The sequence below is a fragment of the Lathamus discolor genome, chromosome 4 (genome assembly GCF_037157495.1).
Source record: "Lathamus discolor isolate bLatDis1 chromosome 4, bLatDis1.hap1, whole genome shotgun sequence".
Taxonomy (NCBI): Eukaryota; Metazoa; Chordata; class Aves; order Psittaciformes; family Psittacidae; genus Lathamus; species Lathamus discolor.
The window spans coordinates 66871742-67006544 of NC_088887.1; the positions used below are offsets into that span (position 1 = coordinate 66871742).

Below are 134803 nucleotides of genomic sequence, written 5' to 3' on the forward strand. Positions count from 1 at the left end.
TGCCTTTCCAAAGCAGCATGGAGACAAACCCTAATTAAAAAAGAAGGATAATCTTTGGGGTTGCATGCACTCTAGTACAACTGGAGCCTCTCACCGTTCAGAGGGTGCTTTTCTGTTGCAATTAAAGGATATAATGACTGCTCCTTAACGGAGGAGTTTCTCTCCTGCGGCAGAGATGTGGACCACGGAGGTTTGGATAAAGGCTGAAGTTAGCAGGGTTTGCCAGGCTGCTCTGACAGCCCTGCTGCAGCATCCTTCTACAACTTTTCACTCACAGAGACCTCCTTTTTTACAACTCCCTTTCCTTCCCTCTCTCTGCCACTAGCTGTTAGTTGTCGTTTTATTTCATAGCTTCCCTAAGGCTGAGTGAGATGTAAACCTGGCAGATCTCATTCCTACGCAACGGGGAAGCGAGACAACCCTAGCTACTAGCGCAGCTACCCTAGATACTAACGCCATTCCTTTGCTCTCCTGCTAAAAGAATCAGCTCATCATCTGCAAAATAAACACTAGGTCTGCTGGGGCAGCACAAGGCAATGTGCCTGCTCCGTGTCGCCACATCCCACCTACACTTACTCATCCAGCTCCTGCAAAACAGAGTGCCGGTGGCCCCATGGGAAGAGACTGGGGGCAGGCAGAAGCTTTTCCTTGCTGGCGTTTACAGGTTCCCTCCGAACTTTGTGTGTGAATGGGGACTTCCAAGAGCCAAGTACAGACTGCAGGCAGGTCCAGCTCCAGCAAAGGTCTAGCCTTGAGCTGCAAACTGCAAGGCAAAATTGCAGCAGAGGGGTGGCTGTGGCTCCTTGGAGGAGGGGATTCTCTCACAGGAAAAGGAGTGGGGATGCTTGAGCACCGTGGCCCAGGGGAGTCAGTGTCCGGGCTTTCACAGTAGGAAATCAAGGTCTTGGATCACAACACAGTGATGACCAAAGAGGTTTTGATGCTGATACTGATATTTAATCTGACGTAAGGTGAATGTAAACGGATCTCTGATCTAGTGGGTAACAGGACACAGAAGCCGAGACAAGTGTTTTGATACGAGTGTCTCAGAGTATCTTTCTTGCCTTGACTTCAGTCTTTGCCTCTGCCCTTTCGTAAATACCTACATTTAAAATTGCTACCACCCTGTTATTTGGATATTTTTAACATTTTAACTAGACAACTTACAGACACCAGCTTATTTTCCTTTCTGGTTTATTTATCAATTGTCTTATGCTTTCCTCATGTATGATTGGCAAATCTGCACTTACCCAGTTACAGTGGGCATGACATTCCATAGTGACAGAGGGAATCATACAGAGTAATTTAATGTGTCCAGTGCCATAAAAGCCTGGCAATGTTTGCAGCATGGGATCCTTAGGAAAAATCGAGACCCTGTATTACAACAAAATGAATCCCCAGATGTACTGGTTCTTGTGAAAACAGAGTTACTGACTTGAAATATCGTGTAAAACATATTTCAAATTCCATTTGGTGAAAGCTGTAGGGGTTCATCTGACACAGGATGGCACAGACGTGGTGATAAGACACCATGCATGTAGATAGTCAGAGATGTGAGATATGAAATCAGTAGGAATTGTGCTCATGCATGTGAATGACAGGTTAGTCCCAATTCCCAATCTCCTACAGCAGCACCTGTTCCTTGGGATGATTTATGTGCATCTTCACTCTTGCTTCTTACAGTAGGCTTCCAGCATACACAAGAGACCTGGCAGGTCCTGCTTTGGGCTAAACGCCTTCAGAAGTTACAGACACAGCTCTCTATTAGCATAAAGACAACTTGCAGCAAATCAATAACCCGTGGTTTCACAGGCACACTGCTGCAACCAGGAAAACCCCCTGCGGATGGGCTGGCCTCCACGGCCCTCAGCAGCGCCCTGCCCCACGAGGGGCACGAGGAGACAGGGCCTTGCTCATTCCATCCCTCGCTCATGCCACCCCGACACAGGGCTCACAGCTGCTATTTTTGCGACACGATTAAAGTGCCCTTCTCCCGCTCCACAGCTTTGCCAGCCACTTGTGCTTCCCCTCTGGGATCCTGAAGCATGAAAGAAACATAATGGCCAGCAGCAGCCTGCTACGGAGGTCCTTTTCACAGAACAGACCCAAACTTGCCTCTGTGGGTCAGTAAACCTGTTGTGTGGGACCCTCCCCTGCTACTTGTATACCCTTTAGCATACGTGACCATGGGCATACGCGGTCAGTGACTGCGTCTTTCACACCCACATCCCAGGCCAGGAAGTGTGTGCGCTGGGGCAGATGATATCCCATGCATGTCTCTTGGACCAGGTTCAGCTCTGCAGGAAAAGCTTCATTTCTCCCCACAGCCTGCTACATCAGTGTAGTTGTAGGGAGGTGTGGTACTGCTGCTGTGCTCAGCTGCGCACCTCCAGGCATCACAGCAGTACCAAGTACAGTTGTACCAGCTTGGGAGTTCATGTCTTGCACAGAGGACAAGGTGGCAGAGGCACCAGCTCCTGACCCATAGGCCCGTGCACAGTTTCATGCTGTCTAATTTCATCATTTTTATCAAAACCTTCATCTTCCTTTCCAATAAATACGGTATCTTCACTGTGAATCTCCTTCCTGACTTACAAGATACATAGAATGAAAACTGCAATTATGAAAACACCACTCCAAAAAAGACAAGAAGTTCCATGTTGCTTCAGTCACATGGATGGCTAAGGCTAGAAAATCACATTGCTACAGAAATTTATCCAGGAAACTCAGAACTCAGGAGTGTTTCGGCATCAAACTTCTTCCTACCACTGTGAGCAGCTCAAACAGCTCTGGTCATAGCTAAAGTAGTAATAAAAAAACAACGGCCAAAAATACGTGTCAGGTTTTGAATGTGTCTAAAATTGATCGGAAACAAGATGCAGGGAGCTGGGAACTTACCTGAGGCACAGCAAAACCAAAACATTAATCTCCAGCTAAATTGTATAACCCAGGGACTCCCTCCTCCCGCACCCCAGTTAAGGAAAAGGTTTAGAAAAGCCAGATTTAGAAATCCATTTGCATTTGACAGAAATCACCATGGAATACCTTTATCCAAGGAAAAAAATAGCGTTACCCTGCAAGACTCCAGAGCTGTAAAAATGTGTCAGGATCAGTTAAGATGGGTTAATAGGGTTACTCTGCTTATTTACTCTTCCTTTACAATGCTGATCCCCACGGATGAAGAAACAAGCTCATCTCCAATGCTTCAGTGGATTCTTATGTCTGAAATAAGAGTCAGCGAGTGTTTGCCCGTGGGCTGCTGGAGAGCTGCATGAATTCAGCTGTCCTTGCTGGATTGCACAAGGTTCCTGTCGGCCTCCGTGTCAGCCTGCCTAGGTCCCTCTGGATGGTAGCCCCAGCATCAAACCTACTGACCGGCAACCTCGACAAGAGAGCCCTTCACTGCTTCCTTCAGGTCACTGGCAATGATGTTAAACAGGACGGGTCACCGGACAGACCTGCAGGACTCCACCCATTACCAGCTCCCAGGACGAAGGTGTATGACCCAGTAACCCAACTGGGTTGAGCCCAACCACCCAAAGAGCTGCCTACCCACCTAGTTGCCCACCCGTCTGGACAGCAAATTCCCAAGTTAGATGAATGAATATTATAGAATAGAACATTGAAAACCTTGCTAAAGTTTACATGACCAGCATCCCCCTTGTTAAAGCTGAAGTAAATGAGATCCTGTGCTGGTGGTCATCTTCTTGAACTGTCCACTACAAGCAATTGACAGGTAAGGAGATATACAAGCTGCCAAAGTTTCATTCAGTATATTGCAGAGAATGAAACACAACCACTCCTCAAGTATATTACACCCCTCTGAAGGCTCCCCCTCTCCCCCAAAAAAGAGAGTGCGAAAAAGAGTGTGTGTGAGATCACTGTCTGTCTACCAGGAGGACGTGCCCTAGGTGGTTTCCATAAAAGTATAGAGACCCCAGAGACAAAAACTATTTTTGACGTGTGCAAGATGCTAATAAAACAGCCTCCAGCAGCTGCTTGATATGGAGCAGAGATGCCTTATGAGTATTTTTACTGAAGTGAATCTCTGCTGTCCAGAAAGACCGGGTCCAGAATACAAAGGAGCAACATTTGATTCTGTGGCTCTTAATTCTTACTTCAAGCAAGAAATTGATCTAAAAAGCCCTATGTTAGAAAGGATGAGGCCCTTCCTGAGCTTTGGAGCAAAACTTTTCAGCAAGTCCTCCAGAAGTTCCTTTGTTTTCACCTTCTATACACCTGTAACATTATATAACAGCTCTCTCCACTTCATGACTAAACTATGTCCTGAAACACAAAAGCATTTGACACCTGCTCTGTTGGACACAGTAAGTGGACCCTTGGCTTCTGACTTGCACAAAGAAGGTTCTTTGCTTTCCTAACAACCTCCTTGGACATGGGTGCTATCTCCTGGCCGTTGGTGCCTTCTGTAAAATAACATCTATAGATGACAGAATCACAGAGTGGTTTGAGTTGGAAGGGACCTTAATGATCACCCAGTTCCAACCCCCTGCCATGGGCAGGGACACCTTCCACTAGGCCAGGTTGCTCAAAGCCCCATCCAGCCTGGCCTTGAACACTGCCAGGGATGGGGCAGCCACAGCTTCTCTGGGCAACCTGTGCCAGTGCCTCACCACCCTCACAAGGAAGAACTTCTGCCTAATATCTAATCTAAATCTCCCCTCTTTCAGTGTAAAGCCATTTCCCCTTGCCCTATCACTACAGGCTCATGTAAAAGCCATTCCCCCTTGTCCTGTCACAACATGACCTTGTAAAAAGTTCCTCTCCAGAGTTCTTGTAGGGGCCCTTTAGGTACAGGAAGGCTGCTCTGAGGTCTCCGTGGAGCCTTCTCTTCTCCAGGCGGGATTACCAGGCTGGTAAGGCTACCAACCTTGGTAACCCATTTCTAACAGTTCTTCAATATTCTCTTATACAGCATGACACACTTCTGGCTTTGCAAAATGTTACTACTGCTCTTGCACATAACAGCTGCTGGTCATTTCATCAAAACTAGCAGAAGTGTCACATCCTTTGTGTTTATCTTTTGGGGAAATGTAAGGCTCTATTTCCCTTGAATTTCTATTGAGATAGAACTCCTCTAAATCTTTTATGGCCAGGAAAGATTACTTTTCATATCGAAGTCCAGCTGTTTACCTTAGTATTGTAGCCTTACTTCCACTCTTCACAAGTCTCTCTGTCCCTTTTGTAAAGCTTTCTTTGTGTTGATTCTAAGGGCTCAGCATAATGGAACTCTCATGACATCTTCTATATTCCCAGAAAAAAAAAGTACATACGAATCTGGATGACAAAGACTGAGAGTAGTATCAGTAATTTTAAAGTAAAAAATACTACTTTTGTCTTCTTGAAGCTGTCTCCAATCCAAGCAGAATACGCTCAGCTGATAGAAAAAATGACACAAAACATAACATAAACCAAATCCTGATAAAGCACGGAAATGCAAAAGCAGGGCATCCAAACAATTATATTTCTCTTCTGTGGTGACACTGTGCCAAAATGATACGATCACAATCAAGGCTTTTAAGTAACTGTGACCATAGATTAGACTTGATTAAGGTTTAAGACATGTTAGGTTCATTTCCTTCTACTTTCAGTGTCCTCCAGGGACACCTACAAACTAAAGCATTCAAACTCAGGGGACTTTTCTGAAAGAATTGGCCTTAATCTTTTAGTTGTTGAATAAAATCACTGTGTGGAACATGCATCTAACAATTCATCTTTTACTGATACAGCTCCCAGTAAATTGTCCCTTCCCAAAGTTATAAGCCTGAAGAAGCTGTTATGAGAACAGAGCATTTTATTTCAGATGAAACCATGCAAATCTCAAGGAGAGAGGAGACTGGCAGAAAGAAAAGTCCCCTGATATATATCTTTTAATTAACATAGCAAAACAGTCCTTTCTGTATGCAGGTAAATCATTTATGCACAATTCACTTGGGTTTCTCATCCTTATCACTAAAACCCTCTTTCTTCCCCCCAGGTTTGATTTATTTTGTAGAAAAAATATTGAACTAGAAAAGTTGTATTATACGATGAGGGAGCTTAGGATGTAGAGCAGTGAGGGGACAACAGTCATTTAAATTGCATTAATTCTTCCACAAAGCAAGAGCATAAAGTTGACCATTTGTCCTACCCAGGTTTTACAATATTCACTTTAAAGATTAAAGTTTAAGTATATATACACTGCATATACTCTATAGGCACAGTACGCAGTTGAATATGAACTCAAATTACTGTACTGCAGGGAATTCTGCCATTTCAGACAGAATTTTTTGCTCCCTGCTTCACTAGTTACCTAAAATATGGATGGAGGTTAGATTTTCTCCCCAGCAACTAAAAGGAATTTTGACTTCTACAAAGCATCCACCCGTCTGACCGGGATTACTTCCACACTCTTCATTACTGCAGCATAGAAGATGTTTTGAGTTGGAAGGGACATTAAAGACCATTTAGTTCCACATGCCCTGTCACTAGTAGGGACATCTTCCACTAGACCAGGTTGCTCAAAGCCCCGTCCAACCTGGCCTTGAACACTGCCAGGGATGGGGCAGCAACAGCTTCTCTGGGCACCCTGTGCCAGTGCCTCAGCACCCTCATAGTGAAGATTTTTTCCCAATAACTAATCTAAATCTACCCTCTTCCAGCTTAAGACCATTCTTCCTTGTCCCATCACTCTTTGCTCTTGTAAAAAGCCCCTCTCCAGAGTTCTTGTAGGCCTCCTTTGTGTACTGGAAGCTGCTCTAAGGTCTCCCCTGAGCCTTCTCCAAGGCTGAACTAGCATCTGAGAATCCATGACTTTATTTTGGATGGATAGTATGCAAAGTCTTTATAAATAGTTAGCTGAATTTCCAAGGTATTTCGGAGAGGACAGCAAAGCCAGCAGTCCTTCTCAAGGATGTTTAGCCACAATGTTTACTTACACTTCTCCAGTAAGCACCTTTTTTTGACTACCAACAACAGTAAACGCTTACTGGGAACAATAATCTTGGCATCCTGAACTCAGGAGAAAACCTTAATACTGTGCCTCAGCACTTCCTATACATGTGCTCTGGTGCTTTTCCTTACTGTGTCATTCCTCCTTCTTGCTACATTCGGGACTTCAGTAATACCTGGGAAAGGAAGAAGCTGCATGAAGCATTATTAGCTAAATTATTTTTTGACATTACATTGAATGTTTGTACTACTTTTGATACTCAGAAGCGAAAAATTAGCTTTTCTGAGCTATGGCTAGCACAGGTAGGGTTTTTTATGTAGGCAGAGCAAATAGGCTGTGAGGATGGTAATAAGCCTCACTAAAGCAACAGAATGTGCTCCAAGGATATTCACATTTGTTCTGAAGCATTTCTATTACAGAGAACCTTTTCTGTGTTTTATTCTGTGAAACAGTTTACAGGATTTTGTCTTCCCCTTTCACTGATATTACAATTAAAAAGATTAACTAAAAATACCCTACCAAAAAACGAGAGTGGTGGAGCAGTCTGATTCAATTGTATTTATTCTGCATACTCCTTGAAATTAGGACACAGTTAATCAGCAACTGTGCTTAATTAGTAAAAAACCTATTTAAACCTAATGATACAGATGGCCAGGGTTGCTGCTGCTTAATGGAGACTGTAGTTCTGCTTAATTGGGATGTTTTCAGGTAATACAGCGGTTGAAACCGATGTTTTGCTCTGATGTTTTGGGCTCACAGTGGCTCTCCCTCTCTCTCCCACTGGGAATATTTCACAATTGGAGCTGACATAGCACCCAAATGGCTCCCTCGCTGTCACCTTTCACCTCCTCACTTCAGCACCAGCTCTTCACTGCCAGCTGCCCTGCTGCAGAACAGATCTGCTGCTGGAGGATGGGGACCGCTCAGGTGTAAGGTCTGCTGCCGGTTGCCTTGAGTGTTGAAACAGTGCTTTCCAGTAGTCAGGACTCTGTCATCAGCTGAATTGTTCAGCAACACAGCATGGACCTACCTGTGATACCTACCACAGACCAGCAGTGACTACAGCCACCTGAATGGTTTCAGTGAGAAGTTTGAGTTTGCAATTCCTGCTGCTGTGATTTCCTTAACACCTCCTGATTTTGTATTAGTGCTACCATACCTTGATCACTAGCCTGTGGGAAATGAGTCAGAAGCCCTAGCTCAGCCCCTAGAAGAGCCTCCCTCTCCCTCAAGCCCTGTTGGCAGCCTCAGTGGGAAAGGGTCACTGAAGCATTCAGGTGTTTTCTCAAACCTGCAGATGATCTCTCCAAATCACAGCACTGTCACCCTGAAAGGCAGTGCAAGGAATCGTATCACAGAATCATAGATTGATTTGGGTTAGACATGACCTTAAAGCTCATCTACTTCCACCCACCCTGCCACGGGCAGGGACACCTTCCACTACCAGGTTGCTCAAAGCCCTGTCCAAAGGAAGCTTACGAACTAGCTGATCTGTCATGCAGAAATAACAAAAGCTGGCTCAAAGGATGACGGATTCTCAAGGCCATTAAATTCACTGCAAATAACTAAGAAAGAAGGATTCATAAAGACAGCGTTGTAGACAAGATAGCAAAGCCAGAACAAAGTTTGCCCAGTACACAGCACTTGGCAGCATGTCAGTATGAGACAGCTTCACTTCCATCAGCAAAGAGCTTAGTGCCACAGCAGAGTCCCTCTAATTAATTGTGCCCATCAACTGAAACTAGACCTGCCAAACAGTACCACACCAGCCCAGCCAACCCTCAGGGTCAAGCAGCAGAACAACGTTGCAGCCTGTAACAGGGCGAGTTGAGAAGATAACACAAGACCTGAAAATGCAGGAAGGGATGTAGCTCCAAGCTGCTTTGCAGTTCATTAGCTGTCTTTTGCAAAGGACTGAAATGGGGAGACCACAGCCAGCATTCAGTAACTGGAAATACATTCATTTCAGGGATTATAATATTGCCCTACTGATCCATCTTTAGCTAAACTTTCTTACCATACTCCTTTGCACCTTTCATGTTTTCTTCTGGCTTTTCACATGCAAAATGCCCAGTGCAGACATTTAATGAAACAAGGCTTCGTTTGAAACTGTGCCTGCACTAGTTCCTATATAAAAGTTTCACTACTACAACCCTGCTAAGTATTGATGTTCTCAGTGCAGGCACAGGAGGACAACAGTGTGGCTGAGGCAGAAATGAAACACCAGGACTAGCCACAGCAGCAGCAAGAGGAAAGAGCAGAAACGGCCAGTAAGTGGGTAGGGAGAATGGAATACCAGAAAGCTTTAGAGAAGGGTAAGAGAGTAGAGAGATTACACACCAACCCTAACCCACCTCAGGAGCAGACAGAATTTGGAGTGGTCACTTGCTCAGGGCAAGGATGATGTAAGAGTGACTGGAAACACCAATGTGCGTGCACATATGCTTAGTGTTACCTATTCAGAAGTGAAACAGGACTTGTCACTGTGAGTATGTCTGGCTGGCAGGGAGTACCTGTGCAAGGTGATGAAGTGCATCTTGGGGCTCTTTAGTACACTGAGCCCCTTCAACTGCCTCATGTACAACTGGATCCAAAACCTTGTCTCCCCAAAAAGACCTGCTGGAACACATCAGGAAAAGGCAGAATCACTTCAGTGGTACAGAAGCAAAACAACACAATTATAAATTCCAAGAGTGAGAGAATGCTGTGCTCCAAAAACACCGCAACCCCAGCCTCCCACACTCTTTACAAGATTCTTGTCTAACCCACCGGATTTCACGACCTTCGCATCCATGACCTTCTTACTGCTGGTCCCATCCCCTTTTCACTTGCAGTGAAGGCCCACAGGGCAACGACGAGACAAAATCAGCTCAGCCACATCAGCCCCGCCAGCCATGCAGGTGAAGGCAACAGTCTGACCCAGCTTTGCTAAGCCACAGAGGGTCTGGGTACCTAACCCAAAGCATAGCACGTCAGCCATAGCTAGTGCGTTTTTGTGTGAGGTCACCATGAAGAAGAGAAACGCCTACCCTGAAACAGCTGCAATACTACTTTGAAAATGCTGTAATACAGAAGATCTTCCTGCTGGTAACAAACATGGAACGATTTACACACATAATGTAAAAAGCACGAAAACAACTGAGCACAACCACCATTTTAGAGAAATGCCTGGGTCTGGGAGTGATTGCAAGCACAAAAAGAGTGGATTTGGATGGAAAATTAAATGCTATTTTGGCTCTCCTACAACCTTGCTGGCCACATGGTCTACGAAGATTCCTTATTGCAACTGCAATTTGGTTACCACTACAACAGTTTCAGGCTTCCAAGCAGCAGCCTGCTGGAGCTGCTGAGGTTAAAGACATATTTCTTTTTTTTTTTTAAGATATATGAATGATCATTAAACAGGATTGCTAAAGAAGCAAACTGTCAAAGTTGTTTCATTTATTTCTTAATATCACAGCTGTACAATCTTCATACATACAGCAGGAAATGCACATTGGTTACACAATGGCATTTGGCTGCATTTCCAAGTATAGTACAGTAAGTGCAACTCCACTTTAAAATGTACATTTATACAACTTAAACAAATTAAGGATTGCTACACTACTATCTGTGACAGTATAAAGCTTCATTTATGTGAAGTCTCATTACTAAACCACTTCCTGGTTAAATATAAAACATATTCAATCATTTTAAAATGGCCCTTGTGGTATTTGGCCAGCATATAAAATATTTGTTGTGTAAAATTTAACCATTAACTTGTATTTTTTTAAAAAATAATCCTCTATGCCTATTTAAACTCTTGCTATTGAACTGTTTTACTGACACTTTGTAGCAGGAACCAAATTTTACCCTCCTTTTTGCTCTCACACTGCTTATCACTGAAAGAAGTTATATTTTTAATGTATTGCAGCTTTATTCAGACACAACCAGATTGCTAAACTGTTTAACAATTTTGGCCAAAAGGTAAATAATATTTTTTATCAAAGAAAACAAAATTACATTCCAGAGATATTTGTCATCAAAAGTTTAATGGGCAGAGTGCTACCAGCACTGAAAGAAAAGAGAAACAAAAAGAGTATTAATTTATCTTTTAAGACCCATCCACATATTCAGTTTAAACTCTTTTAACTTTACTTTTGGAATACATTGGTCCACAGACCACATTCTTGTTACAGTTCACCAAATGAAAACCAAAATTGCTTATTGCCGTCCCTGTAACAGGAATGGTTCAGTTTTAAACCTCCTTTAAAAATATACATTTTACAATCCTTTCACCTCAACAAAGGTGACAATGACAATAAATACACTGTTTTGGTGGTTCTGGTTTTATTCACTTTGAAAAGTCTACAAACTACCTGTTGTATGCCCTTTCTTTTTTAGACTTCTCCAATGCCTTGTCCATAGTTTTCTCGTTTTCTCCTCTACATTTGGGGCAGTACCATTTGCCCTTTGGTTTGTGATTGAGTCCCACACAAGAAAAGTGAAACCACTCGATGGGGCACTCATCATTATCGCATCCTATCATTTCTCCATAGGAGACTTGGTTGCACAAGCAATATGTTGGCTCATTAGGGTCAATAGGAAGGTCAGGGGGAGAAGCTTCTCTCTCTGCTTTTGCCTTAGATCGTTTCTTCTTCTTGGACGTCTTTGCTTTCTTCTCCTTAGGAGTTCCTGAAGTGATGTCATCATGATCATGATTATTTGAGGCATTTTCTCGATTCTCGTTGTTCCTTTGCCTCCTCGACCTCTTGTTGTTGGGCTTTTCAGCCTGCGCGATTGTCTCATTCTTCGACTTATCTTGGCTGGCTTTTCCGCTGTTTCCAGTAGTGTCATTAGTCTCTTGACAAGTCTCAAACAGTTCCACGTGGCTGTCCACTTGCCTTGTTCTGTTCTCAACGAGCTCCACCATCTGACTGACGATTTGGATCTTTTCATCCCCCAGTTCCTGACTCCGAATCAAGGCTCTCTGGATGCAGTGCAACATTCTCCTCTTCTGCACGGCATCCGTCTCTCGTTTAAATTTTTCATAGTAATCATCCAGGTCCTTCAGAATCTCTGCAAGGAAGAAATAAAAACTGTAAGTATTTTCAACAGAAATAATGGCAAGACAAAGCCTTCCCGTATTTTTCCTTCCATGCAGCAACACCTTTTCGAAACGCACAAAGATTCCCTGAAGCTGATATCTGACAAGTGGCTGATGACTCCAGTGGGTTACGTTTGTCTGGTCAGTCCTGCAGGAATAGGACGCAAATGCTGATTTAGAGAAAAAAAAAAAATAGTGACTAAATACCATTTTATACACACTGACAATTCTTTCCTTCCAACTTAACAGTAATAAAAAATAACTAATTAAAATATGCACATATACCCCCCACAGAAAGTTCCAACATTAACTGTAACATTAGAGGGGAAATTAATTGATTGGGGTTTTTTTCCCTGGATGTTTTCTGTATAATAACATTAACATTTTTAGTGAATGACTGAGAGTGGGAGTAAAAGAAAGCAAGCACAAACCAGTGTAGAATCAGATGCTGTGTTACTTAACAATCACTATCACACTTGACAGCTGATACAAAAAAAATCCTCTAAATACATGGGGCTGAAGGCTAAGCTATGGCAAGTTTCACATAAACTGCTGAGTTGCTGAAAAAGTGAGGCCACTTAAATCCCCAGGACTACAGAATTAGGATCGGAATATCCAAGATATCTATGTGATTTCCTCCTTACACTTTCTGTAGAATACCTGTTGCTTACTTTTACAATACAGATATTCAATCTTCATTACATATTTACTGCAGAGAAGGAAATGTTAGAAGATACCATTGAACATGATATGCAACAATTGGAGCAGCTAGAGCTTCCAGCTTAAAATACTAAACATTGAAATACTAAACATTATTATACTAAACATTAAAAACATTAAAATACTAAAACATTGAAAATATGGTAGATCTTGAATTGCACCTCAAGGATTGTTCCAATGTTGTTTACATGAAAGAATAGTATTCAAAAGTGTTTCAAGTTTCAAGAATGTTTCTAGAAACCTATTTTTAAGCAGATGTTTTTGAGTTTCACTACAACACTTAAATCAACTCAAACATACAGGACACTCAGCATAGAACCATAGAATCATAGAATAGTTAGGGTTGGAAAGGACCTCAAGATCATCTAGTTCCAACCCCCCCGCCATGGGCAGGGACACCTCACACTAAACCATCCCACCCAAGGCTTCGTCCAACCTGGCCTTGAACACTGCCAGGGATGGAGCACTCACATCTCCATATTAAGTCCTTAAAATCATGTAGGATGTTTTTGCTGCATCTCCTTTCTTTGCTTTGTTTCCGTTTCTCACAGGTTAGAACATTCTGCCCTAGAGAAGCAAAATACATCAATGTATAAAATCTAACCTCAATTCACTTTGCAGAAGCCAAGATCTCTTACACATGCAAATGGCATTACCACAACTTTTTTAAACATTTTTTTCTAAGAGAATGTGATACATATGCAACTAATGGTCTTCCTGTGATTTAGGTTTTGTCTTGCCCAACCAGATTTTTTGAACACATGTGTTCCTAATTTCTAGTGAAGACATGAAAAGTTTATGCCAAGTTTTACTTCAGCTTTTAGAGCTGCAGCCTATGCTTATCACATCAGTAAACACAACCTGTCGGCTAGTACTGCAAAATTACCTATCTGACCAACTTCAGTATTCCAATACGTTATTAAATACCTTAATCAAAATTTTTTTTCTAATTACAAGAAAACCCTCCAGAAAACAAAACAAAACAAAAAAAAGCCACCAAAAAAAAGAACCCCAAGTGTACAGATTAAGCATTGAGAAAGACTAAAAATCTAGAGTTAATTATTTTCAAGGGCTGAAATGCAAGTTTTGTGTTCTAAACTTTGGCACATAACTGATGTCACCGGTTTAACCCATCTGAATACGGGAGGCAGGTATCTTTCATAAAGAATACTCTCTCAATACCACTAAACAACTAATGACTTCAGTTAAGGGTTATGAAAACTTCAGCTCTAGTATTACATATACACCACAGCACCTCCTATTACGCAGGAGAAACAGTTAACTGCAACGATTTTGACTTCTGCAGAGCCTTGCGAGCACATTCCTCGGCGCTGACACGTTCAGTATGTAAGATGCGGTGCGGGATGTGCCTGCTCACAAACGCGGGCAAACCGAAAGGGATGCCTAGCACCACTGTCAGAAACACGTTACTCAAGCTATAAAGAAAAGGATCGACAGCTGTTTACTACAGCTTGAAGGGGGAGGACTGCATCACCGCCCCTCTCACAGGCAGGCTCGCCTTAAGACGCCAGCCCAGGGGAAACCGCCTTTATAGGAGACCCAAAAAGCCTCTTTCTCCCGGCGTGCTGAAAAACAAGGAGCAGCGAGGGGAGTTTAGCGTGATCTGCGTGTTACGCAATTGTTCCCTAGCTGTGCACGCACACCCCCAACACCGCAAACGCCATTAAACCGATAAAACCAGACGGTGCCGCACGTCGCGAAAGCTTTATTCCCGGACAGCTCCCTCACCGGGGCTGGGACCCCACCACAACGGCCGCAAGCGTACTGAGCGGCCAGAATGGGGCAGCCGAGGGGCCAGCGGAGGCCCGACGCACCCCCGCGGGCAGGAGAGACGGAAGCCATGAAGTGACGCCAGCCCTCTGCCGCCGCCTCCCGGCCGGCTGCAAACTCCCCTCAGCAGTCTCCCCCGCCGGGCATACGGCTTACGGGACACGGGAGGCAGCGGCCACCCCCGAGCTGGGCCGGGCCCGGCCCCCTCCCCGCCCCCCTGCAACCCGCGTGCTCGGACGCCCGGAGAAGAGAGGGCGCCAGGCGCCACCATTACGGCGCGGCAGGCCTTAACGGTCCTAATGCAGGGCAGCCGGCGGGCGCCCCGCCGGGACACTGCCGCAGCCCACCGGGCCAGGGTAGCCGCCGCCTTCTCCTAGCAACCAGCACGGCGGCCCCGCCCCGGAAATGACGGTGCAGCTATTGTTCTCCGGCAGGAAACCGGCCGCGCGTTCCCCCGGCTGGCAGCATAGCACAGAGCCAGGGGAAGCGGGGGAGGAGACGGCGGGCGGCGGCCAATCAGAGCCGCCGCCGGGGAGAGCCCGCCCCTCCTAGCTCGGTGTTCCCAATCGGAGGCAGAAAGACCGAGAAGAACCCCAAACAGCCAATCAGAACCGGCAGAGCGAGCTTGCGCCCGCCCCCTCTAGCGCCGCAACGCCACTCAGAAGCAAGGGGAGGCGGGAGGAGCGGCGCCCCCGCTCCGCGGCACACGTCAGTCACGTTCCCAACGCCCAAGGTTGGCCTGCCCGCTGCAGCCGCCCCAGCCAATCAGAACGCGCGGGGCGGGGCGGGCCGAGCTATTCAAATCAACCCCACAGAAAAGTTGCCTCTCCGAACGTCACGCGGAGGCGGGGCGCAAAGGCGGAACAGCCCGTCCGAGGACCAATGGGCGTGAGGGGAGGGGCCGAGGCCGGCGGGTGGGAGGCTCCTCGCCAATCAGCTCCGCCGGGGGCGGGGCGCGCCGCGCTATGCTAAAGAGGGGCGTTGATAAAAGCCGCAGCGACGCCGCTTCCCCTGTAAAGCGCGGAGGTGCCCGCTGCCGGTGGCGGCGTGCTCCTTTGCAGCGCTAGAACTGCGCTGCTCGCCCTGCCCTCTCCTCATCCCTGCCCCGCCAGCTCTAGCCCCCCGGGAAGTTACCGACGGCCCCCTCCCCCGGTAGCTGCCGGGCTACCCATCGAGCGGCCAGTGGAAAGGACAGGACTCGCAGCCCCCCGCCCGCCCTTAAGGCCACATGCAGGGTGGCGCGCAGGCCGGGGGAGAAGGGGTCCTCCCCGCCTGGCACCCCGGCTGTCACCGCTGCCGGCGGCATCGAGTACAGCCCTTCCCCTCCCCTTCCAGAGCGGACACCGGCAAGCGACAGAGCTGCCCCGAGCCCCGCACAAACCGGCTTCCCCTTGCCTCCCTCCGCCCGTGGGGCACAGGGACGGCGTGCCCCGAGTGCCGGCAGCGCGGGAGGGGAGGGAGGAAGGAAGGGAAGGGGCAGTTCAGCCTCCACCACATCCGTACAGCCGCTGTGTCCCCCCCGCACAGCACACGGCAGTCCCGTGTTCCCCCCGCCCCACGGAGCGGGGCTGTTTCGCGGGGTGAAACGAAAGACACCGAGGAGGGAGCGAAGAAAGCGCACCCTGCCCCCCACTCTCGCCTAACCCCCCTCTCCTCTCTCCTTCCCTCCCTCTTTCCTTCCCTCCCTCCCTCACTAGCTGCCTCTCTCCCCTACTACAGCCATAATGAATACTGTACATTCCTAAATGTTGTGCTGTAATCTCTCCCTCTCTGTCCACCCAGCACTTTCTTCCGTACCCCGAAACCCTTCCACCTCAGCCCCGCGGCCGGGGACGGCCCCCCTTTGTGCACCGCACACCCCACTTCCCTGCCCCCGCCTTCTTGGCCGGCAATTTACACAGAAAAGCAGAGTCCTTGCTTAATAAGAGAAGCTGGAGACCTTTTGTTCCGCCCCATGACAAGAGCTAACGCTGCAGATCAGCCCCTCTCCCTCCTCGGATCTCTCCTCCCGGCTTTCTCCCTCCTTTCACCTCCCAAAAATAAAACTACCATCCCTGTGGGGTGTAGAGGGGCAAGCGGAGCCGAGGCTCAGCTCTGAAGAAAAGAAAGGGAAAGACACCCTCCCCCCCCCCTCCCCGAGCCCCACACCACACACACGGACACACAGAGAAAGCACTTACCTTGATATTTGGCGTCAATTTCCCTCATCAAGGAGACATTTCTCTGCAGATCGAAGGGCATAGACTCGATGGAGTCCAGATAATCCTCCACATAGTTCACTAGGTGAAGCTGGTCTCCGTTTGCAGGACTCAACATTTTCATCCGGCAAAGGGGAGGAAAAAAAAAAACCTTCTTCCCCACACCTCTCTGTCCGTGTCCGTGTGAGAGCAAGTGCTGCTCCCTCCACAGCCGGTAACCCCGCTGAACGGCTCACTCCCTGCCCACCTCTCTCTGTAGCTCCCCCAAAAAACCGAGGGAAGCTACATCTGACTCCTCTTGTGCGAAACAGAGGGAGAGAGAGAGACACACACACACACACCCTCCGCTAGTCCCCTACAGCCAGCAGCAGCTGATTGAATGGCTGTCGTTGTGGGTAATTCACGAAGGAGGTGGTAGGAACAATCAGAGGGATTTCTGTGTGTGTGTGTGAAGGGGGGGGGGGGGGGGGGGGGGGGGGAAGGAGGAGGAGAAAGGAGAGGGGCTTAAACCAGCTCCTCCGAAACAATCTGGAAACAAAATGTGCTCTGCAAAGTGTCTGTCAGGAGCGGCGGCAGCCCCTCTGCATGCGCCAGCGCCGCTCTGCTCCGCTTCTCCTCCGCTCCCCCCTTTCCCCGCTCTCCTCCTCACCGCCGCCGCCGCTGCTCCCCGGCGGTATTAACGCAGCACTCCTCGCTCCTATACGCCGCACTTGATCCAACGTGGAAAACCCAAATACCAGTTTCAAACACTTGGGAAACATTCAGCCCCGCCACGCACGGCGCATGCGCACCCCTCCCAGCGCTGTATACACACACACACACACACACACACTCACACACTGAGGCACACTCACCGCGCACACGGACACACATACAGATACACCCCATCCCCCTCCCGGAACCGCGGCGGGGCCAGCACTCCTCTGCATATTCATCGTCCCTCCTCCCCTTACTCACGTTTGGGGAGGGAAGGCGGCGGGGATGCGGTCGTAGCGAGGGGAGCAGGGAGGGAGGAAGCCCCAGCGGCCAGCAGCCCGGCCGGGGAGGGGAGGAGGGAAGGAGGCAGGGAGGGAGGCGGAGGCTCCGGTGAAGTTTCGCGGACGCTCTGAGTGAAGAGAGCGGCCGGCGGGTAAGCTGAGGGGGAGCGCGGGGCCAGGCTGGCGGGGCAAGTTGGATGCTTTTGCGGTTGGGCACAGACTTTGGAGGAACCTCTCGCCTTTCCACACACAGGAGCCATTCCCAGGGCTCCCCCGGGAGGGAAGGGCGGCGGGGTAGCACCGGTAACTGTGCGACGCCACGGCGCTCTCTGCGCCGCCGGACGCTGGGCTGAAACGCAGCCTCCCTCCTCAGCAGGCAACCGCATCAATCATTCCCCGCGGCGGGCGACACCCGCTCCAGCCAATTGCCTCTTCCGTCGTGTCCCGCCCCGCAGCTCGCTCTGCCAATCCCCGCCGGAAGGGAGGGAGGGCGGGCGGGCGCCGCGGTGACAACGCTGCCCGGGATACCGGCCGCGGCACGAGGGGCGGTAACGTGTGCGGAGCGGGGAGAGGAGTCCCCGCGCGTGCGCGCTCCAGGCAGCGTGAGGAGAAAATGGCGCCGTCTCTTAGCGCGCCGCTTTCGCCTACGTTTCCCAGTGGGCTCTTCGCCGTGGCGGGCGTGTCGGTGGCGGAGCCCCTTCCCGCGGGCTGCGGCGGCGGTGAGGGAAGGGGTAGCGACGCTTGTGGGAGTGATTGCGCCTGAGCTCCCTGAGCGTGGATGATAGCTGGCTCAGCCCGCCCCGTTCCCCCTGCCCGGCGATGGGGCTCTGGTCTCGCCCGCACGGCGCTTTCTGCCCTCGGAGCGGGGGGGGGGAGAGTGCGGAGCGGTGGCCCCGGGGGCTGGAGTGCGGTTGCCAGCGTCGGCGATTTCATCCCGTGTGGTGTTAGGGAGGGAAGTGCGTTCGCGTTTACCTCAAGGCTCCTCCCGGGAAACTCTGAGAGCCCGCAGAACACACACCCGGTTCCGCCAGGATAGGTGGTGTAGGGTAGCGAGGAGCGGGAAGAGGCGGGTATGGAAAACCTAACCCGGGCAAAGCGAAGCAAAGCAGCTTCTGCCTTCTTGCCTCGTAATTAATTATTTTTTATTATTTATTTTAAACGTCAGTGGCAATCCCCTAATTTAGGGGAGACTGACTCATCACTTCTAAACGCTCAGACTTGCTGGTACAGTCGTTTATAGACGTTCTGCTGCTGCTGCTTGTAGGGAGCAGAGGGAGCGACAGCCTAACTAGACCTCAGCATCTTAACCCCGGTTAAGTATTTCTGCTGCTGTCATCAACTTGGTGTCTGAACGCTTGGAGCGGGGTTTTGGGGAGCACAGGCTGATTTATTTGCTGATTCCTTCTGTGGGATTTAGGCACTGAAATACATCTGAGGAGTGGAGACTATACCGTAGACTAAGCCTGTTTTGAACTGGCTGTGCCCCACTGCTTTGGGCAGATTTCAGAGGGCAGTTGCTTGTTTTCTGAAGGTACCTGTAAGTTCTCTTTTTCTTCCCCTCATTTTCTGTACCTGTGAATTGCTGCACTCGTACACCTCGAAAACCTGAGATCTTATGTTGGTAAATTATGATGAGTACTACATCATCTAGGCAGTGCTCCAAGCCAGTGTTTCTGGATCTGTGTGCTCTGGTGTATGGTGACATTGAGAGGGAGTTGTGTAATAGCAAGGCTACCCCAGGAACACCTCTTCTAAATTGTTGGCACCACCTTGGTAGTTAGAGCCTGTTTCACCCTTGCCTTGAAGAAGCTGAGCCACTGTCAGCAATTAAAGGTAGTTAACAGTCCCCTGGCTAGTGTAAGAACCCAAACCAATAATTATGACTCAGTAGAGGCAAAACATGTGAAAAGAATTCAAATAAGCCTTAAAAAGTAATTTTTACAAAAAAGTTAACCACCCTTCCAGACACATGGTAGTAATTACACATACAAATAAGAAATTGGTTTGTAAAAGTACCTGCTAATTTACTAAAAAGAACTTCTGTCCCTCATCCTTATAGACAAAAGAAGAAAATAGGAAGGCACAACTCTGAAGTATGGCTGTTCAAAAAGTATTTATAGGCTTGGATGCACTGAGGATAGAGACCTTGATATCATCTGCCTCTTAAAAGTGCTGTCTACTGGATCTTCCTCTATTAGCCTTTCATACGTTGCCTGCAGAGTGACAGAAATAAAACATCATTGGGCTTTGCACAAGTGCGAGGGAAAGGATAGGACTGAGCTCACCTGAAAATGCATTTAATATACACTTTTAAGGCCCCTTTCACAGTTCAGTGTTTTGTGCAGTGCTGTAATCAAATACGCCTGTACCCAGGAATACCTGTTCTCGGCACACCCCTCTAGGCTCAGCAGCATGTCAGCCATACTTTCAGGAAGCTCTTTCTGTGTGTGGGAATCGGGTGTATGTGTACATCTCCAGGTTAGAAAGTTTTGGAAAATGTGGAGCTGATTAGCCCATCTCTGCTTCTCCTCTGCTTTTTATTTTGGCCTCTTGCCTCTGAACTGCAATAGGTGAAAGACAGTAGATTTTGAATGGTGTCTCAGTTCTCTTTTCATATTAGGGGCCTATTTCTTACTGTGGTGGAGCATTCACAAGTAGAAATGTAAGGAATGATTGTTATGCATTGAAGAAGGAAGACATTTGTGGGCTTCATTTTCTTCCGATTTTCTGTACTTCATGGGCAGATAGAGTATCTGACTTCCCTCTTCCTGATTACAAATCCCTTTGCTGCAATTACAAGAATCCCGAATCTCTGGGGTTTTCAAAAGCTTCTTGAAGCTGTTACCTTACCAAAGATCTAAACGCACAGTAATGGGAATCAAGGGAACATATAACCAGATCAACAACTCGCACAGCTACTGTGTAACATACATACTATGTGTGTGTGTGTATATACATAATGTTATGTACTTAATATATAAATGTTCTAGTAAATATGGTTGTTCTAGCTCATCAGCATAAATATCAGGATTCTTAATATGAGGAACACAAAATCCCAAACCTCCAAACCTGTTCCACAAATGCAGACACTGCTGATACAAGGAATTCTGGCTGCCTCCTTTCTCTTTCTCTGCCTTAGTTGAATATTACTACATGAAATACTACATAATCTACTACAACTGTGTCTCTGTTTATTAGGAAAGACTGTGTGTTCTGATCGCTAGTGATTATACTTCATAGGTACACATGAATCAGATCAGTTATTCCTTCTAATGAATTGTTGTTTCCACACCATTTGATAACTTAATCCCTCTCTTCTAGTTTGCTTTGTTGTTTTTTGGTGGGGTTTTTTTGTTTGTTTATTCTTTATGAAGCTGAATTAATACTACCTGCGTGACGATAATGGAATTTTATAAATCTATTCATTTTGCTTATGATTGAAGGTTTTGAAACAAAACTGCAAAAGGTTAACATGCAGGATGAGCAGAGCTGAGATTTTTTAAGTGTGAAGACAAGCAGCCAAGCCATAGCTCGTGCTTTCATGCAATACGCATTGCCTGTGCAGTGGGCATTTACCAGTATTTGGGCCAGAAATAACTGTTCGTATCAGCAAATGATGTGGGATGAATGTGTTATAAAATCTGTAAAACAGTTTAGCTGAGTTGGTAATTTTCCTGCTTCCCGGTAAAGGCTTAAGAACTTCCCAAACACTTACCTGACATAGGCCTGACATTCCAAACTTTGCCTTTTTTTTCTTTAAGTTAAGTCCTACTTACGAAAACAGGTATTTCACTGGGTGCAGCTCCTCATCTCTTCCTTTGCCTGCCCTGAGACTTGTTTCACTTGCTGCCTTTTTTCAAACATGTTTCCTGGCTGCTGCCATCTCCTTCTTGTACCCGCTGCACCTAGTGAGCTTAAAGAGCCCTGGCATTAAAGGTGAGCAGGAAAATTCTGTCTGGAACTAGTAATCATCCATTGCAGTACAAGGCCAATGCAGAAGTACCTCTGAGCTGTCCCACTATGGAGTCAACCCAGATCAAGGGGAGTTTATTCCATGGGCTCCACATTCGTGTAGCAAGTTCAAGAGCGATACATCTCAACATCTGGAAACCACTGACAAAGATACCCAATCTGACCCTTGACTGAATTCCTACCAGCCCTCAGGTTTCTTTAGTTTATGTAAACTGTGGCCTGGGACCCAATTTCTTCTGATGAAAAACAGGCAGCATCTGTCAGAGCAGTTGACAGGTAGGTTGTCTGAACAACAGCAGATGGTGTGAATACCTTCGGGTTCAGCCTACCAAGCTTTTGGTAAGAGGAGGAATGTTTATTTTGTTCTTTATGTCCACCAATGAAATTTCTTTTGCAGTTTTATTTCATTTCCCCAGAATCACCCTTTTAGAATAGGTATCTCAAGATGATTTCTCTTTTATAAAACATACTCTTTACGTCATGAATATTCTGGGGAAAGGCCATTCAACACTTATGAGTATTTCTGAGTCAAGTATTTGTAATAACCTTGAGACAATTTTTATTCTCGTATAAAAAGAGATTCTTAAACAAACTGATAAACACCTAGGTTCTGTAAAAATAAAATGACTATAAAAGGTGAGTTGATGTGTGTTATTACAAACTACTACAGAGTTACAAGAGAAATTCAGTCCACTGCAGTGGATTTAGCACATCTTTGCTTTTGGTTTGTAGTTTGTCTTTACAACCTTCTCCCTTTGTCTCAAGCTTCCTTGCCAGGTTCCTGAACTGGAATATGACAAGAAAGGTCAGATACTGGAAACATGCTCTTGATAACACACAAACACAGCTGTTCTCCTCTGTCAACAGTTCTAAGACTGTGTGGTTTAATGTTTTAGAAGAATGCTGCACCTTTAGCAGTAGGGGGGGACAACTGTAAAGCCTTACAAAGCATGTGTCTCCTAGTAATAAAAGGAAAAATGAAATTTTAGATTATTTTGGGATATACCCACTCATCTTAATTCTGGGGACAAGGCTTGTAGGTAGTCTTGGGACTGGAAACTGGGAAGTACAGGAGGAGCCAGGTGAGCTGGAACCTCCAAAGATACCCTCTCTGCCTACCAGAGAGGTGTTGCAGAGCAGCCAGGGAAGAGCGCACAGAGCTGTGCTTTCACTAGATTTTCCCTGTAGATGAAGGCTGGAGGGGAAATGTAGTCTTCTTGCACATGCAGATACAGGGATGGAAAACACAAACCTGTTCTAAAGGCATTCAGGAGTCACCCCTTTACCTTAGAGTTTTGATGTAAAAAAGTTTTAGCCTTAGTGGCTCCTAAGAAAAACATGGGAATGTGACCTGACAATATTAAATACATGGGTGTCCCCTTGAAACAGCAGTTTACCTGAAGCTCAGTCATATTCCCAGATGGATGTCTAATGGATGTACCACCCTGCAGCCAGCATCTCCTGCTGACACACAAGTCACAGGAGTGCAGCAGGCTCAGGCCTGGCATTGGTTGGATGTACCTTGGTTTCAACTGCTGGCAACTGCTATAGGCATCTTCTGCTCTAGGTAGAAGCAAAGATGAATCTCGTGATGGAGGCAGAAAATCCTTTGTTGCTGCTATTCTGCTTCTCTGGTGGAGTAATACCGTCTCATTCCACATGTTCCAGGCCAGGAATAAGGGTATTGAGGAGGGGGAGGTAGCTGTAGGTGGCAGAAGCAGAGCTGTACTTAACAGCCATAGACTTGTTTCCAAGAATGTTCTTCAAATATGTAATTTATGGTTCCAATCCATCAGGACTTGTATTGCTTTTAATCTGGAATTATATTCTTTTGGTACTTCAATGCCTGTGGAATACTTTCCACTGTTCAACTGAACTTGTTCTATTGCATTAAAACAAATCTCAAGCGTGAACAATGTTAACTATTTATTTTGGACATTTAGTAATTGTAGCTTTTCCTACCCTCAGAAAATAATGTTTTATAGCAGGAGATAGAGGTTTCTGTACTAAGTGCTAAGAGCCAGTCTGGATAACATAGACACTAAGCCTTCTGAGACCACGAGGGAAATAAAAAGCTCCTGCATTCTTCTGATCTGTTGGCAGTTTCATCCATGCCAGCTAAACCTGGAATTAAGGCTAAAAAACATCCATGGATACTTAGTTTTGATTTGGGCTCTGTCAAAGTGCTTGGCACCATGCAGAACAAAGAAGACAACGAAGGTAATGACAACTCCTAACAGGATGCATGTTGAATGGCAAAGACATCAAACTCAGCTCACTATGGAAACTGAAATAATTGGTTTGTGAAGCTTCCTGAGAAACACATGAAGCAAACATTTACAAAGGTTATTGAATAACTTCAGTTTCATCCTAGCTAGTCTCAAATTAGCAAGCCTGTAAGATAAGTTCAGTCAGAAAGTTAAGATCATTAAATGAAAAATACCATAGAAAGTGCGTATTAAGAAGAAAAGGAAATATTTTATCACTGGTAGGGCTTTATATCTGATACTAAAATGAACTAAGATGCAGACAGACACCTATTATTATGTACAAGCAATGCTTTTAGATGTTCATATTACACATAAGAAAAAGCTATCAAACCTGTCCCTGACAGATAGAAGAGGAAGCAATATAAGGACTTTTCTGAGGCATGTCACCACAGGCAGACCTGTTCCCTGCAGCATCCACTCACAACAAGCTGCCACCACCCAGCATTACCTTCCTCCCAAGTGATCAGCAAGATGTGTTTGCAGGCAAGTAAACACGGTGGTCTGGAAGGCTGGGAAAGGCTCTGCTCTGAGCAGCCTCCTTCAAGGCTCATATGGAGGCAAGCCAGTAAGTGCTGGAACTGACAGTCACTGTCTCCTCTCATGCAAGATCAAGGGTGGCTGCTGCTGGAGCTACCAGGCGCCAACTTCAACATGTGCGAGGAGGATGCTTCCTAAAAATGGTGGTAGACCTGTGGTACTTGGTGCCAAAGGCAGGAGTTGATGCAAAGTCACAGAGGTCAGGGAAACTAATGGTAGAGCAATCTACCAATGAAGGGTAAAAAGACTTTGGGGGGACACCAACCCCAAAGCATTCAGCTGAGGATGTCATCTGGTTGTAAGCTGGGAGAATATCCAGGAAAATATTATATATGCCTGTGGAGTTCTCCCTTGTTTCCTTGGTACCCACTCACGGTTACTTTTGGAAACAAGACTAGTTAAAAAGGACTTCTGACACCCTTATGTCTGTTCCATTACACTGTTGTTCACTCTAGTCAAGTAGCTCATGATTTCCAAAGCGGATCAAGGTAGTGCAGCCAGTCAAGTTCCATTTCCTCACTATGCTCTGAAAGAAAGAAAGAAAAAAGTTCCACAATAAGATGACAGAAGCCTCATCAGAAAGCACACGCTCTTTGCTTATCCTGGCACTGGAAAGGAAGTGTACCTTGACCATCAGCTAGTTGAAGCCCAAAGAACCTCAGTGAGTACCTAGCAGCAGTTCATGTCATTTTTGCAATGATGTGACCAGGCTAGGTAGGACTTTACACGGGTACATGGGAGTAAGGAAGGTGCAAAAGTGTTTATCAAGTCCAGCTTGGGAATGTCTCACCACGTTTTTCTAGCAGGAGCTGATGGGCTGCCTGCTGTTCTCTGACCTGAAAGGCAGTGTGAAATAGATTCACTCCCCGTCTGACCGAACTGACTTGACACAGCAGGTATCGCTTTGCTAAACTATCACCTCTGCCCTACAAACACCCCCACTAAAGCCTCGTTAAGAAGAACGCGGGTTCCGGCGTGGTTACGCTGAGGCAAGGGGCTGGGCTGGCGCTGCTCCGGCCGAACTGAAGCACGGCACGGCCAGCGGCCAGCTCCCAGCCCCGCGCCCCCGGCGCCCCGGCCCGCCGCACTCACCCCGGGGCCGCTCCAGTAACACCCTCCGCCCGCGCCGGGCCAGCAGCGGCCGCAGATGTGACCCCGCGACCCGGTGAGGTCCTGCGCAGCCACCCGCCGAGCCCGGGCCGCGCCTCTACCCCCAGGCCCCGCCTCTTCCTGCCGCGCCGGCTGTAGCCAGCCCGCTCGCCTGTTGTTTCCCGGCACAGGCGGTGCAGGGTGTCGCGGCGGCAGGCGCGGAGGGTTGTGCCCGCTCCCCTCCAGCCCCCTCCCCGCTGAGAGGCGGAGCCGCCAGTTCCCCGCCCGCGGCTGGGGGGCTGTGGCCATGCTGCGTGCGGCACCAGCGGTTGTGGCCCGGTGGTGCGGCCTCGGCCCCGGCCCCGGCGGGGGAAAGGTGGCAGCGCGACGGTGTTGCAGCGCAGCGCGGCGGCGGGAGTGGGTGCCGCCGGTGGGGAGGGCCAGCGGGATCGTGGCTTACAACAGCCGCAGCCGGACCAAGGAGCCGCTCGTACTGGCCAAGGACCGAGTGGCCACCTGGTAGCGCCTGGCGGCGGGCGGGCGGGCTGGCGGGGGTTGCCTGGGTGGCCGGGCAGAGATGACAGTGCGGTTTGCCTCCTCTCTCCGCAGGTACAGCTGCGGCCCGACAGTCTACGACCATGCACACCTCGGGCACGCGTGGTGAGTCGCCTCTTGAGTCACGGCGGAAAGTGGGGTCCCGTCATGTGCGGGCGCCCTGCGGGTGAGAGCCCAGTAGCTGGAGTGCGGGTACCGCCAGGCCTGCCTCGGTACTGAGCAGCCCATGCCCGGGTGACAGGCTCAGGCCCCGCTGGGAGCTGCCGGCCCTTTGCCTCTTGGTCTGCATAAAGGGCAAAATACTGTTTGTTTTCTTAGTGTTTGGGTTTTGTCCCTCTCGACCTCAGGAAGTATGGAAGACGCTGTTGGTGCAGGTCATCTCAGGCAGAGATACAGTAGTGGGGTGGAAGGTATTAAGAACATGCATTTTTTGCTAGGCAGGGCGAGTTGTTGCACATTTTATCAGCTCTTGTGCAGAGGAGCTGGGGTCCTGGAGCCTCTTCTCTGTGAAACTACAGTTTTGCCTCAGATTTAGTTCAGACAAGGTGTTGGCACCAAGGAAAAGTGGTTCAAGGTTGACAATTCTTTCAAGTGCTTTCAAGTGTTTACTGAAACACATCTGCTCTGCCATAGAAGCACAGAATACCAAGCTGGAAGGGACCTCAGGGATCATCTGGTCCAAGCTTTCTAGGCAAAGCATGACCTAGACTAGATGTCCCAGCACCCCATCCAGCTGAATCGTACAAGTGTCCATCCTTGAGGAGTCTACCACTTCCCTGGAAAGTGTTCTTAAAGCTCAGAAAGGCCTTTTTGCATAGTAACAGTTCAGTGGCTTACTGTGTTTAAAAAAAACCCCAAACCAAACAGCACAGCATTTTTTTTCTGTAGGTCGTTAGGATAATTACAATAGTAAACTAGCTTCATTATAAGTAACTTCAAAAAAGTACTTTAAATATGCCAGGGCAGGTTGTTGCCAGTTGTTTTACACGGATGCACCTGATGAGAAGACATGCAGCAGGCTGCCTGCTGCTTCCTATGAAGTCAAGGAGAGTTGCAGCAGCTCAGCTGCTCCTAAGCTCCTGTCCCCTAACTCTTAGAAGAACAAGATGCATTTGGCTTCTCAGAGGAGCAGGACTTTCTCATGTAACTGTCATCTGTGTGAAGATCAGGCCCTGTGTATTTAAGTAATTCCATTTTAATGCAGGGGATTCCACAGCTTCTGGTCCCGTCTTGGCTTCATTCAGAAACTTGTGTTGAATTTTGCTGAATGTTGAGCCATTGCAGTACTGCACAACTGCTGCTTCTTTCTGTAAAAGGGGAGTTTCAAAATACTAAACATATGAAAATACAGTTGGCAACCTCACCTTAAATGCTGCTGTACTGTTGTGTGTGTATGTGGTGATGTCTTTTTCCTCCTTGCTTTTGTCCAGTCTTAGAAAACTAATCTGATATTTTACCAGTGATATATGAATCAGAAAATGATACCTTGAATTATTCTGTTTGTACTTAGTACCTTCAGGGGAACTTTTTAAAAAATAAAAAAAAAAGTCACAGCAATTTGTGCATTTAAATCTACAGTTACTGTAATACAGTGTAATACAGCCTATGTTACAATTTACCTTGAAATGTTTACCATTAATAAGTAATCACTTGAGAGCAACTGTATAAAAAGATGCTAATAAATTGCTTCATCACTTAATTGAGGTTCTGTAGTATGGTAGGGCCCATCCTGATGTTGCGTAACAAGATAGGGAATTGTAGAAATCTTCCTGTCCAAAGTTGTATAGTGGATCTACAGCACAATGTAGATCCGGAGAACTTCACCCTTTGGTCTTGCAGCTCTCTGGCTTTAAATGTCTGGTTTTGTCAGTGATTCTCCTTGTTCTCCTACCTTCTAGCTCTTTTGATTAAAGGTTTGCTCTGCCTGTTCTTCTTATCCATCTCCTCTTACCCTCTTTCTAAGGCACAAATTTCAAGTTTTCCTCATGTGAGGTTTGCCTTACATCTGTGTCATCTGGGTTTGGTCACTTCACTTACTGGTTTAAGACAGAATATTTATGGCTGAATCTTGCCTCTGGAGGGGTGTATCATGTAGATAAATAGCAGTGGTATACTCTTTCTGCTACCTCGTCCTCACCTTCGTGTATTGTTTCCTGTAGTGCTGCTGTGCATGAAGGTACCTGCACTGAAGACCTTCCTCTCTCTTCTCTCATGAGTTAAGCCCTCCAGTGTGTGAGGAGTTGGCTCTTTCTTACCAGTGTTTGTGGTCTTGCACACATCAGTGGTGGCATCCTGCTGCTTGGCTCATTTGATAAAGATGGTGGAGCACTCTTGATTTTTATGTGGGGTTTTAGCAATGATTATTTATTTTTTCCCCAGTAGTTATGTCCAGCTGTAGATCTCTGGTGAGCACAGCTGAAGCACATCCTCCTGATGCAGGTCTACAGGCCAGGAGATGCACTGGGAAAGAGCACAAAGTCAAATAGTGTTAATGGTTGTTGCTGCTGTGCTGCTCTTGTAAAATATCATTTTGTTGTACTCTTGCAACATGTTATCGCTAGAATCCCTTTTTCCCCCTCCTTCTTGCATTTGACTTGCTGCAAGCACAGCATAATGGAAATGAGCTTGAGATCTTTGAGAAGAATTTTAAAATAATGGCGTTGTTACTATCCCCCTTCCTCCTTCCCCTCCACAAGGATTTCTTATTTCTCTAAATAATCCAACTTTCTCTCGTATGCTGTGCTTCTAGCCTTCAAAACAGGTGCCTCAGTGCAACATCCAAAACTCATTCTGTATCAAGAAAAGAATCAGGCAGATAATGCCATCTTTTCCCTCAGTTCTGAGACTGGGCTTGATCTTGCTGGTGTGTGAGCTGTAGCCTGGTTGGCATCCAGGCTCCTGGCTGAATGCTTGGAAATAAGAGTAAAAACAAGTGTGAGAAAAGATTTCATTCAGTCCCTTGTGCCTACTCTGCCGTCCCTCTGATTCCGACTGTCAGGATTTTTTCCTTTTCAGTCCTGAAGTGGTAAGAACCCTACTTTCTGAGGTGTCAGGAGTTCTGCTCTGACTTTTACAGTGCTGCTGCTTCTATCAGTTCGTTTGGAAGATAAGAGGAGAGGGAACCATGCAAAATTTGTGTCAGCTCTGGCAGCTACGACTGCAGGGCTGTTTAATAACAAGCTTTTGATGCTGGCATCGTTCCTCTGAACAGGGTCCAAAGACTGATCTAATACTCTTGTGGAATCATGTTGCCACATTAGATGAACCTTACTCCCAGAGAGCTGGTGTTCATTAAAACTCTCCCTGGCAGCATGGCTTTCAAAAAGCTGTTTTCAACGTGGGCATAGTGCAGACAACAACAGAAAGTGTTTTTCTTCATCAAACATCAAGATACTGCACATCCATAAATGTGAACCTTAGTGCCACCTGGTCCCTGCAGCTAGGGGTAAGGATGCAAATCCATTTCCAGTATTTACTTGCACTTCTTTGCTCTCACAGCCATGGGAGTCACAGTTCGTGTGGTGCTGTGAGTGAAATAGGAACCTGTAGGTCTGTGAGTCTTCTTTGGGCTCTTGTTTTCTCCAAAGCCAGTGAAGGCTGAGGATTCTCATCACTTTACAGGGCAGACATAGAGCCTCTAATCACTATGTGATATCTCACCTAATAATTGGGTTTTATTCGGTCAAAGTATGTTTTGAGAATTATAAGTGGAGAGTCTGAGTAGAACAAGGGGCTTCCACAGCCCTGTGCTGTTGTAGGGACATCAATCTATCAGCACTGAATCTTCTGGTTTGTGCAAAGAATTTGCATAATTTTGAGGATTTATTCTCAGGTGTAAACAAAGCAAAATACCCCCAAGCACAACTCTTCTTTGCTATCAGGAAAGATCTGTGGTGGTGTGTGAATGAAATAGTTTATTGGTGGCTGGCAGCTGTAGTTGTTACTCAACCCTAAGCAAAGTTCATTTGCACCATGTTTTATTTCTCCCTGTTCTGCCCTGTGGCTTTTGAAAACCTGTTAGAATATAGAAAGCCTGAGGGATGCATTTCAGGAACATCTGATCTATGTGTCTTATTTCATACTGCTGCTTTGAGCGAGTCTCGTGGCTTGCGTGTACCTTCTGGTGCACTTCAGCACTTGAATGAAGAGGTGCAACAAAATAAAACCCTCAGAAAATCTGATGTAATGTGTCACTAATGCCAGAAGAGGGTAGGCCAGTTCAAGGGAAATTTGCTTTACTTTTGTGTGGGTGGTAACCGCTTTTGGAAAAGTATTTGATGCACTGAAGACCTTTACATTCATCCAGGTATTGGGGTATTTCAATTGTCCCTGTGGCTGTTAGTGCTGTTGATTATTTTTGTTTACGTTTGTTCTTAATACTGCATGTTTAAAAGCTCATGTTTTTGGTTTGGTGTTTTCTTTCTTCTAGCTCCTATGTTAGGTTTGATATAATTCGAAGGATAATGACTAAGTTTTTTGGAATTGAAGTTATCATGGTGATGGGGATCACAGACATAGATGACAAGATAATAAAAAGAGCCAATGAGGTAGGTGGTTGCTGCAGTTTTGACCTAAACTTTTGATATTTTCTACAGCTACTTACGTAGGAAAATTAACTGGAGTTTGAGTTTTGCTTGTTTTAATTAGTAGATGATTAATGTTGAGATGTCTGGTCCCCTTGCGTGGCTCTAATGGGGCTGGGAGTCTGGAGGGTGTTGGGGTAAATGGGTGCAGAGCTGTGTGGGGGAAAGAGGTGGGAGAACTATATTACAGCACCCGTGGCCAGGGTCCTCCTGCTCTTGCCCTCTGCCTAGGAGGCCAGTGGGGAACAAAAGCTGGGGTGAATCCTCAGAAGAGTGAAAGGTACCTTTTCCCAAAAGCAAGGGAACCTTAGCAGCCAGGAGCCTTCTGGCTGAGTTCTGGAGAAGTGGTGTGTTATTATCATTAAAGGCAGCATTGCCACGCACAGGGCTGAGGGTGGTTCCTGAAAGGTGTGGAGCACCATCTAGCTGCAATGTCAACACCTTGGAAAGCTTTATCAGGCTTGTCAGAATTTGTCACCTACATGGAAGGTGCCATTGATTATAGGGGTAAGTCTTGATAAGACCTGGGTTATAAGGGATTCTCGGTTGGATTTTAATCAGACCTTTTCCACCAGCTGATCTTGGTGAATGATTATTCCATTATTTTTTTTTCCTTTTTAAATGCTTTCTGGATCCTGAAACACTGAAGAATGTATTCTGTTTTCTGTTCCGCGTTTTGAGTTTGCTTGTTTTAAGAATGTGTAACTTATGTCTGTGGATCATAAATGAGTGTGTTAGATCAGATTGCAGTTGCAAGCTTTTCTTGGAGCCAGAGAATTTGACAGCTGTCACTTTTATTTAATGCTTAAGTAAACAGTTACTACTGCTGTTAAATACAGCGTGCTGCATTGAAATGAATACTGGCTCACTGCTTCTGTAGAAATACATGTGTATTCCCTTCGTCCATTTACTTGCAGTTTTCTAAGACAGTTTAATAAAAAGAGACAAGGCCCATCCTTTCAAAAACCTCAAAAAAACCCCAACCCAACTAAACCAAAAAGCCCCACACCAAAATCCCCCAGGTGTTTTAAATCTGTATGTGTGCATTTTAAGATTTTTTTTCTGTTGTCAGAATGTTACGGGGATTTTGTGTTTTAGGAGGAAGAAATAACATGATGTTTTAAAAGAATTTGTGTTCATTTACTGCATTCTTTGGTTGCATGAAGTAGTCTTTTTCATGCCTTTTTTGTGAAGTTTTTTGAAATGCCTATTCTGCTCTGCACACTGTTTGGATGGCCAAGGCCTCTACCTCAGTATCCTGACTTTGTTGTTGGGACCTCTGTACCTGAATCATTATAGTGCTAGGATCAACATGCCTAAACTTGTTCTCCATCCTCTGATGTGATTCATGTAGAGAAAACCTGCAAGTTCAACATCTAATCTATGATGAGCATGCTGCACCCTCTTGGTAATCCTTTGAGAGAGACAGCTGAGTCTCTGTCTTGAACGTCCATCTGTAGGGGAGGAGTTTCCTCATCTTCCTTCTACAGGCATCTTTGTCTCTTGTTTTCTATTGATCAAAGAAGCAGCTGAGCATCTAGGGAGATGAGTCTTGTTGCTGGGGTTTGAAAGAGCACTCCTGGTGTGTAGGCAGAAGCATACCTTTGTTTCTCAGTGCTGAGCATCTTCCTGGTTTCATTGCTGATGAACATCTGGTTTGTCCGTGCCTTGCCTTGTGCAGGAGCTTGTCCCAGTAGTGGTACCTACCTGTGCTCCAAAACTCAGACCCCTTAAAGCTGCTTCAGTAATTAGAAGTGATGAAACTGGATTAATTTTGTTAATGATTCAGTTATCTGCATGCTGGAGAGACTGACAGTGTGTTGTTTTCTGCGTAGTAGGTTCTCCTCGGAGAAAATGTAAAAGCTCACATTCAAAACACTTTGATACCATGCTTTTGTTCACTAGGGTAGTTTTTGCTGTTGTAGATCTTTTAAGCCCTGGCCTCTTCTGAATCTCTGAGAACAAGTATCTTGTCTCGTGCAAGTTGTCTCTTTCCTTTCGGGTTGCACGTTCTTGTTGCATGTGCAAGGATTCCTGTTCCTGTCCATTGCCTTGTGATTGAGAAATACAGAGAAGGTGTTAGAGAAGTGCCACACTTGGCAAAGTGTAGGACTGACTTTCGGTTCATTTCCCCTGATTGTACCGAGATCTATGAGTAACCATGACCAGCTGAAATAGCTTATTTTTCTTAATCACTGAAAATTAATATCTTGTCTCATCCTGCAAGTGTCTGATCTGTCTTTCTGACATGTAGGTGGTATCAGTGTCCCCTGCCAATAAGTTTAGTGAATTTCCTGTCCTGTGTACAATAGTATGCCTTGTCACTGGAAATGGAAACCCTCTCAAGAAGAAACTAATGGGAGAGGGAAGAAGTTTATTATTTTAATCATTGGTTGCTTTCTCCTAAAAGATACATATTAATATTTTGGAATTCAGAAGTGTAAATGAAGTACTACTTTTGCTACATATAACTTGCATCTCCTCCCCATGGATGTTAAGAGTAACAAGCCTTTCTGACTCTTTATCTTGAGGGTTCTGTAAGTCTTCCAATTTGATAATTCTGTCTGATAAAAGATTGCAATATTTTATATTATTACTTTCATTTATGGTTTACTGATCAGCCTCCCTCTTTCAGATGAATATGTCACCAGTAGCTCTTGCTCGTATTTATGAAGAAGACTTCAAAGAAGATATGGCTGCCTTAAAGGTACAGATACTCAAGCCTCTAAATTTTAGAGCATTTTAAAGCGGTTCTTTTGGTAAGGAATCTGATTTTGACAGTTTGATTTGAAAAAAGAAATTTGCTTGTTTGTTGTGTGGAAACTTGGAATTTGGGAGTACCAATTTACTTTTTCATTCTTCTGGAAAGACATTGCATGCCTTTTGAGTAAGGAAATGGGGAGAAGCAACCCCTACCTTTGGAATGAAACAATTAAATTTCTTTAGCAACACAATTGGGGTTTTTATCCATGCAGTTAGTCTTGGTTCACAGATAATACGTATTTACTATAATGCAGAAATAGCCTGATATAAGTATAGGAAACATGTAATATTCTTTCATTGACTTAGGGTGACTTTGCTCCTTGTCCAAACTGTTTGTCAGAAGCAAGGAGCAAGGTACTGAGAAAAATTTTCCACCATTTTCTTTTTTTCCTTCTGGGTGTTAATCTTAAATGCTGCTTGTGCCATTTCAGTTATACTTGCTTTTTAAAAAAAAAAAAGAAAAAAAATATAAAATTGAGGAGAGTGTTCTTGAAAGTTTGTTTCCTAGAGCCGGGGAGCTTGTTGCAGTATGTTTCATACAGGCTAATGAGGTGTTTTTCTTGAAGGTCCTTCCTCCTACAGTATATATGAGAGTGACTGAAAATATTCCTCAGATAATTTCCTTTATAGAAACAGTAATTGCTAATGGCCAAGCCTACGCAACCTCACAAGGTAAGACTTACAGCAAGGCAACTCTTGTTCAGCACGTGTCCAGGAAATCAGTGCTCCTAGTAATCCTGGTTTGGGATCGGATGAGATGCCCTGTGCCAGGCTTTCCTGCTGTTGATTAGCAGACTGGGTGTGAGCAACCTGTTTGTGATGACATGAGTGGGCAGAACAACTGTTACTCAATTTCTAAGTTAAGTGTAGATTATCAATTAATATAACTGTTCACTGTAATGAAGTGCTGTCTAAATTTCTGTGGGGAAGTCCTGGCCTAGTTCCTACAAGAGAGCTGGGGGAACCTCTTAGCTCTAAACAGGAGGAGATTATCTCCTATGTGCTGTAAAAAATGTGCCTGCAAAGCACAGTATCTGGATTTTATTATTTTATTTATTTTTTACTGGTAGAATTGGTGGTTGTAGAAAGATTTGAGTGCATTGTAACTGGAGTAGCAGTGGGCTGCACTGCAGTCAGGGAGGCGATTGCTGATTTGGTATGGGCAGGAGAGAACCTGGGGAGATGTGCAGAATACTAAGTTATCCTATATGCAGAATGAGCCCATACAGTGAGGTTACTGAAAAGCTGGTAATGTGGAAACATCTGCTACTATTTTTGTATTTCTAAATCGGAATAAAATGGAAGTTGAAGGGCATTTTGTTTTGCTTTCAGGGAAGTGTTCTCTCCTCCTCATGATTGTGCCACATCTTTGCTATATCACTAAACATTTCTTTTCTGTTAGGCAATGTTTATTTTGATGTTAAGTCTTGGGGAAAAAGATACGGAGTATTGACTACTCTTTCTTCTGACACCCAAGATGAAGCAGGTAAGTTCTTGGCACCAACTTGTGTGTATTAATGTATCATTTGAACTTGTAATGTATCTATGTGTAAACTTTCATTCTGGAACAGTTTTCTAATGTGTTGTGTATATCCAACTTTTTGGTTAATTAGGACTACATTGCTTTCATAACTATTTATTGGCAGTGCAAGAGGAAACTTGGTCTCATCTTATGCTTGGCTCCCTCTGTACCTTTGTTCTGGTACCTTAGAACAATTAGGATTCTTAATCAATTATTTAATACTTGGGAGTGGTACATATAAATTTCATAGTGGTGTGATGGTCTCAGCTGTTGCACAAACCAGCAGTGAGATTCTCAAGGGTAAATGCGGGGGAACTTCATCTGGCGTGTTACTGTTTGGGCAGTTGTACTCCTTTGATTCATGAAAACTGGATGAATGTGCTTCATTCATTACTTACCATACTTACATTACCAGACTACTTTTAAGCAGCCTGTTTATGTGAGGGTGAGCAATCTGTTGCCTGTACCCTAGGTTTTGTGGTTTGTTTTTTTCTGCAGTTGTCTGGCTGCTGGGCAGGATTGCTGAGCCTCTTGGTAGTTTCCCAAATTTAGGTCTGATCAGGTCTCTGCCCTGAAAATTTGATGCAGGTCTCATGCATCCTTTTGCATGCTGAAGTTCAATATTTCTTCATTGAAAAAATCCATTTGCAGTTACTGAAAATGCCTGGCAGGCTGATGCTCAGGTGAATTGCAGCCAGAAACTTCTCATAGTCCCACTCTGGAGTTGTTTCAGCATTACAACTCACAGAGGGAATGCATTTTGTCGACAGTTATTCAGAGGCAGTTACTGACTGCAAAGGCAGCCAACAGCTTCTGGGACTGTACTGGGAAAAGCACTGCCAGCAGGTTGAGGGAGGTGATCCTTCTCTGCTCAGCACTGGTGAGACATGCCTGGAATCTGGGTCTGATACTGGGCTCCCCACTATGAGACAGACATGGACATGCTAGAGAGAGCCCAGCAAATGGCCATGAATGAAGTGGAGTTACTGGAGCATTTTCATATGAGAAAAGGCTGAGAAGGTTGGGACTGCTCAGCTTGGAGAAGAGAAGGCTCAAGGGCATCTTACCTGTGTGTACAAATGTGACGGGGAGAATAAAGAAGATGGAGCCAGTCTTCTCTCAAATGGTGCTTGGTGGCAGGGCAAGAGCCAGTGGGTGCAACCTGAAACACAGGAAACTGCATTTAAAGCTTAGAAAAACCTTTGTTACTCTGAGGATGGTTAACAGAAGAACATGTATCCCAGTGAGGCTGCTGAATCTCCATCTTTGGAGATACTAAAAACCCAACTGGACACAGTTCTGGGCAGCCTGCTGTAGCTGAGCCTCCTCTGAGTCAGGGGTTGGACTAGACAATCTCCAGATGTGCCTTCCAGCTTCAGTTGTGACTGATTACCTGTTTTGCCCTGTTTCCTCTCAAGTGACTTACAACTAAATTTACTGTTATTTCTAAATATTTTAACTGTTGTTTTGCTTATAACCAAGAAAAGTGGTTTTTTTTTGTGGCAGTATACTCAAGGCAAAAGGGGAAAGGAGTCAACAGATACTGGTCAGCCAGAGCTTGGCAAACTGGTGGAAGAGCCAAGATGAAGATTCAGTGGATAAAACTAGGGTTATATTTCTGTCCCTTTATTTCTTATCAATTTTGAATGATGAAGCAGGTATAATGGATTCTTGTAATGTGCTTTCCTTAATATTGCATGACATTCTGAATAAAAACTGACTCTGTGTAATATCAGTAAAGTAGAAGCGGAATGGCTCAAGAAAAATTACCATCTAATAGATCTCCAAAAATAGCTGTGAATCATCATTAAACTGTGTTGATACTGGAATGCTCCAGGGATTAGCTCAGACCCAGTGATACACCGTGAGTTTGCTAGAAGTCTGAAATAAATAAAATAATAAATGTAGTGTCAACTGCTGATTAATCAGATGAGAGGTATTAAATAAGGGAACTTAAAACAGTGCAAATTGCTTGCCAAGCTGGATCCATTCAAGGCAAACTGATGTACTGTTCTGTACCAGTCAAATGTGAGATCATGTATTTGTCAGGAAAAAAAAATGCAGAGTTCAGAACCCTGTTCTGGTTTAGGTTGCTTTGTTACCTTTCCTGCTGCAGTACAGTCTGTTTGTCCTGGGAAACTGGCTGATAAATAACTAAATGAATGAGGTAAAACTGGAGAAGGCCAAAGGGACTAAAAGAGAGGATGATGGAAGAATCTTGAACCCATCTTTTTAGCCTGCAGAAATCTAATTCAGCATACTATATTTGTTTTCAAGTGATTGAGAAAATGGAAGCCCAGTGTAAGGGAGGAAAGTTGCAGGAAAAGAAGTTGAGCAGAAGAGGTTAAAATCTGAGTAATTCACTAAATACATTTCCACTTGCTTGCTTTTTTTTTTTCTTTTTCTTGGAGACATATCTCATTAACATTTCACTTATTCTTGGCAGTTAATACTGATAAACGACATGGTAGAGATTTTGCCCTGTGGAAGGCTGCTAAACCTCAAGAGCTATCTTGGACTTCTCCCTGGGGAAAAGGAAGACCTGGGTGGCACATAGAGTGTTCCACAATATCGAGGTCAGATTCTTGGCTTTTAAATCTAGTGCTGGTTTTTTTGGTTTTGATTGCAGTACAGTGGTAGCAGCTGTATTGAAAGTCATTTTTCTGATCAGTAGAACACCAGTTTTGATACGAATATTTTGTGCAATTGTGCCCCAAACTGCTCCACTTTAGTGGTATAGCTGTCTTGCTGGGTTTTGGCACCTTTTCTTGAGAGAGACTCTGTGCTTAAAATATGGTATGCAGGATCACACAGTTGATTAGCAAGTCTTTAACTTGAATGGAGTAAGCAAAGTTTTAGTGAAGGTTATGGTACCTCTTTCATTTGCCTCTGTTCCACTTGTTGCAGTCTCTACTGGACCTAGTTCAGCGCATGGTGCTATGTCAGAAGGACAGGGTATGGGAATCCATCCTGACTCCAGTGAGTGCATAAGGTCTTGTTGGCCTTAACTGCAGTTGTGCGTTATTCGGCTTTCTTTAGAAGTCAGCCACAGTATTAAATATTCTCATTTCTCTGTGGATGTAAATTCTGTGGGCATTATGTGAACTGAGTGTAGTAGCATTTTGCTTGTAGTTGATTTAAATTAATTTGCTCTTAATTTTGAGCATTATTTTCTCCACAGGATGGTTGTACTTTGTCCTACATTGTGTTAACTTGTGACCTATTTGTGTTTTTAAAAAAGAGACTTTACATTTTATCTCTTGGAAGCTTGTTAGTGGTGCTTAGTTCTGCATTAGTCTCGGATCTTTTTTGGGAAGCTAATTACAAATTACTTTTAGATCTGGCCCTGTGTAACTAAAGTTTTCAACTCAAGCTGAAAGCAGATGGAACAGATGCTGTAGGTTTCTCTTTCATATTCTTTGCTGATCACCTGGGGTTTTTAGTCATTACTACTAGATTGTGAAAAGCATTTATAAGGGTGACTTTCTGTCTGTAAATAGTTTCAGCACTGTGAAACAGTTCTTTAAAGTAACTGAAGTGCACAAAAGCATAGAATCATGTAAAGTAGTTAGGGTTGGAAGGGACCCATTTTAAGCAGTACCTGCTTACCTGGCTGTTTTCCCAAAAGTCTCAGAACACTTTAAGCCAGGTGAACTAATTTTGAAAAGCCTTTGAAGTGTGCCTGGGAAGTTGAATGAGGAAGGTGTGGGTCTCTAGTGCAGCCCTGCAGGAGGGAACCACTTGCTGTGACTTGGGTCTGATTTCCTCTCCCTCCAGAACTTCTCTTGAGGTGAGGTGGGCTTGCCCCTCCTGCCCCTGAGCATTCTGCAGATCCATCTCTCCCCAGCTCTTGATGGTTTTGATGGAGCAAACTACAAGTGAGCAGTGCTCCTCTGTAGATGATGCAAGGGAAGGTGTGAGCTGGAGCCCCTCCTGGGAGGATCTGTGCTTAAGGTGGGTTTGGAGCAGACAGGAGGAAGCAGAGGAGCATAAGCTTGAGAAGTGGTAACAGCTAGTCTTTCTTACCATCTCTCCATGTTTTCTTCCTGTGCCCCAACAGCTTCTGCAAAGCCATAGTGAGCCAGGGTGTTTTGTCCCCAAAAGGGACAAAAGTATCAATATCGAGCCAGCTATGAGGAGCAACTTGTTAATGTGGCACATGGGAAAACTGTGTGTTTCTCTGTGTACACCCACATGCATGCGTATGTGGGGCTTGCCTTTAGCAAAATAATTGCTCCTACTAATGAGAATTAATTGTGGACAGATAGGGGTCTTGCTGCAGCTTTATTATAAGATTTGTGTAAAGTCTTGCCTTAAAAGTGCAGTCATTAAACTGTACACTTGAATTTATGTTGTTTCATTGTATTCTTTTCTGCATTTCTTTTTGCAAAAGCTTTTGTAGTGTCCTACTTACTGATCAGGAAAATATTGTTACAGTGCAGTGTTTGGAAAGCAGCTGGACATCCATACTGGTGGAATAGATCTTGCATTTCCTCATCATGAAAATGAAATCGCACAGTGTGAGGTGTATCATCAGTGTGAGCAATGGGGGAATTACTTTTTGCATTCTGGTAAGTAAAATATGAATCAACCTGAAAGGCCTGTACAAATACAATGGCTTGTTCTTTTTAGGTTTGGCTTTTGTATGGTATGAAAACCGATGGTCTACTACAGTGACCAAGTTCCTGTCCGCGACATGTTCTATGGAGTATGAGTGATTTGTTGGTTTAGCACGTAGATGTCACAGACCCCATCTCTTACCCCAGAATTAACCTCACTGGCTATGCCTTAGTAAACTGTATGAAAGTGTCTTTTACCTGCTTGGTCTTCAGCATATGGTACTGCCTGGCATTATGTAGAACAATATGCATGGTAGTGCTTCAGTGAAGCATGTGCTGTGCAGTGTTTTGAAACTACATCCTTGTCTGATGCTACTAGCCCTGTTCCCATTGACAAAAACCTTGAAATTTGTTCTTCCTGTTGTGGTCACTGTGGCTCTGGATGGTCTACTGAAATTGATAGTCACATTCAAGTCCACGGTGTCTCTTTTTGCTGAGCAGCACTTTGTGCAAGATGTGTTGGTGAACTCTTTGAGCTGCTTCTCTAAGAGCTGCTGAGTTAAGCCTGTGGTACACCCTGGGAGCTACTTCAGCTTTCCTTTTATATATATATTTGTAGTGTAGAGGATGAATATTGAATTCTAGTTTCAGTTCACAGTGTTGAGCCTGTTGCAAACCAATAGCAATTGTCTAGAGTATGGTGCATCCTCCAGGGTATGCTTTGCTCCTGAAATGCTGGGGAACTCTCTGTGCTTCCACTCAGATGCACTGATTACTGCCAGGTGGAGCCGTCTGTTGAAAAAACAGTGAATCTGGCTGTTCAAGCTTAGCATTGGAACTACAGGAGATACAGTCTTTGAAGCTAGCTAACTGAAGAGGAGTCAATTCTTCTTAAACAAGCAGGAAAAAAAAAAATAGGGGAAAAAAATCCCAAACTTGGTTCCAAGGGCAATTTGTACACTGAGATTCTCCAGGAGCTGACAGATTACATTCATTAAGTAAAAAAAAAATTCTGGAGGATGATAGTGTGAATTATTTAGGGCAAGTGAATCAGCTTCAGAAACAATTTATTCTGGAAACAGACTTCAGAATTTTAGCAGGCTCAGGATTGGAGGAGCAATCCCCATTAGAGGAAGAAAATCCCTGCACTGGGGATAAATCTTCTTAAAGGACTTTATTTTTAGATTACTTGTACTCTGGGAAGAGTGCCAAGCCAAAGTTATGAAAATCCTTGTATTTTGCGATTCTTTAATGAAATCATTCTAGGTGCTGAAACTCTCAAAGAGGAATATTATTTCAAATTCAGATGTCACCTGTATGTTACTAGGAAAACACAAACTATTTTAAGTTTGGCTGCTCAAAGTTAAGTCAGTCAATATTTAGGAACCTCTGCAAAATAAGAAAATAATTTTCCTTCTCCCAGGAGAAGTTGTGGTTGTTTAGCTTGGAGAAGTCTCAGGGGGACCTTATCACTCTGCTGAAAGGAGGATGGAGTGAGGAGGTGGCTTCTCCCATGTAAGAAGTGGTAGGACAAAAAGTAACAGCCTCAAGTTGCACCAGGGGAAGATTAGATTGGATATTAGGAAAAATTTCTTCACCAAAACAGCAATCAGATATTGGATCAGGCCGCCTAGGGAAGCGGTGGAATTACCAGCCCTGGAAGTGTTCAAAAACTGTGCAGAGGAGGCCCTCAGTGACATGGTTTAGTGGCGGATTTGGCAGTGCTGAGGTAGTGGTTGGACTTGATGATATGAAAAATGTTTTCTAACGTTTCCTAATGTTTTCAATGATTCTATGATTCTATTACAGAGTAAGAAAGGTTTCTTCTTAAAAATCTGTTTCTAGGTACGATTAAGTGCTGGATTCTGCAGGCCATTAAGTGCCTAAAAATTGTGTTAGCTATGGGTGCTTGGTAACTTACAGGATCACCCTTTTATTAGGAGAAGCCAATGAAATCTTTCAGTCCTGAAACCAAGCTCTCCATACGTTCCTAAATGTGATGGAGACAGTTACTGCTTTTTTCCTGTACAACAGCCCTGCAAACCAACAGTCCATGTGACTATTGGAAACTCTAGCAGTGCTCAGAGAGTGCATTTTAAAATGAGCTAATTCAAATTAGGCATCATAGCTACATCCCTCCCTTCCCTTTTTTCTTAGTCTCCCAAAATCTGGAGAAATAGGGCATGTGCAGAAAATTAATTTTACACGTAAGGGTATTTTGAACCAGCATAATAAAATTATGGATTAAAAAAAGAGTACCAGCCACCAGCAGTAATAAGTGCAGAAAATTGTTTGAGTTTCAGGAATGTTGTAATGTGAGATTATTGGAAGATCTTTAAAGGTCTTACAATATTCTGGAAAGTCAAGAGTAGCAGGTAAGGTACTTTTCCGTGAGGCGTTCTGAGAAGTGTTTGCTTGCTTGAAGGGAGACGTTTTTTTCCTTGATGTCTCTGCCCATGCTGATAATGTTTTGTCAGGGGGTATTTTGCAGGGATTTTTGTTGAGTGTTTTTTGTAATAGCAAAGCTATTAAAATGTTATGTGTTCCACTGAAATGGTTGGTGCACGCGAACCACAGCGTATGCTGCCTCCAGCGTTTCCAGTGTCTCAATGCAGTGTTTCTCATTCAGTCCCCATTCAGAAGCATGCTCATTTACCCTCATTGATTTTGTTTGCTTTTGTTCTAGGGCATTTGCATGTTAAAGGAAGTCAAGAAAAAATGTCCAAGTCATTAAAAAACTACATAACAGTGAAGGTAATCTGTTTCTGTAAATTGAAGCAATGTATGTTTGTAATATGTAAATATTAATCACAGCCTTCTTTTGAGAAAACTTTGGAGAGTGTGCTTGTGCTGTAGAGAAAGACCTGAAGCAGGGTGTTTCTCTAGTGCTGGTGTGTGTACCTCTTATTGTGGATCCAGATGTAAGAAACCTGCTCAGACTCGGGGCTTGCTTATAACGTGATCTTGCTGAGAGTGTTTGTAGGAGCAGCATTTGTGCCCAGTACCAGATTTCTGCATTATAGGTTTGTGGTTGGACTTGATGATATCAAGGGCCTTTTCCAACCTAAGTGATTCTGTTCTATAGTGATGGGTTCTTGTCTGTCTGCTCTTAATAGTGCATATGCTTTTGCGACTTAGAAAAGAGCAGACATACTTCCTCATTCTGCTTTAGGTGAAATGGGACACAGTGTCAGCATTGGGTGTCCCGCAACTGCACTGTGCCAGTGGTCTCTTGTATTCTCCTTTATGGTGACCTTGCTGTTGCACATAGAGCTTTGTCTTTGGCACCCATAAGCCATGTGAATATGTCCTGGTTTACTGCATCCCAAAGTTTTTGGTGTAGCCTGGGACAGGGTTTCTGTGCTAGGCATGTGTGATACAGCTGTGCTTGGTGCTAGGGTGGCTCCAGTGATGGCTGACACTTATTCCCAGAAGTGGGTAATTTCCTTCCTTTAGACAAAGCTTGAGAAGCTCTTTCAGCACATATGTTCCCCTTTGCCCTCTTGGAAGACTTAATTAAAATCCCTTTAAAAAGGAGTTCAATGTGAGCCGCTTTATTCTTAATTCTCCTGATGCTGTCTGGGTACAATTAAGCCCTGTCTCCCCAAGAAAATTACCCATCGCTCATGGTTTTCACAGTTGTTTCATGAACAGGGTGGAGAAATGATCACAGATGCAATGCATGCAATTAGAAGTAACATATAAAAATGTTCCCTCCACATCTGCAGTGGGACTTCTTTGTGCTGAGAAAACAAAAACTTGAGGTCTGTCTCCCTTCGCTTGTGGGTCTCTGCTTTTAATTTCTGCCCTTAGGCATGGCTAACTAGTATTAATCCTTCCCTGTAAGTGACTTTTGGTCTGGTAAAACAAATTTCTTCCTGTACAGCCTTCCCTCGTCTTGACAGTTAAGCCCTATGTGGAAGTTTTTACACTCCAAAAGAGGGGAAGCCTGCCAGGGACCTTCCTGTGGTGCTGGCTGCCTGTATTCCAGGCTGTCGTCCAGGCACAGTCACCTTGTACCCTCCACATCCAGCTGCCCTGTTTTCACTGCCCCTTGTCCCCTTCTCTGATTTCTCCCCCAACCTTTTTTTTTTTAATAGCTATTCGTTCTGACCTCTGAAGTCAAGCATGTTTCGATCATGCATGGCCGAGCAACCTGCTTTGAAAGAGGTGTGATGCTTTCTGTGTACTGTTTTAATAAAATGCTAAATTGTTTTTTTGGTTTGGATGGTCATTTGCCAGGTTTGAAGTTATTTCTGTACTTTACTCATATAGTTCTCCCTCTCTATGTTAGTGGAAAGCTTCTGGGCACCATGGGTACGCTCAGTTACATAGATTTTATTTAAAAGAACAAAACCAAACAACAACAAAACCAAAAACCCACCCACTGAAACAAGCAGTATCACTGTTTATTTCTTGATTTAGCTTGCCCTGATTGCCTCAGTTATTTCTGGTTTTACTTGAGAGGCAGCATGTTGCTGGCAGCTGGGTAACTTCAGTGTTCAAGCTGGTTTAGTCTGGTAGCAGAAGCTCAACTTCAAAATACGCATCTTTAAGGACATAAATTACACTTTCCAGATTTTCTTACTTGTGTTGATTTCTTGTCATGATTTGCTGTTTCAGTGGCACTTCAGTGTTACAAACTTACCATCAGCCCTTTGGAAGTTAGAAAAAGAAGCAGGAATGTAGTGTTGACAGTCAATCTGCCACAGTGTCCAGTCTTGCTGAGAGCAGAGTTGGAAGTGTTGACTGTTTTACCAGTGTACCTTTCAAGCGTTTAAATATTTCTTTATATTATTAGTATAAATTACACAAATAGTAATAATTTACTCTTTCCTGTAGTAAGCTGTTTTTAAAGCTGGATAAACATTAGGGTATAATTAATGAGGTTTCATAATTAATACAGGTGAATTCTAGCAATATTAAAAGATGTTATTTTTTGTTAACTCCCGGGTTTTGCGTATTCTAGTCCTGCAGAAGAGGTACACTTACCTTACGTTTCAAGAAATCTTTCTTTTTCCTTTAAGCTTTCAAAACTCAGGACCTGTACTTTCCTGCAAGCTTGTATCCTAGTCTTAGTTTGGTAATTTTAGTTTGGTTTTGCAAAGGTTTTCGTACAGTGTATGATTGTAATTACAAAGTACTTTTCACTGTCTTGTATGTGACATTGTGTGTATATTTATGTCTTGTATAGGTGCACATCTGTCTTATATGGAGTTAAATCTTACTTAGTTTAGACTTTAAACCAGTGTTTAAACCAGTATCTTAAACTATGAAGATTGATTGTCATGTTTGCCTGAAATGTGCTGTGAAACTGGTGTAAGGGAGTGGAACAACCCCTGAAGTAATTGTTAGATGTACTGCTAAACCTTTCTTTTTATGGGTGGAATTTAGGATTTCCTGGAGAAATTTTCATCGGATCAATTCAGGATGTATTGTTTGCGCAGCAGATACAGCTCAGGTGAGATAAAAAAACCTGTTATTTGCTGAGATATGGCTTTCCACGCACACATGCTTCCCAAGCTGGCAGTGCAGAGGCGTGGCGGAGTGAGTGCTCCTTGCGGTGCCTTGCAGTGTCCCTCTGTTGGGTGAAAAGGTTGTCAATGCTCTGAGGGGCTGTTCTTTGGTTCTTGTGTAGAAAAGCATCTTTACTGAGCACAGTACACAGTCATTCATCTAAATACCTTCCTGAGCTGCAGTTAAGTGTGATTCTCAGCTAATTGCACTTTCAGTTAATGAATTACTTCCATCTCTGATTTGCCTCTGTTGTAGTCACTTGTATTTCAGATACAATCAGCTGTTTTTTGAGATCTATCTAGGTAGAGCTTTGCCTTATATTCCTGTAGGGTATGACAAGGGCTTGCGAATAGCTATCTCCCTGCTGTGTTATCATTCTTTGTTCTGTGGAATTACTGGGTGTTCAAGCAGTTCTGTGGTGCAGTGCAGCTCCCTTACACCTCAATAACCTAATGCTCATCTTGGCTTGGTGAACACTGCTTGTGGGGAGAGGTGTGGGAGATTTTGTCAGCTTCCCTGTCTACACTGTTGTATTTGTAGCAGGCAGATGCTACTTTGAACTGGAAGAGCTTTCCATATACAATATGAAAATATTGATTCCGTAGCATTTTTACCAGTTTATGGCAGTCTGCCAAAAGCATATGGTAGTTCCCTAACTGTCTGTGGCCCGTTGGCTATCCTGGCATGGTAAGGGAATGGTGGAGCACAGGGCAACACCTGCTGTGTTACTTTAGTGGGCCTCTGACTGCCTCAGATGAATCACCTTTAGCACTGTAACTGGGAAAGATGGCATGGTTAAAGCCCTGTGGCTTTGCTAGTGTCTGTCAGCATGCAAGCCTTGATAGAGGTGCAGTCCTTGGACTGAGAAGTACTTTGCTTGTTAATAATTCTAGATGCTTGCAGAAGCCTCCTGGTAGAGCCTCCCTTTCCTAAGGCAGCTGAAGGCACCAGGAATGCCATGTATCTCTGAAATATTTTGAAGCTTGGGATAGTAAAGATACTGCTGGTTATTACCTGCCCATCCCCACCATGGTAGGAGCACGTTCAGGTGGGAAGTTTGCTGCAGATTAAGTCTCTGTTTGGAGCAGGAGAGGGGCAGGCAGTGGGGAGTACTGCCACTGCAGGGTGAGGCAGCAGGATGGTGACATGCGATGGGTCTCTGTCAAGAGATGAAATACACTGTGCACACGTAAATGGCTCCCTGGCTGCAGCTGGGAACACTTGGGAGTGTATTTAAAACAGAAGAAAAAAGGCTAACACAGCACCATCATATATATAAGTATTTGTCCTATAAACCAAAGCCAAATGGCTGGCAGTTTCTAAGCTTGCCTTGGCAAGTAATGGCACTACCTTTGCTTTATGCATTAAGTGGAGGGGTTGTGAGCCCGCTGCAGGCAGCAGGGTTATGTCCCAAAACACTCTGTTGGTCACCAGAACCGCTGCAGTGATTTTGTGAACCTGAGTGGACTGTAACATTTTGGTCTCTCTGGTCTTTAATTACTTGGTGGTGCTAAAAAACATGTGTTTTGTGATTTGATAATGTAGCAATGATTCAAAAGAGGGAGGGAGCAGGGAGTACAGTAGAGGTTTATAGAGCTGGGTTTGCCAGTGCCGTGCTGTGGGTTTGCAGTGCCTGCAGGCGGTGGCTTAGGAAAGTGCCATGAATCGGGGAAGAAGAATGGCTTTAATCAAAACAGGCTTCATCAGGATAAACTTTCATCAGGTATTCCTCATGGAGTTTCTGTAGCCAGGGTAATCAGTTGAGTAATCTTGTTGGATATAAATGATTGCTTTCAATATCTCACTGTTTTCCAGAAGTCTGTATGTAAGTCTTTTTTTCCAAGCTGAGTAAAGCTTAATTTTTAAAACTGGTGTTAATGAGGCCATAATGCAGATTTTTAATTACACTCAAGTGGAAAATCTGATAAACATAGGCCCAGACTTTGCCTTAGTTATACTGGGGTAAATAATATGGAAAGTCTGTTTAAACATTTAGGCTTCTTTGGGATTTAGGCTAGTGGAACTGAGATCAGGTCTTGCATCTGGCTGTTTCTGTCCTCTTAGATCTGCCCCCTTGCTCAGACTATCTGCTGTAAAGAGTCTATGTCTGGGCAGTATTGTGTAATTGCACAAAGTAGTTGGCTGTAATGTGTGTAGGACCAGAGGTGAGATTGCTGTGGGAGCTCAGTGGAGATTAGGAGTACGCTACAAACTGTAGTTTGGCTGTACCTTAGTGCAGAGGTCAGGCATAAAATGGTGAAGCAATATTTCGCTGGCTGCAAATGGTGCTTTCATTCAAGTAATCAGCTCTGGTGTGATACTTATAGAATCACTGAATAGTTTGGCTTGGAAGGGAGCTTAAAGACCACTTGGTTCCAGCCCCCCTGCCATGGGCAGGGACACCTTCCACTAGACCAGGTTGCTCAAAGCCCCGTCCAAACTGGCCTTGAACACTGCCAGGGATGGAGCATTCACAACTTCCTTGGGCAACCCATAGCTTCTCTGGGCAAACCGTGCCAGTGCTTCATCACCCTCATAGTAAAGAGCTTCTTCCTAATAGCTAATCTGAATCTCCCCTCTTTCAGTTTAAAGCCACTCCCCTTGTCCTGTCACTTCAGGCTCATGTAAAAAGTTCCTCTCCGGATTTCTTGTAGGCCCCTTTAGGTACTAGAAGGCTGCTCTAAGGTCTACCCAGAGCCTTCTGTTCTTCAGACTGAAAAAGCCCAGCTAACTCAGCCTATCTTCATAGCAGAGGTGCTCCAACCCTCTGATCATCTTGATGGCCCTCCTCTGGATGTTCTGCAACAGCTCCATGACCTTTGTATGTTGAGGACACCAGAACTGTACACAGTACTCCAAGGGGGGGGTCTCATGAGAGCAAAGGGGCAGGATCACCTCCTTCGACCTGCTGGCCTTTTGATGCAACCCAGTATGTGGTTGGCTTTCTGGGCTGTGAATGCACATTGGAGGTCTCCAAATACAGGTGATGGTTACCTAAATTAGAATAGGAACAAAATTAGAGGTGGGTATGCCTCGCCAACTGAAATCTGGGGGGATGCCTAGAAATATATTCAATCCAAATGCTTTGGAGCAATAACTTCACAGATTCAATAATAATAATAATGCCAAGTAGCGAATGCTTCAGTCAGTTTCCAGACAGTTTTTGAATAAGTCTGATACCTTTCCAGTAGGTTATTACTTTGTCATATGTAGTAATTGTTTTTTCTATTGATTTAATTCACCAAGTGTGCATGAAGAATAGAGGTTTTAATTAAATGTGCAATTAATTGTAAGAAAAGTTTACTGTGACAAATAATAACAAACTTTTCCTGGGATGACTTTGTCTCAGAATATTGTTCCTATGTATGACAGACACCATTCTCTCTGTCATAACATCCTAATAGATGTTTTTTATTTTCTCTGTAGCAGTAGAATTCAGTGACGAGAGCATGGATGATGCAAAGAACCTTCTTCAGGCAATCTCCTCATTTATTAAAGATGCAAATGCTTATATAAAAGGACAGCTGATATGTGACCCTGTTAGAGAAGACATACTGTGGGAAAGGTAAGTGCACCCGTATTTTAAAGACTGTGATTATGTGAACAGTGTTTTGCTGACAGGCTCAGAGGGATGAACAGTGTGGTGTTCTGAGTTCAGTTTAAGAAGCAGGCCAAGAAGGACTGAGAGGCAACCTTCCCTGCCAGCCCTCACCAAGACAGGGCATTCTTCCTCTTTTCCTAGCCAGCTGCTTTTCCTTGTAGTCTGCTACATTTAGTTCATTGTGTTTTTAAAATCCGTGCTATTTATCTAGTGTGCCTGTTCTAACACAGGCATCTTTGTCCCTCTCAAATGATGCAAAAGGCAAAGCTATGACTGAAGTTGTGAGGGTTATAACTAGAATTGTGTGTTAGTGGCTGAAGAAGAGGATGGCTGGAAAGTGGTATGCCTTAGGCACATGAGTGTGTAATCAAGCTGGCTGGCACTGTGGTGTTCAGCAGAGGAGAGAAGGGGTTACTGAGAAACTGGCCAGGGGCAGAGATGTCACAGGGAACAAAGAAATTGTCGGTTGTGGCCCTGAGGAGGAGAATCTCCTTCGGAGTCCCTTAGCAAAGCAGATCATCTTCCAGGAGAGAGATGTGCTGTGCATTGGGTGTAAAGCTGAGATAAGTGCAGTGCTCTGGAGTTGTGGTAAGAAGGGAGGGAGCTGAGCACCCTGAAGCAATGTATGTGCAGACAGTTTTGGGACTGGGATGTAGGATCAGAGGGTAAGTGCTGTAGAAGTGTGAGATGGCTTCCCTGTGGTACCGACACCTTGCAGTTGGGGAGCTTACAGCTGCACCAGCTAAGGCTTGCAAGGGGCACTGGAACATGTTACAGGGAAGCGGAGCTGAATTAACTAGCTGTGGTATTGGGCAAAAGCACGTCCTTCAGCAGGAGACTGCAGGTAACCTGTTGGTGAGAGATAAGGCTGAGAGACATGAGGCACGTGGGGAAGTTGAAATGGATTGTCAGTGGGGGATATATGGGAGGGCACAACTTGTGCATCAGTAGATGTAAACCCAACCAAAATGAAACAGAGCTCTTAATTAGGAAAGTGATAGATACTCAGCATAGAGGGAGAAGCTTGCAGGGAAGAGTGTTGTGAGGAAGGAATTAGGGCAGCAGCCATCTGATACCTGAGGGGAGGCATTCCAGGCAAAAATCACTCTCCTGGGGTTCAGGATAGCCCCAGAGGTTCTGGGATAGCTTGACTTTCCCCAGGTAACCCTGAGGGAGGTGGAGAAACAGCACTCTTGGGTCAGTGCTATCGAGGTCCATTTCACCTGGCTGTGTACAAGAGTGCGCTGCCAGCAGCTGTTCACAGCTCACCATTTATTCCTGCTGCTGTTCTCACGGCCCAGCTCCGAGTGGTGGCAGTGGCTGGCACTGGTTCTGTGGTGATGAGTGCTGGCTGCCCGCTGGCTTTTGATGCCGTTACACAAACAGTCATAGAATCATAGAATCATAGAATAGTTAGGGTTGGAAAGGACCTCAAGATAATCTAGTTCCAACCCCCCTGCCATGGGCAGGGACACCTCACACTAAGTCATCTCACCCAAGGCTCCATCCAACCTGGCCTTGAACACTGCCAGGGATGGAGCACTCACAACCTCCCTGGGCAACCCATTCCAGTGCCTCACCACCCTCACAGCAAAGAACTTCCTCCTTATACCCAATCTAAACTTCCCCTGTTTAAGTTTAAACCCGTTACCCCTTGTCCTGTCACTACAGTCCCTGACGAAAAGTCCCTCCCCAGCATCCCTATAGGCCCCCTTCAGATACTGGAAGGCTGCTATGAGGTCTCCACGCAGCCTTCTCTTCTCCAGGCTGAACAGCCCCAACTTCCTCAGCCTGTCTTCATACGGGAGGTGCTCCAGTCCCCTGATCATCCTCATGGCCCTCCTCTGGACTTGTTCCAGCAGTTCCATGTCCTTTTTGTGTTGAGGACACCAGAACTGCACACAATACTCCAGGTGAGGTCTCACAAGAGCAGAGTAGAGGGGCAGGATCACCTCCTTCGACCTGCTGGTCATGCTCCTTTTGATGCAGCCCAGGATACGGTTGGCTTTCTGGGCTGCGAGCGCACACTGAAGCCGGCTCATGTTCATTTTCTCATTGACCAACACCCCCAAGTCCTTCTCCGCAGGGCTGCTCTGAATCTCTTCTTTGCCCAGTCTGTAGCTGTGCCTGGGATTGCTCCAACCCAGGTGTAGTCCCACCAGACCTCTCCATCTGGGCCAAGCCAAGCAGAGTCCGGGATCTGGGATTAGGCTCGCCTGGGAAATGAGGAAGCAGTGCCTGCTTTTGAGCTGGATCCTGCCAACAGGACTCCTGGCAGACCCCGTGTCAGCACTCTTCCCACGCACTGGATGTGTGTGATGTGGCTTTGGAAGAGAAGCATGCTGTTAGAATGAAAAATGGGCTGCTGGAAAAAGAAAAGAACTTAGCAAAATCTTTAACATGCTTAATATCAATCTCATTTTTCATCTGACTTTAATGGGCTAAGGCATTGTTGGCTCCTGTGATTAGCCATGTATTTATTGAATGGATGCAGAACTTCAGCTTTTGAGATGCATCAAGTTTTTCCCTTTGCAGCTGAAAGATGTATTCCCCCTTATCAGTGTAGCATCACCCATCATAGGACAGCTAGGAAGAAAATGAAAGCATCCTTTTGATGACTCCCTGATGAAGCCAGCGTACTGCTGGCATCTTGTTTGTCTTATCTTAAATGCTACTTTTTCTTCTTGAAGGCTAGCCAACACAAAAGTAACCGTGAAGGCTGCGTTTGCAGATGACTTTGACACCTCCAGGGCTGTTGCAGCAATTATGGACCTCATTCACCATGGCAACAGACAGCTTAAGGCTGTTACTAAGGTAACCCATTAGGATACAGAGATCAGAAAATGACAGCTGTCCACTGTCCTACTGTTTAATGCAAACAGATTAGTTTATTGTTCACATAAGAAACCAGCAGAAACAAAGCTCCATAAATTGTTGACCTTAGTGGTGCCCGTTTGTCCTGACCGTATAGCAGGAATTGTGTGCAGCTATTGTTTTGCGCTTCCTTGTGTGCAGAGGATGTTTCTTTCCTGCTGCCCTATATTATTTATAACAAAGGCTTTTGAAAGGCCTGAAGCCGCTGTGGCACGCTGGTAATTTTAGTGCTAGTTTTATGTTCTTACCCTGCTTCTTTGCATAATATCAATGCACAGAAATCAACCTAAACTGGGAAACGGGGGGTGATGGTTGCTGGGGGGGCTGGTGCTTTGGCAGACAGTCCCAGCTGCATGGGGCAGTCACAGTGGCGAGTTCAGCTTTGGGGACCGAGTGGCTTAGGCAGATTGTAACTGTGGCCTCAGCATGCCTGCAGGAGCCTGTTTTCAGATGGCTTTTGGCAAATTGAGACCCTGTTAAGACCTCTCCATGCTGACACAAAGGAAGCGTCTGGTAAGGACAAGACCTGAGCAGTAAACACTGTCTGAAGCACTTCTGGGTCTCCTTTCACCAACAGCTCCCTTTCTTGCCCAAGGCGAGCAGCTCAGCCTTGTTACTGCGGTGCTTTATGCTGATGTCCTCACGTTAACCATGTTTGTGCTGTAAAAGGAGCATTGAGTACATTGTAATACCTGATCCTAAGAGAGAATTAGGCTGTTGGTTTAGAAATCCTGCCTCCTCCCGGTCCTGTTTTGGCTCTGGCGTTACATTCTGTCCTTGGCCTTATCTTTACAAAACAACTCTCTGAGGGAATCTGTGACCCAAACCAGTTTGCAGCAGGGCTCTGTAACAGGGTTAGCACTACTAAATGCACGTAGCCTCATTTGCCAGGCATTGCTTGTTTCCCCTGAATTCCTTCTGTCAGCCATTTCTGGGAGAATGGGGTGGGGTGCTTGCAGGGCAGCTGACTCGGATTTCTGGTTGCTGTGGTGGAGTTCTCCAGGGTGCAGCCCAGCTGCCTTAGCATTACCTCTTAATGACTGTGCGTGTAGTGTTTTCCCTTTGAGAACGGTGTAGTAATTTCACGTACACGTAACTACTCATTCCTCTCCCGAACCTTCTCACCATTCTTACCTTAGTTGGCACATTCATGTCTCTTCCCCTCAGTGCTCCGCTTCAGCTCCTTCTAGTTCAGGTCTTTTGCAGACTTTAGCTTATGGCTTATCTTATATTGTGGAACAGGTTGCCCAGAGAAGCTGTGGCTGCCCCATCCCTGGCAGTGTTCAAGGCCAGGTTGGACAGGGCCTCAAGCAACCTGCTCTAGTGGAAGGTGTCCCCACCTGTGACACGGGGGTTGGAACTCGATAAGCTTTAAGGTCACTTCCAACACAAACCATTCTGTGATTCTATGATTTTAGGCCCTTATGGAGATGTTGGGTGAAATCTAGTCCCAGCTGCTAATTGGTTGTGTGTGTCATCACTCTCTTTATCAGGCAAGGGTTAGTCCCTGAAATTGCTTCTTGGTCTGCGATTTAATCTTGATTTTAATTTCTTTGTGTGTGTGAAATAAATATGGAGGAAAGAAAGAAATGCATGTAGTGTTAAAAGCATGATTCTGTTGCTTGCTGGTGCTCCCAGGGCATGATAAGATAAGCCATAAGCTATCTCAAAGCAGCCTTCATGTTATTTAAATCAATAAGACACTCAAAAAAGGATTTGGGGTCTTTTTAACCATTTGTTTTATAGCTGCCCTTGAAGCTGGGGTTTAGTTCTTTTATTTTGTTTTCACACACACAGCCCTTTCATGCCCAGAAGTGCTGTTTTTAGGTCTAATTGACTGTGCATGTAATGCATGGCAGCTTCACGCATCTCTTCTCCTCACTGCACATGCTGGTGATAAACTCTTCCCCTCCCCCGTTCACTTAAATCTTTTTCCCTTTGTGTTGTGAGATGCTTTTATATCTCTGTAAAAGTCCCTGTCTGGGTAGGTGATACTGGTGGAGGTAAATCTATATGATTAGTAGCAGTTTTCCCTTGTGGACTAGGCTGGAGAGAGATGCCGAGTTCTGTAACATATGTTGACTGGACAATCTCTTTTGAGTGTTTTTCAAACAGGATGCTGGATCTCCTAGAAGTTCTGTTGTGTATGGAAGCATTATTTCCTATATAGAAGGCTTTTTTAATGCCCTTGGGATGTCCTTTGGAGAAAGACAGGTATGAAACATCTCTTCTGTGTGTACTAGTATATGATAGCAGTGCCAGCGTTACATTTTATAGAATGCTTTCTGAAAGCATCAGATGTAACAAAGTTATTTATGGTTTTAGTAAACCTTTCTGTGCTGCTTGCAGTTTCTGTGTGGTGTCTGAGGAGAGCATGTGAGCAGATGGAACAAAGTGTGATCTTTTTTCTTCTCAGAGGTACTCCCGTCTGACTTGTGCAGCAGTTGTGCTGTGGAAATGAAAGTCAGGAATGAGATGAGAAGAAGTTAGCTTTGGAGGCCTTTGAGTTGGTCCTGTTACGTGCCTGGCTTTCCACTGGCTCTTCCTCTTCTTTGTGATGGCTGCACCCAGTCTGACTTTATAGCCATAAGAATATTTATGTATTTGTGGTTGTGACCTCCCTGCACAGCAGGAGCTGGGCTCCAACTCCTGCAGAAAGCCATGGTGCAGGGAGGGGAGGGCAGCAGAGAGGGCCCATAATTGGAAATACCTTACAAATCCTCTAGTGTTTGAAAAGGTAGGAATGCGGAGGAAAAATAAAGGGGGAGAGAAAAGCTCAAAGCAAAGTACTGCACAGGGAAGAGAGTTATAAGTATGGAGGTGATGACCTGAAGTATGGAAAGAGAGCACTTAAAATGACACAAGGTGTTAGAGACAAGCAGACTGTTCTGTGCTCCTCTTCTGCTTGGGTCTGGAGCTGAATACCAAGAAGTTGCAAAATTTCCTTAGAGAAACGTCTGCAAAGATTTCTTCAGGGGAGGGGGAGAAGAGGATAAGAAAACACAAATAATGTTATTCCCCCTTTGAAAGTAGGCAATAAATGTATTTATTTACTTTGCCTCTTTGTGGGTTTTCCCACAAAATTTCTTTCATAAAAACGGATGTGATATGGCTGTGTGTAACTCCTCATAACCCATGGTTTGTCATGCTAATTCTCAGTGGCGTACTAAACACTTACAGACATAAGTTGGGTGGCAAATTAGCCATCCAGTTGGATTCCTCTGGGATGTCTATATGAAGGTGCCTGCTGCACCTCTATTTTTGCTGAAGTAAGTGTCTGAATGCTTTTCTTTTTGCATGCTGTGCTGGTTTCTCTGGGGCAGCAAGGTCACCAGAAGGCATTGGTGAGAGATAGGAAGGAAGGATCTTGTCAGACTCTTTTGTCCCTTGGTGCTTCTAGCAAATGAATCAATCAAAATCTTCATCAGAAGGGTCTGTGGGATGCCACAAGCTAGTAAATAAAACTGTGAAGGGATTGTTCTCTGACCCTGAGACTACCTACAACAGCTCAGCATCCAGCCTCTCTTGCCTTTTAGTTGTGTGGCCCCAGGCATGCAGCTCACTGACCACTGTGGGCCTGGGTCTGTGGGGTGCCTGGGAGAGGGATAGTTTGCCTGTGTAAAAGCTTAACATAGAGAGTTGTATTTGGGCCCTCTTCATTTAGGTGTTTGCATATAGCCTGGGGGGTCTGTGTTGCTCCCAGGATGGGATTCATCTCTGCTGATGAGCCTTACATCTAATGTAGCTGTCTGTGCTTCTGCAGTAGTCGGTGGAGAGGCAGTCCTAAGGAATGATTCATCTTAACCTGGTGGCTGTATAAAATAAGGCTGCCTGTCTCTTTGCATTGGCAAGAGAAGAAGCCTGGACAACCACAGGCAGGTAAGATGAATCTGTCTGAAAAGATGAGGGGTGGAAACTTTCATGCCTGTTTTAGAGCTGGGGAGCAAAGGTGAGGGGTTTGGCTCTGCTGAGGAGTGCTGTATTGTGGATGCAGCTGGGGGCAAACAGGTGGGGTAGGCAAGGACCCAATTTCCATATAAAAATTCTTAGGAGTTCTTTGGAGTGGTCGGCTCTGCAGGAGGAGAAATTGCATATCAGCCCTGAGAGGCTACACTGTGTTTTATGTGCAAATCCGATCAGTTCATGTCCTAAAGCTCCCATCTTGCCTTGCCTTAAGAGTAGGTGCCTAGTTGGAACTTTGGCAGTGGTGTTTGTAGAGGTGCATTTTTTGCTCCCCTCTTCATTTGTCTTTTGTCTCTCTTCTGTATTTAAGCATTTATCCTGCTCTTTTTCCTGCCCCAGGTTATGATTGAGCATTTCTGGCACTTAAATTAATTACCTTCTTCAATCTCAAACTTCTTCTTTAGTACATTTGCATGTTCTGAAAGTTTGGGGAATTTGCTGCCTCTTACGATTGTGGAGAGTACTGAGCATCTCTTCAATAGCCTCCCCCTCACCACCTCCTCCTCCTCTTTGTTTGCTTCAGTCAGTGACCTCTGAAACTACTCCCTTTCATTTCCATCCTGCTGTTCAGTGACTAAATACAGTCCCCTCTAGCTTTAATTACTCAGCTGCTCTTACGCTCCCAGTTGAGCGTTGCTGCCAGCAGCTTTGCCCCCCGGCCTTGATGTGCTTTACATTTCACTGCTCCATTGTCTGCTCCCCCTCTTGTGCCTTGGTGATAAAATGCTGCAGTGGCGTTTTCTTGTTTGGTGGAGGTTTGTCCTGTTCCTCCTGCTTAGGAGTTTGCCTGTAATGAGGAGCAGGGATGGTGTCTGCTGAGAGCAGGAGCTGGGCTGTGTCAGTGCCAAAGAGCCGTCCTCTCCGGCTAGCTCCTGAGCTCTCAGCCTGCCAGCCATTGGAGCGGAACCCTCAAGGAGAAGCAGGGCCATTCCCTTCCCATGGTGTTGACCAGCAGGACTCTGCCAAGCCAGAGGAGGCTGAGCAAGCTTGGAGCTGGCTGAGGGAAGGAGGAGGCCAGGCAGCAGCCAGAAAACATTCACTGTGTGCCGTGGCTACTGCTTGGTCAGGTCTTTTTGGCTAGCTGGAACTTTGGATAAGGTGGATAAGTTCTGTGGATGTGGGGAGGTTTCCTATGGATGCAAGGAGAAAGGATAGTCTAGAGACTTAAAGCCAAAGTACTTACTTTTCCTGGTTTGTGTTTCCTGAAGGTCTGGAGCTCAAAGGCAGAGGAGGGGGCTGCTGTGCTCTCCAGCTCTGGAGCTACATCTCAGCTGAGGGGTCAGCGGAGCTGGTGGCTGGGCTTCCCTCGCTGTGTCATTTGGCTGTTATCAGCCTGTTTTCCATTAATTTGTCTAATTCCTTTTTAATTTATGCATGCTTTGGGCATCTCAGAGGTTTCCTGTGGCAATGAATTCCACAGTTGGGTTATGAAGCATGTTATATTCACATGAGAGCTCCAAAAAAGACACTTTCCTGGGTAGGAATATGTTGAACTGCTTCCACTCTAACTTTTTTGTCTAGCATTAATGAGATTGTGACATTTTTAAACATACCAATGCATGGAAGATGCACAACCAGAAGAGCTGGTGAGGCCTCAGTGTATGCTACTAAGTTGGGGTTGACTTTTAAATCACAGAATCATATGGGTTTGGGTTGGAAGGGACCTTAAAGACCATCTAGTTCCAACCCCCTAAACAGGCAGAGACACCTTCCACTAGACCATGCTGCTCAGTGCCCCATCCAGCCTGGCCTTGAACATGGCCGGGGATGGGGCAGCCACAACTCCTCTGGGCAACCTGTGCCAGTGCCTTGCCACTTTCATGGGAAAGAACTTCCAAATACCTAATCTAAGTCCATCCTCTGTCAGTTTAAAGCCATTAAATCATTCTCAGATGTTTCTAAATCAACCTGTTTGGTTTCTAGGAGGCTCTGAGAGGGGACAACTCTGCTGTGCTCTCCAGTGTCATTGACGAGCTCGTACAGTTCCGCTCAAAGGTCCGTCATTATGCACTTGCTCTGCCAGAGGCAGCAGGGACTGCGCCAGTGGAGGGTGATGCAGGAGCCAAAGGATCAAAACGGGAAGAGAAGGAAAAGAGGCAGCAGCTAATGCAGGAGAGAAGACCTCTCTTGGAAGCCTGCGACAGTCTGCGTGAAAACCTTACTGCCTTTGGAATCCACATAAAGGTACAAGTGACCCTCTGCCTGAGGCCATTACTCACTTTTTAAGGCAGCATTTGGTTTTGCCCCTCTGGCAGCTTTTGGTGGTGTACCCTGCTCGCTGTGCAACTGAAGCAGCAGGTGGTAGAAGTCAAGCCCTTGCACTGCTTGTCTTCTGCTTGTCTTCTGCTCCCCTTCAGCCTCATGCGTCAGTGCAACCTGTACCTACTTCTGCAGTTACTATTACTTCTACAGTTACTAAAGTGTGCTATTTAGCCACTGAGAATCCCGTAATGCTCAGAAATCCCTGTTTCCCAAGTTCAATCCAGAAGGAAAAGTATGAGTAATGTGTGTAATCTTGAAATGATTGCAGAGGACCTGGAAAGTAAACTTGGATGACTTAAGAAAATAGTGCCGGCCTTCTACCCTCCATGCTTTCAAGTCTTACTGAGAAAGCATCTGTTTTCAGCATCTCCATTCCCACCTATTCCTGTGCCATAAGTACTTTGCCAGATTCCTCCGCCACTCCTCTCTCCAGCCTGCTTCCTACTTTTGGCCTATAAAGAATACCACTGTTCTTTTCCGTTACCCCAGTGGTGGTTCCTAGTCAAGAGAAATCCCTTCACTGGGTTATTGTCTCCTCCTGGTTTCAGGGTGCTCTATTGCTGCTTTAACAGGTGCTGCTTCTGTTATTCCTCTTGCTTCACTGCCCTCCTCCCCTCTGCTCCAGGCCTCGTTGGGTCAGTGTTGCTCATTACGTACAGAGTAATCTCTCACTTTCTCTCCAGCATCTTCCTCCCTCCCTCCAAGCTGCTTCTTTTTCTCTCACATGGTTTTACCAATGGGAGGATGTAAAGCACAGTGACATTAGGGAGTGACAGCATTTATCCTCTTTAACTGCTGAATGCGAGAGCTGTCATTTGTTAGCATACCTATTAAATCCAAACATGGAATGTGGTCAGCTGCCTCATGATCTCAGATGAAAGCGAGTGTGCTGAAACAAACTGGGGTGAGGGGCCAAGTGCAGCAGTGGTGAGCTACAGCTGTGAAAGCAAAGGAAGACTGTGGGAAGCTGGAACATCTGTTTCCTTGTTTGTACACAGCTAAATCCTCGCTCCACTTACCTGTCAAGAAAGTTTGCAAATCCAAACAACTGCACCGAGACAGTGTCTTGGAGGTGACCCCCTTTTGATCTGTTTGGCAAAACAGCTGCAGCCCCACCTCCACCCTTCTGCAGCTCTGTTTTTAAAGGGATTTACAGATGTTTAATAACCTCCTGGAAATTGCCCTTAGTCAGGATTCAGCCTATTCCAGTTACTTCAGTTGTCTTTTTTAATAACCTGGAGCTCGGCATAATCTGTCTCCTGCTTGTCCCAGAATAGTTTGCTCGTGAAGACAAAGCACACATATGAGCACACACACCACACGCCCAAACTCTGCTCCTGCTTTGTTTTGATCCTGCTCTGTTTGATCCTGGAGAAGGTGTGCTGTGGATGTTGCCCAGATCTTGCCTCTGCAAATCCCAGAGGAGTCCCGCAAACTGAGCGATGCGACATGACAAGAGTCCTGCCCGAGGCAGGGCCCTCACCACCCTCGTGCTTGGCACAAGTCTGCCTGGCTGGGTGGGTTGGCTGCTGCTGAAAATGTTGTGGTAGCGCAATGCCGAGCAGCTGGGTCCTGCTTGCTTTGTAGGTGCCTGCGGAAGTAATCTGCACTTCTCTTGTCTACCCAGCCTGATCTCCATGAAACTTTTATGAGCCTCATGAGAAGCACACGGTAACACACCTGTCCTGTGCGGCTGAGGCCAGTCCATGTGCCACGGAGCACATGAAGCAGACAGGCCTCATCTCTGCCCAGTGCAGAATATGAACCCCTGGCTCGGGGCTGGGCAGGGAGAGGTTGGCTGGTGCAGGGTGTGCATGGCAGCTTAGAGAATGCTAGTAACTTAATTCCTTTAAAAATCAGGTTTGTAGCAAGGGCAGTTTCTCCTTCAGCAGGTAAGCTTGTGATTTCTGTACGCTGGTTTCTCCTCTCATGCTGCTCAAGGCAGAGGACTTTCTGTCTGTCTGAAGCTAGAGAACTTGCAACAAACAGATTAAAACATCCACCGGTCTTCTCACATTGCAGTAGCATCCTTGAAATGTAAGCTGATTGTGCTACCAAGTGAGGTGTACTATTGAGCGTTTTTGCATCAAAACCAGTTTTCACTTTAATCTGAAGAAAATTCTACCTTGTATTCCAGCCTCTCTGATGAGTCGGAGCTCATGTAACATTGTACATTAACTTTTATTGTCAATAATTGCAGTTGAACTTCTAGATCTTGAGTCAGGACTACTCAGTTTGGCTGTAATACTGTCTGTAAAAAATACACCAGTATTGCATTAGATACTTACAGCAACAGGCTATTGTCCTGAAATTCAGAAGTTACTCAGCACCTTCTCATGTATTGTCCTAACAGCTGTTTCCCACATATATGAGCCATTTGAACATGACAATGTGAGTGCCTGAGTTTAACAGAGGTTACTCAGGATACAGACTACACACTGCTACAGCATCCCACACAAAAGAGGCAACATTTCTATTGTGGGGTTTTTCCTTAACTGGGGAGAACTGCCTGGCTTTGTTTGACAACTTTAGGTGTTACTAGTAACAGCTGCATTCCTGTGAGATGGTATTTCCACCTCCATTACCTAAGGGGCTGAATAGCTGTGCTGCATGGGGCTTCGTTAAAAGCCTTTGCCTCCAACTACCTGCATATGTGATACCCATGTGATCCAGACTTCTGGGACTGACCTGCTCACTTCTTCTTACAGGACAGAGCTGCTGTTTCAACGTGGGAAATGGCGGAAGGAGGAGGGCAAGCAGAGCAGCAGGCTCAAGAAAAAAGCTGATTCTTTGTTCTTGGATGTGTGGGGTTTTTTATTTCAGCCGTTTTGGCAAAGTTGTAAATACTAGTATTTCCAAATAAAACCTTCGGACCAGAATGGACAGAATGGAAAGATATAATCTGAGCAAAGCTGTTGCCACTAGTAGCAAGTAAATAAATAGAGGACTTGCAACTGGTATGTGGAAGCATTCAAACCACAGGGCAGCCCAGGAGCCTGCTGCGTTGCCTGACACTGGCCTCAGCATATTCAAATGCAGGCGCCGCCCCAGCCCTGCTTGCTGTGTGATCTACCCTCACACCCTGCCCTGCTCAGCTGGCACTGGGAATTAAAACATAGTGAAGACAGAGGTGAGAACTTAAGTGTTTTCACCCTCAAAACAGGCTTTAGTTCAATGTTTTAAACATGTGCTTTCCTCTCAGATGGAAGGAGGTGACGCTTTTAGCCTTCAGGTATTTCCTTACTGCTGTGTTGCTGTTTTGGTCCTGTGAAATTGTTAACTGCAGTATGATCGTATCCACTTATCTGTAAGGCCTGGAAGCTTTTTAGTTTGTTCCTACAGAGAACACATCAAGACTTTCCTAGCATTGGGAATGCAGCATGCTCAGGGTCTCTCCATCACAACTGGGAAGATAAATTTAGTGTGTTTGGGTTATTATCACCTGTTCAGTTACCTTTTTGCCCCCTTTTGCCATGTTTGTGTTAAAAAGAGAGAGGTCTGTCTTACACATGAGGTGACCTGAGTGCATATGGGGCTTGTACTTACCTGCTGGCATACTTTCTTGAAATCAATTTATGGAAACAGAACAAGAACATTGCTTCTGCTACAAGGAATTTCATTTGGAAATACAGTTCACACAAGTGATCTGTTCAAAAGGATAAAGGCCTTCTTTTATATTATTTAGAGCAAAAGGTGTAGCTGGTTTTCTGCTCCCTTTCTGGCTACAGCTACTCCTAGAGAGAACAGGGGTGTCTTCATCAGCACTTCGGCAGATGCTTATGTGATTCTGTCGGTACTTCACATGTGCTAGTGGCTGTATCGCTCTAGCAGACTCGAATGGATGGTGAACAGCTCTGCTGCTGTGGGAACACACCAAACAAAGTACACACAGTCACTTTGCTATTATTTTTATTTCCTATCAGAAGAAACTGCTACATTGCCAGAATGTTTAAAAATCGTAACAACTCGTATACAGTAGTGAAGAACAGAGTTACAACTTCTGTGTAGATTTAAAACCAACACGGCAGGTTGAAACCTGTACTGAGGTCTGGTAATTGACTGACTTTGCCTTATATTGCCATTTAGATGATAATACCACTGATGTTCTAAATTAAAAAACAAAAATATGCTCACTTTAAAAGAAATCCAGTAGCTGTTTTAAAATCAGTTTTAGCTATGATTTTATTTAAAGGAGTCAGGCTTCTCAAATAGTTTTAGGGGGAAAAAACAATAGTAGCTTTATTTCCCCAGAGATGTAGACAGTTTACAAAACTGCTTAAATTAAACACCAAAACCCATCATCTTTTATGAGTAGATGTTGCTCTAATCTTAAAAAGTCTGTGAACTCTCATAGACCCGAAGTGAGCAAATATTTAAAAACCTATTTTAAAAATAGGTAACTGCTTTAAAAACAAAAATGCATTGGGGTGAGGTAGTAGTCACAGTGCATCCAGAAATATCAACTATAAGGGTTGAGGGGAGATACTTGGAGCAGCTTTTCTGGTTCCAGGTGCTTTCTGTGGGCAGCTATTGTAAGGAACAAGCAAGCTATCTGACTAGTAGCATGGCACCATATGCCAGCCTAGAGCTAGAGCACTGGGAAAGAGTGGCTGCAGTGAATACAGAACATCTACTGCAGTAGCTAAGATGCATATGCTTGTTCCTGCACTTTAAGAAGTATGTACACCTGGGGCTAGACTACAGGTTTAAGGGCAGTACACACTTAAACATACATCACATGACCTTATTCCTCTCTCCATATTGGTTCTATCCCTGCAAGCTTTGACTGTATTTCCAAATGTTTAAGAAATGATACTGTGCAAAGTTGCATGCAGCTTCCCCTTTATACCCAACACTCCTCTGCCCTGCCAGTGAGGTATGGCCTTAACTATTAAAGATCCTGTCTGTCTTGCTAAGGATTGAGCAAAAAGACCCTAAACCCAGGCACTGCACTCGGAGCTTAACCACCAACCACCCTTTTCCTATGCCAGCCTTTGCCTTGCAGGGTACGGCTGCCTGCATACCCCTAGAAGGCACAGGTACAGGCTGCTGGCTGCCCTTTGTGTCTGCAGTTGGTGGATACCCACCTATGAACCCATATGCTGGTCCTCTCAGAGCTCTAACTCAGCAGGCCATCTGAGTTCTAAAAACACTTCACTTCTCTGTGACTGCTGAGAGGCTGACCAGTTCCGGTAGGGATCACTGAGTTTCTTATCTTGCCTAGCACCTCTCCAAATGGTAACTCCACAAAAGTTCATCATACCAAATTCTAGATGAGTCAAGGCCAACTAAAGGAATAGAAAACATTTTTTTCAGGTAACATAACTACTGTTTAACACTAAGATACCTACAGTACAGCCTTGTTCTGAGATGGGGCAACCTTTTAAAGAACAAACACCAGCCCACCCTGAGATGTTGTAGGAAGGGGGTGTCCTGTTGAAAATAAGCGTTGCCTCTGGGACTGGGAATGGGAAAAGGCAACTAATTACATTCGAAATCTACAGCAACTCTCATGCATTCCCTTTCCAAAGAGGCTTATGTTTTGCTGCTTAATATACTAGCATGGCAAAAATGAAGTGCAATAACTAATTCTAGACAGAGGGTCTAAGAAGGAAAACATGACAAGCTTGGTGCAATCCAAGAACTTCAGCTGAGCTGGTGGAAGAATTTTATCTAAGTATCAAGTGCATTTATTTTTTGCTGTTCACACTTTAGTTATTGCTCAATAACTATCAAAAAGAACAGAGGAATACTTTCAGTTTAGTTTTATTATATTATAACAGATCTGCAACTACAGCTTATTCCAGCCAAAACATTTTTGTATCCCAAACTCTTAAAAAATATCTACATTGATCATATTTTTCTATTCTGAAAAATAAAAAAAAATCTACCTAGCATTCCAATGCTGCTACAGCATTTGAAAGGGTGCATTACTTATGGGAATTCTACGGTAAATGTAATTACTCTTGCAGTCATTGCTCGTCCTCTCCTTCTTCTCTGCCGCTTTGGCTTCAGGTCTCAAAAAGTTTGTTAAAAGCTGTTCCAACTTCTGAAACCATGTCAGAGGCAGTCATTGAACGTCCAAACTTTTGAAAGGCCTGGTGGTTAGCCTGCCTTGTAAGAGAGCATGCTCCAAACGCAGCCACTAGGAAGGGATTTTGACTAAAAGGGAAAAACAAGCAAACATCAGAAACAAAACCTGAACACTCCTGTGTAATTCATAAGGTGGTGGACCTAATCTTTGCACCCATAAATGTTTGTCAGCAGTGCTGGGAAGGCCTCCTCAGGAAACACCTGTGTTTCTCAGACTCTTGCATTGCACAACATCTTTGCCTGATTTTAACATATACTTCCCTTTCCATGGCATAGGATGTGACTGAGGGAGAAACTGCCATGGCCAAACGATGCAAAATGAAAACATGCTTGAAAGAGGGTGAGAAAATGTTCATGTCTAGTTTTACCCATGTGAAACGTCATCCTTTCCTTCATCGAAGAGTTAAGTCTCACCTGGCAATGTTTTAACTCCTTTTCCTCCCCAGTCGCTGGGTAACTCAGTCTAGTTTAGATTGCAGGGGGTGGAGGAAAGACGTGGGGACATGAACAAGAGATGTGTTTTAACAGGGCCTTAGTCACTGCCCTAGGGCCTTCATTAGATCAGCTTCAAAGTGGTACAGTGACAGTTGTAGACTACAACAGAGATTAAGGCACTCTCTTAATGCCTCCTACATGCTTACAAACTCTGTAAGAGAGTGTACCCAGCCCCAGTCTTGCAGTGCTGAATGCTGCCCTGAAAAGGCAGCACAGCCCTGCCACCTTCAGAGCACCTTCTCACAGGCTGGGCCACAGGAGCTGCATCTGCTGCCTTCAGCACCAGCACAGAGGCAATCAACTGCAGAATCATCCAGCAGCTGGCCCTGGGCTCCAGCAGCTGCCTGGTGAAAAACCTTCCAAAGCTCAGCCATGGCTGGGACACAGCTGCCTCCAAGTCACTACCTCCTGCGACACATATGAGTGTTGTGAAGGATCACCACATAAACACAGGCAAAACAGAACATGAATTTACAATTTGGTGTTACCTGGGTAGCTTTGAGCATCTTTTCCTTGAAACCAGCAACTTCCTGCACTCATCAAGGTGCAGGAGTATTTAAGCCATCTTGAGAGTCCACCCTGGATGCCCAAACACTGCTCTGAAACAAGAGCTGTGCACAGGCTTCTAGGCTCAATACAGTTAAAACATCTGTTTCTAAGCTGCTGCATGATCAGTCTGAAAGATATCACCTTAACATCCCCTTAACAGGGCAATCCTACCTACTATCTCACTAGCACTCCTGAAAGCCAGTGCAATGTTAACGTTTCAAAATCATGCTCTGCCCAGACTCAATTTGAAACAACAGAGGCAGGCACAAGCATGGAAGGACTGCCTGTGCTGTGTGCAGTACAGGCAGCAAGATGATGCCCTGATTCACTGAGCCCCAAAAGCTCCTCCTTTTCCTGAAACACATGAGAGAAACAGGACTGGTACAGCAGGTTTTTGAGAAGGGTCACCTTAACACCACCACAGGAGACACAATGTGCTGCTGATGCCAATTACACTCTGACTGTTCCTTCATCTATAAAATAAAGGAGTTTCTAAGTGAGCTGCCTGGAAAAGCCACAGGAGCCCAAGTCAGAAAGCCTGGAGAACACGTGCTGCGTTTGCTAATCTCTCCAACAATTTAATACCGATCTGTTGTGCACCACGCAAAAATGAAGTCATCCTTTTAATGAAGTGAAACAGAATTCCTCCTCCAGTGGCAGCTGCAATTGCAGATACACAGATAATGTTGGTTTCATTTTTCACCCTGTTAGATTTCAGAATTTTAAAGTCTGGTCCCTCATTCCTCCTGGGGGACCTGATGTAGGGCTCTCACAGCAACACAAGGAACCAACTAGTTACCTCCCATGCACATCTAACTGTGTGCATCTGCATGTAGCATCCAAAAGACTACGAAAGTTCTCTGCTCCTCAAGCTTCAGTAACTCATTATTTATTGGGAAGAGGGACTGTCACTGCCTAACTGCTTGTGTCAGGGTTCCTTTCAACTTTATTTAAAGCAGCTACTCTCACAGAAAGACCTCATGACTATATGGACCAACCAGTCAGACAGCAATTGGAATAATTTAACCAAGAAGAGACAACAGCCGCCTGCATGGCTGCTTTATGTATGATCAAACTGGACTGCTATCTGGTCTTTAAATGGGTACTCTCTTTGAAATTGTGTTTTATTTACAAGCTTTGACTTACCTACCCCTCTGAATTACTTAAGTATAATGCAAGAGTACCTAAGGACCAAGTTACAAACACAAAGCTAAATGACGCATTTTCTGAATTACAGATGTTACTGCCAGTGACTACCACGTATTTACTCTCCATACCTGCCCCCTGCATTCAATTTTGAAAACACAGACCCCTTACACATATGTCCTTGGGACTCGATCCAAGTTCGCATGCTACTTCTGCCTCAAATTGGGAAATGTCAGATTATTGAAGAGTCTGTCTTATTAAAACTGTAACTATTATGCAGACTGCCCTACAACTCCCTTACATTTTGTAAAAGTACATGGATACCTTAGTCCCAACAACTCCAATTTCATTTGGGAATGTCTGCAGCAGGACTACCACAGCTGCCATAGGACAGCAGACTCACAAGAATTAGGAAGTTACCAATATTCATACCCATTTGTTTTTTCTGCTCCAGCAAGAAAGGCCCAGTGCGCCAAGACTCCAAGAGAACCAGAAAGGAGGTCCCCCTGTCCGCCACATCTCCGGCTGCTTCCTTCATGACTGCATACAAGTACTACAAATAGACAAACAAAAAACAAAGTAATGTGCATTTTTCTTCTATTTACACGTGTGTCACTGTAGCTGCAAGGGTTAACCTGAGGCACACAGTGATTAACAAGTGAGAGATTCCTCACAGGCAGCAGCATATGCTGAAATACACAATTCTTAACAAAAATATTGCATAAACATTTTAAAAATAGTTTTCTAGTTACTTTTCAGTCCCTTACAAATAGCACTGCACAATGTTTACGCTTCCTCCACTTCACTCAGCCTGCACAGAAGATTCACTCACTAATGAGTAGTTCACACGAACTGATGCTGCCACGATAAGCAAATCTCCCAAACTGGATCAGGTCCCTCCACAAAGCCATTGCACAAACACAACTCTACAAAGTCTCTGACCTTCAGAGTTTTCAAATGTAAACCAAGGTGTTTCTACAAAGAGAAAACGCAAAATGACACTGGAATCTCAAGCCTTCTGCCATGCCCACCAGAAAGGCATTTTACTGAGAACAGACTTTTCCTTAAGCTTTGTAAAACCCGTGTGAAGAGAGAGATCATTTTCTGCCAATACCAGTGTCCTCCACATCCGTGTATGTTTCTGTCAGCAGTGTCATTGCGGATAGGCTCTGACAGAGTATCAGGTGTTACACTTCTATTTTAAATATACAAAGGACCTTGGTCAAACTGATCTCTTTGTGAGGCTTTAACTACGAAGAACATGCAAATGGTTCCACTAAATTTAAGTCCTTTGTTCTCTACTCCCCAGAAATCCAAGCAGGAAGCCTGAGGGACACATAAGGTACAAAAGAAGAAAACAGCCTCGATTCTGATACCATTCTCCAAGCTCTTATGGGTATGCACCTACCCTCAGCTGTCTTTATTGCTAGGTTCTGAAAACAAAACCAGGAGACATTTATTTTCCTCTCCTAGAAGGTTGAAAGTGCTGGCAGAATCATCGGTGGCCATGTAGTGATCCTTAGCATCTCCAGCCAGCTACTGCAGAGCTACCTGGGGTCAGGGCTATGCACATCATTATTGTGTGCTCCCAAGCATGCCAAGTATACAAGTGGAGTATAAAGCAAGACACTGCTTGGACAACAGCTCTTACCTCCATGTTCTCCAGCCACCTGGGCTGGGTTTCTCCGAGGTGTATGAACAGAGCAGCTCAGGTAATTTAAAGGGAGTACTCTCTGTCTTTTTAAAAGGAATTTTTCTCTTGCAAAAAACCAAATGACTTGCAGGTAAATCTTAAACAGCAAGCAGTAAAAACCTACTTAATGCAAGTAAACCCTTGCCAGTTCATTAGTACAGCTCATTTCTGCTTTTTGTTACTCAGTGCAGCACGGAACTGTACTTCACTTTCATTTCCTACTAATTCCTCCAGCAGTAATTGCTAGGCTTGTGAGGCCAGGCAGTTGTGCAGTTTTGCTGCCACTGAGAGGGCAAAGATTCATTAGTCACCAGGAACACAGCAGACACCGCTACAGCACTGCCAGCAGTTAATTTTCGCAATCACTCTTCTTCCCTCTCCCCTCCCCCGCAAATTAAGATTCTGGATGTGTTTCTCAGTGAGCAGTAGTTAATGTCAGATTTCACAAGTGTAATGCTCTTCTGAGCCAGGTATCTGAGGAAGCCATGCCCTTTTAGGTAGTGTTTTGGGTTTGTTTAAATACGGTCTTTTGGAGAAATTACCTCTAATTCTGCTTACTTTGAAGACGGTATCTCACGGGATTTTCACTTTGAGGGCTTGAACTCCTGGCAGGAGGCAGGGTGGAAATCCTCTGTTCAAAAGCTTTGGGGCCTTCTGACTGACAGCTGAGCACAAGCCCCTGCTTATTAGCTGCATGTCACCATCTGCCACCTTTCTGTAGCCCCACAACCCTTTAGTCAGTTCTGAGCTGTACAGGAAAGCAAGATCTCCTCAAAGCAGGCCAATTATAACACCCCGCTACCAAAAAAAAAAAAAAAAAAAAAAAAAAAAAGAAAATGAAAAAGAAAAAAAAAGAAAGAAAGAAGTGGTCTTTTGTTTGGGGGGTTTTTTCAAAGTAAGTCTCAAATATGTGCAGAAATACCTCACAGGCGACAAGAGCAGGCCTTTGTACTCTGCAGAGATGCTGGAAAACAAATCCATGCAATACCTTCAAAGAAGCAGAGCTACAGGAAATTCACCTGAACAAGGGGGGAAAGGTGTAACGCATGGGCAGCGCCTGTGCTCAGCTCCTCAAAGAACATCTCAAAACAAAAGGATGATGAACATTACAACAGGCTACAGGAAAAAGAATGAAAAACTCCTCTGAACTACAATCACTGTTAAGAGCTTTTCAAAGGAAAGAAGGAATCCCACACGCCCATCAAGACCAACTGGCACACTGCCAGATCTGCAAAGCACAAAGTTTCCCTGATGCTTTTCCCAGTCTTCTCCTACAACAACAAAAACAAACCTCCTGTCTTCCCAGTCCCCCAAATCCAGCATCCCCATTAAATGTCTGTGACCCACTGACTGCAATGACAGCTCAAGCAGATCTTTAAGGACCATGGGGGTCACGTCCTTGTATGCTGCACTGAGCAGTGTCAATGTTACAAGACCCTGATTAGATGGACATGACTGAATAGTCAGGGATGATGCTGAGAAGGCGGGCAGTTCTATTCCCTGCAGACACGCAGAATGATGTATTTACATGTATTTTTCAGTCCATTGCCCAGTGAAGCTTTACCACATTTGACTAGGGATGAACACATACATCAGGAAACCTAGAAAGTGTAGTTCCTGGAATAGCTGAGGAGACCAAGACAATGGAATGCTGGACAACAGGAAAACTGCAAAGACCAAACCCACCACAACCTATGTTGAAAGGCAGCAACCAGGACCACTTAAGGTCAATTAGTCTGACACCAGTCCAAACCAAAATAATGGAGAGGTTCATATTCAGTTCAACTGACAGACCTTATGCGAGAGAAACATGCAACCAATGGAGGTCAAAACTGGCTCTCAGGGCAGGGTGTCTTGTTTTGGTTTTTAATAGGTCTGGGCAACCAAATCTAATGTCATTTCACAGGGTGATGAATAACCCCCCTCCCAACCAAACATACTGTATGTCTTTTAATGAAAACTGATTTATGGTAAGTAACTTTCTGAAAAGTAAAAACCAAGCAGCTCCCTACCACTTTCCCATGGAGCATACACCTACTGTAATAGGAAAAGGCTAGACAAAAATGTCATCATTGAAGAAATCACTGAATTATAGCAAGGATATCTGCTAGAGTCAGAACAAGCACAGCCCTATTCAACAGTTTCAACATAGTCTCAGCAACTAAACAGCACGAAAATATTGCCAAAGCCCTACGCAGCAAATACAACACGTCCCTCACATACAGTCACTGGCACTTCTTGCTTGCCTAAGTCCATGGAAACAATCTGCACTGAAGTGTGAGTGCCACAGAAACAAAATACTGAAGGCTGTCATACTGACAGAGTATCAGAAAGTGAAAGTTCAAGAGTTTCAGGCTCCACACAACTCAGAATTCTGCCCCAGACTTCTAGGCAACTACGACCAAGTAATTTTGTAGCTCTATGTTTAACACATTTCAGGCCATAAAATAAGTTACCATCACTCCCTTTTCAGCACTCCCTAAAGATAAGATTAATGTCAGCATTTGGGGAAGCATTCAGATCATGGTGTCACACTTAACTATACCATTGCCAGCAAGTTTTAAGCTGAAAGAACTCCCAGCCCAAACTGTGCTGGCAGATCAAAGCACAGAAGAATGACCCATTTATGGGTATTGTATGCTTTATTAGAAGCCTGTTATGTAACTGAAAATAGCTGTCCTTGCTTTGAAGGGAAAAAAAAAAAAATATCAGCATTTAGTATTGCTGAGATCAAGCACTACCAGTTAGCTGGCAAGCAGTAATTCTGATACGGCTTTACAGGAGGCCCTACTTACAACGCTAGCACCCAGACACTACAGTTAGAAAACCAAAGACCTATATAGTATAAAAAGTAACATATGTCTGTGTTTTCTTGTTTCACAATGTGAAAACAAACCAACCCAGGGACTCATTTTTTTTGTGTTTGTATTTAGAACACAGAATGTGAAACATGGGCTAGCTAGTCAAGGCTAAACACGTAATACTGATGATGATAAAGAAGACTGAAGAGCCTATGTGAAATGCCACATTTCTGAGACGGAAGACCAAAAGACAGCCTGGAGATTAAACTTTAATTCTTGAATCTTGGGCATTCTGAACAAGTTCCTTGCACTTGTTTTCCTCTCACAGAGCAGGAGTATTACACTTATCCTAATGTCCTCAGGAATCTGTGTTTGTAAGATACGACCATTCTGACTTCTGCTATCATCCAACTGGACTGGATCACCTACATCAGCTACCCCACACAACAACAAATAAGCCTTTCAATTAAGCAGGAGTAAGATTTCCATTTTCTATGAAAAATAAGCTATCAAAGACCATTTTTCTCCACCAAATGCAAGACTCGGGTTTAGACCATTGTCAGATCTTGAGTAGAATCTTTTACCAATACATATATATGTGATCTGGCATATACTCAGACTAGTAAGCAATTTATCTTTTTCCTTTTGCAAGTTAGCTCACAAAAGCATTTAGCTGGAGATTGTGGACTCCCAGAAACATACAGACAGGGAAACCAAGATTAAGGACTCTGGCTGAAGAAAACACTCAACTGATGTGGAAAATGTAAGTTGGCTTTTAAATAAAGGGTGCTTATACTTTAATATTCCCCAATCACACTTTCAAAACTTAGATAGGTCCTTGAATGCAAGACAACAGGCAGTCTAAGTGAAAATGATCCAAATTTTACATTACATTCTTAGATAGGTGCAGTAGCCAGAGATGTGATGTGATGACAGGTGAGCAGTGACAGGGAGACCCCAGGCCGGGCTGTGCAAGCAATGGAAAGCACAGCAGCACAATGGGCATGAACCAAGACCTCCCTGTTTCACTCACTCTGCAGAAGCAGGAGTGGAGATGAAGGTGCTGCCTCTCAGCTAAAAAACTAGGCAAAATCTGCCAGGCAGCCAGATACTGTAACAGCTTTTACCCAAGTGAGCCAGGGACTGACAAGCACTGAACAGCTTCCTTTCCAGCTGTATGGGGACTGAATGGCAGAAATCAGAAGTATTGCTTGGGGATTTGTGGCAAGAGTTGGCTTTTTCACCCCTTATTCAGTACTTAATAAGTCCTCTCACACCCTGCTTTGCTTCTCTTGACCACAGCTGCAGCTGGGCAACTGGAGAGAAACTATGTCTGGCTATTGGCTCCAGGTAAAAGTAGTCCCAGGCAGCAGTGCTCTGGTTACCCATAAAGTCTGTCTTTTGGAAGGGAGGAGATAGTAAACACAGGTGCTGGGAAAATACAGAAAAATTCATTTTATCATTTAAAACCAAAGATTCATAATCTTCAAGGACCTAACCAAATTTTAAACATGTTAGGAACTAAGACTGGTATAACCACACTTTATTATTGACCAGTTCTCCAAAGAATAATAAAAATAAAGCCTTAGAGAGCTGTGCCATAATGAATAAAAGCTGACTTACCTTTTACCCACAGGCTGAGTACTCATTCCTACCCTGGTCAGTGATGGCACTGATATCACCTACCAAGAGCATGGTGAAGCTCATCTTTGTAGAGCAGGAAATCAACAACTGTAGGCCAAGCTATAATGTGAAATTGCAAAAGGAAAGAGAAAAACAGTATATAAAACTTAACTTGGTGATTACGTTTACAGGGCAGCTGGCAGCTCAACTGAAATGGAGACAAATTTTAAGAAAACCTCCTTTACAGTGGAGGACTGTTGCTGATTTCACAGAGGCCAGGTATGTGATGCAGTGCTGATTTTAAGGTCGTAAGGAGCCACCTGCACCATCTATTCTGATCTGTAAAACAAAACCTCAAAGGTGTTCAGCCACTTCAAAGCTTGGCATCTATCAGAGTCCTAGGCATGTTATTGTCATAGCTAATTTCTCTGCCTTACTTTTAATGTGAATTTATTAAGCTTCAGCTTCCAATCATTTATTGTGCTTGTCTGCTTAAGACTACAGTTATCTGCCAACAGTAGTCCTTCACCAACACCTGTACTTCCAGCTATCAAATCACCTGATAACCTTTTCTGTCTTCAACTAACAGAAGAAAACTGTTTACTGAATTCACTACAGATTCATGAATAAAAATAACACTACAGTCACTCTAAGCTATAAAGTATTCACCAAGCCAGTCTTGCCTGTACCCTCAAAAAGCCTTCCTTTCACCACAGCCAAGAACAGAACACTAAAGCTACATAGTTAAGTTTGCAGCTTCTGATTTTCCTGGAGTGCATTAAGACTTACTCTTTTTAATTCCCACCCTTCCTCCCCCTGCTCCCCCCCATTTGTTTGGTTTTTTTTTCCAGAAACTAGGCATGCAGTATATTCCCGAAAGAGAAAGTTTAAAATTCATGTATGGAAACTCCAGTATCAACATGCTAAGTACATGAGCTCAGGCAGGAAATGTCTGAAAACAGGTACAGGTTAAGCACTATGAACAGATGATGACAATAAAAACAAAGGCAAGAGGAGTACACAGATTTTTTCATAGTATTTGATTGTGCTCAGAGGACATTAGCCTGATCCAAAGATCTGGACTTCCCTCAAACTGGAATCATGATGCATGCTGTCATAGCTGAAAAAAACTTACATAAGATCAGAAGAACAAACAGATGAAAATGTTCAGAGCAAAAAACCTGGGACAGAATTCAGGGTCAGTGACACAACATGTTCTGTGTTGTGGCACAGAGCAGGTAGTAGAATCTCCTTTCTCAACGTGATTTTGCATTTAAGCAGCTTTTAAAAGAATGATGGACAGTAACTCCCAGACCCAAAGAACATACTTATTAGAAGGAAGATGAAGTCTATAGTTTTCTGCAAAATTCTCAGGAACCTTCTTGCAAACAACAGCCCTAAAAACAGTGTAACAGACATTATAACCTGTATTAAACCTGCCAACTGCTTCTTTACAGCTCAGCAGCACTGCCTGTAATGTCTGTTATCCAGGAGAGAGAAGGCATCAGTGACAGAAGCAAAGTAACAAGAAAGCAGCCTATAGCTGGACATCAAACAACTGCTATAAAGGCACAGAACTGTTTCTATTTCAAATAAAAAAGCCACTTAACTAAGAGAAAAAAAGAGATCAGAACACAACAAAGAACAAGGTCAGAAAAAATTAAACCCAACAGAAAGCCCCCCAAAAGCACACAAGACATACATGGAACTTGTGCCACACCTGAACACCAAAAACTGAAACTGGAAAGAGGTTCAGTTGTTCCCTTTTGTTTTGAACCCTGCATGACAAGAGACAATGAAGACAGTGTCCCTTCTCTCCATCAATGGTGGGGTACACATATCTGAAGAGTAACAGCTCAGGAGGAGATCTGAGACACCAGCAGGTAATGTGCCCAATCTAAAGCACTCACCTAGTTTTCCCAACATTCATTAAAAAAGCAACAATCTTGCATAAAAAGAACATTGTTGACATAAAAACAGAGAAAGAAAATACACCACTGTGCTCTAAAGCTCTTTAGCTGGCATAAACTAGAGCCAGGTTATTTTATCTTCTGACAGAGTTCATCCTTCCTTAAGCCTGACTTGACTGTCGAAGGTTACAAACCAACTCTGCTATGGGTGCAAATGTGACAGCAGATTTCATGCAGGGCAACTTGGGTACTGTATGATCAACCCAAGTCCTTCACCATATAGGCGTAACTATATGATTTAGTATCAGTGTAGATAGATCTATCTATCCCAGCTTGCTTCACAGTCTGTTATATTATCTGTACTAATGGGGGTAACGTAGAAGGTGGCTCTGAACAAACCAGTTGTCGTATTACATCTGTTTTTCTGTTACAAAAGACTCACATGTCTCCCAGTAATGAAAAATTGACTGTATATATGAAACAGTTTGGAAGTGGCATAAACATTTATCAGAAATTAGCATTTCAAGTAATTAGAAGCAGAGCTGCTGCTTGTTATGTACGTGAAATAAAGCCACATAGTCAAAATGCAATGAAGGCACACTCATTAATTCATTTTATACTGATCACAGTAAATGATCAGTATAAAAAGCATCACACAGGCAGCTTATTTATTATTTTAACCATATGAGTGACTGGTTTAAAAAGCTGTAATGGCAATCTAGAGTTAATTTGATTTTTTTTTTAATTGTCAGGGCTAATGCACAAGTCATATTGTACATGCTGATCTACAGCCCCATGAACCTCAAGACATCTTTGTTTTTCATGCACACTGATACATGGTGAAACAACAATATTATTCTGCACCAATTTAGCAATGACATAGACCATTTCACCTAAGGATTTTAAAACAGTTCAAAGATTGAAAAATCAGTATCTCAATACCTGTGTAATATAAAAGATAAGTTACACCCATTTAAGTAAGAAATAAAATCAGCAACCTTTTTTTTTTCAGCAAGTAAGTCGCACTCTTAAAATATCAATTCACACAAATCATCTAAATGTGACCCGCAAAGCCACCCCTCCCATTCAATCTTCACAGAGTACTGTCCAACCACTGGACTGAAAGCAAGCAAAACAAAACAATCATATTGCTGAAATCAAACGGCTTCACTTACCTTTCTCTCCATCTGAAATAAGATCTCTTTCTCCCTTTTGAACAACTGTCAAATTCCCCATAGCTTGGCTGAGTCTTAATACACATCCATGATGATCACTACTGTCTACGGGGTCTCTAAGCTACAACACAAGAATACAATACACAGTACATATTTTACTACTAGAACAACATATTCTAACACCTGCTACTTCATCATATGTATGGGGGAAGAAACAAAAAGCAGTACTATCAGTCTCTCCAGGTATTTTTTTCCTATACCCATTGCAGTGCCAAAAAGTATATAAGAAAAAGTCTTCTGTAAAACCCCAGAGAATGTTTATTCTGCATATAAGAAACAGCACAAAATGTTCAAGCCAGTAATAAGTTGTTTATTTTTAAGGACTAAAAGACTGAACTTGCATGTACTTAAATATAAAAAAGGAAAATTGCTCACCATGGCTTCATACAGTCTACTAAACTCCATATAGTTTGGAGTAAGAATAGCTCGCTGGTAGCCTTGAATTAGGGAAGGCTGCTGGGAGATAAGCCACAGTCCATCCTGCAACAACCAGTAAGAACATTTACTTAATGGATTCTTATATATCAAGTCACTGACTGAATCAAGAAAATACTTACAGCATCGATAATGATAGGAATTCCTTTCACTTTTGATTTTTCTATGATATTCTGCAAAAAAATGAAGACAACTTTAAGGTGCTTGTTAATTTAAATCTCTTACAATCCAAACCAAATTCACATAATAAATCTTACCATGTAAGTTGTTTATACAAAGCAAAAATTTAAAACAATCAGTTATATTCTGCAAACTAATGTAAAACATCCTGGTATCAACTGGTAATTTTACAACTACATCGTTCTCTCCCTGGTTCAAGTATAAGCAGTGTCAAGAGGGGTTCCATAACTGACGCCTTAGTGTTGCTATGCAAACAAGCAAGCTATCTTACTCACTCTCCCTTCTGCAGAAGGCATGTAATGCCAACATCAGTCACACACAGTAAATATGCATCTCCAATTAAAAAAATAAGAATAAATACAGGTGAGTGTTGCCATGATATAAATCTACAAATAACTATAATATTTGTGTGCATGCACAAACAAACAACCCGAGACAAGCAGTACATAAGACATGTCACTTCACTCATGGTCCTGGAGGTTTTATACTTTCAAAACAAAACCAAGGTGGGCCATTCAACAGACCAGTGGCAGAACTGTTTTTTCAGCAAGCAGCATCTACTAGCAGACTGTCTGCCCTTGTCCTGTTCTCTCTCCTAACTGAACAGTGGCAACAACTGATACTCAAGTTTTTTTAATGAGCAATGGCTGACAGTCAAGTTTTTTGAATGCTGGTCATTATCAACTTGTCTTTGAAGCTGGAGAGTTCATCTTTTTCCTGTAGAAGATAACAGAGGATGGTATCCATCCAAAAGTCTAATTAGTTTTGAATGTTATTAAGCTCTTGAGTTTAGCTGTCATATGGCACTGAGCTCCACAGGTTAGCAATTACGTAAGAAACAAGGAAGCAGCTTTTAATGAATGTTCACAGTATTGAACATCCTTCTGTTCTTGTATTGTGGTCAAAATAAATACTGCCCACCTCACTTCCTGCAAATTATTTATTATGGAATATGCACATCTTCACAAACTCATTCCTACTTGATTCTGATTTTTCCAATACCAGTAGAAATCCTTCCCTTCTGTTTTTAAATGGACCAGAACTTAGAGCAGTGTGCTTCAGCCTAACACTGCTTTTGTTTGTTTGAGGACTGTTCACACATTGGAAGCGTGAGAGTGATACACTACCTGCTGCTCCAAGCTTGAGGGCTTGTCTCAACACACCGCTGCAGCTACATTAGAAGCTGCTACAGAATAAAACCGTTTCCATGACACACATACATGCCTGCACAAGCCTCAGCTTGAGCTGTGTGTCACAGACTGACTGCCCACCCTCCTTGGGATCCCAAGGGAACAAGCACCAGAAGTTTCCTCCTACATCCACGTCCCTGGATAATTCTGAACCAATTGCAGATTTTACACAACTCATGCCATTCAACTGCTACTCAACTATTCAAGTTTATGAATAACTATATTTAACAGCTGTGCAAGGATGGAATCTTAAAGCATACCTACAATTAGCTGTGCCATACTGAAAATCACAGAGCCTTACTTTCAAAGCTTTTAAGAAATTTACGAGACAGAGTCATTTCTTTATTCATTAACTTTAATCTGCACAGATGTACATAGCTCAGTTTTTCTTCACAGAAGCTGTACTGCTTTGCCCCTGCTGAGTTAAGTTCATTAACAATTGTGTTTAATTTGATTCGCTTGGTTATAACAAAATAAGGCTGTTGATCTAGCAAGCAGGTTTATGGTTTGTTGTTTTTTGTATAAATTAGTATTATACATCCAACAGCCCAATTATTTTTGAACCACACTAAGCTCTTCTGATTAGCTATCTTACTGCTACCTACTGAGCCCCAGAGGTTAACAGGATAGCATGTAAGAAAGCATTGAGATCATTCTCCCCCAATTTTTGAAGATATAAATACCATTTACTGCAACCTCATTTTCTAACTGCTTTTAATTAGAATATTCTTGTACATTAGCAGCATCACCAAACTCCTTCAGTACTTAAACCGATTACTGCTCCACTTCCCACTAACATGAATCACCAGTTTATTCTAGTATGTCAACTTTAGTAAACCAGTCTTTCATGACACTTCAGTTTTTAAAGCCATAAAAGATTTCCCCAACAGATTCCTTAAGGAAATCTGAGGGAAGACACAGAATCACCAAAGTCCTTACCCTTTCAAATCATACTCTTAAATGTATTACGAGCAACCAAAGGAACTTCTGTTCCTGAAACAGTTAATGTCTGGCTGTTGCTGTTACTGTTTTACATCTTTTCATGTTTCCTCGTAACTATCATTTTAACTACTGGCTAGAATTTCACTTTTTGTCTGTATGTATCTGTAACAACATGCTAAATCAAGAATCCTGAAGATCCATTATCCACCAAAAGGATGCAAGTACAGGAAAAAAACCTAAAAGGTGGAAGTTACAAAGCATGAAAGTATATGTACAAGTAAATAGCTTCTGGAAGACTGAAACACTGGTACTATCCAGAGAAACAAGGCATTTCTTCCTAATAACGTTCTGTGTTCCTGCCACTCCAGCATGTCTTCCGCAATCCTGAGACATTTGACCTCTGAAGAGAAATTTCATCTTGCTAAGTAAAACCTACTGGCAAAGCAACATCCATTGTGTGCTGAGTCTCTGAGGTATAAGTTCCTAATCTAACATTGTTGAGTGATGTTTGCTTTTTTTTTTTTCCTCTCTCTCCTTATAGAACAAAGGATCAGGGGATAAAAAGTCCTTTGTCTTACTTAGAAACCTCATTTCTGTTAAAAAACCAAACAAAAAAAAAAAAAAAAACCCACACAAAAAACCCGACAGCTAAACAAATGAAAAAATCACCCAACTCAGAAAACTACCCTGATTATTTTCCTTTCCTCTTCTTTAAACTCAGACAGAAGCTGCCTGGAGACAGACAGGGAACCTCATAGAGGAAGTTCTGTGGAGGGTAATTGGTAATCTGGCAACCATAGTAAAGCAGAAGCAGACAACCACCCATGTGAAGCACACAACATTCACTGGAGAACCTGTGTCCCCTATCGATTGTGGACAGGACCCACCTCACCTGCTGCCATTTAAAGGTCAAATAGCTGGCCACTGGAGAGAAATTCATCCTACACAGCTTAGGCACCACACTTAGGGTGGGATCAATCACCAACAGACATATCTGCCTTTCCTCAGCTATCACAGAGAGAACAGAGACACTTTACTGCTTTATTTTTAGACACCAAGAACGAGGAGTGATTAAGCACACTTTTAAACACTCTATTACTAGAGATACTGTATTAAAAAGAAACCCAAAATAAGTGAGTCGCGTAAGAGGTGTTTACAGCAATAATGGCAACATCCTCTATTCAGAGTATTTTGTTCCTGGAAGCAAAAATCAATTTTCAGCTGAACCCATATCTCAATACTTGGCATGGACTTTCCTGGTTAATACTTGTAGCATACAGAAGAATCTTCACTGTCAATTACACAATTAATACAGCTCAAGACTAACTCCACTTTCACACCAAAACTTACTTAACGGTTTCTGATAGGATTCTATGTATGAGCAAGAACCATCTGTTCAGTTTTATCCAATGTAACAATTATTTATATGGGAAAGGATTTGGAAGAGAACACTGCCAATTAAAATTACTAAGAAATGATACTGGACTCACAGGGCAAACTTAGCACCTAGTCACAAAACAGAGAGATCAATGAGGAGGAGAACAGCGACACATTGCTGTCACCCAGCTTGATGACCTACAGCCACAGCAGTTAGCTAAGATACTGAAGACTGAAATTTGGGTACTTCCTCTACAATATTCAGAGTCAGACCCACATTTCAGTCTCCTACCTTTCATGTAGAGAGTTCTAATAAGGGGGTGTGGGCAGTCCCTTGGTAGAGATGTTCTGCTTCATATCAGTTGGTTGAATACTTGGTGGCTCTCTGAAACAGTGGCTCTACAGCCCACATTTGGATGTGAAAAGGGAAACAGGATCCAGCCTGCTGTGATTAACATCAGTGATGATGAACCGTACTAGAACAAATCTGTAACAAGAGCTTCCTCTCCAAACAACTGAAAAGCTCAGTTTAAGTTTCTACCCTAATTAAGCCAAAGAGGAAATGACCTGGGATTCACACATCCTATGAAGGTGTTGTATATGGGACAACTTCCCACACAGTTATCATTTGTTAGCAGCACCAAATACTTGACATTTAGGAATGTCCAAAATAGTATTTCAGTGATTTTGCAATTTTTGGTGGAGGTGGTTGAGGGGAGGAGAGCCAGAAGGGGGTGAAATTAACCTGAATCTACTCCTACTCTACTCTTGAAACACAAAATTGCCTGAAAAATCTTTGTCCTCTGACTGGGCATCCAGGATTTGTATGCAAGCAGCCTACTCAGAAAGAACTGAAAAAGTTGTGTCACAGCTGAAACCAGTGCTCTATCTGGGTAAAGGTAACCCTTTACTGCAATTAGGAAAACTTACAAAGTAAGTGCAAAGAATTTTTGTGTTTTAATTTATTATTTTATCATGGAAGCTATTCCTTGAAATGTAATGCATTGATTTTAGTAAATAACTGCACTCTGTCCCAACTTTCACATGGGAATTTTAAAATAGATTCCCAAAGCCAAATTCTATTTCTTTATGGGGGAAAAACACCCAAAACACCACAAAAACAAACCAAAAGAAAACAGAAAACTCATCCCACTGCAACCAGACTACCACATACATTAAATCAGAAACAATTCAGGCTGGAAAGGATTACAGGAGAACATATGTTGAAGGGACAAGTGTGCTGAAGGAGAGCACAGTAATACAGAAAAACATTACGCAATTTATCCATTTGATACCCTGCAGCTGTGCTATGAAACACAAGGTTCACCTGCACTAACACGGAAATCCAGGACTCTTGCACACTTCCATAATTATTATGGAAAACGGGAATGGGCCAAAATGAGCCAGTGCAAAACTCTGGCTGCAAAAAACAGCTAGGAGGGGAATGGAGGGAACACGTGAGGGAGGAATAAATTGCTATGGAACTCCTCCTAAGTACTATCAAAGGATATCTAATCAGCCATGAAGTCTTCATAGAGCAGCCACCCTGAGGCACCAGAAGCATCCACATCACAGCCTTTTGCAAAACTCTGCAGTCAGCCTGGACTTCTCCACCCAAGCCCATGAGCCAGCAATAACACACATATCCTATTTACTCTGCCTGTAGACAATAGCATACAAGGTGGTTCCCCACAGCTCCTTGGAGAAGACAATTATGTACAGTTTTGCCCACACCTGACCTGGATACATTTCTCAGCTTTTTTAATTAGATGTGGATTAGTTGCAGAATGCCTGCAATGACTTTCAATCTAATTATTAGTTGTAGCACTATTTCTGTTCTTACTGGTGAACTCGTTTGGTTTACCTGCACAATAACTTCAGCATTTGATGTTTGCAAAGGGAAGAATCAGGAAATTAGAGCCAGTCATTTTAGTAAAGGACAATGAAATAAACAGAAAACCACGACAACAGCATATATAAAGCAACATCTGTCCCACAACAGTAATTGATTTTCATAAAGGATGCATCACAATGTCATCTTTCTACCTTGCACAGTTTACTTCACTGACACCAGCAACAGACACTGTATTTCCCAGGTCCCTTCAAGAGTCATGTCTTGGCCTAGTCTTTGCAAAATTCCTTATCTATGTTCTCAAAAAGAAGTTCAAGCTTCTGCATGCCATGATACTAGATAGCACGGACCATGATGACATCCAAACATTTTAGGTAGCAGTATAACCTTGCCTTCAGTGTACTCTACTGCAATCTGCAAATGCCAAGTATGTAATTACATACTCTGGTTTGGTAGAAACAGTCAAATGTGCATAACATGGCACTGGTTACATCTCATAACACCTTAAAGTATCAAAAAGCTGTGGCAGCCCCTTTTATGAAAGAACCCTCTACTGAAAGTTAGGATCAGAAACTTCTATTGAAATGCCCCCTATAATTGCTTGTATTTTCCACACGGATGCTGCTCTCACACAACAATTCTGAATCCACAGTTCTGTCTGGAACAAAGAGATAAAAGGGAAGAAACAGCAGAATTTTCCCTGTAAATGCTGCAGCTGGAAGTATTTCTGCACACTCCTCCTCCAAAGTGCCCAGGAGGCACAAATATGTTCCACCCCAACACACTGCAAATCAATTCCCACAAATAGGCACTGAAAGCCCTAGGAAGCATTTCTGCATTCCTTGCTTCAAGTCTGGATAAATGCAGAGTTAGCAGGGACTGAGCTGCAATAGAGGTCAGGATGCAGCTCTGCAGCAGAGATGCTTGGAAAATGGCCTTGACAAGCGTAAGTTTGTAATCTTGCACAGCTTGAGGTAGGCAAATATCCCAAGCACAGGCTTGTGCTCAAGGCCATACATAGTCAGGGCTGGCAGGGGACAAGGGGAGAAGTTTTCCTTTTATTCCCCAAATAAAAAAAATATTTTGTATTTGATACAGAAGGTTTTGAAAAATCATTAAAAAAAATGGAGTTCCACTGTTTAAGATTTTTCACATTACAGCTGTATTTTCAGTATCTGTTTTGGGGTTCTCTTTATTTATCTATTTACTCACTGGTGGAAACACGCAGTGAACTCAAACCTGATTTCCTTCATTCCTATGAACTGATCCAAGAACTCACCCTCCTTTCAGATCTCAGCAAAGACAATCAAAATCTTACTTTGTGAACAAGATTCATATAAATCACCTTTAACTAGCCTAATTGCCTGAGATTTACTTCATATATCCCTGTATGCATAACTACCACTAGTTCATTAATCAGTCCACTAAGTTCACAAATCTCACATAAGAAACGATCACCATTTGTACTATTTGAATTAAGAGTCACCTAACAGCAACAAACATCCTTTCTCTGAAACACATAAGCTTCTTTGTGTCATGGTTTATGCTCCGTTCAATTTAACCAGGTCTTTTGCCTTTTAACTGTAGTACTACATGCTAGACTCTGTTTCCTAAAACAGATTTTTCAGGTGCACAAGTAAATACTTAATTTAATCCAGGCAGAGGGTGATAAGGACTCTAAAGAGTACCCCACTATATCATCAAGCACAGTAAGTGCTTTGGGAAGTGCTAAAAGCTGTTGTTACAACCAAAAAAGCTGAAGATGCTGTACATGCCAGCTAATCAAAACTGTTCCATTCTACATTACAAATAATAAAAAGAGAGAATGATCCACTTGTAGATTCCCCCCTCTGAATTCAAAGCAGATCCCTTGCTGTCAAACTTGGAGGAAAATTGCAGTTTTCCCTAAACACATCCAAATCCAGTTAAGCAATAATCCTGTTTATTCCAAAGTAAAAAATCTAAACCAGAAAAAAGACACAAAGCTTTCTCATGCTGTCTCATCCACTGAAGGATTGCACTCAGAAAGCAAATTCTAGGAGGTTCCCAATTTACCATTGATTATGTTAATGTTGGACCTGGCTTAAGATACTCATGGTCAGCTGCTGGGGTTTTGTCTTAAAACAAATAAACATAAACTGAAAATGAACTCTGGAATTTATCGCTGCCAATTTCTTTTTTACCATTTCTAGCTGAATGTGCTCAGAAAGAGTTGAAAAGGTATCCAATTCCAGCATGTTGCTTACAAATGCTTACAAGTATCAAAATGAAGTTAAACAACAATATAAGCCTATAAACAGAAAGCAAATAAACATCCCACTTCACTGTGAATGACTTTCATCAAGATCCATTACATACATTAGAAAACAAATTCTGCTTGCAAGCTGCATAAACCTGTATTTAAGGTCCTGCTAGCGTATTTGCAAAAACTGTTTTTCTAATCAAGAGATTTGCAAGGAAGCCACAGAATACTAACAGTTCTTAGCACAAACAGCAGTAGTTCTTAGCACAAGAAGAGGATCTCTCTGTGTCAAGCTGGCTCTCCCAAACTTTATCCACATCAGTACCAGCATCAGAAAAGAACTGCATACTATCCCAGAAAATGCTACACCTTAGGTGAAGAGGTCCACAAATTCTGACACTCATTGGGCTGTTTGAAAGCAATGAAGCTTGGCTACTGAGAGTGCAGTTTTTCCCTGGATACCACCTGTGCTATGTGCATCAATATTGGGGATAGGGTGAGGGCTGAGAAAAATACGGTTTACACACAGATTCTCACAGCGGGTGCATGTACATGTGCATGTGCATGTACATGTGCATATGCATGTGCAGTATCACAGGCATAAGACCCTGTCTCCCTCATCCCATCTAGCTGAGGGCTCAGACAGAAAGTGGCATGTCCTTGTTACTACTTCACTTCTCTATGAACTGCTAAATACCCACAGCAAGAACCTCCAGAGGACTTTCCAGAGGGTATGAACAGGGCAAGAAGCAAATGCATGTGACACACACTGAAGAATTCTGTTTCTGGTAAAATTCTTCTGCTAACTTGAGTTACCCCAAAGAGAGACACATCCTGTTGTTCATATTCATACTTGGTAGTAGGTCCCATGGACAATACTACTATCTACCAACTGCAGCATTAACCTGGGATGCTTCTCAGGTGTCTTAGACTTGCTATAAAAAGAACCCAGGGGGCTGCTCAGATACCAAGAAGAAAATGCTTCTCAAGGCCCAGAGCAGCAGATTTAACTTTGCCAGACTGCTACAACAAAAGGTGGCTCTGTATTCTGTAGTCCTCTTGATCTTGCAAAAAACAGTGCAGATAGCGTAATGAAGCACCTGGTCCTGTTCTCACAATTTATCAGGGCTGTGAAGTGTTGCCCAAATCGTAAATGCATGAGGCTTGAAAGGGGTGGGGGGGGAGTTATTCCAACTGACCAAACACAGAAACGCTGAGAACTCAGTTGAGGTGGAACCAGAATCCACCTGAAACAGACAATTTCAAATGGGCTCTGTCTGGGCACCTGAGGAAAAGCTCTTGATAGCACAGACAAGAATTCCCCTACTTCCAAGTCTCATGCTACAAGAAAAATCAGATCAGTTTAAGATCAGAAGTGCAAACATCCCTCAAATGTCTGAATGAAGAACACTGTGGTGGGTAGATATTATAGGGACGTAATATTGCTGCTGTGTGAAAAAAGAACATCCAATATCTTTGCAAATAAACTGCTTCTAAACACTGGCAGAGGACATTAACAGGGTCCTTGGCCTTGCTTCCACATGGCAGCTAAACTCTTTCTCAACAGTCTAAACCACCACCAGCAGCATTATCAGCTGAGATGAACTTGGAGAGGTAATGGTACTACCATTTCTGGCCAGAATCAATCATCGACACTGAAAGAGGAAAAACAGATGGCCCGATGTTGTCTACAAGAAGTTCCACACCAAACGTGGTAACAGCATTTTGGAAGTTGGAAGCAGAATGGGGAGCAGGGATGCTTCAATCTGCACACTCCAGAGCTGAGAAGGCGAGGAGAAATATGTTTTTGTCCCCTTCTCTGAAGAGAAATAGATAGCATGGATTGTTTATTTGCTCCAGAGTTGGAGGGTGCAACCAGGCCAAGACTAGGATAGCCACATCTACATAGGATCCAGCTGCACAGCTATTAGGACCCAACAAATGCTTGCTTTCAGAGATTCTCTTGAAGCTCCTGGTCCTGCAAACCCATGGCTAGAAAGTTCTGACAGATCATCAGCCCTAACCCAGGCAACTGAGGAACAGCATGTGAGGGTTTGGCACAGACCCACACAAGTGACATATGAGAAAGGGGTATAACTTGTAGAGCGGCTTCCTGTAACAGAGCTTGTAGATGGAATTACAGCCAAATCCAGACAATCACAAGAAGCTAGCAAGCACATAGTCAAAGACTACCACTATGCTCTGAAGGGAATAAAAAAAATATTCAAAGGAAACTGATCACAAGGTGCTTTTTTTTTTTCCATCAGACTGTTCAAAAGAAGCTAAAATGCCACAGTGCATACACTGCAGGCATCAAGTATAAGACAAGGTGGTGACATAGTCAAGATGCCGAGGAAGTAAAGCATTCTTTGACCTGGAGAGAGAAGATGCACCATCTAGTCAACAAGTACTCAGGCTATAAAATATAAATTATATAATTCACTAGAACACTGTCCATGGGCTCTATACCAAAATTTGCAGGTTACTGCATTAATATCTTCATTTCTCAAGGCTCAGAAGAGGAAAGCATCCCCAGCACATGACTGTTTGGACAAGGACATTCATTGGCAGTGTGCTGGCACAATACTAACAAGAACTGACATAAGAACAGCATCAAAGAGGTGACAGACCACTACACCTCAGCACTTTAATGGGGCAGGAGGAGGAAGAGGGGAAGCTCTCTCCCCTCATCACTGCCAAGCTGATACAAAAACCTGACCAAAATGCAGACACTAATCTACATCTCAGCCCTGTGTTCATACGACAGCATGCTTAGGTTAGCTTAAAGAGACAACTGAAAATTATATACCAAGCCAGCCTCCTATAAAAGTTAAAAATAGCAATGCCATCATCTCTTGCTTTTTTTCTTGAAGGTGAAGAGGAATACAAAGCTTAAAACTCACTGCTGAAGCAAGGACAGACTCAGCCTTTCCTCAGAACAGAGAAGCACCAGTCTTCCCCAAGAAGGCAACCAGGGTTCACTTGTCCCCAGTTACATGTTAAAAACCAACACTGGGTAACTAATGAACACTTGCATACTTACAACAAAGACAAAGAACTTGAGTTTTAACATGACTTGAAATTAATAAGGTCAGATCCACAGCTCATACAAATGTGGCCTGATATTTTAGCATGAAGTAACTTCCAAACACATTGTCTTCATTGGCTGGGTTTGTTTCTTTAACTTTAAGCCAGCTCACAGGAGACAGCCAGGCTGAAGTAAAAATATGCTTGTAATTTACTAATAAAACAAAATTATTTTTAGCAATGATGGGAAAAAAAAATAAAATACAATCAAGGACTCTTCCAGATAAATCTGTAATACAGACACTGACAGATAGTTGTAAAGCCCAGCTGGAATTCTGATACAAAAGAAGCTTATGTTAGATAATTAGATATTCTAAATTAATCCTTCTTTTGTTTAAAGTTGTTTTCCTTTAGAAAAAATAAAAAAAACAAACCACACCCAAGAATAAAAGAAAAATTACTGCTCAAAATTTTTTCAGTAAAAAGAATTTTTTAGAAGCTTTCAAAAAAGAATAAAATTGCTGTTGAAATTTTCCATTCACAATAGAATTTGATTTCTTGATCAGCTGTAATAAACTTCTTTTTCCTTTCTTTCTGAATCCACACTCTTTATAATTTTGCACCCCTATATGATAAACCAAACGTCTCTTGGAAGCAGGAAGAGAATTAGAGAAGCTAGAATTAGAGAGCTCCAACAGCAGCTTTCACTAACAAAGGCCCAGCAAACCCACCCTCCATAGCTCTCAAGGTATTCTAAACTACTTGGATAGAATGGCCTCCAGCCTCTTGCCTCCTGATTTTGCAATTTCCCTGTGTAACTATCAACATTTCTGTAAATTATATTAATTTCACCTGTTAGTACCACTGATTCAGTACTAACTTCTCAGGAAAAAAAGTTAAAATTGTACAAAATAAGGTTGACATTAGACTGAAAGATATACTTTGAACATAAAAAGAGGTGTTGACAGTAATACATCATCTGGAAGATGGTGTAAGTACATATTATTTAGAGTACAGAACTATCTAAGCTTCTGTTTTCAGCTCTCCACTAAGGCTTGGCAGAAAATAGGACTACCTCTTTACCCAGGGTAGAAATCTGCAACATTTTATAATTGAGAGTATTACTGATTATTGCAAGAGGGCACAGCCCCTGTTCTTCGGTACCTTGCCTGGTAAAGTTGTTGAATATGGTTCTGAAAATCAGGAACTCAAATTCATATTTATGTTCTCACAGTACAAGTGCTTTGCACTTAAGAAAACACGGAGCTCTTTATCTAGAGATGCCAACATCTATTTCTTAATTAGCAACTTTCACAATCAAACCAAAAGCAAATCAAAACAACCATATGGGTGCCTAAAATTCAGAGTGATGCTTACAGTTTCATAAAGAAGACTGTGACTAACAGCTGTAATTTTAAGTCAACAATATTTTATTAAATCTTATTTAGTAACCCTATCAAAACTATTTGGGTAATCATGTAAAAGAGATTAAATTGGTTAATAAAATGCAACATAAAGATACAGAATAAAACATCAGTATGCACATTACCTTAGCATTCTCAAGTAGAACTTCATCTCTACCTAAGCCAGGTCCTATGACAACTGAGTGCAGTCGTGGTAACCACTTTTCCACTTCATGGACAGCATTGGGACTATCACTAAATGGAAATGGGGTAAAAAAAGACAAATTTTAAAAGGCTTCATTTTAGTATTTGCAGAATCTGAGTTTAAGACGCAAGATAGGAAATATCTCTATCTTCAGTGTCAGGCAATTTTATCCTCCAAACTACCAAAACTCTGTGACCCAGGAAATTTGGAATGATTGTCCAAATAGCTAAAATGAAACATTTCTCTTGATTCATTCCTTAGGGGATACTACATAAAAATGAAGAGGTAATGACAAGTATCCACCATGGCTGTTACAAAATAAAAAGCAAAGCACGAAACCACCAATTCTTACAGTCTGTCACAATTCCCTGTTTAATGCTTCTTTGCAGAGATTATACCTTGGAGAGAAATCCACCATCTCACAAGTATATACTGCAGCTTGCTGGAAATGATGCAATTATTTATCACCCTGCATAGCAAAATGATAAATCTACTCCTATACTTTTTTGTCAGTTGCTTCATAAGCATTTGTTCCAATTGAATTACAGCCAAACTGTCCCCTTTCCTCAAAGGGCAACAGAAGAATCAAGCTATTCAGGAAAGGTATTATCTGCTTGTAATGCTTAAGATTTCTGTAGCATCCAGGTTTTGTCTACATTGGAAAAATGATGAGAAAATCCACTGCCAGATATAGCAGCTACAATACAGCATTCAGCTGCTAACCAGAGCTGTTTATTTTGTTCTCATCCATTTTGGTGTGCAAATAGGTCAGAATACTTTGAAAGCGCTGCCCAACGATGTCAGTTAATCCTTATGGACAGTAAGAGGGAAAATTTAGACTTCCTCCCTTCCTCCCTCCCTCTGACATAAGCGATGACAATAAATGAACATTTTAATGGGAGCATTGGGGAATGAAAGTCCCTATTGGCTAAGCAAGGAGATACCATTTGACAGCATTTCTCAGACCATTTTGAGCTTGCAATACTTCAACAAAGCTCTATTATTACAGATGAAAGCCCTTGCATGTTTTTCATAACCAACAGCTGTACTGATAGGACACACCACTTGGGAACAAGTGTTTAGCCGGCGTCTGGCAGAATCAGCAAATTCCACAATGATTTCTGCAAGTGGCGGGCAGGAGCCTTTGCAGCTGCACAGAGAGAGGTGGCCCGCTCAAGGCCACAGGGATGCAGTGCCTCGCGCCTGGCAGCGACCCAGCACCCCTCTATTGACAATGGACAATGGCTGCTTCAGAAATCCCCGGCTGCAGCAGCGCCGGCCCCCAAAAGGCTCCCGGTGCTGACACCACAGAACAGCTCTGTCACAACAAGGCTTTCGGGTGAAAGTGATGACCCGCTGCAAGGGCAAGGGATACAATGATCCATGTGAGGACATCAATCCTCGAGAGGACATCAGTGCCCCTTAAGCAGTTCCCTAGTTAGCAAGCTGAAGCTGAATTTCCATTTGAACAACATAGCTCCCTCCCTTCTCCTCTAACTCATAAGGAAACCATATTAGCTTGAGAATTGCCAAACAGCTCACTACAACTATTTGTTGTCCCTGCATAACCACCTCTCAGTTTATGATTTAGATATAGGCTGGAAAGAAAAAATGTTCAAAAAAATATTTAAAGTACTATTAAAAAAAAAAAAAAGCCAGTTCTTTTATACATGGCAGGTTGAACATGTGAAAAACTGTCTGTGAGCCAGGCTCTAATAAAACGTCACCATTTCTGAACACAGACTACTTTTTATTTACATGCTGAAACTGATTTTTTTCTCTAGAAGAGCAATATGTGTCTCAAAAAAATATGTATCTTAAATATCTCATATATATCTAAGTATCATACAGCTGTAGGAATACTGTTATATACATAAGGATGTTTGAACGAATTGGATTCAAAATACCTTCGGATGGTGGAAGCCAAACACAGTAAATAAATGTTCCATTAAACATAAGCTAAGAACAGAGCCATGATAACTGCTCCGCTCTTGAATAAATTTCAAATAATCTCAAGGTAGAAAGCTTGCCAATTTATTTATTTTCAGGACTGAAATAAGATAACTTTCTTTCCAACGCAATTGATAATGTGCACTCTTCAAAACAAAGCCATCTCTTGGGAAATGAACAGTCCAACATTAAGCCACTCCTGCATACTTTGCCTCTGGTAATAATAAAACCCTACTGTAGTGCTTTTTATCTTCAAAGCATTTTACAAACATTACGTTCACATAACTCCTTTGCAACTTCACATCAAGAAGCAACACAAGGCATATGAAGGGCCAAGAGATTTAAAACAGTGATAATGACTATTACATTGCAAAATCAGCTATAAAAACACGCTGTAAAGTAACTGATGGATTTTGATTTTTCATGAAGAAAGCAGAACAAATACTGCCTCAGAGAAGCATCGTGCCAACTTCACTTCAAGATACTCGATGTTCACAACTGCTGTGGCTATCCACCTAAGGACATCTTACAAATAACTTGTACCTACAGCTTCTCTGAGAGTGGAAAGGCTATTGTGTCATCTTGCAGTTTATTTCCACACACAGACATCAAAGTAGTAGCATTTTAAAGCTGATGGGGTACAAATGATCAACACACAACATTCTTCAGGAGTGTCACCTTGAATATTCCTGACCATGGGATTTTGCATGGAGACGGAAACTCTTTTAGTTCTTAACAGCTACAGTCTATACACATCATTTAAGCATGCCCAGGAGAGTTCTCTGACACTGATCTCAGCTGGCCTGTTCCATTTCTACACCTTCAGGATTCAGAGCAGGTAACACTCAAGCTGCCTACCTGGACCACAGTAATTCCTCACCAGCAGAAGAAGTTTTTCAGAGAGGCTACTGGGTATGGGCAAAAAATGATGCCAAGTATTGTGTGGATAATACGCACAGAACACAAGACATGTCCTCAGCTGTTCATTGCGTGCTATACTCACACAAGTAATGTTGTAAATTTTCTTGTCTGATTCCAAACCTGATTTCAAACCTTTCCATTTAGTTATCACCTGCACCGTACAATTGCAATTAGCATTGCATTTTTTTAAAATGCAAGGGTCTAGAGAGGTATGAGGTACGAAGAAGACATCCCCTTGATCAAAAGAGATGGAATCTTCAGGCTTTGATAGAAAGGGATCAAGTAAGAATCAATTTTGCCTTTACAGGTGAAGAGCCATACAATATGTGACTTGGCTTTTCTCCAAAACAGAAATCACAAATGCTATACTCCTACTCCAAGGCACAAAGCTAATACTAATATAAAGAGGAATCAGAAAAGAAAACAGCATTTGAATTTCTGAAAAGAGGGTAAAAACCTTTGAGAGAGACTGTGATAAACTGAAAGTCAGGGATATCCCAAAATAAAGCAAGCGTTTTTGGAAGGTGATGGGGCAAGAGACTGGGAAACAGTCTAGTTCTCCCATCATTTGAAAATACAAACTGCACCACAAACATATATAACAGGAATAATTTGGGAAGCTGAATATGAGTAACACCTGTAAACATGGAGAGTGAAAGACAGTATCATTATGCAGATGTGTGCACTTAAGGACCACAGCTGCAGATTTGCAGGGAATGCACAGATCTTCAAACGGGTACTCAACTTCCAGCTAACCACTATGTGTTTGTTACGTGACATATTATCAGATGCCATTCTGATTAAAATCTAGATGATGACAGCGCACTGTTGTTCAGTCTAGCAACCAACCAACGTCCCTCCAAACCCCAAAAGCTTCCTCAAAGTCTCAGCTGGAAATCAATTGATAAAGCTCCGACTGCATACGGGAAAGAAGTACCACAGGATAAACACCTAAACAACAACTGTGAGACAATGTAATTACTAATACGGAAAACCAAAGGAGCGTCTCATACCTGTGAAGTTCAGTAGATAAGGAAGAGTCTTACACTAATGACAACAATCATTCAATCAACTTTACATCCATTAACCAAAGCAGATCTAAACAAACAAGCAAGCATACAGGCAGTCTCACAGCAGGGCGCACTGTGAAAAAGGACCCCACTGATGTTCTACCTGATCAGCTTTCCTTGGCTATTAGTGAGAGGTAGGAGAAAGGGATAAAGCTTCACACAGCAGAGGCTAAGAAGACTGTGAGCTCCTGGGAAGACAGACACAGCAGCTTTATCACTTGCCTTCCCTGAAGCCCCTGTGCAGGCAGCACCAAGGTATGGTGTTCAGTACCTTGCATGTTTCTCTTTTTGCTCTTCTCTGCCTCCACAATGTATTGAGAAAAGTGCTTTCCATGACAAAATCTAGAAAAATTCTTCAAATTAAACAGCAGTAGATCTCTGAAATGGTAACAACTTTTCTTTGTTAATTATTGCCAAATTAAAAGCAATATGCCATGAAAAAAAATCCTCATCTTGACACATCAATTATTTTTGCATACAGGATCAGCACTGGCTTGGTTATAGTGCTTACAGCAGTAGTTGCTGCTTCACTACTTCACAGTCTCATTGTTGCCTCTTAATGCACAACCTCACAGTCTTTCATAATCCCTTTCAGTTTTGAAAAGCTAACATAGAAAATAAAAACTTTAAGTCAAACTTCTTAATCTTCAGGAATCTTCTGTTTTTCACTATCACTTGATATAGATCAAGATAAAACACAGTTCTCTAGATCTTCGTCTTGGTGAAAATTGATGTAAGAACCTTTCCAAAATCAACAAAAAGCCCTCAAAAATATGGTGGCTACTGCCCTAATATCACCTAGGGTTTCTAAACATCTTCCAGAGCAGTTTGGAACAGATATTAGTGCCATCTGTTTGAAAGTCTGTCTTAGGCTGGTCACTGTCCATAGCGGGAAGACAGTTGTCAGCTAGGGCCTGAAATGCCACTCCCCTCACCAGCCCACCAAAACAAGACAACTTTGCTGTAGACTGCATTTGATTCAAAGACTGGCTTTCACCCATGATCAAAAACCACCATGGCAACAACTTTAAATTATTACAGAAAGTGTTAAACACAGCAGCTTTCCTCATAAGGATGAATGACAGTTACTGTCACTGCCTTCCAGAGGAGGGAAGGGACCAAGGGTGATAAGGTGCAGCCTTGTCAAATTTTTCATGGAAAAAAATATGAAGTCAGCATGGATGTAACTGGGAGCTACAGGAATAACAGATAAGCGTGAATGACAGGGCAGACAGCAGGCAGCAGGACCACAGCTCTTCATGTGTTTCAGGCAGAGCTGGAACCACCTTAGTAATCAGAGATGTGTCCTGGACATCACAAAATGCCCATCAGTGGGATATCCTGCTAAAGAAGGACACAGGACACAACCAAAACCACCATCAGCTGATCAACTATGTGGATTCTTGCTGGCCAGTGAATTCAAATTCTGCTCGTTTTCTGTGCACATTTGGCATGACTGAGGCAACTCCAAGTGCATTAAAATGTATCGTTGCAAATATGTTACGTAAATTCAGACAAAGCCACCGTAAGTGGGCGGTTTCAAAAGCCAACCTAGAGTGTTGTCTTCACAGACAGAAAAAAGTCTCCAATCTGAGGTTTGGTTTTCTTTGTCCGAGCACTGCAGGTAATTATATTAATGTGAATCAAATGTTAGACCTGCTGACATTTAGATCCTATAATGTTATACAGTAGGTCAAAAGAGAGAAAGGACATATAATACTGAGCTCTAGCATTTAAGGGGTTATCTCAGAAAGCTGATTATTAACTATTGTGGTAAACCTCGAATAAAGTCATTATTGGAAACTGGGTAAATAAGATAGGGAGAGAGATTATTCTGGAAAGGTTAGGTCAAAGGAACTAAAAGGCAAAACCAAACAATGCAAAACATGTTTGAGCATAAAATTAAACTAATTCCACATTCCAAGAGCAGCTGTATTTGCCAATGTTTAAATCATCATTCTTGCAAATTAACTCCGAATTTCCAGAAGTCTAAAGGCTTGAGGAAACTCCTTCTAGCCCCATGTACAGATCTGGAAATAACTTACTCTTTAGAAACTCATTGATCCCATTTACCAACTCATGAGTGTCTCACTGAGCATCCCAATCAGGTAGAGCAAATCTCAGGGACAGCACAGAGGCATGAAGTTGGCTGAATGTAATTAGAGATAAAAAAAAAAAATTGTATTTAACAAATTTAGTACATTCTAATGCTCCCAAAAAAGTTTATGAGATGCAATGGTCATCTTCATCTACCAGGCTGTTGGAAGATCTTTCAACAGTGTGTCATCTGTCAGTGCTGGGTAGACAATACTTACTTTTCTGCTACAATCTGATTAAATGACAGGTAAGAAAATGAAAGAAAAATTAAGATCCTAATGAGAAAGGGACTGAATATTTTCAAATCAAGTGTTCCTTTTTAGCCACTGAATAAGTTAATTTAGACACCAGAAGTGAACCTGGTAGGCCTCGTCTGAATATTATCAACACAACAACGCAACAAAAAGAACAGCAACCCATGATCCAGAAGCGCAGCTGTCACAAGTTAATAGCAGGAGCCTGCTCTTGATATGCAGACACCACAGTCTTTACTTGCTCCATATTCTGCCTTCAAGGAAGCAAGTGTGTGAACGACCCACTAAGGTATGCATTTAAAAAAAAAGTGCCGTATCATATTTTTACATAATAATATTGATGACAAAACCCAAAATATTTTCCACAGCTGCTATTTGTGGACAGCAGACTCTCAATTAGGTATCAGATCTTCTGTTTCACTAGGAACTGGATTCTCAAAATATTACATGCATCAGAGCCAACACAAAAATGAACTCAAATGCATTATACAAATGGTGTCAGCTCTCCCATGCAGAGCAGAGCCTCTCACATCCTGTGAGGAAGAGCCCCAAAAGAGGAGAAGGTATTGCTTGACTATTTTCTGAGATTTCTCACACAGACGTCACAACAGCACTCAAGGTTCACCTTATCTAGCCTTGTAAAGATACCACAGGTATCAGCACAATCATTTTTACACCCTGCACTTAGATATAACCAAACATTTAAAGCAGTTGTACTGTTTTCACCTCAATCACATTACCAATGCATGTTATGATAATCCCCCCCTCCCCCAAAGTATAATGATAACCAAATGTCTTGACCTCGTATTTTCCAAGTTCATTGTCCTGCACTTAGCTGTAACAGTTATTTTTCGCTGTTAACAGTTATTTTCTTCCTTCTTAGTAGCTGGTGCAGTGCTGTGGTTTTGGCTTTAATCTGAGAACAATGCTGATAACACACTGATGTTTTAGTTGTTGCTCAGTATGTTTACTCTGATCAAGGACTTTTAGTCTCATGCTCTGCCAGTGAGGAGGGGCGTAAGAAGCTGGGAAGGAGCAGAGACAGGACACCTGACCCAAACTAGCCAAAAGGGTATTTCATACCACAGCACGCCAGGCCCAGTATATAAACCAACGGGAGTTATCTGGAAGGCCCAGATCACTGCTTGGATCAGGCTGAGTATCAGTCTGCAGGTGGTGAGCAATTTTACTGTACATTACCTGTGTCTATCGGGTTTTTTTTCCTTCCTTTTTTATATATTCTCTCCCCTTTTCCCCTTATCATTATTAGTAGTAATAGTAGTAGTCTTGTATTACACTTATTTGACTGTTCTTATCTCACCTCATGGGATTTACATTCTTGTGATTATCCTCCCCATCCCGCCATGAGCAGGGGAGGAAGAAGGCAGGGGGCAAGTGAGCGGCTGTGTGGTTCCAAGTTACTGGCTGGGCTTAAACCACGACATTTGTGCAAGTGGTCTTGTCCTATTAATACTTCTTGTGAACTGACGTGGTAGGTAGAATCTGTCAAATAGTCTTCCAAACAGACTGCAGTCAACCAAAACTTGTGACTTTAAAACTGACAGGATGAAGTTCAGATGACAACGTAATTACCCTCAGAATGAAACAGACTTAAAATGTCCCTATAAAAACTAATGCACTTTTTTTTCTTAAATGTTAAAATCAAAACAAAGTGACAATTTTTTATCACATCAGTATTCCTCTCTGGTTTACACTCAACTCTTAAGGCACAGATGATAGTTCAATCAATACCCAGAAGGCTACAGCACTTCAAATCAGCTGTGGACAAAGAACAAAATAAAATAAGCATCAGTCTAAATATCTGCTTTGCAAAGATGAAAAAAAAAAAAAAGACCCTAAAACCTTAAATAACAACAAATAACACAAAAGCAAATCCCAAGCATACCTGCCTCTGCCTTCACTCCAACTCAAGAATGCTTAAACACCAAAGAAATCTAATCCTGCTGTCAAATCACAGCAGTATGGCAAGTGTTCAGAAGGATGAATTTGGCCAGGATCTAACTGGAGTAAAACTCTCCTACACACATATACATCTCTTTCAACATATCAGAAAGCAGCAAGAATAGCAGCACTCCCTGCAGTGATGCTAAAAATCTTTGGCTACTTACTGCATTTTGAGGAGGTCACAAAACCTCTGTTACTATCACCTGGGATAAGGCACTCTGCAACAACAGGGAGGAAGAAAAGGACTACAGCAGGGAGCCAATACACCTCCTGTCCACTATTCATTCTTCAGCAAAGAAGCAGCAGCTTTTTGCCAAGAAAGCCAGACACTGGCAATACATCTATACAGTACTGCATGACAGGATTAGGAACAGTTTAAGTATACTTCTCTGAGTCAGCATATACAAACTGACCTTTAGCTCTTCTTAAGTACCTAGGGGAAAAAACCAAAACAAGACAAACCCAAACTCCAAGAACTCCTTAATGTGATTCCTAGATAGGCTGCTATCTAAATGAGGTTTGGGAGAGATATCACAAAATTCGTGCCTGCATCTTCTCTGCAGGTGTAATAGGGATTCGGAAGCCAAGTAACTTGGGAGGCATCTTTTCGATAATCTATGCTTTCTCCTTAACTTTCCCCAGTGACAAGAATTCTTGCGCTTCTTCCAGCAGTTGAGTCAAAAGAGAGGTTAGTCACATGTTACACAGAAGAGGTGTTTAATCACTATCCTTAGCTAACACAACTAAAAGGTATGAGCTTCCTCCCACAAAGAAATACTAGTTTTGAATCTCCTCTCCACATAATGAACTAGGAAAAGCCAAAAATCTTAAGATTGTTCCTGGGCTTGCTTTAGTAAGACAGCTGGCACTGGTTGAAAGCGTACAAGTAACTTATCAGGAGCTCATTATCCATGATTCACTTTCATGATATTTTTCAAATCGTCAAAACATAGACAAAATACAGTAAAACTAGATAAATTATGTTCCAGCAACCCTGATCTAAGCTAAGCTTCTTAATTACTGGTAACTGCCCTCAACACACAGGCCAGCCTTGTGCAAATTTCCTACTCAGTTATTTTTATTTCAAACTGAAAAGAATAGTATTTTTAAAATCCAACCCAAACCTCAAACTCTGCAATTAACTGTAAGCCCTTCAGTAATTCTGGCAATCTCTCCTAGTCCATACAGACCCACAGATACAACCAGCTGGGAGGAAAGCATTAGATCTAAATCCATACCTAGTTCAAGGGTGGCTTTTTTTGGAGATAATGGAAAAATTACGTGACTTTCCCAGAACCACAAGAAATTAATGACCAAACATCTCATTCTACTTCTCTGATAAAACTGGAGATCAAGGAATATATCAACTGTTGACTCTACAAATTATCTGACAACCAGGTTACAAGTGAACTGCTCAGTAGTACCTCAATCTTTCCTGCTCTACAGAGGAAGAAAAACTCTGTAAGATTATCAAAAAGTCCTGGAAGAGGAGAGTGTAACACAACAGATTTATACTCTCTTCTTTTAAAATATAACCAGCTATGTTCGTATAGGTCATTTTAACACTGATCATTCACCTGTCAAGACAGAATAAACTAACCCAACAAAGTATTCAAGAATCCTATTCAACCTGACCTGAGCCAAGGTATTAACATGGGGAGTATGAAAAAGCCCCTGAAAACTGCTCTCCAGAAAGTTCTCAACACTAATGTAAGAAAGTATATACATGTCTACAGCAGAAATCCACACAGGAACTACAATAAAACTTTATAAGATGCAAAAGCTAAGTTTTATCTTGTATTTGTGTAGAGTTTACAGTAGGAGCATGTTAACTGAGAAAACAGAAATGTAGCACAAACCAGGGGTAGGGGTGAGAAAAGCAAGGCAGCTGTGACCAGACTTGGTATACTCCACTATTCAGAAGACCTAACTTCTGCAATACACACTATTCGCTTCTCTACAGGAAAGCAAAACCAATCAGCACAAATACTGAACCAGTCAGCTGTCAGTTTTTAATTAATGCTTTCATTAATACCAAGTGATCATGGAAGGAGTCATAATGCATTTGGCAGAATCCCTGAGAAAAAAAAGGAAAAGCTACTATTTCTAATATTGACTGTTCATGGCCCCTAGACACACAACTATCATTATTCAGCTCAGGTGGTGAGGATGCACAGAGACAGGTGCTGAAGCTTTGTCTTTCCAGATCCCAGGCTGCTCCCTTACCTTCACTCTCAGGAACACAAAATGAAGGCATGCGAGAAAAAACACAGAGAAAGCTACGTTATGGGTGTCCCAAGCACTGGATGTTACACCAAGAGGAATCCCAGGATGGTCTGCAGTTGGGGCCACATGGAATTGCCCTGGCAATGCTGCAAGATGGCTGCTCATTTTCATAACCCTCCTTCTGCAATCCTACTCAATTCTTCCCACATAACGTTCCTCTTATCCTTGAAGTGACAGGCATTTGCCAAGGACCTGAAACGCAACAGTGCGACTTCTAGCTCTCACATACCTTAGCTACTCGTGCCATCAAAGATCTGTGACAGCAGCTCTAACGAGCCCTCACGTTCAGGGGGCGGCAGCAGAAAAAGAGCATGATCTTTCCTTGAGGTGATCCCCCGTGAGCTGAAGGCAGCAGTGAAAGGTAGTGGCAGCCAAGTCACGGAGGAGATGATAAAATGTCAGACTCCTGGCAGTACAAAATGGCAGCTGAACCCTGGCAAAATGCCAAGCTGTTCAGTGAGTTGAGGAGTACACTGTACCATAATTTTGATTAGCATAGTAAGAGAGCAGTACAACAGCTACCTAGTTACTCTGGAGGGTCATGGAGAAATCATAACAAAGCAAAGTTTTAAGGAGAGACACAAAAGAAAACAATGACGTAGCTGCCTGGTGGGGTTTTACCCAGAGGTTCTTCCATGCGTGAAGTGCAGCCCGGGAGAAAGTACAAAGACTGTTTAAGAGATCAGGCTCTGAATCAAGAGTGGCCAGCCGTGCCTGCAGAACTCAAACAGCTCCACAACGTAGAAAAGATCATCTGAAAAGTGTGACACTGAAGACAAAGGACTTTACAAAAAACGGGCTGTTTGTGTAAATGTAAATAAAACCTGGACTCAATAGAGTCACTCAAGACTTTTTGCCTTTAACCAGAAAAGACTGTTTTCTCTTTCCCTCAAATTAAGAAGAGACAAAAACGTAAGAAAATGTAACAAACAAAACTGAACCTCCTGAGAGATGCATTTTTTCATTCTGAATGTCATAACAACAATATTTATAGATCCACTGCTTCATGCAATTTGTCAGCTGTCTGGGTGAAATTAATCAGTTGTAGTAAAAGTATTAAACATTGAGTTTCAGACTTAAAGCAATATGGATATGAAGACTTCTAAACTGACTGTACTTTGTACATCTAGAAAAAATTATAGACAGAGTTGAAGTTTAAAATCAAAAGTTCTCTTTGCAAAAGAAAAACCAGAGCTTTCATTGAGTTCTGAATTACACAAAAGACATTGAGAATCTGCATATGTGAGAAAATACCCTTATTTAGTAGGTACAATCTGATCCTCCATGAACAGAAACTTTACTGTTTACACACTGTCACCTCCCTTTTTCTCTATGCTGCTTCTGTTTCTCCTATTAACCTTTACCATTACCAGTGACATCAAGAACCCTATGTATACAAGACAGGTTTCTCCCAGGGCAAGGTCAACTCCTTCCCATACAAGGCAACCATATGCTGCATCTCAAGTGTCACCCACCAAGACAGTCTTAGTTGGAAGCTAATACTGCCATTAAGAATCTCCATCTCATTTGTTATCATATAATACAAGACAGAACACCAACTGAAAACATGCCTTTTGGATTTCAGAGGCTAATGCAGTCGGGACTGGTGAAAACCCAACCCTTGCATTTCCTCTTGCTTTCAAACATTTTTCCCTGTCTAAAATCCACAGTTATATGTTTCTATCTTTGAAAAAGATCAACCAAGCCGACAAACAACAAATCCCAACCATAACCCTCCCCTCCCTCTCCTCCTCCCCCAAAAAAACCAACTACCAAACAACCCTAACAAAACCACAGTCCTTGGTATATGTCTGTTTAACCAACTTTTTAAGCACCTCTACACCAACAGGAATGAAACCAACCTTTAGAATGTAATAAACTGATGGCTTCCAACCATAAGCATCCCCATAAGGGAGATCATATTCTTCTTCTCAGACACCAAAATATTTCTACTGTCATAAATCCGTCCTGACAGCAATATCTAACAAACACCATTTTAAATTGTGCTTCTTCCAGCTTAATCACACCTTTGCTATGTACACTGACAGACCGACACGCACTGGTGCAAGCTCAGCTCAGGGACATATACCTAAGGGACACATCTTAATTCTCATTTGCAGTGCTCATTGTAAACCATCGTAACACCTAACTGAACCAATTTATCCTGCAGAAGTTCACCAATCAGTAACATATTTCAGAACAGAAATTCAGGGAAGCACATGCTGACGCTTGCTTATTAAACTTTTCATCTTCTGGTTAACAAGTCTCTTATTTAATATCGCTTGAGAACATCCATTTATTCCCAGGAATGGGTGCGTTATCTAATGCAACATACTTATGAAGAAAAATGAGAACCAGCATCTCTTTTGCCCAGTAATTCTGCATAAATAACTATACATACAAGAGTGAGAGGAAAAAAGATACGCTACTGTTAAATACTATAAGGACTGAAGAAGCAAGAGAGCTATCTGCTTTTCGAATGCAGGTTCTAAAATGCTGACTTGTAGTGATTCCTACTTCTGGATTTTGCTATCATTCACAGTTAAATGCATTACAATCACAGAACACGCAGAAGCAGGTAATGGAAAGCAAGATCTTTGCTTTTTAAAAAAAAATCATATTTTGGTAGTAATGAAAAGAATTCACAACTGATTGTTCTACATTAAGTACCCGTTTATAATGGAAGGACAAACCCAGGAGGCTTTGTAATCTCTATCTCACCCACACTGTAACTCAGAAAAAGAATGAACACAAACTTGTCAACCATCAGACAGAAATGTTCAAACTAGTAATCCTAACTTCCTCATTTAAACAAAAGGTAAGTCACTTACAGAACTGGATGAACTATCAGCTCTGGACTATATGATTTGATTACTGTTGCTGCATCTTTGGTACAAAACACATGGGATAAATCAGCACCCTAAAAAAGAAAATTTGCAAACAGAATTATCAAACTAACACTTAACAGTAGCTTTATCATTCCAAAGTTTACACACTGAATAACTCACCTGAGTTGTTACTTCTCTGTAGTTAAAGGAAACTTTTATTTTGGCTTAGACTGCCATGCATGTTTTGGAGACTACTTTTTTTTTTTTGTATTTAACTTTCAATATCATTTTTTTCCTGTTTCTCACCAACAGGATGACTGAAAACACAGACCTCAAACCTTTACTCACTTGAGAAATGTTTCTCATTTGCAGATGAGCAAAGACTAAAATGTCACACATACACTGAGAGGAAAGGCAAAAGAACACAGCTGACCAAGAGACAAGCTACATTAGAGAGGAAAAATAATACCGTAATGTATTTGCAAAATATAGATATGGCGATCTATGAGTACATTTCCAGTTCTACCATTTTTACTTAACGGGCCAAATCCATCCAAGATAAAGGGTGGAATACTTTCAACAACACTCCGTAAATTAAATATTAAAGCTGAGGAGTTTAGCCTAAATATTCTATTATCAACTCAAATAACCAGACATACACAAAAAAATTGTGTAAGCAGTAACCAGAAAGCCTGATCTTGTATCTGTCTTGCATACTGAAATTTCCCAAGGTTAAGAAAGTGTCTCTTCCGCTTTACTACTATATATTTAACATTTCAAGCTGCTAAGCAATGCAGAGATTTGATCCTATGACTCTTTATATGCAGATGTAATAACTTGAGATCAAGTGACTTCAATAGGGGGCATCCTAGTATGGTACTATATTTGCACACAGTGAACAGTGGCCTTTTATCTTCTAAGATCATCAACTAATATAATTTCAATTTTAAATCCTTGAGTGACACCATCCTGAGGGAGAGGGAAGAGGTGGAGTGAGAAATACTTGGATTAGTTACCTACTTATTAAAACAGATCTTCAAGAAGAAAAACACACACAGTGAACTGCAAGTAATGACACACTATACAGAGAGTACTAAAAAGCATATCTATTATGTGAGCATGACTTGTTTACATTTGAATAATCACCACTGTATTTAGGTAGCTTACAGTAAATATATTTTTATTCAGTAAATATGCCATTAGAGAAGTTCACACTTCTAGGAAAAAAAAAAAAAAAGCTTAGGAAATACTGAGCATCATAATGTAAATAAAATGTGCTACTAAAAATTACATGAAATTCAACCAACAATCATTAGACTTACAGTAAGAATTTTACTATCCTAAGTAAGTTTTGAAAGAAAGTTACTTCATTCATCACAGAAAAAAATCCAGATAAAAATTCTGAAGAACTTACTGCAGCACTGAAAACATAATTTCAAACATTGAAGTTATTTTATTGATCGATTTTGGAGAAAATAGTTCATCAAGTTTTGAAATTTCTTATTCAGGTCTCTGATAAAATAGTTCTCCCTTTGAAATTCTGAATTTTTTGACGTATGTCTAACTCCATCTTAGCAAACGACCTATTTGGAAAGTATTTCTACAAATCCAGGAGTAAGGATTTTCTTTGTCAAACAGAAGACCTTTAAAAACTCAAATTTCATATACAACACAAATTCTTTTAAAAAGATGCACTTAGCTGATATAAATGATGGTACAGAAGAACACGTACCACTTTGAGAGCTGTAATTGCAGCAAAATACGGTGCTCCAGTGTATCTAGAATGAAATACAATTTAGGTTAGGAAACACGGTAAGGACATTAAATGATCTACCCTGCCATAAGGAAGTCCCAAATTCAAGAGCAAGCTTATAAGAGAAGCCTTCTCTTTTGTTTGCTGTAGAAGACAGATAAAAATCTTCCTATACCGAAGCCAATCTGAAACCTTGCTCTGATCTGAAAACTGCAGGATTTCACCATAGCCACCAGATGCTTTCAGAGAAATATTTCAAAGATCACACCATAAAAAACCCAAACTTTTTTCAGCCAGCCAGCTAAAAAGCTCAGAGACAAACAAAACAAAACAAGAGTGGAGCACTGTTTGCAAGCCAAATCTGGGATCTGTGACCCAGATCAATCCCATCTGGTTTTAGATGCTTAACTAAAGTGCCTAAACTGTGATTTCAGTTGCCCTAAATCCTCTTTATGAAGACTGAAGAGAGAGATACAGACTGAATCACCCTCCACAGGTGCTTATTTCTGCCAAGAGGTAAGAACCTAAGTGCGTAAGACCAACAGGAAAACTAACTCCTGGCTAATCAACCCAGCTGTAAGACAGCACCTGTGTGCTCTTTACAGAATGTTTATTAATGGCAGATGTCCAACAGCAGATCTCTCTCACAGGAGAAAGATGCCATCTCTATTTCAAAACAGGAAAATGAAAACCAGGAAGGTGTAATAGCTCATTCAAAGTTCTGTGCAGATTACTGAAAGTGGCCAAGAAAAGAATAGAGCTTAGTTTATTTCTAGGTCAGTACAGCACTTAACTGATTCATGCTGTATCTCTTTTTTCCCCTGTAACATGCTATTTCTATCACTCCAGAACATAAACCAAAGTAACGACAGAACCTAGGAACGACCACAATTTATTAAAGTGCACAGTAAGAAAATTTTCTATTCCTCATTTAAGAGACTCAGTTCTCAAGATACGAAAATACATATAACAACAACAACAACAAAAGATGCGCTGCTGTCTTACTCTATTCTAGAACTTCATGATGCAGTGGGAAAAGACTTGCACTGAAAGCAGAGCCAGCTGGGTGGACAAGACAGAGAAGGTAGACACAGACACAAACAGCATTCTAAGCTTCAATCACATTCACTATCAGAATTTCGCAACACAACTGCAGGGAAACATGTTCTCTCGTAAGTATGCATGGTCATGATGATAGATTAATAAAGATCCCTAGAAAATACTCATGTTTTAAATGTGAGTTTGAATGTCTTTTACAAGTACCTAAGACATCCTCAAACTCTCTCAGAAACAAAAACCAAATTTCTGTTTAACTTACTCTTGACATCCTCCAACAATGCCTATACGTCCATCTTGACCTTTATGCCTTTTCCCCGTTAGGGGAGGGATAACATTGCGCACCAGTTGAAAAATATTCTCCATATCCTTTAGAGAGTGTGTCCTGTGCAGTGAAAAAGATCTCTCTATAACTGAAAAGAAGAAAACAAGTGTTACTTGAAAGAATGTTCTTTCTTCAAGTACTATCAGCATTTCTTTAAAGCACTCATACACACTAATAAAACCATTCAAGGACATACTTCTAAAAACCAAATGCTTCATCACTTAAAGGCCTTTAAAACAGTGAGTAGCTAGAGAAGGTGAACGTTTTCAAAATTAATTTTGGGTCTGATGCAGAAAATATTCCTGCTGACTGTTCACAGTCCTAATTTAAGGCTTAGGTACAGAAAGAAACAACAGCCAAGAATAGTTACACGAACATTTTGTAACTACTAATATATTCTTAGTTCAGCCTGAAATCACTTCCATAATTAAGCTCAACTGAAATAGGTACACTTATGAAGGACTAAACACACCCAGACACAGAGCAAGCACAGACCAACTATAATCACATTTTAAACATACACCCTACCTTATTTTTTGCTTCCCCTTAAAAGACTTCCACCTCTCAGCAGAATCAAGGCTTATCTCACTGCTTTTTTATTTTGGCAGGTGGTTACAAAGCATAATAAAGTCTTTCCGCAAAACTATAATCCAAAGCGCTAAATGCAAACATTACAAATATCACACTAAGAGACTTTTTAGCTATCATACAACTGTAGATCCCCAATGCAAAGCAACACATCAAGCTACACATTAAAACAACTGCACACTCAGAAGCCTATATACTCCAATTACTGATTCAAAAGACTACAAAAATCTAGAAGGAAAAGGTGTTTCAACAATTACGGCTAAAGAGAATTAAACCATTTACCTAACACAAGACAAATCTGACGTTCAACACTTTTAACAACCGGTTAACTCTAAATTGTGGTAAATACACTGAAAGAGTAAGTTCTTATATTTTAACAAAGCTCTTCACTAACTGCACAATTCTCTTCAGAACAGTAGTTTATTTGAACATTAGTTTCCTAGACCGTAGCTGTGCTTGCTTTTCTACAGATCTCCTAAAAAGCTTTCAAGGAACTGCTATATAGTAACACATAATCATGTAAAAAAATAACTCCCACTAAACTCCTTATTTTCAGCAGTATAAAACTTAGTCATCTCACCCTGCAACTCCAAAATCAGAGGGGGGGACAGAGGGAACGGACAGATGGACCTGTTCCTGAAGTTCTGGATTTAATAATGGCTAAAAAAAGTAGTAAACAAGACAACTTTGCATCTGTGAACTACCAGCACAAAGCATCTTTTTCTCCATCTTGCACAGAATTTGAATCTAAACCAACACCAGACATGCTAATCTTCAGAAATAAAATGCTTTAGTGCTCAATAATGTCAACTACTCCTGGCTGATCTTTTGCTTTTCAAATCCTTCTATAATACAGGCATTCCATTGTCATTAAAAAAAAAAAAAACCAAAAAAAAAAAAAAAAACTAACCCAAAAAAACCACAAACCCCCCAAAAAAACCCCCAAACAAAAACCAAGAAAAGGAAAGGAAAAAAACCCCGGCCTACTTTGGATTATGGCCAAAATAGCACTGCAGTGACCCAGAGGAGAACAAAATGCTCATCTCCTCTGGAAATAAGGCAGATTATTTTCCTTAAATCACACTTCATACACTCACTGGTTTTCAACCACACAAGAAACAGACTTATCCTACAGCTTGTAACCCTTAAAGCGCAGTGTTGTTAAGGTCCTCTGTTCTTTGTGGCTGCTTTTTTATAGGCAAATATAAAGTGATTGCATAATAAATGGAAAGAAAACAGAGAATTATGCAAAAAGCAGTTCTTAATAGAGCCCCACTCTTACCTACAAAAACTCTAAGGCATATTTAGCTATAAAGAACTGAAATCTTAATTCCTTAAAAGATCTGCTGCCTGAAGCATTATTTTCATATTTCATTTTAAACGCTTTGTTACACCTTGACCAATTAAAATATTAGAATCCCAAGTTAATCTTGCCACAGCTAAAAACATATAATATGTTTTTGCACAGTGTAATGATTATACACCTATATGCAAGAAAAAACAAACTTGAAATTCATGTCTTTACAGATAATGGAATTCTTTCAGCAAAAAAAACACTTTCAGAAGTAATAATAATGCCCTGTAGGCACCATCGCCCCAGTCTATAACCTCAAATGACTTCCTAAAGGATTTTCTAAAGCACTTCAGGTCTCCTTTTAATGTGAAAACAACATTTAAAACACAGAATACACACGTATGCCATAATTTATCTATGAAAGTCTGCTGCCATCAAGGAATGCTACAGACCAACTACCTAGTCAAGAAGAAACACAACCAAGTCAGCCAGCCTAAACACTCAAGAGGCCTAACCATACAGTCCCCCATGCATTTTACAGGGAAAGACAGTATATAATGTAGAACAGAAAAGGCTCAAAGATCCTCTCAGGAATCATAGTCACCCTTCAGCACATGGCATGCTGGATTATTACTCAGCACTGAGGCTGAATGTCTTGTTTTTTCTTTTCAAACCATGCTTTTTAATTCCAAGCAGTGTGAAATTCAGAATTAAAACAGAACAAGACTTGTTTAGTTTTCATACGGCAGGCTACAACCATCAAGCCCCAAGATGACTGGTTTTACTGAGAGTGTATCCCTATTCTCCTCCTCCCACGCAGTCTACTTCTACGTATAAAGAGACTACAACAGAGATAAATGACAAGGAGCCATAGATCCCAAGAAGTCCATTAATAAACGCTAGTATCAGATTATCAGCTTGTGGCCCACGCACGAGGTACAGAAGGAAAAGTCTGTGCATAAATACCAATTCCAGAGTTACTGCTTCATCTTTTTCTTTAAAACAAATTCGGATGCACAAAGGATTTATAAATGAACTGGTGTAGAAGAAAAATATACACCAGGACTTCCATCTTATATTACACCTACTACAGTAATACAATGTTCAATTAGAAGATATGATTCAGAATTGATTTAATGGAATTTATTTTAAAGAAGATGGATTTTAACATTTACTTCAGAGTAGGCAAAACTCCACTCTTCCCAACACTAAAAACACACATGCACAGCCTTGCCTTCATATACTGGGTTAGACCTGATAACTTCAACAGCAGTGGAATTTCCGCTACAAGGTACCTAATGTTTCTAAAGTTTTCAGCAAGTATGTGCTACAGGCCTTTTATACAGAAAACTTCCCTTAACTTCACTTCTCAGAGCCATGAATGTGGAAGGAAGTTCACGATGTTTACAGGGTTCAAAAGGTGTGATTTCATTCATTAAAATTTGTTATAACTTATGTATCTATATTAAATAATCACTACAATGGTATGAATGATGTTTTGTTTTCCATCAGACAGACATCTTCACCACAGTATTAAATAATTCCGATTAGCTTTTATTTTCAACAGCCACTTACTTACTACCAGGGCTTTCACACAGAAGTTTAAAAAAACCTAGCTTTTATTTACGCTATAGAAGGAAGTACCTATCGGTGGAGAAAGTGCTGCTGTCATAGCATTATAATTAAAGTTATCCCCATACGAACGATGGTTTGCCCTCTGAGGTGGACTTGCTGGTATAGATTGTGACCTTTGTGATACCGTAGAAGAAATTCCTGCCAACATCTGTCCCAACATCTGTAACATCTGGAGCTCTCGCGCATGCTCTGCTTCCCGACGCTTGTCCTCTATTTTGAGCCTCTGCTCTTCGTATCTGTAAAATTTCTCTTCTGTATCCACACTCTGCTGAAGGAATTTTTCCATCATTTTATCCAATGTTAAATTTGCATGGCGTTTTTTGGATCTTTTGGGCTGATTGCGAGGTGGGGTAATAGTTGGAGCATTGATTTCTTTAAAGCCTAAAACAAGAAGAAAAACAATTATTTTTCTGCAGAAAAATTACTTCCTAGAAGGAAAAGGCAATACAAATATCCAAATATCTCCCTACGAGATGTGCACCTAACATATGACAACACTGTTATACTCTTTCCATGTGAGTTATAATTATCTCAGATATTTTCATTTTTGAGTACCTAAGCAAAACCACAAGCTTCTGCAAAAGGCAACACAAAAATACAGAGGCATCTTTTAATTGTTGTAGTACTAAACTTCAACAAAAGGAGTCTTTCTGATCTTCTAAAAAGGTTTAAGTGAAGGCTATTAAATAGTATAGCCTCATTTGTGTATTGCAGGTAATTACATTAATCTAAATTGAGTTTCAGTCTGTTGGCATTCTGGATTTGCATTTCAAAAGAACATTAGTGTAAACAACTCTTTGATGGGGTTTATGTGTAAAAAGAAGGTTGGTTAAACGTCAACCAATTGGCTGATTCCTCAGTGATGTCAACTCCTGAAGACAGGTTCATGTTTGTATTAAAACCCCGGCATTAATCTAGATTTAAAACAAACAAGCAACACTGCCTCCCCCCAACCTCCACAAGACAAATGTGGAGCCGAGGGTAAAGAGGGAGCAAGGGAAGGGACAGGCTTTATCAAAGGGCTGGTTCTGTCCACAAACGCACTTAAGTTACAAGCAGTGTTTCTGAAACAACTCGAGCAATTAATTACATAAAGGCTCTCCCCTCGCTTTCTGGCCCATCTGCAACAACAAGCAGATTTTTCAGGTACTACCGTCATCACGGTTTTAATACCGATTAACAAAACTGGACATAGTCTGCAGGGAATGGGAAAAATCTTCCAGCAAGAAAGGACGCCTATTTTCTCATACAGCGCTACCTGACACTTTGTCTTGATAATGCCTGAGCTAGTTTTCCTTTGGTTTCCCGTTGATAAACACCAATAAAAACTCAATTACTGTCGCCGTCCCCCGGCATCTCCCCGTACCCGGTTTGCAGCACTTCCCTCCCCCTGCAGCTGCCCGCTTCCCTGGAAAGGCGGCGTTTGCTCGGCAGGGAAGGGGGGAGCTTTCGTAAACGAGCAAGGTGCAAGGTGAAGGAGCACGGGCAGATCTCGGAGGACGAGGTGAGAGGGAGAAGAGGAAGGCACAAGCTATTAGAAGCACGCTAGCTGGACAGGCGCCGGCAGTTGGGCTACGAGAGCCCAGGGCGGGGGAATCGCGGTGCCCTCGGGGTGAGAGAACACCCGGCGGCGGGAGCCCGGCGGCTACTCACCGTCGCCCGGCGGCACGGGGATGGCGAAGGAGGGACACTCCACCTTGATGGGGTGATCGGCGTAGGAAGAGCACTCCCCGGAGTCCTCGGTGAAGTTGTCGCGGGGGGACTCCAGCTCGCCGTCCTCGTCCAGCTCGGCATCCACCTCGCGGCTGTTGTGCGGCGTGCCCGGGGTGGGTGGCCCGGCGAGCGGCCCCGCCGGCTGGGCGCTGTCGGGCGGCGGGCCCAGCGCCTCGGGGGCGCCGTCGGGCCCCCCCCGGCAGCTGAGGATCCGGTCCATCTCGTCGTAGTACTTGCATAGCTTGCGGGCGTGCCCATTCTTCTTCAGCCCGTCCCGGGCCTGGTAGTACTGGCGCTTAAGGCCCTTGATGCGGATGCGGCATTGCTCGGGGGTGCGCTCGAAGCCCAGCTCGGCCAGGCGGCAGGCCACGTCTCGGTACACATGGCTGTTCCGAAAGTTGCCGTCCAGCGCCGACTGCACGTCCGCCTCGCCCCAGATCTCCAGCAGCGCCCGCGTCTCCAGGTCCGACCACAGGAAGCCCCGCGTGTTCGTAATCATCCTTGGCCGGCCGGGGTCACTGCAATGGCCGCGCACCGGGGAAAGGGAAGAAGGGAGGGAGCGAGCGAGGGAGGGAGGGGGAGAGCGAGGGAGGGACGGAGGGGGGCGGAGGGCAGCGGGGAGGAGGGAGCGGGGTTTAATGCCCGCACTCGGCGCTCCCAGGAGGCGCCTACGCCAGCCCTGGCCGCGGTGGGGCGGGAGGCGGCGGGCAGTCGGGTCCCGGGCCCCGCATCCCGGGCCGCCGCTAGCAGCCCGCACGCACGGAAACAAAAAACTTTGCAGGCGCCGCTTTAAGCTGCGGGCACCTGCAAAAAAAGGGGGGGCGGTGTTTTAAAATGAAAACCAACCGAACAAAAAGCCCCCAACCAACCACCTTCCTCCCCCCCCCGGCTCGCCCTGCTCTGAAAACAATGATGATAAATAAAAAATAACCGGGCTGCTGCCGCAGAGCCGCGGCCCCCTCCCCCAGGGCAGGACGCACCGCCACCTCGCTCAGGCAGTCATCCGTGCGCGGCCGCTCCCCCGCCCCGGGCTCCTCCGGGAGCGGCAGGACCACGGCGCTGGCTGGACTTGGAGGCCCTGCTCATCACGGTGCGCCTCCCTCTCTCTCCCTCCCTTTCTCCTCCTCCTCCTCCCTCCCACCGTCCCCCGCCGCAGTGGAGCACGATCCCTGCACACACACACGCACACAGGGCGATGCAGCTCGGTGCACGGCGGCCGAGATTCTGTGGCTCCGCTCGGCGCTCCGCTTCACCCAGCACAATGCCACGCCGCGCCAGCACCGGGTACCCCTACGCGCTCCCTAGGGCTGCCGTGTCACTCAGTCCCGGGGCAGACGGGCAGCGGGCGGACAGCCACGCTCTCTGCCGCCCGCACCGGCGTGCCCACGGCGCGGCTCGGCTCGCCCCTGGGGCCGCCACAAAAGGCCGCGCTGCGGCTACAGAGACACCGCCCCCCCGAGGCCGCCGTCGGATCAGGTGCTGGCGGTCAGGTCGGGTCTGTGCGCGTTTTCCACCGCGCCCCCCGGCCACCCCTTCGCCAGGCAGGTGAGCGGCAGGCCCATCCCTGCGGCCCGGCCTGGGCTTCATTGTGGCGGCCAGCCCTCGGGCTCCACTGCCGCCCAGGCGCTGCTCCTGCCTCTGCCCTTTCCCCTCGGTTTTGCTCCGAAAACCGGTCCCCGGCGGGAGCTGCGGCGCCAAGCCCACCTCCCCGTCACGACGGCCCGCCGCCGCCCCTCTCACACCCCTGCCCAGCCCCAGAGCGGGGCAGCCCAGCCGAGAGCCCCCCCGACCGGCAGCCTTTCCTTCTGTGGGAGGAAAGCCCGACCGCCCCCTTCCGCGCCGCCCTCGGAGGGCAGCCCTCCGCGGCAAGCTAGCCTGCCCCCGCCCGGCGCCCACCAGCCCGGCCCGCCCCCTTCTCCCCTGAGGGGCAAGCCCCACCCCCTCCGCCAGAGCCCCTGTGCGGGGCTGTGAATACCTTCGTCACTCTGCAGCCACAGCGCCGCTAGGAAGGCCGCGGCGAGCGCGCCGGCGGTGGCAGCGGCCAGTCCCCACATCCTCCGGGGGGAACAGGCAGGGCCTACAGTGGGGCCGGGCCCCACGCCGCTCTGCACTCTCCTCTTACCTAGCCACAGCGCGGAGCTCCCGGTACCCCCCACCAAGCGCGCAGGCGAGCGGCGCATACAACTCATCGGCGCGGCTTCCGGCTCCGCGCAGGGTCAGGCAGGGCAGGGCAGGGCAGGCCTCCGCGGGAGCGCCCGCCAGGCTCCGCTCCGCGCCTCCCCGCGGCGCGGTCTACCCCCACCCCCCTGCGGCAGCCAATGGCGGCGCGGGGCCTGCGCGGGCGGTCCGCGCCGAGGTAGCGGCCGCCCGCGGAGGCCTCCTCGGGCAGCGTTGGGCTCCGCGCCCTAGGGTCACGCCTGCCGCTGGGCCTCGGGGCAGCGCCCGACCGTCCCAGCTCTTTGGGGCTGTCTTCCCAGCCCTTTTAACAGGCAGCAAATAAAACCTCGTGGCAATTGCCATTTATTGCTCCCTGCTCTTAAACGCTCATCGCGTCCCTCACCGGGCCGTGTGTTTCTGAGAAATCCGCGAGTGGGATTCATTTTTAAGCTGCTATTTGTAGCTGAGATACATCATCTTAAAGCAGTATCCTTGGAATAGTATCTTTTAATCCAAAACGCAACAGAGCCAATGGAAATACCACCTGATGTGCACCTCTGGTCCTACAGCACCTACTTAATCTGCGCGATAAATCAAATTACAGCATCACCCAGGAAAAACTGTCTTGATCGTGTGTATGAGAAGTCGGAAACACTGAAGTCTGAACAGCTGATATTTTTGCTCTAGACTCCTGCATATTTCAAGCAGGAGTGTTGTTACTGACTCATAAAAGCTTCTAGCCTAAGTACAGCAGTAGAATGTAATTGTTTCAGTCAGTATTTTGAAAGGGTGGATACAGAGAGTATCTTTTACTGTTACGTGTTATATATAAGCTGTGGTCAAACAGCCCTGCTGGTTTTACCTGAACCAAACCCAAGCAGGAGAGATTTGTGTTCTTAGCTTTGGAAGCGCCGCTTAAAACAGCTGTGCTGTCTGCAAACTGCAAGACACAGAGGCAACCTGTGCATTTTAACCTGGATTGATCAGTAACCCAGGTACTGGAGTGGGAGCTTGGATGCCTGACAAGTTTACTATCAGGTATTAACTTTTTTATTGAAAAGTTACTCTCCTAAAAGTCTGGCATCTGGTACCATTTTAAAAGCAATACTGTAAAATTTGCCCTGCGTTCAGCAAGCACAAGTAATGCTTTTTAACCTTTGATTATCTGACTGTGTGGCAACCCAAGAGATAGATTCAGTGGCTAATCATGTTTAGTTTTTACATGAGTTTTAACCCAGGGGTTAAAAAAAAAAGAGATTATTGGGTCATTGAACACATTTCTTATACACGTGTCTTGATTCCAACTGCAAGGATAAAGAGCATGTAGGTTTCCTGTAACTCCAGCACTGATTTAATGCCTGAAAGATAGGGAGGAAAGAATGATGTGGATGGTTTTTTTTCATCCTATCAAATATCTCTGGCTCTGCCAAAAACACATCTTGTGTCCAATAGATCAGAGAGGAAGAAAGATATAATTGTAATGTTTTTCACTGGGTTCTCTGGTTTCCTTTGTAGAAGAGACAGAAGCAAGTTCTGATAATGATGCAAAACGTTCACAAGTTGTTTGTGGAATCAGCAAAGTTTCTCAGTCTGTAAAAGAAATCCTAAGGATGTCTATGGGCTTTCTCTATGCCAAAGTTGTTTAGGTTGTTGTGCGCAACCTTGACATCAACTAAACCTGTTTTGCTACTACTGTTATCCAGCATGAGTGTAAAAACATTGAGCAAAACATGCTGCTGCTCCTCAGACATTTTACTACTCTGCATCTAACTCAAGGTACCTTCTTCTGGTATAGTACTGGCTGCTATCTCTGTACTGCATACAGTATAAATCCATAGCTACTAGTGCCATCTTTGAGCCCAGCATCAGTGTTGATACTTAACCAGGGCATGAGGCAGTAAAAAAGAGCTTTTTACAGAAACACAGAAGGTGTATGTGGCAGAAGTTCACTCGCCCATCATCCAGTTAAGAGAAAAAGCAACTGCAAGGGACATTTAGTTCTTTAGGTATACTCTCTGCTGTGCCATTTTTTTTTTTTTGAGCTTCCCGTTCTGACACTCCTGTAACTTTCGTCTGCAAGCTTGTCCGTTTCTTACATGGAGGGAGGAATGACCCTGTGAGTTCCCTTTCATGCTTTGGGCAAAAATCCTTCTGGCTTGTTTGTTTGCTGGCCCCTATCTCTTTCTCAGAGTCTCACCCCTCCTTCTCTAGCTCTTGGTTTCAGCCTTCAGTTCCAGCATTTTATCCCTTTTCTAGCTGTGCTTATTACTACAACATACCCTCCTCAGTAGTGGAATAATTGCTGCAACCTCTGCCTCCCCTGCTGCATGAAGAAAGGCTAGCCATCAATGACTGACATGAGAATGGCCTACTACTGTCCAGGTAGGCAAGAATTTGGAGGTTTGACTTGGTAGTAGGTGGCAGCAGTAACTGACAGCTGATCATTGCTGGGGGCAGTATGTGTATACATAGGGTGATATATGGACTGTAAGCTAGATGTCCCCAGGTAGACACCCCCAGATAATGACCACCCTGGACCATTCTTTGGTTTCTTTTGCAGGTTCCTGCTGAATCCTTTTTCCCAATGTTTTTAGCCCTTTGTTTCTGCTTGCTTTGCACGCACTCAGTACTGATGTTTGAGTCCTTGCCATCCGTTTGGCAGCTGTTGTGCAACCCTGCCTACCCAAGCCATTCCAAGGTGAACCTGGACAGCAGGTGGCAATAGCAGAGCTTGCAACATCCTTTGATTGCATTCTCTCAGCTCAAATAATTGTTAGCCATTACCAGAATCACCATTTAGTATCATAAATGTTATAAACACATCCATGTTAACATAGCCAAGTTAGTAACTGCAAAGGGAGGTTTAAGCGTTCATGTGGAGTGAAGGAGTGGAACAAGTCAGAAGTAATAAATAGCTTTAATTGAAACTTTAATTTGTAATTCTTATAAAATAAGACCAAAGATTTCTTTGTTGCTGAAATAGTAATCTGGAAGCACTTTACATCGTGGAAAAGAAGAAAAAGTGGAAAGCCTCAGTTGCATTTGGGTCTTTACCTAGCTAAATTGTAGGGGTTAGAATTGATAGTAATAGAGAAGGCAGTAATGTGTTAAGATAAAAAGGGGGGCAGTCCTGCAGATGTTATTAGCAGTACTATTTATTGCCATTAAAGTCAGTTGAATGAACATGTTTTACACCCAGTGTTGTGTTTCTCCTAGTACAGGACTTTATGTGTTTTTATATAAAAATGTTTTTATATAATTAAAACATATATATAAATGTTTTATATAAAAATATGGTTTTATATGGTGCAAATTTTAGTTAGTTTTGATGTCTCCTTAGGCTGCAGAGAAACTAAAAACAGAATAAGAAAACCTGAAGCTGTAATAATTATTTCTGTCACTAAACTTTTGTGCATTTTTATATTCAAGAGAAAGGGTAGCAGCAAGCATTTAACAAGCCGTTACAAAAACACATCAAAATGCTTTGGTTTTCATATCAAGTTTACTAAGCAGGAATGTCACATAGGTTGAAGAAGAGAAAGGAAACTGTAAATCATAGAATCATAGAATGTTTTGGGTTGGGAGGAACCTTAAAAATCGTTTAGTTCCAACCCCCCTGGCATTGGCAGGGACACCTTCCAGTAGACCAGGTAGCTTAAAGCCCTGTCCAACCTGGCCTTGAACACTGCCAGGGATGGGGCAGCCACAGCTTCCCTGGGCAATCTGTGCTAGTGCCTCACCACCCTCACAGGGAAGATTTTTTTCCTAGTATCTAATCTAAATCTACCTTCTTTGAGCTTGAAGCTGAACTAAGAAGAAATACACCCACACCTGATTAAATACTGTGTAATAAGTTAGTCCCTACAGCTTCTGTAAATCTTTGTATTTTTACCAGGGTATTATAGATACTATCACTTCTGGACATGCTCAGTGTAATAATAGTTGTCAAGCCCCATGCTTTGCTAGATAATTTTTATTTTATCCAAAGTGAACAGTAAGATATTTTTCTTTTTGCTGAGTGTTAATGCTGAAAAAAATGGATATCAAGGAAACAATAAAGGGAATGTTTCTGTTTTGTCATCCTCTTAGAGCAGGCGATAAGAATGATCTATGTACTGCAGTAGAAGTGAAGAGGGGGATTTTGGGGGTTTCACCTGACTTCTTCAAACAAGTTCCTAGTATCTAGTGCAAGCAAAGGTAAACTAACACACCCATTAAGCAATGTCCAAAAAGTTAAAACAAACTGTGTTTCTCCTTTTTTCAATAGGGAATAATGAGACTCTAAGAAAGTAAATACTGTGGAGTTATACAGTTTTCCATAAAATAGCTTTTGCTCTGTTCCTTGCCAAATCTATTAACTTACACAATGTAGAACACTGTTGTTAGTATGAAGTACACTGCTCGTATCACTTTTTTACTGTTCAGTAGCTATGTGTTATTTCATTTTAGTTGTGTTTTAGCTGAGCCTGGAGGCTTTGCCTGGGTATTGTCTTATTCACTGTAGATACACAAAAGTCAACCCCCTTGCTCAAAACTCAGCTTTATGTGCATTTAAGAGAGATGGGGATGCTCAGAATGATGGACAGATTTGTAAAGGATAAATTGGTTTTACCTTAAGTGCCACAGTTCAGTTCAGTCTTGGAAACACATAGTGTATTTTGAACATAACTGCTAGAAGACTACATGCTATATCCACAGAGGGATTTGAATGCTGAAAGATTCCTTTTTCAGGTACTTTGCTTCTTTTTTTGTTTTCTTTTTTTCTGTAATATGTTGCCAGTCATCTCACCGATCCAGCATACCAACTTCAGCAGTTGTGTCCCCATGTTTTCCTGGAGACTCTGTAGTTGCTTAAAAGTAGTCGCCACAACCCCCTAAGCCTTGCATTTGTAGTCAGCCTCAGATTGCTGTAATGCCACGGGTGATGTCTTTGCGTCCAGTTGCTTCTGGAGTTGTGCATTATCTTTTTGCCCAAAGGAAAAAGCTGTAGTTCTTCCCTCCCTGTGAGAGATGTTTATATTACACATTCCTGAGATCTCATATGTGGAAAATGTACTCTAGTCCTTACTGTGCCTGCTCTTCAATATACAGGTGTTAAAACTGAACACGTACCCGAGTTTGATTACGGCATCCTCTACTTGAAAGTCAGCATATATACATGCGTATTATTTCTTTCTGTTGTTGCCACAGCTGTGTGGGTGTGTGGTCAGCAACAATTCATTTTCTTCATGCCAAGGCCAGCCCTGCAAGTTTTACTGGTATAATTAATCCCATTGTGGGAGGAGAATGTCATAAAAAAAAAAAAAAAAGCCAAAATAGGGTGAAAGGGTGCATAAAACTGTCTCTTTATAAAGATGACACGTCAGAATGATGATTTTCCCTGCTGCATGGGAAGATCTATCCCAGAATAAAGCACCTTTATACAAATATAACTAACGATACATTAAAAAGTTGAGATAGCAGGGAAATTGTATTGCTTTAGTTCTATCATTATAATTAAAATGGTATTTATTTTGACAAGCACCAAATAACCTATGGACATTTTAAATTACTTTATTTGGCCAATGGTTTTCCGCAAAGAAGCTTGTCATTTCATGTGAAGTAAAATGAACTGTTCAAACTCCTATTTCCATTTTCTGTTCATCATTATGGTTAACACGTTTTCCAGAAAGGCATGTCGCGTCAATGAATCCTGTTATCCTAGTAGCACATTTTCACAAAGAGTAGGTAATGAAGGAGCAGTGAAGATCAGGAGGGGTGAGACTTTTGTGTGGGGTGTGGGAAGGAGAGCCTTGACATGTGGTTCTCCAGAACTAGGGCTGCCAAATAGCACATGCCAAGAAAGAGGATACGTGGCCAGAGAGGAAGGGAGGCAGGTACCCTTCTGCCCTGAGCTGCTGCTGTCACCTCTAGGTTCACATTAAAAGAGTTCAGGCAGCCCATGCCTGGCTCACCACTCTGTACAAATCCATCCTTCCTGCACTCTGGTCTCCCACTGTCTTCCATCAAAACTCATCCACAGATTAAAATAAGATTAAACCTCAGTGAGTGAAGGGAAGAGGTCTCTGCATTCCAGTGCAACTGGGGGAAAGTGTTGCTGCCCTGAGGCCATCCTGCTGGTGCTCTGCAGCTCCAGAGCCTTCCCTCTCCCTCCGTGCCTGCCCACTCTCAGCTCCCTCCCTTGCAGGCCGCACTGTGGCTCAGCACCCAGTGCCAGCTGGCTCCAGCCTCCTCCTACCATGGACTGAGGCTGTCCCAAATTCCACCTAGACAGGACCCTGATGGAGGTAAAAGAGAAGTTGTGTGCAACAGAACTCAAGCACCTTCGTAGGGACGAACCACGTCAGCCCTTGGTCCTGTGGTAGGGGGAACAGGTGGCAAAGTGCTAATGAGCTGGAGCATCTCGAGCTGCTGAGGCCAAACTTCAGCAGATACTCTCAGGGATGCAGAGCTGAAGTGAGAGTGCAATACAATTGTGTATCACCTCCAGCCTGCTGCTTTGGCTGGTCTCCAGTCATGCTAACCCACCTTTTCAACACCCTGCAGGAAGAGGGGGGCTAAAAGCTCCCTTCAAGCACACCCACTGTGCAAATAAGGGCTCTGGGCCATTCCTCTTACCTTCCTATTCTTTAGTTATACATCCTGCTCCATCAGGCTAGCACCCCTAACCTTTGCATTCCCACTCTCCCCTTCTTTTCTCTTGAATACCTCCTTGTTCCACTGCAGAGCACACTTTGGTTCCTTCTCTGTGTTTTGTTTTGCTGAGCCTCACACACTTCTGCTGGATTGCTGTGAATTTCCATACAATATATTATATGTGCTACAGGTGAGCAATTTCTGCAGGTGATGGCAGAGGAGCAAAGAAATAGGCCATAAGCTGCCTTCAGCCCAGTTGTCAACTGGTGAGTTACCTGCTGTAAAAGTCTTTTAAGGCAGTGCTTCAAAGTGGCTGTGAAGGCTTCCTCCTGTTATACTGAAACCAGATTATCACTGAACTTACTCGATCCGCTCCTAGGGAGTAATAAAATAGGCATTCTACTCTGTAAAAACTCCATCTGGTCTCTGAGATATATTGGCATGGCAAGCATCCACCTTCCGTTGCTGTCATTTGCGGTCCCCATCCAGCCACTTATCAGTTCATCTGTCACAAGAAGCAGGAAGATTTCCCTTGCATAGGCAAAAAGTCACCTCCCCAAGGCCTCCAGTAACTGGTCCTGCCTCTATTCTGGCAGCTGAAGTGTCACATTTTAAGGTTGTAACAGCCTAAAAAGGATTTAACAGGCTGCCCCTTCCGCTTAGGCATTCAGAACTGTCTCTGTACAAAGAAACTGTGTAACAGGGAGGGAAAGCATTGGGAATTAAAAATTAATCACGCTTGTTTTTTTTCTGGAAGAGCTCTTTTATGATGTTTCAGAGCAGGCAGGAGTTCGCTGGTTAGGAAAATTAACAAACAGAATGCCGTTCTTTCGAGATAAAATGTGATGCCTTTCATTTACAGCTGTGTACACACAGTCTTAATCTACACTGGTTTTGTTAGGTTCAAAAGCACTTTCATGTAATTGAGGGAAAAAGAAATGTTGCAGGTTTGGGTTTAACAATCCTTCTGATACCTGTGGGTCAAGCCTGAGACCTCGAGTCTTTCCTTTCTCAGAGAGAGGACCTAGTTCCCTCCCTCCTAGGCTGAGTTTATTAAGGTTGCTGACCTCTTCTTTGTGATTCCACAAGTGACTCAGTCACCTTTAAAAGCATCGCATTATTTCAAGACAATACTGTTACTGAGTAATACTATGAGGCTAAGTATTTGATGGAAAAAATACTGTTTATTGGGTTTAACAGATGCCCAAGGTTATTACGTCTTCTGTCAAGTGTGTGTTTGTGCATGTGTTTCCTTGACCCTGTTCAGAGGTGTCCTGTCTCTGTGTCCTTTTCCCTCCCAGGTTTTTGTCCAGCTTAATAAAGCTAAATTGCACTAGTACAGCCATTTTCTTGAGGGCACAAGGCTTCTCGGACTTACTTACAAGCCAAGAGATTAATCTTAACTACTCTTCAGTGATTCTAGGATCTGAAAGATGCAAGGGGCACCTATTAATACATTAACCTGTGAGCATCTCAAGGGGGAATAGTCTGGAGATACAGTTTTTCTGAAGTCTCATGTCTGTTACAAAAAGGCACTTTGACTATTCAGTGTGAGTAAAAAGACTCAGAATTGGAGGTCAAAGTGACAGAGGACAAAGATGACCTAATTGTGGAGGTGTGTGAGGACTGTTTCAGAGTAGTGGAAAAAGTGCAAATAAAGGAGGCCAAGAATTTCAGAAGATGCTTCTGGGGGAGTACTTTTGCCAGGTCATGAGCTGTAACGGGATATATGGAGTGTAATTCAGCTCCAGATTGTAGACATCTAAATTTAGCTATTAAATGTAGGTAGCTGCCTGTGAACCACATACCTAAACTTCAATTTCAAGCTATGGAGATCAAGTCCTTATTTGGGCCTGGAGAGCTATTGAGCTCATCCTGAATTAGGCACCTACCAGGTCAGTCAGTGAAAGACCCATACATGCTGCTGCTAAGGTGCTTCTTAAACTTTGGCAAGTCTATTTGGCACATAGCCAGATGCCTAGGGTTCCCTGAAGCCAAAGGAACCACACACATCTCTCTGGTGGCTATGCTGGCAGGGGGAAACTACAAACCTGTTTGCCCACAGAGAAACATACCAGATGGTTGGGACAGCTGAGTGCAATGCATCTTTCGGTGCAAGCCTCCTTGAATGTCCCAGGAACTGCTCATATACTTGCTTGTTTCACATGAAGGATGTAAACATGGCATCAGCTGCTCCAGGGAAGCCCAAGAGCTTCATCTGTTCAGAGCCTCTCTGCCAGGCTTACTAACATGCGCATAGTCTTGGCTGTGGGGCTATGAACAGGAGCTGTAGGACTCAGGGCTCTTTGAAAAGAGTAGTTAGATATGTCTGCAGTTAATGTTATTAACTGAAAAGACATGGCATGACAACCCTGGTGTTTTATATGTCTGGAGTATATATATGAACCATATAAGGAAGGCTGAAACCAACTTTTATAGCTCCAGCACTAATAACTATAGCTCACTCATTTAGAAGAGAAGGGCACTTCATGTATTTCTCTTTTATCTTACCCTTACTCAACCTAAAAGGTGTTAAAAAAACCCAACAAACAAAACCCAAGCAGACTCACAATGACAATATCAGAGCTTAGTTTTACCTCTTTCTTCGCAGAGTTTACTAACAACATTACAAATCTCTTTGTTATATTTCACAAGGTTTACAAGAATTTAACTACTAATGGATTTTCACAGTAGAACATGAGTACACAGAATGTCTGGAAGTACAGTATGTTCGTACAGTTCAACATAAGATGTGTGAATACACAAATACCTAACAGTGGATATTAGGACTAGATACCTCTGGCTAACATAGGAGGATATATGCATAGAAAATTGGCTTGCACTTCATGAGAAGGTTTTTGGTCCCTCGCTGCTCATTGCACATTCCCTTCGCAAGGTATTCATTGTATGCATCTGCCTTAAAAGCATCATCAGCTTTGTCTGTGCCACTGTTTCTACACAGTCATGTCCTTTCTTGCTGTTGTTAGGCTCTGTTTGCAACTGAAGTCTGTTACTTCCATCTGCTGTGGGCAGAAATCTGCCTCTGAAAGACTCGCTGTCCCTTGGCAGCATGCCACACAAATGTTTCTCCACAAGAACAGTAGCTGTCAGTGCTAGATTTTGGGTGCTGCAGAATCATCTTCAGTACATAACAGTGCACCTTTACTTTAGTTATTATTAGGTCCCTCCAGAAAATGAATTTTCTGGGCCTGGACTTCTGAGCCTCTTACATTCCCCAGATGGGCAAAGTGATTGATGTACAGCCTGCTGGTCATGCAAACACAGAGCAGCCTGTCGAGTTGCAGTGCTGTTAATCTCCTTTCTTTTCTCACTTTTAAGCAAGAAAGCTTGAAGGAGAAGTGATTCTGATCTTGTAACCTATCACTGTGCTCTGCTGTCCACCTAACGAAAGATTTTCTCTCTCCTGCGCCCTCTGTAATCATTATTGACAGCACAGTTCTTGTGATTGTTAATCAGATTTATAGCCGGGGCATCAACTTCAGGCTGAAACTTGTCTTCAAGTTTCAAAATGTGCTCAAATCTTGCAGGTGATTTTGCCTACAGTTCTAAAGAAGTGATCCTTCCCATCTACTCATAAGCCAAAATGCTCGTTAAATACAAGCACTGCAGTATCAGAAGAAGAGAAAGAACTGCTATTCTTTTGTCAGAATCCTTGTCTGCAATTCCTGTCACAGTTAGGAGAACTACTCACTGATCAAGACCCCATTGCACTAGGAATTGTCTGAAGCTTGTGAAAACAACAGCGTCCCAGAAAACTTTACAATCCAAGTATATGAGACAACGCTCAAGTGGATCCAAACAAGTCAGGTAAATACAGAGAATCAAGAACTCCTTATTGGTCAGCATGGGGGTGACAGTACTTTCAGCATGCCTGCAGCATAAGAGTTTCAAGATTTTTGCTGTAAGGCTTTGAAAAGCACAATGCATTCACTGTATAAACGTTTATGGTATTCTTCTCCCAGATGTGATGGGTGCAAGGGAGGAAGCACCAAAGGGATGCACAGAGAAATGCAACAGGTGGCTAGTTGGTGGCTGGAATCAAGCATCTTTATAGAGAATGAGGGATAACAACATAGTTTAAACATGCTAGGAAAGTTTTTGAAAACGAAGCCAAGGATATATTTGATGAGAAATAAAAAGAGCAGAGAATAAATGTGGAGTTTGAAGACAAACTAATGGAGGGAAAATATAAGAAACAAATGGAGGGCAGAAGCTGTTACATATGGTGGTAAGGGTGCAATCTTTAGATCAGGATGTCCTTAAGCTGTTGTCTTTGGGAAGAAGAGAGGAAACTTCTAAATTTCTGTTTTTCTGCCCATGCTTTGAGCACCGCTGAGACCCGACAGGTGTTCATTAATACCTTTGCTTGAGAAAAAAAGAAGCATGCGCAGTAATTCATAGACATAGCAAACTTCACAAAAGCTGCCTACATTTCTGAGCTCTCAGTGTTAAATCTGTCTGTCCCTTTAATGTCAGCTGAACACTTCATACTGATGAAAAGACATCTGGTTGTTCAGACATGGATATACAACATCTGCTGGATGCTGTATAAGCACGAAACTTGCAACAGCTTCCACTCACTGTGCACCTGACTTTTTTGAAAGTAGTCCAGTTTTTGTGTTTCTGAACTGATTTGGTGCCTTTATTCATCGCACAGTGTCTACTCATCCCTTCTTTATCCATCCTTGAACGTGTGCCACAGCATCAGAAAATAAAAGATTGAATTGGAAGGATTGCACTTGTTTTTTAGCTTTTGTACAGTTCTTCCAATATTTCCTTTAGTTCAAATATAAACAAATTATTACTGGAGTGCCTGCAAGTCTCTGTGATTCTTTGTCTGCCTTGCCACAGGTGGCAGAAGTGAGGAAATGAAACTCCCAAATGCTCACAAGCCTGAAGCCACAGGCAGGGGACTTAAAGAATCTGTAGCAGTTAAGAGACTTCTGTCCTGCAGCAGCTGAACTGTGAGGTCTCATTTCTTTAAAAGGGAAACAGGAGAAGCTTGTGACTAGTAAGTGTGCCCAAGAGGTTAACTAAAATATTAATGCTGGAGTCCACTTGAAATAAAGAAATATAAGGAGCTTCTGGGTCCCTCTTTGTAGCTGGGTGGACATCCACACTTAAAATGCTTCCCATGCTGCTGGGAGCTTTCAGCAGAATACCACAAAATGGTTTGCAAGTACTGAATATGTACACACACAGATAGCGGCTTTCTAATTCTGAAAATGTGTTCTTTCCAACATGCAACACACACATGTGTCACTGTGAATGTGCTCATACAGTTTGCTAAAAATATACTTTCAATTAAATGGGAGATGGGAACTTCGTTTACCATCGACACGAAAGCAAGAGGGGATGCGTTTCATTGCCTCTTTCCACTTCACCTTAGGGTCTTTCTCAGGACAGAGCTTGCATGTATGAATCTGTATGACCTCAAGAGTCCAAAATGATTTCCAGGGTGGGGTGGGAAGATGCTGATGTGCTCAAAGTTAAGAACAGGGCTAAGAACTTGCAGACCCAAAGTTGGGAACCTGCATTCTCCAGGAACAGGAGCACTCCTTCCCAGGCATTTGGATATATGTTGCCAACAGCATGCCCTCATCCAAAATTCCTGTAACTGTGTTTGCTGGCACCTCACTTGAATCTCTTGGCTGTGTTTACTAGACACAGATGATGCTTCATGAATGCATCTACACATGTTCTGGATTGAAATTAGCTCCCTGGAGTGAGGGTGAGGAGAGCTTACTGGGATAGGTACTAGGTGCTATCCATTTTCCAACACAGCCAAGGCTTTTGGTCTTGCCCGCAACCTGTAGGTACTACTGCTAAAGAAATAGTATTTTTTGCCTACTTTGTCAAGACATGAGAGGATTTCCTCCTTTTTGGAAAAAAAAAATAATTATTATTTAGGATTCTGAAGAGTTCTACAAGATGCGTTTTTTCTCTTCTTTGTTGGAGTCTGCATTTTTACCCCTTGTTGAACCGTGTTCACTGGATCACTTCTTATTCTCTTTCCAAGGAGAATTTGTAAGTTGTGCCAAGAAGTGTTGGTCTTTTTTAGGTCTCTGACTCACCTGCATTGGACCAAATAGCTGTGGTGATTTAGGTTATAAGCATTTCAACAGCTGCTTGCTGCTTCTCTTTGCCAGGGTGAACAGAATTTCTTCTTTTGGCTGGGCTACTTCAGCCTATAGGTCAGGGTAACAAACCCACTTCATTGACTTTTCAGCTATAATAAGCTCTGAACTGTAACACTTTAAGTATGTCCTTGATTATGCTGGTACTCTTCTGGGGGTGTGTGGATGGACTATGACTTGTGTTCTGGTGTCTTTTTCAGGTCCCTTCTACACAAATGCCTTATGAATAAATATGGAAGTGAGCTTTCACCACTGGCTGTGACAAGGCTGGAGTGTATTTGCTTGTGTGTGTCCAAAACCTCTTGGCAGGTGCATTCCCTGTGAGGGTTGAAAGTCAAAGATAGACCTTATTTGCTTTTAGATGTTTTAAGGCGAAGTATTTAGCCTTCAGTTGTCATTGTAGGCTCCTTTTATAATCAGTGATCAGTGAAATGTACCATCAAAGGTAATATGAGTTATCCTAAAATGAATGCCTGTAGGAAGTTAAGCAAGTAAGAGAGGTAATTCTTCTGTTTCCTTCCATTGTACTTAATGAGAACATAGGTTACTACCTCTGACTGCTGTGAATGACTGTGGATTAGTGGCAATATTTAAATATTTACTGAACTTGGACATCCCTCATCACAGGTAACAAAAGTAGAACACAACTACGAAGGCCTTAGAATAAGCGACAGAAGGACTTGACATGGTAGACGTTTACAGTGACCATGAGGACTGGATGGTTCTCTTCCAGGAGTGATAAAGAGTGCAACAGCTGAGTTGTAAATAGATATCTACAAGTGATCATCTCACATTTATTATGCCCCACTGAGATGAAACGTTAACCCTGACCCCAACTCTAGCCCTGGAAATACCAGGTAAGTTATAGATATTTTATTTTTGCATTATCCTGGAGAACAAATATTTCTAACACTGAACTAATGCTAAAGAAATACCAGCCAGTTACTGTAGTCTCATTGCTAAGAACAGTAATTAGCAAATGCATTGAGAATGACAAAATACTGAGATGCTTATGATTTAAGACCAAATTATCAGATTTCATGAGGATAAATTTGGACTAATTTTGAGGGGTTTGTAGCAAATTAATAAAGGAAGGGAGAAAGAAAATCAGGCAAATAATTTAGCGGCTGAACTTTCACACAACAGGCTGTAAGAGAAACTTGAAAACCATGGGGGTGTAGGAGCTGTTCTGTCATCAATCAAAACCTGCAAAAGCAAGGAAGCAAATGGTAATAATATCAGTCTGAAATTAGGTTAAATCTGAATTGTTCGAGTGATGAGTACACATGGAAGTTTCTTGTGTACTCTCATCTGCCAGACTTAAAAATATAATTAGTGAGTTATCGTAAAATATATGTTTAATTAGGAGAATGTAGGAGATCTGAAAAATTAAGTTGGAGATAAACACTTATTTTCCTCAAGTTTAATTTCACCCAGCTATGCAGCAAAATCTTCTTCCCGTTTTATTGTATTCAACTATCTCACAGATTGAAGAAGGATTAAGTTTCTTCATCCAACACCCTGGCCTATATCCATTTGCTAAGTTGCAGGTTCTGCATTTTTTTGGTATCTGTGGAGTAGGATGGGAGTGCAGCTGTTTGTGGTTGCTCATGCTTTGTATCTCTTGACATACAAGAGCCTGGAAAAAAGCCGTTAAGTGTGCCAATTTGTTGTCTTAAACATTTGGCCAGTGGCATACAAAATAGAAACCCTAGTGCCTGCCCCCAGCATGCAAAACATAGACTCAAAGTCCAGCAGGAGGGAGAAGAAAGCAAACTGTAAGGTCACACTGTGTGAGAACATGGTAAAAATCTCACTCTGGACTGAAAACTTTCCCTGGACTTTTGCACCGGCCTTGCCACCCAGTTATTTGTAGGGGTTGATGGTAACAGGAGCTTGGCAGAACCAAGCAGGCAATCTTACCCACTGAACAGTTGCCCTGGCCAGGTGGTCCTTTGAGGTTGGCTGGGGACAGAGACTCTTCTTTTTACACTTTCTAGGAATCATCCGGATGCAATTAAGTGAGCCAGGAAAAAAATCTGTTCTTCATTGCTTGGAAGGAATTCTATGAAAGCTGAGGTAGTATGGAAGAAATGCCTAGGGTTTTCCAGAACACACTCCTTAAATGGTTTGGCAAAGAAGCATTTTTGACCAGAGAAATACAGGCAACACAGTATAACATTATTTTTTTTTTGGGGGGGTGGTGGGGGGGTGGGGTGTTGTGGGAGGGAAGATCCTGCAGTGTGGGAACAATCCAAGGTTGATTTTTGTTGCTTTCTATGCCTTGTGACGCCACAAAGGTGTCACGCAATGGGAGCCGCAGGGTCTGTCACCACTAATCTTTCCACACCCTGCAGAGACAGTTTAATTTACCTGCCCTCTGCCTCCAAACAGGATACTGTATTGAGTGGAGACGGTCTCAGTGTGGGCCAGCTTGCAGTGAAAATATTTCTTTACTTACAAGGACAGCAGGAATGGGTCTAACTCGGTTTGACACTTTCTTAATCTCAATTGAGGCCTGTTAAAGACAGGGTCTTCATTTTATGCTTTTTTTTTTTTTTTTTTTTTTGCACATTCCTTCAGCCCTTGCAAACACAGTGGCTTTCTGGGCAAGAACTCTTTCTGTAGCTGAGGGAGAGCTGGCTAACCAAGTAAACTGCTCCAGAACCACATTCAGCATCACTAACTCTTCCATTAAAGCCTGTGAAGTGCATGCAAGTAAAATCTATGGAATCTGATTGTCATTTGCCTATTTCCAGTGCCTCCTAGATTGCCAAATAAATTGCTGAAGATAGGGCTTCATTATCCTCTTTATTGGAGGCATGTATTGAGGGATGTAGTAGTGAAAGAATATTAATAATAACAAAGAAGAAAGCCACTCCTAATGTTTTGGCCAGGATGGCATGTTCCCAATGAGCTAATGAAGACTTTGCAACAACCTTTTTTCTTTAATGCCCTCATCTTAAAATGTCAGCTGAATGAATCAAAATTAGGAGTGTGCAGCAGAGCAAGAAGGACTTCAGAGGACTGCTCCTGCGAAAATTAATAGAGACATTCTGGAACCCTGGCTCAGACGCATGAACGAGTCCATAACCTCAACTATCAAAAATCCGTTATATATGTAGCTTTGGGGGATTTAACAAGCCATTTGAAAGATTGGAGACTATAGGAGAAATGAAAAACAAATTAAATATGTTCGTTACAGTGTCATTCTTCATTTTGCCTTCAGAAACTGGTGTGTATGATTTGGCTGAACAGACATGGAACAGTTTTCTTTTGATCAGCATGAGTTACAGTGCATTTTGCCCTGCTGCCACTCTCTGTTACTCCTTCCGTGACTCAGATTGCACAGGGTTTGATTTATGTGCATGCTTTACACAGGGTCATTTTTATTTTTATAGCCCACTCATAATTATGTATAAAGACAGTATCTAGTCTGGATCAGAACTCACTTGTTAGGGAAAACATGCACACACGCTTTTAAAGGAAAATAACTTTGAAGCTAATAATTTCTGCTCTTTAATGAACATAGCACTGGCCTAGGAAGAGAGCAAACCTAGAAATGAATAATAAGGCAGAGTCTCCTACAGAATACTACCCTGACAGCTACAGATGTGGTCTGATGAGATGCAGTTTAAGAGTCTCAGTGACTAGTAACTCAAGGCACCAACTATCTCATTGGCCCTACCAAGACAGTTTGATGTAGGGGTGTAGTTTTAGGTATCCAAGTAAAATCAGTTACTCCTAATGTTCTATATTTTTGTGACTGGAATGTGTGCATTTAATTGGTAAACAAAATTGAATCCAGTGGAATATTATTGTGTTAACATATATAACTCTGCTAAAAGACTCAGCCTGCCCCCAGGCTGAAAAAAAAAGAAAAAAGTTCAATTATTACTTTCCAATATGGATAAAAGTAGATTTTTATTATTTCTTTTTTTATTTTTACTTTTCCAAAAAAGCTCATGCAAAATTCCATTTCACCCAGCCGTCAGTGTTGCCTTCATTTTCATATAGATGTAACACTACAGGTTTCAAAATGCCCCATATAAAAGTTATTTAACTTTCATAAGACTTGACTAATAATTTCTATTGGTGTACAAGAGCTGTTGCATTAAAACTATTCAGGTTGTATTAACATTTACAGTACTGCAGATGGTGTCAGACACTTCTTCCTTGAAAGTAAGGCAACTTTTCAGCTAGTCACTTTGCTGCTTTATTGCTAATGGCTTACACCACTATACTGTGACTAAGTCACTGCCTGACTAAGCACCTTCTTCCTCTGTCATTCTATGATATTGGATGTCGTCTGTAGTTCAAGGCCACAGAAGTAAAAGCAGCTCTTCTTTTTAACTGTCCCACTAACACACAGTCATCACTGATAAGTAGAAAACAAGACAGCTCACTTCTTGGAAAACTATTTCTAACTATATAGAGATTACTGGCTATGTAAGTGCTACTCCTGTGCTCAGGGCTGGCAGAAGCTGTTCCAGAGAGAGCTCTGTAGCAGCCATGGAGAGCTATTTACTCACCATGAGCAACTGCTGAAATAATTCAGGAATCCACATAGAATCATAGAATAGTTAGGGTTGGAAGGGACCTTAAGATCATCTAGATCCAAACCCCCTGCCATGTGCAGGGACATCTCACACTAAACCATGTCACCCAAGGCTTTGTTCAGCCTGGCCTTGGAACACTGCGAGGGATGGAGCATTCACAACTTCCTTGGGCAATCCATTCCAGTGCCTCACCACCCTAACAGTAAAGAACTTCTTCCTTATATCCAATCTAAACTTCCCCTGTTTAAGTTTTAACCCGTTACCCCTTGTCCTGTCACTACAGTCCCTAATGAAGAGTCCCTCCCCAGCATCCCTATAGGCCCCCTTCAGGTACTGGAAGGCTGCTATGAGGTCTCCACGCAGCCTTCTCTTCTCCAGGCTGAACAGCCCCAACTTCCTCAGCCTGTCTTCATATGGAAGGTGCTCCAGTCCCCTGATCATCCTCGTGGCCCTCCTCTGGACTTGTTCCAACAGTTCCATGTCCTTTTTGTGTTGAGGACACCAGAACTGCACACAATACTCCAGGTGAGGTCTCACGAGAGCAGAGTAGAGGGGCAGGATCACCTCCTTCGACCTGCTGGTCACGCTCCTTTTGATGCAGACCAGGATACGGTTGGCTTTCTGGACTGCGAGCGCACACTGAAGCTGCCTCGTGTTCAGTTTCTCATTGACCAGCACCCCCAAGTCCTTCTCTGCAGGGCTGCTCTGAATCTCTTCTCTGCCCAACCTGTAGCTGTGCGTGGGATTGCCCCTGTGTGGGTGTAGGACCTTGCACTTGTCATGGTTAAACTTCATAAGGCTGGCATCTGCCCATCTCTCAAGTATGCCAAGGTCCCTCTGGATGGCATTCCTTTCCTCCAGCATATCAACCGAACCACACAGCTTGGTGTCATCAGCAAACATGTTATCATTAAGCTTAATAGGGAAGAAAACCCCAAACCACCTAAAACTCTCAGCACTGCAGTTTGCATCAGAGAAAATCCTCAGCTTGGTTTTGGGCTCCCATTGCTCTTTCTTTACTGTGACCTTTGCTATGCAACGTGTGCACCCAGATTTGGGTTAAGGCACTAGGATATTTAGACCATAGCTAGCTCAGAGTTGTTTGTATACTTTCTTGTCATACAAATGACTGTATTTTTTCATGCTACTGCAGTACTTAATCTAGTAAAAAGGTAATTTCTAAAGCAGGTGAGAAGACATAATATATAGACATTTTGTTACTATACATATATACTGACATTGTGTACGAATATAAATCAGGATTTGGGAAGCAGGGAACATGTGAAAAACGCCGTTTGATGGTTGACAGAGCACTTGGAAGCTGACTTGAGCAGGGTGGCAGCCTGCACACAGAGCCCCTGCACCGAGACCATCATCTGCTGTTGAAGTACAGTGGAGTTTTTCATACATGTGTAAGCACAGGAGGAAATAATATCCTCAGCAACAGCCCCAGCACATCCAGCACATCACCCACACACAACCTGAAAATTACCCAGCAGGCAGCAACAGGACACGTGACACAGGTTTCATTCAAAACAGGCTCCAGCAAGATGCGTGCCTGCGTAAGAGGGAGCAGAGAGATAAGCTGTGCTAGCATGTCTATGCGAGTGGAAGCAAGGAATATAAACTGCACTTTAAAGGAAGTTACTTGTTTTCATGTGTTTAAGGGATGCTGTCAGTCTCTGTGCTCATCAGAAACAAACAGCAAACAAGTTTTTCAGGAAAGTGTGTGTGATCTTAAAAGCATCTGACTGCACATGCTAACAATTTCTGAATATGATGATATTTCTATTGCTTTTCATATAAAGCATCCTTGGGAAGAGCACTCTGTGACAGAGAATTTACTGTAAAAGCAGGAGAGAAAAAAGTGACTGAAGGACAACCTTCTCATTTCAGTGCTGTAAATATGGAGGTGGCTGTACTCATCTGGCTTGAAACCGAGTAGACCTTGCACTCAGCACTATTCCCGCAGGCAGCATCCATTTACAGGCAGCATGAAGAGGGGTCTCACACTGGCTGGTGAATCCCTCCCCCAGGGAGCAGCAGACTCTGGGCTGTAATGACAACCACGGGCTGACAGCCACACTCTGGACCTTGCACACACTGCATGGCTGTTGGGTTTGTGACTAATCCTTTGCCATCAGCTGATTGTTGCCAACGCTTCTTCCAGTTCAGAGATCACAGGAAGCTGTTTCCACCAGGTCATTCATTTGCATTACTGACTTAATGTTACTTTTCTGACTAATGGTACCAGGTTATTCTGGGAATTAATGTATCAATTGACCTTTTATCAATGGTCTAAAATTCAGTTTGCATTCTTTTGTCTCCTCCATTCAGCAGAGGTCCCCAAACCAATTCTTTCCTAGGTTCAGGGTCAATTTTGATTACTGCAGTGGTAGACTATGGCCTGTGACAGGGAACATGAGCAGCAATATCCCAAGCATGTCAGCATCTCAGCTCAGTGTGACTGCAATACAAATGATTTTGAACTCATGCTATGACTACTCAGAGGAACAGACTCTCCATCTCCACCACAGTACCTTCACAGCTCCTACAGCAAAGCTTTTCCAGAGAGGGAACAACCTAGGCAATCTCTGCTGTTTGTATCATTAGTCTTTGTCAAGTATTCCTTGCTGTGAGAAGATTTCAGTTTAATTTGTGGATAAGATCGTTTGTATTCAGAGCAAAGGTAGCAGAGCTGTATCCAAACAGGATAAATGCTGGTCTTTACTTGCCATGGTATCACTGCAGTTTTGTCATGCTGCAGTTAGAGGGAGGGGGACTAAGAGTGACATAGCCCTCCACTGGCATGCTGGGAATGTGTTCGGGGAGCGACGTGCAGCCCCTGCGCTCTCAGTGCGTATCTCAGTGTCGCTGAGACCAGCACTGAACTGCAGGAGCGGCACTGCTCCCCTGGTGTGAGATGCTCGGAGCAGCTTGCAGCTGTAGGAGCCCTGAACACAGGCATTGGGCAGCCCTAGGTCTCCCTCTCCAGGAGCAAAGCTGTTGAAAAAGCAACTGCCGAGACTGATCGTGAGTTCCTTAGTTCTTCAGAATTTAAGATTGTTAATCCATCACTGAAGAAAAGCTTTCTTATTGCACCACATGACTGCTAGGTATTTGAGATTTCAGGTTGAGCAGTTAGAGAGCAAAGAGTAGTGAGGAAATAGAGACAGCCAATCTCCTGGAGCTTCAGAGCCAAGAGGCTTCCCCTGACTCTTTGAACCTAGTTCATTTATTAGCTGCTGGGGAGCAGCAATAACCATGTGTCAGTGTTTGCCAGAATTTGTTCCCAATGCCCTTCTTCAAGAGGTGGGGCTGGCACCTCTGCAAAGCCATGCAGAGGCATGGTGTAAAGCAATTCCGCTTTCCAGGAGCAATTCCAGGACAATGAGACAAACCAGCTCACTGTGGGGGCCCTCAACAACATGACAGATACAGCACAAATTGCCCAGAATAAAAGGGACCCGTATTCTGCTGAAAAATGATTCTGTGAGGAGGAACACCAGAGAAGCACAGGCACCTGGCTGTCTCCTGTCATAACCCTGCAAATTGTTGGGATTTAGAAGGCTGGAAGAAGCACCGGGGTGTTTCCTACATCTGGGTCAGGGCAATCCCAGGCACAGCTACAGGTTGGTCAGAGAAGAGATTCAGAGCAGCCCTGTGGAGAAGGACTTGGGGGTGCTGGTCAATGAGAAAATGAACATGAGCCGGCTTCAGTGTGCGCTCACAGCCCAGAAAGCCAACCGTATCCTGGGCTGCATCAAAAGGAGCGTGACCAGCAGGTCAAAGGAGGTGATCCTGCCCCTCTACTCTGCTCTTGGGAGACCTCACCTGGAGTATTGTGTGCAGTTCTGGTGTCCTCAACATAAAAAGGACATGGAACTGCTGGAACAAGTCCAGAGGAGGGCCACGAGGAGGATCAGGGGACTGGAGCACCTCCTGTATGAAGACAGGCTGAGGAAGTTGGGGCTGTTCAGCCTGGAGAAGAGAAGGCTGCGTGGAGACCATATGGTAACCTTCCAGTATCTGAAGGGGGCCTACAGGGATGCTGCAGAGGGACTCTTCATTAGGGACTGTAGTGACAGGATAAGGGGTAATGGGTTAAAACTTAAACAGGGGAGATTCAGGTTAGATATAAGGAAGAATTTATTTACTGTGAGGGTGGTGAGGCACTGGCACAGGCTGCCCCAAGGAAGCTGTGGCTGCCCCATACCTGGCAGTGTTCAAGGCCAGGTTGGACAGGGCTTTGAGCAACCTGGTCTAGTGGGAGGCGTCCTTGCTCATGGCAGGGGGCTTGGAACTGGATGGTCTTTAGGGTCCCTTCTAACTCAAACCAATCAACGATTCTATGAGCAGAACCCCAAATACGTAGGGGATCCCGCAGCTGGGATCCCGCAGCTGGGACCCCGGCGGAGGTGGGAGCCGCGGGTACGAGGCTCCCGGTACGAGACCTCCGACCCCTGCTGCTGCGGGACCAGTGCTGCCACCTGCCGGCCCCGTGCCCTGTGGAGCCCGGAGGAAAACCCTTGCGCCTCCCACCGGGTTTCCCTTCTCCCCCGATTTCTGCACTGCACAAATTACCCTATATTATCTTTTCTTTTTCAGACTTCTCTGGGACCACGCATATCCCAAGCATCCACACAGCATCCAGCGTGTTTTATCCTGGTTTGTAAGATAAATAGTAATAACATGTACTACATGTTTAACTCAGCAGATTTTTGAGAAAGTATGTCGTGGGAGAAATGGTAATCACTTTTTTCCATCTCAAGAGCTTGTTTTATCTGTTGTGCCTCCAGTTTTTGGCTGTGCCAGTACTGTTGGGGCACATACACTGTAGAGATGTCTGCAGTCTTGATTTTCCTACTTGCCCAAGTTTGCACCTGCCTGAGATTGCATCCGCTCCCTCCTGTCTGCACATCAAGTTTTCTTATACATAGAAAAAAGACAGTGAAAGAACAGGTATAGTACTTCAAGTATAACATCAGGACATGAGATTGTAAGCATCCAGACTTAGTAACAGAGAGATGCCCCCATGCTCTGTAATACAGTCCTAACCTGAATGTCCTATTGTGACTGGAGCAGTCTGTGTTTCAAGACATGACAACACAAATCCACGACACCCCCACGTACTTGTAGTATGAGACTAGACACCCAGGATGTCTTCCAAAAAGATACCTATCTTCCAAAGAGTATCTTTGTGAGATAATCTTCACAAATCCCATAGAACTGCAGAAACTGGATTTTGTTCTGAAGCATTCCATGGTTGAGAGGGTGTAATTTCTCATCATTACAGAGAAAGCAAGGATCACAATCACTGAACTCCAGTGATTTTGCACAAAATACTGTAAATTGCAAATCATCTATGA

At 43.3% G+C, this 134803-nt stretch overlaps 3 protein-coding genes and 2 long non-coding RNA genes across 25 annotated transcripts; 2 read left to right on the forward strand and 3 right to left on the reverse strand.

Moving 5' to 3' along the window:
• Positions 1–10964: 10964 nt before the first annotated feature.
• On the reverse strand, positions 10965–18068 carry ING1 (inhibitor of growth family member 1). 4 transcript variants are annotated; one of them, XM_065677933.1, is made up of 4 exons: positions 14014–14497; positions 13230–13325; positions 12102–12186; positions 10965–12010 (listed from the first exon to the last, which is right to left on the reverse strand). In XM_065677933.1, exon 4 carries the CDS (start codon positions 11937–11939, stop codon positions 11307–11309), a length of 633 nt encoding a protein of 210 aa, XP_065534005.1. In that variant the 5' UTR covers positions 11940–12010; positions 12102–12186; positions 13230–13325; positions 14014–14497; the 3' UTR covers positions 10965–11306. The 4 variants fall into 4 exon arrangements, with proteins under 4 accessions (XP_065534005.1, XP_065534006.1, XP_065534003.1 ...); XM_065677934.1 differs by lacking the exon at positions 12102–12186; XM_065677931.1 differs by lacking the exons at positions 12102–12186; positions 13230–13325; positions 14014–14497 and adding an exon at positions 16730–18068.
• Positions 17838–60670, forward strand: CARS2 (cysteinyl-tRNA synthetase 2, mitochondrial). Of its 6 annotated transcripts, none has more exons than XM_065677928.1 (16): positions 17838–17876; positions 26202–26252; positions 30577–30694; positions 33366–33437; positions 34060–34165; positions 34896–34979; positions 37462–37591; positions 39453–39586; positions 42261–42328; positions 44969–45035; positions 48518–48656; positions 51383–51506; positions 51992–52079; positions 53668–53780; positions 57453–57713; positions 60500–60670. In XM_065677928.1, exons 3-16 carry the CDS (start codon positions 30611–30613, stop codon positions 60575–60577), a joined length of 1548 nt encoding a protein of 515 aa, XP_065534000.1. In that variant the 5' UTR covers positions 17838–17876; positions 26202–26252; positions 30577–30610; the 3' UTR covers positions 60578–60670. The 6 variants fall into 6 exon arrangements, 5 of the variants coding, with proteins under 5 accessions (XP_065534000.1, XP_065534001.1, XP_065533997.1 ...); XM_065677929.1 differs by lacking the exon at positions 17838–17876 and adding an exon at positions 25190–25399; XR_010612311.1 differs by lacking the exons at positions 17838–17876; positions 60500–60670 and adding exons at positions 25814–26111; positions 55330–55445 and having other exon boundaries at positions 57453–57539.
• LOC136013676 (uncharacterized) lies at positions 19626–25824 on the reverse strand. 5 transcript variants are annotated; one of them, XR_010612314.1, is made up of 4 exons: positions 25596–25824; positions 23218–25029; positions 21501–21637; positions 19626–19937 (listed from the first exon to the last, which is right to left on the reverse strand). It is a non-coding gene; the product is annotated as an uncharacterized LOC136013676 (long non-coding RNA). The 5 variants fall into 5 exon arrangements; XR_010612316.1 differs by lacking the exon at positions 21501–21637 and having other exon boundaries at positions 25596–25823; XR_010612312.1 differs by having other exon boundaries at positions 19626–21637; positions 25596–25823.
• A 1013-nt stretch (positions 60671–61683) lies between the features above and the next one.
• NAXD (NAD(P)HX dehydratase) lies at positions 61684–112235 on the reverse strand. Of its 9 annotated transcripts, none has more exons than XM_065677916.1 (12): positions 112047–112235; positions 109865–110728; positions 108221–108592; positions 104632–104782; positions 103293–103338; positions 101564–101652; positions 88131–88239; positions 75894–75944; positions 75712–75816; positions 75277–75397; positions 66507–66627; positions 61684–63953 (listed from the first exon to the last, which is right to left on the reverse strand). In XM_065677916.1, exons 1-12 carry the CDS (start codon positions 112111–112113, stop codon positions 63803–63805), a joined length of 2247 nt encoding a protein of 748 aa, XP_065533988.1. In that variant the 5' UTR covers positions 112114–112235; the 3' UTR covers positions 61684–63802. The 9 variants fall into 9 exon arrangements, with proteins under 9 accessions (XP_065533988.1, XP_065533989.1, XP_065533987.1 ...); XM_065677917.1 differs by having other exon boundaries at positions 109865–110442; positions 112047–112153; XM_065677915.1 differs by lacking the exon at positions 112047–112235 and adding an exon at positions 111900–112040.
• A 10035-nt stretch (positions 112236–122270) lies between these two features.
• On the forward strand, positions 122271–127049 carry LOC136012704 (uncharacterized). Its single transcript, XR_010611911.1, has 3 exons — positions 122271–122545; positions 125076–125184; positions 125503–127049. It is a non-coding gene; the product is annotated as an uncharacterized LOC136012704 (long non-coding RNA).
• The last annotated feature ends 7754 nt before the right edge of the window (positions 127050–134803 follow it).

Bases quoted from the DNA above. Each gene is read 5' to 3' on its own strand.
- ING1 (XM_065677931.1), bottom strand. From the start codon at position 16,871: ATGAAAATGTTGAGTCCTGCAAACGGAGACCAGCTTCACCTAGTGAAC. The intron at 12,011-16,729 runs GTAAGTGCTTTC...TCTTCCTTGCAG, and splicing joins AATTGACGCCAAATATCAAG to AGATTCTGAAGGACCTGGAT.
- NAXD (XM_065677915.1), bottom strand. From the start codon at position 111,978: ATGTGGGGACTGGCCGCTGCCACCGCCGGCGCGCTCGCCGCGGCCTTC. The intron at 75,817-75,893 runs GTAAGTATTTTC...TGGTTGTTGCAG, and splicing joins TTCCTATCATTATCGATGCT to GATGGACTGTGGCTTATCTC. The intron at 63,954-66,506 runs GTATGAATATTG...TTTCCCTTTTAG, and splicing joins GGAGCAGAAAAAACAAATGG to TCAAAATCCCTTCCTAGTGG.
- CARS2 (XM_065677925.1), top strand. From the start codon at position 25,900: ATGCTGCGTGCGGCACCAGCGGTTGTGGCCCGGTGGTGCGGCCTCGGC. The intron at 33,438-34,059 runs GTACAGATACTC...TTTTTCTTGAAG, and splicing joins AAGATATGGCTGCCTTAAAG to GTCCTTCCTCCTACAGTATA. The intron at 57,714-60,499 runs GTACAAGTGACC...TTCTTCTTACAG, and splicing joins CCTTTGGAATCCACATAAAG to GACAGAGCTGCTGTTTCAAC.